At 46.0% G+C, this 144,179-nt stretch overlaps 1 long non-coding RNA gene across 1 annotated transcript; it reads right to left on the reverse strand.

Moving 5' to 3' along the window:
- Window positions 1-23,736: 23,736 nt before the first annotated feature.
- LOC144806172 (uncharacterized) lies at window positions 23,737-89,362 on the reverse strand. The gene is made up of 4 exons (XR_013605712.1): window positions 89,095-89,362; window positions 87,270-87,341; window positions 85,500-85,593; window positions 23,737-24,026 (listed from the first exon to the last, which is right to left on the reverse strand). It is a non-coding gene; the product is annotated as an uncharacterized LOC144806172 (long non-coding RNA).
- Between the last annotated feature and the right edge of the window lie 54,817 nt (window positions 89,363-144,179).

The following is a 144,179-nucleotide window of genomic DNA, read 5'->3' on the forward strand; positions in this document are numbered from 1 at the left end:
GCAATATACAACTATATATTAAAGAAATGAGAGCAAAAGTAAAAGAAGAGTAGTGGCCATAATCAATCAGAGTCTCGTCCCTTCCCAGCTACCCGACATATCCATCAGTCAACATTCAAATCCTATAGCACTACATAACTTTGTAACGGCAGTGGGAGCAGCAACCACATGATACCAAACGATATAAAAAATAACATACTCAAATACTCAACATAAAGAACAAAAAGTAGTTAAGAAGAAAAAAGAGACAAAAAGAATAAAGGCAATCAGTAAAAGATTCTACGACTGTGCTTCGGCCATCAGTATTCCTTCCAGTCCGACCAGACTCACGTAAATCCACCCCACCCCACTGGCATTATAGCTGTACGTATACCTCACCCCCCACCTTTGACATATGTGTCGCATCACTCTGACTCACTAATTAGATATAGCCTCAATGGTTCCCAGATGTCTTTCGGCCGTGACCTGACTGGCAACTCCTCCACATAGGTGTTAATGTTGTCTCTGCAGTAAACTAAGTCCGACAACCAAGCGTTGAGTATAGGCTTAGACCTGCCACCCCATGTAACAGCCACCCTTGGCGCCACCAACAGCAGTGCTAATCTCACAAAGGTACCAGTCACTCCACGAATATGTGGGGCACAGTAAAGTAGACACACCAACGGGGCGCACTGCACATCTGCCACAACCATCTTCCGTATACTGCCCACCACAGCACTCCAAAACTCCCCCACCTTCTGACAGCTCCACGCCAGATGTATAAAATCTGCACCATCTTGTCCACACCTGACACAAGAGGCACTCTCTCTCAACCCATATCTTAATAGCCGCATTGGGGTATAATATACCTGATGTAAAAATTTAAAATGAATAATCTGAAGATTACCATTCATAGTGAGAGTCCCCGTCAGCGCACAAACGTGTATCCAGTTCTCTTCTGTAATGGGATGGGACTCGGCAAACAGTCATTCCACCGTCCCCAACTTTTATCTGGCATCTCAACAGTCTCATCCTGAATCATCCTGTATAATCTGGAGACCAATGTTTTATGTGTGGGTGTGGAAATCACATACTGCAAAGACGTTAGTTCAGGGGGTTCCTGCAGGCTTGTGGGGTAATACGTCCGGACCGCATGTCTCAGCCGATGTAATGCAAACCGGAAAAGAAGCGACTGGTTGCTAATATATTGCAGCGCCTCCAAATCTACAAGTAGTCCCTGCGGATAAATATCGCGCATACGCTCGAAATCGGCTTCCTGCAACAATCTCATAGAGGGGGCCTCATGTGTAACTGACAACGTGGGGTGGTGTTCTAAATGCATAATCGATGCATAAAGTGGCAGTTTCCGTGCTAGGCACCCGATATTGCCCCAGGCCGCTATTGTGGTGTCGATCGCATTAATTTCCACTTTTGGAGTGCGGCGTGCTTTTTGGGAAATGATACTATGAAGCGGGATCGGAGCAGCATCACCCTCCTCAACTGCAACATGTGGTGTAAAAGCGTGCGGCCTGTACCAATAGTAAGCATACTGAGCCTGCGCACTGAGGTAATATACACTGAAGTCTGGAGCAGCAAATCCTTCCCTTTCATATCCCTTCGTTAGAACTGACCATTGTACTCTCGCTACCTTGCCTCCCCTTACTAACTGAATCAACTGACTTCGAAGGTTCTGAAAAAAAAATCTTGGTGAAGAATACAGGAATATTCACAAAGAGGTATAGGAAACGCGGTAGCACCGCCATCTTGATCAACGCGATCCGGTCTGCCAACGAGAGAGGCAACCTGATCCAAACATCCACCCAGTCTTCCAATTTCGAGCACGCCTTACCATAATTCCCACAGACCACAACTACCAGGTCACGGTGTACCAAGACTCCCAGATATTTGATTGGATCAGTCGTCCACACCAGTGGGAACTCGCGACTAGGTTTAGAAGTGCACTCCGTTGGGGATGACGTATGATTTATCCCAATTTATTTGGAGTCCCGATATATCCCTTAATCGGACATATTCTCAGAGTAGTTGTGTTAAGAACTTGTCCGGCTCTCGCATATATAGAACCATATCATCGGCGTATAAGGATATCGCCACTGGTCGGTGATTAAAATTGGGTGCAGTTTCTCTGTGTCTCTGTCGGAGCACGCAAGCCAGCGGTTCCAGGACTATTGCAAACAGCAACGGCAACAGTGGACATCCCTGCTGGGTGCCTCTCTCAATACGAAACAGCTCGGAAGTCAGCCCACCCACCCGTACTCTCGCAGTCGGTGCCATGTACAGCACTTTGATCCACTGCACGAAAAGCAGGGGGAAACCCATGCGCCGCAGCACTCGATAGAGATAGGGCCATTCCACTGAATCAAACGCCTTAGCCACGTCCAGTAGTACCGCCACTGCCTCCAAGCCAGGGTCTAGGACATGAAACATTGACAAAATCGTGCGCAGGTTATGAAAGGTAGATCTGTCCAGAACGAAGCCCGCCTGATCAGGCAGCACTGGTCCCTGCAATAGTGGTTGCAGCTTAGCCGCTCTTTGCCAGTATCTTGGCATCAATATTAATCAGCGATAGCGGCCGATAGGACTCACATTTCTCGGGTGCCTTATCCTTTTTAAGGAGCGTGATGACCAAAGCCTCTCTTAGCGAAGAGGGAAGTTCACCGCTCCCATACGCTTCAGCGTACATCTCCAGTAGGTACGGAGCAAGTAGGTACGGAGCAAGTAGATCGGCATACTTCTTATAGAATTCGACTGTAAGCCCATCCGGGCCAGGCGCCTTACAATTGGACAACGCAGCTATCACCATCTTAACATCTTGCTCGTCTATGGGTAAGCTTTAATATTTTCTCTGCACGTCAGAGAGCCAGCGCAGGCAATATCATCTAGGTACATCTCAAAGTCCTGTTCCGTAGCAGAGCTACGTGACGTATAGAGCTCTGCATACAAACTACTGAATTGTTCCACAATGTCTTCTGGTCGATAGTGTTCTCCCCCCAAGTCATCAACTATCCTATCCACCCTAGGCTGGTCCAGCCTCTCCTTGATTTTGAGCGCTAGCATGCGTCCCGGTCTTCCCGCCTCACCATATCGTCTTGGCGTGCATCTCCTAGATAAATATTTTATTTCTGAGTCAGCTAGGTCCTCATACTCTCTGATCAGTCCCTGTATGCGAGCCAGTGTCGTCACCTCCGGTGTGATCGAGTACTCTCTCTCCAGCACATGCAATTGACTTTCCACTCGTTGAAGCTGTGTACGTATGTCCTTCAGTATGCCCGCCGCCGTTCCTATGCAAACTCCCCTGACTGTGACCTTGAAGGCCTCCCACAGGGTAGAGGACTCCTCCACAGTCCCTTTATTCAATGCGAAATACTGCACTATAGCCTCTCGTACAGCTGACTTGAATAGCGGATCGAGAAGCGCTTCAGTGCGTAATCTCCATGTGAAGGGCCGCCCTACTGCCCCGGGAACCGTTATCTCCAGCACCACCAGACTATGATCCGATAATGTCCAAGCCATCGGTGTCACCTCTGCCACCCAGAACATCACCTCATCCCCGATCAGCCAGTAGTCCAAGCGCGACCAGCTTCCATATACAGGCGTAGCATGCGTACCCTCTCTCGCCTGCGGATGTCATTCTCTCCAGGCATCATACAGTCCGAATTCTTCCATGGCGCTTACTAGGCTCTTAGCTACCTTGGGGGTCCGGTGCGAAATGGGGCTAGATTTATCTAATGTCACATTCAGGTAGGTATTGAGATCTCTCCCCCATATCACAGGAGAGGTCAGCCACTCGCGCAAATTTCCACAAATTCGGCCCACACACGCCGGATCATCTAAGATCGGTCCATACATGTTAACAATAGATATCAGTGCACCATGCAGTTTACCACACACCATCGCACATCTTCCGTCATCGTCAGTGTAAGTGTATAATGGCGTAAACTCCACCCCTCTCCTGATCAATATTAGCACGCCACGTGCTAAGGCGGTCAACCGGAATCCTGCCCAACTACGTGCCACCTCCCGCTCCGTGTATTTGGTCAGATGCGTTTCCTGCTGTATAGCAATATGTATCTGGTGCCTATTCAAGTATGCCACAACCTGCCTTACTTTTTGGGGGGAGTTGAGTCCACGCACATTCCAGGTCAATAATCTACATCTACCTGCCATCTAGTTAGGTAAAAAACGTGTGAGCTCACCATCCGTCTAGTGCCTGAGGTACCCAAAGCATGATAGCACCTAACAACAGCCCTATCTTGAACCAGCATCTAAGAAACATGTATTGCCTGCAAAAGAAATCAAAACACAAAATAGCCATCAGTAACCCTCTCCACTCCATCCCTCCCTCACCGCCACCCACCCCAACCTCCCAATCAGGCCGGAACCAGATACCTCCCCCAATTTCAACACCTTGCTCCCAATCACCCCAGGTACCATATGAGGAACACCCAAGTAGGGGAGAGGCACGGCGCGTGTACACACACCGAGATGCGGTTGCCGGAACCGCCATTTGTCCCCCCTGCTTATCACCTATACAAATACTGTAAACAGTGTTACTGAGCTCCCCCAATGACCAGAAACATGGTCTCAAAAACGCTATCAGATCTGCGACCCCACAGCCGCCCCTCCACAATGAAGGTCTCCAGTGTTCGCAGCAAGCAACTCAAGTCATACAGATAGAACCGTACACCATCGATGCATCTCCCGCCACTTCATTCCGCCTCATCCAGTCCCGACTCCAGCAACGATAGTTCAACCAACTGCTTCTTGGGATTTGCCTTACAGATGTGTTTCGTGAACTTCAGTGCCGATTTCGCGTCTGTAAAAAAATGCGATTGTTCCTCGTGTGTGATCTTTTTCACCGGCACAAACTCTTTGCGCGCCGTGTGTACTGCAGGTGTATAATCAGGGAAGAATGATAGCTTGTCTCCTTTATACACCACTGGTTCTTTGGCTCTAGCTTCTCTCAAGATGGCGTCCCTGTCAGCGTAGTTGAGGATCCGCACGATGATTGGTCTCAGAGGCGCGCCCGGCCTGGGCCAAGGTCCCAGGGAGCGATGCGCCCTTACCACTACCATCACTGACGACAAGGCCGGCCAAACAGCTCGCGCTGCAATCCATCCACAAAGGGCTCCATTTTGTTTATGGGCATGGTCTCCGAAAGACCAAGGATGCGAACGTTGTTTCTGCGCGAACGCGCTTCTAAGTCCTCATTCTTGGCACTGATAACCTCCAGCACCTTTTCTATCTGAAGTAGTTGCGTACGTGCCTCTGCCTGTGCATCATGTTCATCCGACACCCGATTCGCAAGTACGTCCAGCCGGTGTTCATGCTGTTGTAAATGAATCTAGGACCCTAGTGTAACTTTTCCCGATTCATGCCCTTATATAGGTATACTTTACCCTATCCTTATATAGAAATCATTACCATATTTGGCCTGAGCCTTACAGCCCAAATACGGCAAGGCTACTTCCACTAAGTTCCAAGAATTCACAACGATTTCTTGGAAAAACCCGCCTTCAGCAGCTAGGATCTTCCCCCTGCTTGAATATTAAGTTATCCAAGAAATCCTGGAGTTTTCTGGGAATTGAACCTTTGAGTGACGTTATTAAGTCCAATCATGCGTCAAACTCGGCACCTTCATGGTATAAATATGCCTACATTTGCCCAAACTAACACACGTTGGTTCTTGGAGCAGATCGACTAACTACATGCCCGACGCCCTGCAGCAGCAAGTGCCGAAGGAAGCCGACCCTCCAGCAGACGCACTGAGAGACGCTGTTTCTTCTCTTGCCGAGAAATCCAGCTCCAGTGTTTCCAGCTTACCCTTGCGGGTATCTGGGAGATCGAGTCCTGAGAGAGAGATACAAGACCTCCTTCATTCTAAACGAAGGTATGGAGCTGATTAGACCCTTAGAGAATTCTTGATTAGACTTTTGGCAGATTCTAGGCAAAGAGTACTAAACTTAAAAACTACTCCTAAACTTATTTCTTTCCTTGTGCTAGGCTTAGGTCAGGTACATCGGTGTAGACGTATTTTAGAAGCACCAGTTGAGTACTTTTAGCCATCTCTTTTATCATTGTATGTTTTTTATGCATTTTATCTATTTAAAGCAACTTATGGCTTAGAAACCATATCATGCTTTTACAGTACTACTTTATAATCCTGTTCATATTATATGCCTTGTACTTTATAACCAGCATTACTATTGTAGCAGTACATTTCTCATGCTTGAGATAGAAGACTGTTGATTAAATACCTTTTATTGAAAAACGTCCGTCTCTCTAATTTCTCAGCAACTCTGGTGAAACTAAGTATACACGATTGACTGAGTAAAATAGTTATCTATTGTTTCCACGACTCTGAAGATTGATTTCTTATTCTTGGGAAACATAGTTGTCATATTATATGGTTGTCAGAAACTAATCCCTTCTTGTACTTTCGAGAAAGTTTCTAGTGACCTCTGAGCTAGCTGGCACACACATAGTTAAGTCTAATATATTCGGCAGAGAACTAGTTGACCTTATTCCTACGTCTAAGCTGCAGTATATATTATTCCAATGCACAGAGCCTATTGGGAATATAGGAACTACACTACATTGCGCCCAACGTTTGGTAAGGCGATATTTTAATGCTAGATACTAGAGTAACTCATTCATGCTTTTCACACAGACCCCTTTTCTCCCGTAAAAACTCCAAAAGTTGTCTGGAGTGGGTGAAAGGATAATATCCGCCAAAACTGAGTAGGAAGAAAAATCCTATGTATTAGTTTTTGGTTTGTTCAACGTTGAAGGATACAGTGTTCCAAAATATTGTGCACCTAATCTTTGTTTCCTTGAAACTTATTCTGCAAACTCTTCAATAAGTAAAAAATAATCGTTACGGATGAAGAATTAGCTGCAGCAGCACCTCAAGCGATCTTAGATGACGCTGAAATACTAGAAAATGACAGGGATGCTATACTGCTCTCGGTAAATGTAAGGAAAAGTATAACTTACAAACTGATAAATAATGGAGTATCAGCAAGAGGAGGCAGAGTGATCTTTTAATATCGGCAGACAGAGGTATTCTATTCATGGATTCAGTTTCCAACAGCAAATGCAGGAACAAGAGAGTTCCACTACTACAAAGTAGAGGAACCTCCAACGGAATACGTTCCCTTCGAGGACATTGAAATTCTATTAACTTACCAAGAGCATCAGCTCTGGTTTAAAGGCACCCTAAAACATGAAAATCACATTACTAGGCTTGGTCCACTAGGTAAACCTGAAGCTACATGGCCGGTCCTAGTCAGCTATACCCAACATCCAGACATTGAAAGGATGTCAGATGTAGAAATGTTAGCACAGCTAAAACAGTTAATAAAAATACATAGACAATTGGCCCAATATGTCATGCGGACATTAACAGTCTAACCAGCTGTAAAAATTCCACAGCACACCCCTCACCAGGGGAACACAAATAAAATAACACCACAGACTATACAATCGGTCATTGGAAAGTTGCCTGCCAAAAGGGAACAAATTCCGTTTTGGGTAGCACAAAAAATTACTCAAACACAGGCAGTATTTCCTGATAGTACACCTCATGAGAAACACAGGATTCTGACAATCTATTTACCTATGGGGATTGCACCACACATAGAGGATTGTGACACTTGGGGCACAGTCTTTGCTTCAATCTACACAAAAACACATGGTGTTCTGTCCATTGCGGTAATACCAGATGTTTTAAGGCAGATTCAAAATGAATACGGTCCAGAACCAGCTTTAAATCTAGGTATGAAATTACTGAAAGATTTCAAACAGGTATCGGCTATCCTACTAGCCAACATTAGAGGTGAAGGAGCATCAGTGGCAATCCGCCAGAAATTAAAAGAAGCAAACCACTAAAACCACAATTAACGGAAAATCCTGAAAAAGTTTTTATTAAAAACAATCTCACTACTCCTAGAAAGAAGTGGGAAAATAATAAACAGACACTTCCTAGGGAGAAGCGTTCTCAGTCCAGAGGAGGGTCTCCCCAACGGAGAGTTAGATCTCCTGAACAGGGAGGAAGATCTCCCCAACGGGAGCCCTCTGAAAAAAATATAACCTTAGAAATAGGGATACTTTAAGATAACCTGATAGATATCAAGATCATTTTTTATTTTTTTTGCAGAATTTTATATAGCGCGAACTAGACCCGAACCGAATCAGGTATCAGAGCGCTTTACATAGCACCAGTTACGTTACATGAGGACGGACACACATTCATTTTAGGCACGTGGAGATTAAGTGATTTGCCCAGAATCACAGGAGGTTTTGGCGTCGTTACCGAGACTCAAACCCAGATCCCCAGGTCTGAGGTCGAGCGCCCTAGCCGTCAGACACACGTCCCTATTGATCTTTTCAGACTTCTTCGCAGAAATCAGAAAGAAGAGGACAGTCAGAACACAAAGAAGAACCTGTCAAGTCACAAGACAAAGAACCCGTTCACCAAAGTAAAAAAGCTCAATTTTCAAAGAAGAAGGTAGCAAGCATAAAAGTTAAACATGCCGAGGATTCTGAGGACACAACTCAAGAATGGAGAATGGGCTCAGACAATGCTAGACAGCTCAGCATAAGAGACCATAGCTCGCAAGATCCTGATGGATCATCTGGAGACAGTGGACTTGAATAAATACACAAGTTAAAAATAAAAGCTCTCTTTTGGGACAAGCTTTCCAAAGGTTATGACATACATCTAGCTGAAAAAAGACTGGCCACCTGTTGTTGTTAGGGAGTGCCCACACGGCGAAGAAATGATTATGCCAGCCTTCTCAAATCACATTCCAATTCATAAAAAATATTCATATGCAAGGAAATGGGCTGTAGCTCAAGCTCCAGCATTATATAAAAATCATGTAGGATGGGATGAGGACTCTCCTCACCACAAAGTACAGTTAAAAAACCAACCTACTGCTCAGAGACAGTACCCTGTTAAACAGGAAGCTAGAAAACAAGTCAGGGAGATTTTAAATCAACTTGAATATCAAGGGGTGATTGAAACATGCACCTCATCTATGAACAATCCTTTGTTTCCTGTCTCCAAACCAGACAATTCATATCGTCTAGTTTTGGATTACAGACACCTAAACTCCTGTTGTAAAACATTCGCAGTACAAAATGCACATGGTGCTGCACTGATGAATAACATCGTGCGCAAAAAATATAAAACCACATTGAACATTTCAAATGGGTTTTTCTGTCAAAACATTGCACCAGAAAGCAGACACCTGACCGCTTTCTCAATCTTGGGGACAAAGCGACAATTTTGCCGTCTCCCCCAAGGATTCAAGAATAGTCCAGGTTTATTTTCAGCCAGAATAACAGAGTTACTACAGATGTACGACGATGACGCATTATCTTATGGCGATGACATCTATCTTACAGATGACGATTTGGATGTACACTTGAAAAGAGTGAACACCATAGTACTTGGGTTTTCTTTTGAAGGGTATAAATTAAATTTTAAGAAATCACAAATTGTCCACCTCAATGTCCTATTTTTAGGGTACAACTTATCTAGTGAAGGCAAAATCCTGGCAGCAAACTTTCTTGAGAAGTGTGCGCTGCTTCAACCTCCAAAAACACTGAAAAACCTACAGTCAATTTTAGGTTTCCTGAATTTCGGTAGAACTTACGTTTTGAATTACGCAGAGAGGGTTAAACCTCTCTATGAACTAATCAAACCAGATTTCAAACCAACTAGTTGGACTCAAGCACACACAGAAATTCTGCGTTCAGTCCAAACAGATATGTTAGCTAAAAAACAGTTACAGACACGCGAAAACGTTCGCAATCATGTGATCCGTGTCATCCCAGGAAAATGCGGATTCACATACCTGACCTTTAATGAAGGTGAAATGTACCAATCGCTTACAAATCACACTTGTACACACAAGCTGAAATGAAATTCTCATCAACAGAAAAAATTCTGATAGCTGTTCAAACTGCAGTAGCAAAAGAGAGAGCTCTCGCCCAGGGTAAATATATAATGCTCGTTACACCTGTACCTGCCTTAGAAGCAGTGACAAGAGCTAGCATTCCCAATGCAAAAGCTTTACATTCGAGATGGATTCAATGGGTTAACTATCTTGCTGCAACAGACGTTGAATACCATTTTGACACTAATTTAAAGACACAAGAATTTCTCCAATACGAATATGAATGTCCTATGCCGACTGAAATTCTGCCTCTGGAACATTACGGATGTATAATCTATACAGACGGATCAGCACAGCCCGCTATTGGGGGTAAACAAGCCTATAGTGCTGCGTGCGGGATTGTTAAAGGTCGCTGGCGTGAAGGCAAATTCAGACCTATGGTCACTAAAACTCAATCACTCAGGGACTGTACAGCTCAGCGAGCTGAACTACAGGCTTTCAAGATGGCGCTTGAAAATACCGATCACGAATTCCCCACACTAATAGTGTGCGATTCGTATTACTGCGTACAATCTTACAATGAGCATCTGCAGAACTGGGTTCAGAACGATTTCAAAGACACAAAAGGTGGCACAATAAAGCATAAAATGCTTTGGGAACAAGTAGTTCTTTTACAGAAGGCACTACAAAAGACTCACGTGATTCATACACTAAGTTATCAACGTTCAGGTTGCAGGGAATTCATTGGCTGATGAAGCCACGAAGGCAGCTGTGTAAACGGCTTCCGTAGCTGCGATTACTCGATCAAAAACAAAAATAGACAGCGATATAATGAAAGCTGTCACTACATCAGTTAAAGACAGTGGTAAGACACTCCCGAAAGGCTTTCCAATAAAGTACTCATATATAACTGATACGAATAATGTTCCTTTTGCTCGAATCCCTGGAGTGGAGGATAGGGAAATCCCAAACATGGAACATAGGTTAGGACTAATTGTAGCAGCACATGAAGGGCTAGCATCTACACATGCGGGGATTTCCGCCACGGTGTCATTATTAAAACAGAGATACTGGTGGCCACACATGAGGAAACAAACTAGAAATTATGTTCTAGAATGTGAAATCTGCCAGAAAATAAATGTTTCTACAGTAAAACGTCCTGCACAGACACCCCTTCTGATTTCAGACAAACCACTAGCGTGTGTTTACCTGGACCACTGTGGTCCCTTAACTAGGCAACTATAAATATATTATGGTCGCAGTGGACTCCTGCACAAGATTGATTTGGATGTGGCCCAGCGCTCGGCTGACGCCAGAACTGTTATAAAGGATTTGCGAGTCTTTATCGGCACATACGCAATTGGCACGCTACATTCTGACCAGGGTCCTGCATTTAGCTCTAGGGCTTACAAGGAGGCCAGGGTCAGCTTGGGTGTTGCATTGCGGTATTGTAGTCCCTTCCATCCTGAGGGTAATGCGGTAGTGGAAAGAAAAAACGTGACATAAGGCAATCCATAACAGCCAAGGTATTAGGTTCGGGTGAAGGGTGGGTCAAACATCTAATAAGCATCCAATGTAGTCTTAATAATCTGCCCAGAAATTCTTTGGGTGGAGTCACTCCGTATGAACTAATGTTTGGTACTAGAATGATTATCGGGGACCTCGATAGTCAGACTTCAGTGGTAGAACAAAAACCCTTTGATATCAAAGATCGTTTGGCTGTTTTACAGGACTTAAATGAAACAAGAAGAAGTCTGAGTAATACAATACAGACACAAACGACCGCTGAAGAAAAACCACCTGTCCCAGCAAGACCTGTCTGGATCCCAAAGATTGGGGATCTAGTCAGAGAAAATAATTGTGGTAAAGATGGAATTTGGGCCTTCTTACAGAAAAGCTGTACCTGTCTTGGCAATCCACAGAACAAGATCAGTAGTACTACTGCCCCTTGCAGGTAAAAGGGAGAACAGAGTTGTGTCAATCGACCTGGTCAAACCACAATCATGTGGCCAATAATAAGTAGTAGGCCCAGTGGTCTCCCGAGAAGTAGCAGGCGTCCAAATCTTGCTACAATCCAAGAGGTTCAAACTGAAAGACTTATCACATTTGATAAACCTGCAGTAAGAAAAGAAGGACTATGCAACAAAGCAATGGAACTTATGCCTCTGGATACCCAAATAACAGTTCGTCAAGACATACCTATCTACAATAATGTGACATCTGACTACATAGATATGGTAAAAAGAGAAAAGGCTAAAGGGTGACTTCGAATAATCCTGAAGCTATCCCAACAATTGACAGAACTGCTTCTGGCTATTTCATAAACTTTGATACCTTTTCAGAAAATCCCAGTGAAATTGAAGAAACGCCAGGAAAAATAAAAACATACAAAGAAAAGTTAACAGAACTTTTTCATCAACTTGGAAAAACATATCTGGTTTCACCATGGATTGAATTTTGGATTTGGTTAGGTGCATTTTTTCTCCTGCTCTGGCTCATACTTGTGTTAAGCTTGGGAAGGATGATAGATGGAAAATATAGTTCTATAGATACAGCAAGTCAGAAAATCAACTTGGTCCTGACACCTCACAAATCATCTCATCGTGAAAAAAGAGACCTGTCATCAGTGAAAATCACAGCCGTACCTATACCTGGTGGTATGGCATGGGACACTACTGACTATGACATTTATGGCCCGGTGGAACTGCTGAAGATTATACACCAATTTAAGGTTTCTTTAAGTGACTTTGCATCACCCAGCACATTCAGTGATGATTGGGACTTTGAAGCTGTTAATAACATGATATCTGATTTAGAAATGTCAGCAAAATTCACAGAACATGAATACTTACAAGGTTCCGCATGGAATTTATATGTTACTTGTGATAATATTTTGTTTACTCAACCATGATATCCTTCTATGTTCTTGTGTTTAAATATTGTTTGTTTCATGTATCAAGCCACTGCTGTGTTTTACCCTCCGTTTCTCTTATTTTTTCACACTTTTCATTCGTCTCTTTTGCGCACATCACTTCTTTTTTTAAAAAAAATTTGCACCGTTCTCGTATCTTTTCCACCCCACTTTAATATGGCGCTCGTTTACACTGCACCGCGCGGTCCTCTTTCTATGTCGACTTACTCCCGTTATATCAATGCATTCGCTCACGCGTCTATCATCCATACGAACACACTCGGCGTTTCCTAACCTGTCGGCATAATCTTTTTGCTCACTTCACTCAGTAAGTACCATTTTTATGGACGTATGTATTAGGTTATTTTTTGGCAAAATGTTGCTAGATTTAAATATTTTGTTCTTTTTTCAGAATACAGCAACATTTGTTTGATACTGTTGGACACTTGAGACTTTTACGTATTCAAACCTCACTTTTATGCTCCTTTAATCACACATTGAACTCGTTTATGGTTTAACTTGGGTTCATTGCACTTTTTGATTCATTCCATCGGCACACACCACATGACTCTTGGTCACATGTTTTTTGCCATGTCATACTCACCTAATGATTGTCAGCCGACCACCGTTGGTGATTATTCTACTCAGCAACACGCATGTCACACTTCACACATAGAGGCACAATATGTTTAAGATCACATGTTTTTCGTTTGACACGTTTCTTTCGTTTTGATGAACACATGCATGTTGCTCATTTTAATCTTACAGACACGCGAGAGTCTTTCCTCACTGAGACCATTTCCTGCATCTTTTGTTTATAGAATGTCCCCTGACGAAGGGCACATGCAGTGCCCGAAATGCATTGGGATCACAGAATAACTGCATATGATCATGTGACAATCAACATGAATTATGTTTTGAAAAACGAATGATTACTGGAAAAGTGACCACTAAAAAATATTTGAAAATGGATCGGTTTAATGTTCTTTGATTGTGCAACTTGAATAATTTTGATAAAAGCTCTATTGGCCAGGAACACGCTGTGCACTAGGGGAAAACTCCTATTCAGGGGGTGTACCTTTATCTTTTATCCCCAAGCTGTTAGGATCAGACAGCTAAACCCCGGTTGCACGCAACAACACTATACCTTTTTGATACTTTGATGCACTGGTTGTGCGTGTCCATCCCTCTTTCTTTGTACTTACAAGGTTCATCAGATTATGAACAAATGTATTGTTTTAATCACTATGGTCATCATTATTTGCATAAATCTGCTAACCCTAGAAATGTTTTTACTTACAATCAATGGGAACATTGTCCAACGCCAGCAAATGACAGCTCGAAAACATTTTATGTGAAATTTCAATACTTCTCAGGGTATAATATTACCAATCCTGAAACGTTTTATTTTAAAAATGAAAATAAGACAGGAATGAAAACAATGTTGACCAACAATAAACAAATTTATTCTGCAAACTTTTATGCTCAAATGTCTACATTGGGTTTTGATTTTTGGAACGACAACATTGAGACAAAGACCGTCTGGGGTACAAAAGATTGGCAGGTGCAAGGTTTAGAAGCATTATTCAGAGCCTGCATAATACCAGAACAAATAATGTTCTTAAATGACACTGTTCAACAAACATCTTGTCTTGGCATTGCTAAGATAAAAGATTTAAACAACCCGTCTATACCTAATCCCATACCTGACAGTAATAACAATACTGATAAGGACTTAGATGTATCTCACATTTTAAAACAAAACAGAACTGTGCTTGACTGGAACAAATGGTTAATGTGGCCCACAGACACTAATAACTGTCGAGATAAATTCCTGAACAAAACACAAGGTTTCAAAATGAACAGGCAAGATCCAAGATACTCCCAGAGACAACATCCAGGGATAGTAACTACTTATAGTGTAGGGAAGCTATGCCTTGAATGGCTACAGCCATCTACACTCTCGGAGATTAAACAACACTTATCTTTACTTAAAGAAGGCAATGATTCGCGAGATTTCTTACTGGGACCTCGCAAACCACGTCAAACACGTTTCATATACGCCAGTATATACGCTGGGTACAACGAAGCTTGGAAAGTAACGCAAATGGAAAATGCAGAAAAGATACGAGAAATTGATCGTATTCATTTAGAGATAAGTCTCTCTGTAGTGGACAATGGGTTAACGACTCTGTCCTCCAGAATGTATTCTTTGGACAGCATTGTATCTTCTGCCATTGACATAATAGAGCAGGACTTGCTCATGCTACAACATGGCCTGTCCCAATTACGTTCTATCATGCAGTTAGGCTGGACGTTGCAAAATCTGCGTTCAGGCTACGTGCCTTGGCGTCTAATCAACACAGCGTCATTGTTTTCTGTATTTATTATTTAACCTTACAGATAAACAAATCTCTTTGGCACAAAAAGGAGCAGACTATACGGTGCTTAATATTGAAAAACTAGAAAGGTTGCCATTGACAGTTTCTGAGAAACCTGTCACTGAATGGATAATTCATGGCACCATAACAATACCGGTGCCGATTTTCCGATTTCAGTATTGTCTACAGCATATACCAGCGGGCCTGTATGAAAGGTTGGGTAAAGAATACATTAAGTCAACCTGGACTTTACCTTACACACACACATGTTGGAATAGGGGAACAGAGGTATTCCTTAGTGGTAAATATTGTAAAAATTCACTAAGTGGTACACTTTTGTGCCAAGGTATTAATTTACATGGAGCCTGCGATGGTTCTGCAAATAACCTCTCATGCCACCTGCACGGAACTCCCTCCACAGTAATTGAACCAATTTTCACACAGCTCTCCAATGGCAGCTACGTTTTACTGAATGATCACAGCTGCAGTGGCATGTTGCCAGGAAAACTCTATCTCGTTAGTGTGTGCTCCAGGGTTACTTGTTTTATGCAAGTATTGTATCCAAGGAGCAAGTCAGACAGAGGGAAGGCGTTATGGCCTTCACTGAATATCTCTTCTATACGGATTGATACTTTGAGCAGAATGAAAGCCATTCTTTTGCAAAAAACTGTGCCACTGACCTCGTCTAGAGAAATGTATGATCTGCAAGTCGCAAGGACTTTGGCAGAGATACATGCCCTATTATCAACAAATTGTCCTACGCATTTTGTAGAAATGTTGAGCCAAATCTTAAACATGTCTGATACCAGCGGAATCGCACATGTATTTAAGACAATTTTTTCGGGACTGTTAGCACCTTTTGAAGCGGTCCTCTGCATTTTTCCAAATTTTGTACACTCTGTGTTCGGCGGACAACCTCTCATCTTGGGACTCGTAGCTGGGATACTATTTTTATTTCTCCTGATTCGATATGGCAAGTCCGACAAACAACGATACCCAGATATCCATGGAAGATTCTCGGCTTGGCTCGTTTAAGAGACCTGAACACCACATGGTTTCTTTCGTTCAGACCAATCTGGCAAGATTACATCTTACCTGTTCTACGATGCCTGCTTTGCGGAGAAGAATGCGTGTTGGACATCTGTCTTACACTTCCATCAGTACTGCCATCGGATGTTAACGCTTTGCTAGGTCCTGTAACGACTCATGCATCTTGTTGGCCCCAACGGCTGCCAATTCTGATGACGGCATTCATTGAGGTCTCACCGACAAGTTTAACTGCGGGTGAGGTACGAGAAACTACAGGCATACAGGTAACATCGACTGCTGACATTGCTAATGCTTCCTATGCTGACGGCAATGATCCACACCTATGCGCATTTGATCTGCTTGATCAAGTAGTTCCACTTTCGCCTACTACGGTAGACGGCTTCTTTGCCAGCCTCGTTGATCTGATGTTTTCTCCTGACTCTGAAAATAACTTTTGATAATATTGACACGGCGTTCCCTGAACTCTGAAATTCGTCCTTCATTTTTCAAAAACAAACCCTCCGGCTTACAAACTTTTCTACAAATGCAACCTTTGGACTTTTTCCAAAATTAGAAAAAAAAATTGGCACAGAGTATTCTGCTTAAAGTAGAACTATTCATAGATAACAAGATTTCTTTATAGAACTTCCTACTGACAATATTTTAGCCTAGCCATCATAACAGAATGGTTTAAAATATTATGCTATGGAATGGTCTCAATTTAATTTTTATTTCTGTACAGACTTAAGAGACATTTCATGAATGTATATCTTCATTTTGCTTTGTAAATATTTGAAGGTATGCTCTCTTATTAGCTCATACAGTGTACTTTCACTTTTGTTTTTTCATGTAAATAAGCCTTTTCAAATACAAATTTGTATTTTGGGTGGGATTGTGAACACTTACTTTAGATTGATCAGTGCTTATAGGTCTAGTCTTATTGAACTTAAGATCGTGGAGTGGGTGTTGTAAACGAATATAGGACCCTACTGTAACTTTTCCTGATTCATGCACTTACAAAGGTATACTTTACCCTATCCTTATATATGCATAGAAATCATTACCATATTTGGCCTGAGCCTTGCAGCCTAAATACGGCAAGGCTACTTCCACTAATTTCTGAGAATTCACAACGATTTCTTGGAAAAACCCGCCTTCAGCAGCTAGGATCTTCCCACGCTTGAATATTAAGTTATCCAAGAAATCCTGGAGTTTTCTGGGAATTAAACCTTTGAGTAACGTTATTAAGTCCAATCATGCATCAAACTCGGCACCTTCATGGTATAAATATGCCTACATTTGCCCAAACTAACAAACGGTGGTTCTTGGAGCAGATCGACTAACTACTTCCCCGAATCCCGCAGCAGCAAGTGCCAAAGGAAGCCGACCCTTCAGCAGACGCACTGAGAGTCGCTGTTTCTTCTCTTGCCGAGAAATCCAGCTCCAGCGTTTCCAGCTTACCCTTGCGGGTATCTGGGAGATCGAGTCCTGAGAGAGAGATACAAGACCTCCTTCATTCTAAACCAAGGTACGGAGCTGATTAGACCCTTAGAGAATTCTTGATTAGACTCTTGGCAGATTCTAGGCAAAGAATACTAAACTTGAAAACTACTCCTAAAGATATTTCTTCCCTTGTGCTAGACTTAGGTCAGGTACATTGGGGTAGGCGTATTTTAGAAGCACCAGTTGATGACTTTTAGCCATCTCTTTTATCATTGTATGTATTTTATGCATTTTTTCTATTTAAAGCAACTTATGGCTTAGAAACCATATCATGCTTTTACAGTACTACATTATAATACTATTCGTATTATTTGCCTTGTACTTTATACTATAAAGCAGTACATTTCTCATGCTTGAGATAGAAGACTGTTCAATAATTACCTTTTACTGAAAACGCCTGTCTATTTAATTTCTCAGCAACTCTGGTGAAACTAAGTATACACAATTGACCCAGTAAAATAGTTATCTATTTTTTTTTTAAGAAATAACTTTATTTGGATATAAAATATCCGTAAAAGTACACATCAAAAAATACAGTACAAATTATTATAAAAGAGCAAGACATAAAAACTGTGGATAGATAAAACCTCCAAGTTGCATTAGAGGACTTCAATAGCATACATATTTTAAAAAGAGGCAAGATATGCACAACAACAATGTCAACAATGGCATTTAGATGAAAAAAGTTTGTGGGCATAACAATAGCAATGTTTTTGCTAATAGATGCAGTCAAGTGTTCAACAACTAGCAGCAGTTTATGGTAAAGTGCAGTCGGATGTAAACAATTTTAGCAGCATAAATAAAGTGCGGTTCAGTGTAGACTGAATTCCTTAAAAGTAAAAACGTTGACAGGCCCTTCCGATTTTTGAATGAAATTGCGGTATGCATAGCGTATGAGAGTTATAAAACCTATGTTTAAAACAGTGTTTTCTGGATTCAGGGCTGCAAGTACTGCCTGTCTGCAGGTCCGGGTTCCCAGCCTGTTCCACATAATTTTCAGTTTTCGTCTGCGCTGAGGCGTAAGAGCAGGGCAAAGACAGACTACATGCTCTAAAGTTTCAGCTGTCTTACCACACCCCCTCACAATACTTCCTCTGACGTTCAATGCCAAGAGGGTAGATCCTTTAAAAATTGCCAGTCACCCAGTCTAAGAGCCATGAAGCTAAGTTTTAAGTGCAAAGGATAAGTGCAGGACAGGTAAGGGAGGGGAGTGGCCAGCCCGTAAGAATTCATTATTATTTAGCGAAATGAGCTTTATCAGCAATTAGGGACCTCATTCGAGTACGTTTCTTAATGCTGATTTTAAAAAACAGCCTTACTGGGGTTGAGATCCCATAGTTCGCCCACGGCCATTTGCTGGACTGCGTCCTTAAAAAAACAGCCATAAGAGCCAGCTGGGTTTTTCTGAGAAATGTCTAACCAAAGTAGTGAATCCAATGTACCTAGATCTGCTTGTCTTAGTTTATGGCACAGATTCAGATACGAGCCAGTATTTGAAAATTCATAATTTAATAGGCCCAGTTCTAGTCTGATCTGTGCTGCAGAAGCGGATTTAGGCATGCAGAGGTTTTTTTGTAGATTTTGGACACATGTTTGTTTAGGTTGGCATTTAGTTTTCCCCTAAAAATTTCAATGCCGTACGACAGAGTTGGCCCAATTTTTGCTCTCATGACTTCCAATAGTGGTGATAAACTCGGCCCGGACAGTTTTTTTGAAAGTTTAGAAAAAGTCACCTGGAGGTTCATGGCTTTTATTGATATTTCCCTACGTTGTTTAGCAAAAGAACCCCTGGAGTCCAAGTTGACCCCTAAATATTAATATGTTTTTCCGATTGTAAGGTTCATAGTGATCTATTGTTTCCACGACTCTGAAGATTGATTTCTTATTCTTGGGAAACATAGTTGTCATGTTGTATGGTTGTCAGAAACAAATCCCTTCTTGTACTTTCGAGAACGTTTCTAGTGACCTCTGAGCTAGCTGGCACACACATAATTAAGTCTAATATATTCGGCAGAGACCTAGTTGACCTTAGTCCTACGTCTAAGCTGCAGTATATATTATTCCAATGTGCAGAGCCTATTGGGAATATAGGAACTACACTACAATGCTTCTCAACTTTCTTCTTGACTAAGTCAAGTTCGGTTGCCAGAGCATCTATCTTGCTGTCAATTGTTTTCATTCCTGCCCGCAGCTCTAAGAGGATGGACCTCTTGTCATCTTCTGCCCCCTCCGCTTAGCCCGTGGTACTCGTGGCGTCGCCCTGATCACCCGAACCATCCGTAGTCCTGGTTAGTCTCTTGTTCTCAAATTGAAGCTTCGCTTGTTTCGGCTCAGATTTGCCCATTGCGAAATGCGAGCAGACTTTGCCCCACGAGCGTGCCCCACTGCAGGCCGGGTCTTTAAAGGCACACTCAGTCAGTACCACTTTCCTGTGTCCCGACCAGGCCACCGGTGCATCAGTAGTCTCTCCTCTTCATCAGTACACCGACTGCTGCTATTCACTCTTGCAGTTGCGTGCCTGTCCCACAAGCCTTTTGCGTATGAGGTCCTGCAGCTCCCACCCTGTGCTGTACCACAAGTGTCCCACTCTCGCCGTGACCCAACGGGCCCCCCGAATATGACCGTGGGAGGGCTGCAACTCAAGGATAAAGAGTAGGCGCCCAGCTAACAGCCCGGGCCAGGACTGCACACCCGACATACCTCCGTCACAGGAGCCACTCGCCGGGGTCCGCCACCTCCACGCTCCCTATGAAAGGACCGCAGTGGGGCAGAGCAGACCTCCAAGTGCCGCCCCAGGACCAGGAGAACATGTCAGGGCCCGCCAGTCGGGGCGAGAAGCACAGCCAGAGTCGCCACCCGCCGCAGCTGCACCACGCGGACAACCGAGGCACCGGTCCCCAGTCAGGCACAGCGCCGCGCCTGCCCAGCGCCAGCACGACCCACCGGGCCCGCTCCAACCAGAGGCCCTCTTACCTCCGACAGACAGGCCCGCCCAGGGTCAGCCCGTCCGTCCGGCCAACCGCCACCTCTCCACCTGTTCGGCTCCAGTCGGCGAGCTCCACAAGCCTCCCGCAGATCCTCTCTGCAGACAGCCTCCTCCTCTGGCAACGACCGCACCTCCCTGTCTCGCAATGCTCCTCCTCAGCTCCGGTGTCTTCAGACGTCCGCCAGCTCTATCACGGCGTCGCTAGTGTGTACGCTCACTGTGGACCCAAGAGCGGCCGCCGATGCCCCAGGGCCGCCGCGAGTCTCCCCAGCCCCTGAGGCACTGCACTCAGCCAGTAGTCCCACACTGCTCCTCCGCTCACACAGGCCGATCACCAGGGCGCCACCATTTTCCATTCACTTTGGCAGCACTATCCTGGCAAATTGTAGAGCGGTCCTGGGGGTAACAGACGTCAAAGTCCACCAACACGCTCTCCTGACCACCCTTAGTGTCTCGGGGGGTTTCAGCGCAAGCAGGAGGGACTAACAGGATGGGATTAGCCTAAAATATATTCCGGCGCGCTGAGCTCCCTCAAAAGGCAGCCATTCCACTACACGCCTTAGCCACGCCCCCGCCAAGTCCAACAACTTTGCAGTCTCTTTTCAGTACTTTAATCATCCATTCACTACCCATGTACTCATGCAATGACCCAGGCAGTAACAATTCACAGCTACAATCACATGTGCACTATCCATGCAGTCCTGTAACCACAAAGACATTGTTCATTCACACTCTTTCAATCACTTACCACCACTTATATACTAATGCAATTACCCCGTATTATCCATCACCATACATTCTCTTTGCAGTAGTCTAATTATCCAATCAGTACATTGGCCACACTAAAAGGACGGCGGCTTGCTGTTTCGGCATCTTGCGCAATTTGAGACCCGCACTTAAGTACTTTGATGCCGCAACCCGTCAACTTGTGGTTCAGGCGACGGTTCTGGCTCGGCTAGACTATGCTAGTTCCCTTTTCATAGGGTTAAACCAGGCCGAGCTTACCCGTCTCCAAAGAGTGCAGAATGCAGCGGCCAGAGCAATTGTAGGCCTGCCTAGGTTTTGCTCGGTCGCCCACACTCTGCGAGCTTTGCATTGGCTACCCGTTAGGCAGCGGATCCATTTTAAAGTGCTGTGCATGTCCTTTAAGATTCTAAAAGACTTATCGCCTCCGCTACTGCACCAACTTCTGCGCCCCTATATTCCAGGCCGCTCCCTGCGTTCTTTGGACCAGGAATTAGCAGTAGCCCCACGATTTAAGCTTAGTCGGGCTGGGGGTCGCTCCTTTAGGGTGCGGTCTGCCGCACTATGGAACGCACTCCCTTTGAAAATCCGGACCCTTGGTGACTTACTTTCCTTCCGCAAGGCCGTTAAAACTTTTTGTTTCTCCCGCACTGTTAAATTTTTTAATCCTTTTTAACAATACTTCTGTTTCCTAGTTATGTTGTGAGGCTACCTTGTCGGGCGCCGGGACGCTCCTTCGCTGGAGCAGCTGCGCGCATTACAAATGCCATTAACATAACATAACATAACAGTACATATGTTCTCATACAATGACCCAGACACTAACCCATGCAGTGCTACAATCACATTTGCACTACCCATGCAGTCCTCTAACCACCTACACACTGCTCATTTACACTTTCATATTCCCAGGTACTAACCATGCACTCCAGCAATCACACTGTCACTCTCTATGCACTCCTCCAATAACCCAGCCACTACCATGTACTATTCCAATCACTCCGTCAATACCCACATACTTTTAAATTCAATATGCAGTCTCTTTTCAGTACTCTAATCATCCAGTCACTACCCATATACTCATGCAATGACCCAGGCAGCAACACGTCACAGCTACAATCACATGTGCACTATCCATGCAGTCCTGTAAACCCATAGACACTGCTCATTCACACTCTTTCAGTCACTCAACCACCACTTATATACGAATGCAAACACCCACGTATTATCCATCCACTCATGCAATAATTCACGGATTACAGATACACTTGTACAATCATGTAGGCAGTACTCATGCACTCAACACATGTACTCCAGCAATCATGCAGACATTAGCATGCAGTTATTTCTCTTTTTAAACCAGATAATGTAGTTCTGAAAAGAACTATTTTTTTCTTCTTTTTTGTTTTGAATTTTTTTTGTGTTTTTTTAAACTATTTAGTAATTTTTGGGGGTGTTTTTGGAAATCCGAAAAAAGCAACAGGCTAAAGTCTTAACTTTTGGAATTCTAAAATCATTCCAACAAAAAATAATAATTAGCAGTGATGGTTTCTTGCAGCAGAACAAACAGCATCCACAGATAGTTCACCACAACATAGGATGTTGTTGCATTTTATGCATAGCTGTTTTAAGTTTCCAAACTCTGAGCGTATGTCCGGCCCTGGAGATGATGTACTTGACGTTCCTGAAGTGCTGGGACCAGCTCCCTGGTCACCTTGTTGCATATATTGTTGTTCACGTTGCATCTGCTCCCGTGCAGAATGTCTGGGATGGATTGTCTGCGGATTCTTGTACATGCTTGACGTGTCACAAGAATATTTTTTGTCACTACCTCTAGACATAATCCGTGGACAGAGAGTACAACTGACCTTCCTTGCGTTGACTTTCTTTTCACCATCTGGGATGGTGAAAAATTTCCAGACGATGGATTGTAGTCTCTTTTTCGGAGGTGGTTCTTCTATTTCTTCTTCATCAGAAATATTTTCTTGTTGAGGATTGGAAGAAGCCATGTCCAACTCTTTTTAAAATACACCCAAAAGATTTACAAACTAGCTGCAAAAACACAACAGGTGTCTCTCCTGTGAAGCTGCAGAGAGAATGACTAAAATGGGTGGGATCCTTCAACTGTTAGAATGGGAATCCTTATGAACCAATCAAATGCTGTCTTTTAAAGTCGGATGGCAGTCGTGTACCCGGTGCGCAACCAGCGCACCCGACGCAAATGCGCGAAAATATATTTAACAATAATATAAGTTTAGTACACGTACAAATATATTATTTTTATAAATAGTTTAGAAAATATCTTCCTCTCATGTATACATTAAAGTTAAATACACATAGTTTTAAATCAACAAAGAAAATGTGCAGGGGTCGCGCACCAGGCACGATCTCAGATGTATATGACATTATGCAGGGCCAGGCACCATGCACCAGTCACGCACCAAATGCGCAAACAAGGCGATCCCATACGGATATGATGTTACGCATCCTTCACGACTTTAGCAATATGGCGGCTTGAATCTGTGCACCCACGAGATGGGTACACAATTGGTGCATGACTTCACTTTTTCCTAAAAAAAAAATTAATATATATATATATATTTTAGGACGCAAAAGACATTACATAATTTTGAAAAATAATTAAACGACATTACAATTCCAAAATAGCTCTCCAAAAAAATATAATTTTATTGATATTTCGCTACGTTGTTTAGCAAAAGAACCCCTGGAGTCAAAGTTGACCCCTAAATATTTATGTTTTTCGATTGTAAGGTTCATAGTTATCTATTGTTTCCACGACTCTGAAGATTGATTTCTTATTCTTAGGAAACATAGTTGTCATGTTATATGGTTTTCAGAAACGAATCCCTTCTTGTACTTTCGAGAACGTTTCTAGTTAACTCTGAGCTAGCTGGCACACACATAATTAAGTCTAATATATTCGGCAGAGACCTAGTTGACCTTAGTCCTATGTCTAAGCTGCAGTATATATTATTCCAAAGCGCATATCCTATTGGGAATATAGGAACTACACTACAATGCTTCTCAACTTTCTTCTTGACTAAGTCAAGTCCCATTGCCAGAGCATCTATCTTGCTGTCAATTGTTTTCATTCCTGCCTGCAGCTCTAATATAATTTACAGAAAAAAAGAAAGGTGTTATAAATATGAAACTTACAAATTAGCAATTAAAAAACCTTTGAAATTCACTGAAAAAAACACAGGTTCCTGGGACGTTATAGTTAGAATTTTTCATTTAATAAACCTTTGAAATTCACTGAAAAAACCATTGGCTACGGGCACTTTATAGTTAGAATTAAGCATTTAAAAAACATAGGTTTCAGGGACCTTATAGTTAGTTGGGCATTTCTCTCATACAAAACCAGAGAAATTACCCTGTTATAGTTAGTTCAACTAACTATAACTCGCGCCCCCGCAATGCACTGCTGATGACGTCACACATTACATCATTCATGACATGGTCAGCGACATCAGTGATGACAACGCAAGTGACATCACTGATGACATCATCCATGTGAAAATCTGATGCACCTCCTCACACCCTAATATAACATTTGATACACCCATTCTAAAATTCAGACTGCTATTTTCGAAATCATCGTCACACCAATACCAGTTACTACATACGCACACACTGATTCCTAAGTCTCCAAACATATGCCCTTATTCACCCATACAGTCACTCACACATACAGTCACTCATCAATACAACACTACCATATGCACTCATACACCTATACAGACACTCACACACCACCACTCATCCAGAGTTACTCACACACCTAGTCAGTCATGCAAAGAATCAATCACACTTCCATTTACGGACCTGTAACGTTATACACACACAACATCACTTATTCAAACAGAAACAAATGCATACCTACTCTCTTCTACAATCACTGATACAAGTACACACTGTCACATATTGCATTCATATACTTCAACTTTCACATACACTGCCTTTTACATATGTAGTTACTTGGACATGCACCCTTGAGGCATCCATTCACTCACCAACACACACATACACATACTTACCCATACAGCTGTTTCCACATGCACTCTTGAACCAATACACACAGTGAATCAACCACTCAAAGATCTATGCACAGACTCACACACCTCCCACCCGCCCACAAACACACCCAAGTACCCTTACAAATACCCAGGCAACCAATCAATAACCCATATAGACACTCATGTATCTAATAACCATCCCATCAAGCAGCTTATCAAATAACAGACAGACTGATACAGACATTCAAACAGTTTAGTCACTAACCCAATGCATTCAGTAAGACAAGTTTAATCACTCACTTAAACAGTCAGTCACGCACCTACTAAATCCTCCATTCAGACACTTATTCACCCACTCATTATTCAATACACCTTGGCATATGTATAATTCATATTTAAACTATAAAGAAAAACAAAGTCACTGGATGATGTCATCAGTGATGTCATCAGTGCTGTCAATTGAGATGTCATCAGTGATGTCATCAGTGATGTCACTGACCATGTAATCAATGATGTAATATGTGATGTCCTCAGCAGTGCATTGCAGGGGCGTGAGTTATAGTTAGCTGAACTAACTATAACGAGGGAATTTCTCTGGTTTTGTACGAGAGAAATGTCCAACTAACTATAACGTCCCTGAAACCTATGGCTTTTCAGTGAATATATATATATGCATATATTTTTGTATATGCTTCGTGGTCCCCGCAAATGGGCGGGACTATTCAGTACTTATTACTTTAATAAGTATACCCCTGGAAGAGAGCTAGGATTACAGGTAAGTAACTTATCATTACAGTTAACTAGGAAACTATTTGGGAGATACAGAAATCAGCAATAAAAAACAGTGAACATGCTTTATTCTGCATGAATTAGCAGATAAATAACACAAGGCCAATGGCTAATCCAAAAATGTCCTTAGGTTTTATGGGCCCAAACATCTTGCCCATTGACTCTTACCTGCAAAAATACTGCAAGGGGTCACCTCCCCTGGGAGGGGCATCTAGAGGGCATGCCAGGCACCTAAGGGACGAAACTGGGGAGGACTGGGCTGGGTTTTGGGAGGGATGGGATCAGGAGGTGTGTGGGCCCAATGCAATGGTTGGGTCAGATTGAGGGGTGTTGGATCCACTGCAATGGTAGGCTCAGACTGAGGGGGCACCTGTAGTGTGAGGGCCTTAATGAGGGGGATGGGCTTGGTTTGACCCTTTTGGGGATAGTGTGATGCTCTATGGTGTGGACAGGAATAGGGAGGGACTCAGACTTTTTGGGAGTTTTTTTTGGTGCTGGAGGTACTGGACTGGGCAAGTATGGGTTGGTGGAGGGGGTTTGGGAGACGGGTGGAATTTTGTTGGGAGGGGAGAGGTGGGTTAGGCTTTTTTTTCTCGCGGGTACGACAGGTTTACATGGCAGGGCCGGGGAGGTGGATTGCCTCTTCTTCTTGGGAGCGGGTTTGGAGGTGTTGGTAGGGAAGAGGCCCAGGTCACAGAGGTAGGACAGAGGGTGAAAGAGGAGAGGCAAGCGTAGGGGTTGTGGAGGCTGAGGGTTCAGACTACTGTGGAGTGTCTGTGGATGCATGTGTGTCATCTGTTGGTCCCTGGTTATGAGTATGGTGTCTGTCTCCTGAGTGTACATGTGTGTGGATTTGTCCTTGTGTCTGTGCTGGGTGTGACTGTTGAGGTGTGTACTATTCTGGCCTCTGCTCCTTCTCCCAATACTCAGGTTTATATTGTGGAATGTGGCTGGTTTACAAAATAAACTCCTACTCCCGCACTGGAACAAACTTATAGAGGGTTTTGACTTCTGCATCTTCCAGAAGACATGGAGTTTGGTGCCACTTAACAAATCAGGCTATGCCTGTTTTTGCATCCCAGCTACCACTGTTCGAGAGGGCATCCTTCAGGGGGTTTGAATGTTTGGGTGAATATTGCTCTAGGTTGTCGTATACACACGCATTCAATCCTAAGTCATGATATCTAGAGACTTCCTATTAAGGGTCCAAATGGTGGTGATATTTTAGACCTGTTTAATTTCTATATTAGAGGAACCGGGGGGGGGGTGTAACTCGTCACCTACCATTACGCTTTTAGAACAAGCTATATACAGCTGCTCGCCTGGCACTCAAATTATGATTGCAGGCGACTTTAATTGTACTTTTGAGCCTTTGAGCTCGGAAGATATGCTGGAGCATGAGAGTTGATTGTATAGGGGCAGTCCCTCCACTCAATATACCTCCCATTAAAAATGGACCAACTTTGCAATTCAAATCAATGCATTAGCCACAGAGTTTGATCTTAGGGCAACCAACGGCAGAACCCCTTTGGACAAACAGGGGGCTAACACTTTTAACAGAGTCAGTTGCCCCTCACAGATAGACTATATCTTAGTTGATGTAAATCTGTGGGATGAGATGACTGATATGCTTGTTGGCACTATGATTGATAGTCAGTCAGTCAGTCAAGAAAACGTTATTATCGGCCTTACAGCCATAAAAGCAATGCAAAAACTTCAATAAGAAACAAAATTCAATAAATTCCATGACCAGCAAGAATAAAAAGCAACATTAAGTGCTAAAGATATCACAATTACATCTCAAACAGATTAATTATAAAGTTATAAAACCATCAGATAAAATGTTCTAAAATAGGGTGAAAGCCTACAGACAGTACTTGTAAAACGTCGGGAGGTTACAATATGGTGGGCTTAGACAATAACCATAGGTAAGACCAATAAACGTCCCAGGATTCAGGTCTGCAAGGGGAAGCAAGTTCAACGCATTTCCCTTTTTCTATTCATTTGATCTTTGCACACCTAATACACCACATAGAGTATAAAAACCTGGAAGTGACGAATGTTGTCAGAGAGGATGTATCATATTTTAAAAGTCTAAACACCTCGAGACAGTTCCTATAGCCCATGTTCTTGCATAGTTGGACAATCCATTTAACTCCGGCCTTTTTATATAGAGGGCAGAATAACAAAACATGCAAATCAGACTCTACACTAGCGTCGCACCCTGGACAGCCCTGCACAGGGGTTAGTGCACCTTTCCACTTATTAGTGTAAGCCCTAAGTGGGAGTGTTCCGTATCTGAATTGCAGATATAATTTCTTGGCCCATAGAGGCTGTATTTGGTCAAAGAACTGCTCAAAGTGATAAACAGACTTTACCTCCAGGAATCTAAGACTCAAAAATACCTAATGTGCTGTTTTGTGATAGGCAAGCCAAGCAACGTTCCTTAAGGGAAAATGCTAAGGATTTCTTTGAAATAATGGGGCAAGTCTGTTCTGGTAAGAGCCAGATCTCGGGCCTCCCTAATGCATAGCAAAGTTTTCTAACATACGTGATCCAAGGGATCTTCACCACCCCTAAAATAGATAGCAGGTCCTTAAGTTCCTCTCTATAGCTGGAGAGCTCGGGCGTACTCCAAAGCCATCTCCAGAAGAGAAGGGGCGATTAGCAGATATGACCGAAATAGGAACCGCGCCCAGGTCGACTCGCAAGGGGAGGATAGGGGTGCTCTGGGCGAGTCTTAGGAGGCGTCTAAAAAACTCGTTCTCGGTCAAAGCGAGAGAATTGGTACTTGCATGACCCCAGAGTTCAACCCCATATAGTGCTCCTCCTCTGGCTTGGGTCTTATAGATTTCTGCCGGGGGGCCTAGGGTTTTCTGGGAGCAGTCGTTGTATACCTTGAGAATACCCCATGATGCTTGGGCCAGCGTTAGATTGGCTTTGGCCACGTGTGTCCCCAAATTCATCCGATCATTCAAGGTCACCCCTAGGTATTCAAATGTTGAAGTTCTCTCGAGGGCTGTTCCATCTATATGGGGGTGAGGGCAATTTGCTGTGCTAGGTCCGAAGACCATGTACTTAGTTTTAGAACAATTGATCTCCAAATTTCTATTTTTACAAAATTGACAGAACGGTTCCAATGTTCGCTGAATATCCATCAGTGATTTTGACAAAAGAAGCGTGTCATCTGCGAACATGAGAGCGGGTATTTTACGATCTGCCAATCGTGGAGAATCTGGGTCTTTCTTGCCCAGGAGGTCAGCAATCAAGCCATTCAAAAAAGCGAAAAGAGTGTAGGGGCCAGGTCACACCCTTGCCTGACCCCCCTTTCCACAGAGAAAGGCGCTGAAAGTTCCCCCTTTTTCCCGTACCTTACCCTTGCAAAGGTGTCTTGGTGCAATTGTTGTAGGAGGAAGAAATTATATAGTGGAATACCCACATCTTTCTATAGGGCCCAGGGCTTGTCTCTTTGGACCAGATCAAATGCAGCTCGTAAGTCTACAAATATCAGATACAAGCTACCTCCCCCCTCAGAACCACAGTTTTCCAGAGTATTAATTGAATTCTAAATAGTTGGTCGATGGTAGAGACCTTAGCATGGAAACCAGCCTGTAGGGGGTTAGTATCTGAAACTCGTCCATCCAAATCTGCAGCCGGACTAATAAGAAGCTGGCAAATTGTTTTTGGAGGACATCAATTAAGCTGATTGGGCGATAATTTGCCGGGTCCAAAGGGGAGCCCTTTTTAAATATGGGTATAATTTCTGCCCCTAGCCATGTGTGTGGGACATTCATGCCCTGGAGGACAGCATTAAACAGAAGCCATATATAGGGAGCCCACACCTTTGGTTCACTACGGAACAAATCTCCCGGAATTCTATCCAAACCAGGGGCTTTTCCTGGTGGTATGCTCTTCAAAACCGCTACTAATTCTTGCATGGTACAGGGCAGAGCTATCCTGTTAGAACTACCGGGGTCGAAGGGGAGACATATCCCCTTAGATGTAGAGGTGGGGGTGGCGGCTGGTGACCTGTTGGTTTGGGAATACAGATTTCTGAAATGGCAATTTCAAACCTCTTTGCTTAAATTGGGCACTATGGGATCACAGCCCACAACCTTGCCCGATTTGACTAGGTTCCAAAAGGCCCTTTAGTCACGGCTTTCGAGTGCGATTTCAATAGACGCCCATCTTTCGTCCTCCCAATCTTGCTTAGCCTGGGCAATTAAGTTCTTATAAAAACTTTTGCCAATCTAATATTAGTGTGTGTTCCACTCTTTATCTGTTTTACAAGGGCTCTTTTCGCCAATCTACAAGAAGAATTAAACCAAGGATTAGAACGTGTTGGCTGAGCCTTGAAGTTCCCGTTTGTATAAAAAAAGGTTGCTATTTTGCTAAACAGGTCTTGATTAATGTTTTTTATAGCAAGTTGGTGTGATGGGTCAAGTTTTTCCACTGGAAATCTGGAAGCATTCTCTAGGAAAGGGATAGCTTATAGGTACAATGAGGCTACCTTGTCAACTGATTGGATATGCTTACCCCATCTGACTCTTCTACTACCAGCTGTAGTAATCAAGTGTAGTAGAGACGAGGGCTCTCCAGAGGGGGACATTTGGCTATTACCCAGCAGGAGATTTAGTTCCAGTATTAGAAGGTTGTGGTCGCTATCGTGTCTGATAATAACATTGAAATCCTTGATATGAGTCCAGAATTCGGTGTCTACCATTATATAATCTATCGGTGTGCCTCTGCTTGGTCTATTGAATGTAACTTTGCCTGGTGTGTCAGAAGGAAGTCTTCCATTACAGGCTCTGAGAGAGTGGGAGATTGTGAGCTTATTTAGCTGAAGAGCTAATGGAGTCCAACCATTTGTTGGATACATGGTACATTCTGGAATGGACCATGCAGAGTCCTCATCCAGGGTGACTGTATTGATACCGTCTAGAGGTTCATAGTGGCAGTTGAAGTCACCCCCAAGTAATTTAAATAATGAGGCAGGAAGAGTAGAGAGGAACTGATCTAGATCATTAACAGTAGGGGATAGGTGGGAAGAGGGAGTTGGCCAAGAGTAGGCATTAACTACTGCCACTTTTAGGCCATCTGTAAATGAGAGAAGGATACAAAGGATGTCTAGGGAATGAGTATCGATCACTTTTACTGTGCAACCCATATGGGTGCCCACCCATATACACAATCCCCAAGATGGACGTCCCTCAACCCCTGGATTGCAGGGATGGAATAAGTAGCAAAAATAATTCTGTGTGGAAGTGACAAGGCCCAGGTTTCTTGGAATAGACAAAGGTCGTACTGGTCGATTAATGCCCCCCACTCTGGATGATCTAATTTGGAGGTGATGCCTGCTATATTTCAAGAAATAAACACTGTCTTGTGGTTATCCTCTAGGGGAGCAGCGGTGGCTACAAGTGGGCTCCTAGCCATACAAAGACTAGTAAGGATTTGGCCCGGAGAGAGAATCATTGGGGCTGTGGGGGCGTTGGATAGCGGTATATGGGATCTGTACCTTCCTCCCTGCGTGTCCGTTTTTTTCTATATGGGTGATCTCCAACATTAACCCCCGCACCTCGAAATTTCTGTCAACTGTAGCGCAGGGTTTTTCCCTCCATCTTTTAGGGATTGATGGTGGTCAATCAACATAATTCAAGGGGCTGTACCTATTCTCTAGGGAGATGGTATTAACTCTAGCCTGCTCTCGATGTCGGGTTTAGAGTTGGTCAATGCGCCTAGGTGTCGGGTCGGGAGGATAGAAGTAGCCTAGATGAAGTGGGAAAATAGTACCAGATACATTGTTACAACCCCTATCAAGTATGTGATTGACTACACCTCGGTCTCTAAAATTTATCAACACACAGTCCCCGTCGATGTCCTTACATTTCTCTCCCAGCCATCTAACTCTGCGAGCGAACATAATTTCTCCCTGAGCAGATCCTGAGAGTGGTCTATTTCTATTTAGCCTATAGATGGTCTTATTTTTTAGCTCAGCTTAGGATTCTGTTAGCTCAGACTTTAGCGGTGGAACCCCTGCTAGTACAACTACATAAGGGGATGCTGCTGGGGCTAGGTCCAGACAAGGCAATTGGTGGTGGATTTCTCTGGAGTCCAGATGGTGTAAGTTGCCTTGTGGGGCTGGTATGTGTTTAGGGGGGTTCGGGATAAAACCGTGTGAGTGATTTAAAAGGTTTGGACGGATAACCTCATTAGAGTTATTCTGGCAAGCTTGGGAAAAAGTAGGAGGTGAGGTACACAAATTCGTTTGAGATGGCACCAGAACTGGCCTTTCGACGTGGGGACCATTAGGAATGACAGCACCTGATGAGGCCTGGTGATTTCCATGAGTAACAGTGTCAGCAGAGTTGGATGTGTTTGGAGCGATAGAATGGCTACCTCCCACACCCCTTGTATTCAGCAGTGTAACAACCTTATCAATCCGACTCGTCAATGTTTTAAACTGCGTCTTGATGAGTTGTTCGAGATGCATTTGTAAATCAATTAATAAATGAGTTGCCCAAACAGGAGGTGTAAATGTGGGATTCGGGGGAGCTGTGCCCTCCTGGGGACCCTCTGGTTCTTTATTGTCAGCTACTAAGGTTTTGTTAGGGTGCTTGCCTTTCTTAGATCTTAGTTGGCGCTTATAGTTTTTTTTTCTTCAAAGATATGTTTATTGATCTTTAAACCACAGAGAAAAAATGCGACAATCCTCACATCGTCCCACGCAGGGGGTAGCCTTGAAACCCGCCCACCGCGTCCCGTTAAGTTGGCCAAAGCTCCTTTTAACCAGACCCTTAACAGACAGAATAATGCTTCAATAGGTACAGTCCCTGATATAGACGGGCGTTCCAAACGGTCTGTGAGGTAAGTGGGAGATCAATGAAAGTCAGGGCAGATGCCTCCATATCAGTTTGGCTGAGACCTACGTGCCCCAGGCAGAAACTAACAGCCGCCACCGTACGCTAGGTCAAACGGCGAGCTTCCACTTGCAAGTTCCCTGGTAGGCATTTTCATGGAAGAAGCAATATGAGGGATGCCCAAGAACAACGTCAAAACACAACTCCCCCGTTTCCCCCCCCCCTTCCCCCCCCAGCCCTCCCCCCTCCCCAGTGGTGGTAGCTACTAGAGAACACAAAGCAAGGTACGTGATGATGGGAGTTCAAAGTTGAAATAGGTGAAGCGATCTAACGCTAGTAGGAGACACTACGGAGAGAAAAGTGACCAGTGGGCCCCAACGGCATTCAAAGTTCTTAAAATCATCCAGGAAGATGTCAGCCATCCTCTCCAAACTCAATAGCTTCCAAAGGCGCGAATGCCAAAGGGAGATGGCTGGTGCCTCCCTCTGCGAGGGTGAGCTTGGCTGAGCCACATAATCTTCTTGTCCGCCCTAGTCTGACGTTCGAGACTAGGATCACAGAGACCCAGTAGGGTAGTGGCCATCGAGGTAGGAATGGGGTATCCCAGCATCTCCTTAATTTGAGCAAGAATTTCCTCCCAGAATGGATGAATGATAGGGCAATCCCACCAGATGCTGAAAGTCTCCTAGCAGCCCGCACCCCCTCCAGCATCGATCGGAAGTGTTAGGGAATATCTGTCGCAGCTTGGCCGGGTGTAGGTACCAATCCATCATGGTTTTCATGTGTGCCTCCCTAAGTTCCACGGAGTGGTTAATCTTGGCTATGTCTGACCATAAGTGTTCCGCATCGGAAACGTCCCGTTGAAGGGCCCCCTCCCACATGGACATGTAATGAGGTCTAGGTGAAATCGCAGTGGAAAGTAGGAACCCATATATGAAGGTGATAGCACCCTTCATGGAAGAGGTATTGGTCAGAAAGGCTTCGAACTTCGTGAGGGGATGTGTAGCTACATCTCTCACTTGAGGAGACAGTACCCAGTGGCGTAATTGAGCGTGGTGATAGCGTTCATTCTCCTGAACCCCATAGTCCCTCTTACAGTTGTCGAAGGTGAGTGGGTCAAAGTTATGGAATAGGTGCGTTAGTGCCAAGCAGCCCCCTTCCTTTCAAGCATCAAAAGGGCCCTCAGACAACGCTGGGTGAAAAGCAGGATTAAAGTGTAGGGGTGTAAAGGGGGAGGGGAATGTAGTCCACCTATCATCCTTGGAGACGGAGTCCCAAACCTTCAAAGTGGTGCAAGTTCTTGGGCTTCCATACCAGCTCCCATATTGTCGTCCCAGCCACACTCCGATCCATGTGCAGCCAGTGTTTTTCTGACTCTTGTTGCGACCATTCTAGTAGCACTCGAAGTTGCGCCGCTTTATAGTACAGGTGAATGTCAGGTAGCCCCAATCCCCCTTCTTTCTTCGGTTTGCGCAGGATGGCGAAGGAGAAGCGTGCTCGACCCCCCTGCCAGATAAAGCGTAACATCATGGATTTCATTCGCCGGAAAAATTCCCTGTTGAAGTCAATGGGCAGGGCCTGGAACAAGTATAATAGTTTGGGAAGAAGGGACATTTTAACCGCATGAATCCTCCCCAGCCATGAAATGAACATTGGTTTCCAGCAGTTCAAGTCGGCCTGAATCTTGGCTAATAACGGGGGGAAGTTGGCAGAGTAGAGTTTCCCCAGCGTGGGAGTCAAGTGGATCCTCAGATATAGAATAGAGGAACTGGCCCATGGAAGGGGTGTCAATGTCGTGAGACGGAGGACTTCAGATGGGGGGAGTGTGAGGTTAAGTACGTAGGACATAGTTGACTTTGAACCCCGCCACCGCTTCAAAGCGCTCCAGTTCCGCCTGCACATGGGGGAGAGAGTGGGCCGGGTCAGAGAGGGAGAGAAGGACATCGTCTGCGAAAAGAGTGATCTTATGCGTCTCCCCAGTAAAGGGTAGGCCGTGGATGTCGGGGTTAACCCTCACCGCCAGTGCCAAAGGTTCTATGCTTAAGGCAAAGAGTAGAGGCGAAAGGGGACACCCTGTCTAGTGCCCCGTGAGTGTTCAAAGTAGGAGGACGTATGCCCATTTACCTCTACTCTGGACCTGGGGGAGAGGTAATTTGCCCGAATCACTGTAAAAAAATGTGAGGAGAACCTAAAGGCGGCCAATCCACCCTGTCAAACGCCTTCTCGGCGTCAAGCCCCACTAGGACTGCCGGGATTTTGAACCTATTGGCCTTTTCAATCAGGTGTATCACCCGTCTCGTGTTGTCGTGGATCTGTCATCCCTTGATGAACCCTGATTGGTCCGGATGTATGAGTGTCGTCATTAGGTCATTAAGCCTTTGGGAAATGATGGTGGAATAGAGTTTCGCATCTAGATTCAGGAGGGCAATCGGCCTATAAGACGCGCACTTACCGGGGTCTTTCCCGGGTTTGGGTATGATAGATATCAGGGCTTCAGCCATCGTACCTGACGTCTCGCCTTCGTCCGCCATGCTGTTAAATGATCGGACTAAGTACGGGCTGAGTTCAGAGGCAAAGGTTTTATAGAACATGGCCGTGTACCCATCTGCCCCCGGGGCCTTATGGGGTTTCAAGGCCTTCATGGCCGCCATCACGTCTTCTCTAGTGAAGGGAGCAGAGAGCGTCTCATTCCACTCCGCTGACACCTGGGGTAAAGGTAATGTTTGCAGATATTCGTTTTGCGCGGCGGCATCAAGGGAATCCCCCGAGTAGAGAGTTTTGTAGTAGGAACCGAAAAGCTCAGCTTTAGACTCGTCCTGGTTTGTCAGCACCCCCTGAGTGTCCTGAATCACCCCAATGTATTCTCTCTTGTCTGCCTGGCAAGATGCTTTCCCGCCTTGTTGCCCTGGGAGTAGGACAGACGTCGTAATTTTGGCAGAGTATATTCTGTCCTGTTGTTGTAATGTGCCCGAGGCTTACCTCTAACTGCCGTGAGCTGTCGCAATGCGCGCCTGGAGTGGTTTGCCTTGTGTACTTTCTCCAAAGTGGAGAGTTCCTCCTCTAATTGCTCCCTTTCCCGACCTCACTGTCTATTAAGCGCAGCATTCAGGGCCAGGCACTGCCCTCGAATATAAGCTTTAAGGGCATCCCAGGTGGTAAATACTGAAGTGTCCCCCGTGTCATTAGGTACAAAAAACTTCTTTATAGCTCCCCTCAAAGTGTTACAGGAGGTTTTGTCCCAGACCAAGGATGCAGGGAAGTACCACCTAGGGCTAGTCTTGCTCTTCACACCCCAATGAAGGCACACTGCGAGCAAGCTATGGTCGGACACGGACAATGGGAAAATCTTGGCCTCGCAAAGGTTGCCTCGGAGAGACTGACTCAGGAAGAAGTGATCAAGTCGGGAGTAAGAGCGATGAACGTGTGAGAAAAAGGTGTAGTCTTTAGATTGGAGGTACAGGGACCGCCATGCATCAAAAAGGCCCATATCCAGGATCTTCTGCTGTGAATCAGGGAAAAATGAGCCCATGTCAGATCTCTGTGAATGAGTACTATCCAGGTCTTTCTGCCAAACCAAATTGAAGTCCCCCATGATAAGCAATGGCCCCTCAACAAAATCTATGACCTTCCCCAAGAGAGTTTGGAGGAAGCCATTCTGGCCAGTGTTGGGTGCGTACAATACGACAGAGGTGCATAGTCTATCCCGCAGGAGGCCCTTCACCATGACCCAGCGCCCCTCTTTATCACTTTGTATTCCCGTAGGCTGAAAGTGCAGGGCCGAGCGGAAAATAAGGGCCTCTCCCCTCTGCTTCGTGGAGGCGGAAGACCTATAAATAAGTAGGAACTGTTTGTGCTTAAGGCGTGAGTCCTCCGATTTAGTCAGGTGGGTCTCTTGAAGGCCCACAACATCCAGCTGGTGGTCAATTATATATTTCCAAATCTTTTGGCGCTTCTGGGGAGAATTCAGCCCCTTAACATTCCACTTCCCTAGAGTTAGCTGCATCATCTAGTGTATGAGGACCCCTCAACTAGCTCTGTACCATCATTGATCGGACCCCTGCTACCACGACTAACACTTACCCCCCTTCCAAAACCCCCCAAACTCCTCCCTCCCCCCGTTCCTCCCTTCTGAACCCCCCCAGTAAACTCCCAAACCCCGCCCCCCTCCCAAAAACTCCCCCAGTACCCCCCAAAAACCTGTGGTCCATAGTCCATCACCCTCCGGGGTGATCGAGAATGTAGTCTCTCGGGTTGTTACCGTCCATTAGTAGAGGAGGAGCGTGTGGCAATGGCGGCCTCGCTGGCCCCCCGCCCGTTCCCCGTCGTGCCCGCTAAGAAACTATGAGTTGATGAAAACCCCCTCTTTCTGCGCTACATCAGTTCAGGGGTGCTGTGTCCTTAGACACTTCTTGGACAGCTGCTGCTTGTTCTTGAGCCATTGTTGCTGGATCCGGTCCCAGGGCAGTTTGGGGTGAGCGCTGGTGACCGACTCTTTGCCATTCTTGTCGGGAGGCGTTTGGAGACTTAACTTGGGATGGTCGCGACGAGGCCCCCTCTGTGTGCGTGTCATCTTTGGGGTCGATGCCCAGAAAAGCGCAAGGGTCCCGCAGGAGGCGTAGTTGGTGTAGAGCTCCCTTCCATTTGAAGATGATATGAAAGGGATGGCCCCATGATTAGGGAGTCCCATTATCTCGTAGGGATTTCGTTGCCACCTTAAAATCCTTCAGTTTTTGCAGGGTGATGGCGGAGAGGTCCTGATATAATGCCACCGAGTGGCCTTGAAACTGCAGCAGCTGTTTTTGGCGGGCCACTCGCAGGATTCTTTCTTTCAGAGTAAAGTCAGAGAGGAAGGCCAGGATATCAGGTGGGGGGGCCAGTGCTCGACGCGCCAGGCCCACCCTGTGCGCTCTGTCAATGCGGATCTCAAAGTCCTCTGAATCCCCCAGGATCTCGCAAAACAGCCTCTGTAGTTTCCCGGTTACGTTGGTCCCCTCCAACTTGGACGGCACTCCTCGATCCCGAATGTTGCTATGTCGAGAGCGGATTTCGAAGGTCCTCCGCGTGTGCCTGTAAGTCCATTTGCTGCTCACAAAGGCGAACCACTTCTTGCTGCAATTGATCCACCTCTTCGCTCCTGGCTTGGTCCGCTTCCTCTACAGCTGCTACTCGTTCTCCTAGGCCGTCCATGCCCCGCCTTAATTCCTTGTGTTCCCCGGCCATGTCCTGCTTGACTGTCTGAAAGTCGTCCCTTAGGGAATTGAAAAGTGATTCTAAGAAGGCTTTAGTAATGGGAGCCCCTCCATCGTCCTGCTCGGGGTTGTCTCTTGTAGCTGCCGGGGGAGACGGGCTCTTTTCTCCCTTAGGTTCACCCTTGGCTAGCATTTCGGTGATAATGTGTGTTCATGTGAGCCATGACGTGCCCTCTCTCTCGTGCTTTGGGGCCCACTCGGGCAGAAGACCTCTGGACGGGAGACTCGCCACCCATTATTCTAGCTACCCTAGTCGTGGGTCGGGCCTTCTCTGCTGCTGGCGGCGATGTGGTGGATGGCGGTCCCGGTGCGTGTCATCCTGTGGCTGCTAGGGGGTGAGGTGTGATGTCTCACGTCCGCCTTGCGCTGACCCCTAGTCCGGCAGCATAAATCGGGGCTTGTGTCCTGCACGCCCCCGGGGGCCCAAGGCGTTGCTGCTGGTGGCTCGTTGCTCGCGGTGCTTTATCCTCGCCAGCCCGGTCTCGCTCGTCTTCCTCTGCTCGCCCTGGCTTGGGATTGAGTGGGCAGACAGTGTTGCTGGGCGCCCAGCCTGCGTGTCAGCTGTGCCCCAGGGACCTCGCCACTTTCTGGTGGGCTACTCTGGGCCCTACGCCGGGGGCTCGTTTGTGTGCTGCCTTAGGGCTGACACCCCCACTGCGCGCCTGATCTGCTGCTCCTCACCTCAAGGGCTGTGGTCCGCCGTGGCCCAGTTCGGTGCCAGTATTCCTCCATTGTCTATGGGCCGAACAAGCCCTGTGTCCGCCCTGCGTCGGTCTCGTTTATGTGGGCCCCCCAGGTCAAGGATCTGTGCTCCCGATCCTTCCACCCGTGCGTCGTATACCCTGTAGCAGGCGCTCGCTGCCCGAGGTGCTGAGTGGAGTCCGGTTGGGAACTTCAGCGCTGGTGTTGGCGCTACCTCCGCTGCTGGGCCTCTCTATGCTCGGGTCCACGCGATGCTGGGAGAAGCCCATCCGGGGCCCAGGACCCCCATCAGTACTTGCCTCCGCTTTTACTTCTCCCGCTTTGGGTGCCTCGGGGGTTGTGTCCAGCGGGGACGCACTCCGCCGGTGCCAGGGGGTGAAATGCGGCGCGTTAATCGGCTCGGCGAGGCCCCCGATCACGGGGGTCCATGTCAGTACCCCTCGTTGCGGTGCTTGTTGGGCCCGGTGCTTCTCCTCCTCTGGGGCCCACTCTCACTGGCACATGCTGGTGCAGCCTCGTGGTATTCAGTAATATCCTGCGGCAGGGAGCGCTGGCAGGTGCCCTCGCGGTGTCCGGTCTGCAGCGTAGGAGCTCCGGTGAGGCCAGACACAGCTGCTCAGGGTAGGCCTCAGGACCGGGGCCTCGATTTTTGCACCTGCCGCCCGGCGCTGTCGCGGCCGGTAATCGGTCCCCGCTGCGGCCTCTGCACTCACCGCTGCCAATGTCGGGCCACCCGGCGCCGGAGTTCAGTCCCTGTCGTCGGCTCTGTTGCTGGGTCACCCGTCTATGGGGTTCTCCGACTTCTGCTGCCCGATTCCGCTCTCTCTGGGTCAGGCCGCCTTGTTGTTTGGGCCATTGTCGAGACTCCACGGTGCAGCCAAGGTGTCTCAAGGGGCTGCGCCGCCGTTGCCTCGACACCGAGGGTTGAGCAGTTGCCTCCACAGCACAGGGTGGTGAGTGCTTGTGCGTTCAGGGGTTCGTACGCAAGGTATGGGCTACAATGGGGGATCAGGGCCGGGGAGTCAAGCGATCCTGCGTCTGCTCAGGTCGCCATATTGGCCACGCCCCCGCGCTTAGAGCTTTTAACAGTAGCTTTGGGAGCTTTTAAGATGATAGGTGTGGGTGTTGGTATAGAATTGATTTGAAGCTGTGCACATGGGAGCTCATTATTGGATAAATCAAAAGTAGTGCCCGGTGATTTAGGGGATGATGGAAGTGAGGGCCCTTGTCTCAGCGGAGCGATAAAGGTTGATGGGGTGATTAAGAGGCATCGTTCGGTGCTCTTAATGGCACTTGAAACGACTCCAATGGCTTTTTGTAGCATTATATCAATGGCAGTAGGGTTGGTAGATAAGGCATTTGAGGACGTTTTTTGCCGTGTCTGTGGGCGTGAAGTTATGGGGATGGGTTTGCCCATCTTGCTATTTAGGAAAATTAAAGGAAAATAGAGAAAACACAACTTCAGACAAATAAATATGGTTAGAATTATCTGGCATTCAGGCTACAACCAATCCCAGTCCAGGCCCAAGTCTGATCTTAAGATGCCGTCACAGGTTGTTCAGAGCCTAAAGCACTAGCGTAAATGTTACCGTGGTTTAGATATATTTGTCCAGTCCAGTCTCGCCCAGTCACGGACAGGCACAGAAGGCCCGCCCTTGGTCCCGGGCTTAGTCCCGGCTTCGTCCCGCGCCGCGGCTTTTAGGCGCGATGTGAGCGCCTCCCTCTGAGTCACAACAGGTGAGTGTGCACAGATGCACCCTGGGGGCTGTAGTCCTAGCCCGGGTGAACACAGTCAGACGGTCGTGCTTCGGGGTGGCGGCTGCCCTCCTCCTTTCTTCGCAGCCTGCTTTCGCCTCCACGCAGGTCACACGAGAATCAGCTTACCAGAAAACTCCCACAGAGGAGCGGTAGAGGCCGCTCTTTTAGGCACGATGTGAGCATCTCCCCCTGAGTCACAACAGGTGAGTGTGCACAGATGCACCCTGGGGGCTGTAGTCCTAGCCCGGGTGAACACGTTTGGTCGTGCTTCAGGGCGGCGGCTGCCCTCCTCCTTTCTTCGCAGCCTGCTTTCGCCTCCACGCAGGTCACACGAGAATCAGCTCACCAAAAAACTATGATTGATAGTGATCATAACCTGTTATGCATGACCATGAGACACCCGTGAGTTCTTCCATCGTATCCTCAGACTAGACAAGTACCTAACTATACTGCTGACATTGTCCCCTCTAACTGCAAAAGGCATCTAAAATGGCATACGGTCTCAACACATGAATCAAACTTAGTAGCCATTCATAAGACCTTGTCCAAGAAAACTTTAGAACTCTAGGCTGCGGTTGCAGATATATCTGTGTGGGAAACAGTCCCGGTCATCCATTCGTGCACTGTAGAGATATTAAGCTCTTATTTTCAGGCACCTTGCAGGTAGAACATCTCGCAGGTTCACCAAAAAAAACAACATCCATGGTTTACTAAGAACTGCAAGCTCAAAAACAGGCTTTAACCATAGCACTTAGAACTAAAAACTACCCGAAGGTCAAACGTCCAGGGAAGAATATAAGGCTGCTTTGCATAAAGCAAAGATTGAGTGGGTTGAACGGTATTGGCAGGAGTTGAAGGATGCAAGCTTTGGAAAGAACACAAACCGTTTCTGGTCCCTAGTGAGTCAGGGAAATACCAGGGATCTAGGCACTATGCCCAACCATATTACTTGCCAAGAATGGCAGGACTACTTTGAGAAACTATATTCCACTTCAGAGGACCGATGTCTGGAGGAGCCATGCGGCTCCACAGACATATCTCCCATAGGGAATGTAAGTGATCCTTTTTCGAGGGTCAAAATAGAGGCAGCGATCATGAAAGTAGTCCCCGCTAAAGCCCCAGGCCCAGACTGTCTTCCAGGAGATTTATTTCTGTCTGATCCTAGAGGGTGGTCATGTTTCTTTAAGCTTTTATTTAATGCTATAGCTACATGTTGCTCAGCCTCAGATTCCTGGAAAGGCGCAGAAGTGGTCACAATTTACAAAAAAGGTAAGAAGGAGGACCCTTCTATAAGTTTGATGGGTAGTATGCAAAAGGTCCTAGGCAGGGTTCTCTTACAGAGAATACAATCCTGGTCGGAAGAGGAGGATGTCCTTTCCAATAACAGGCGGCCTTAAGAGCCTGTACTCGAATGATCTACCAGGTATTTAGGCTAATGCTCATATGCTGGAAAGTCATGTCAATTGGAAAAGGCAGCCTCTATCTGGCATTTTTAGACCTAAAAACCCCATTCGATCTAGTACCTAGGGCCAGTTTGTGGCAGATCCTTAAAGACATTTGCATTCCATGTCTAATCCCTAACCTACTAATCCATCTCCATGAGGGAAACTATGCCCAGGTGTAATGGGAAGCCCAAGGTAAGGTGACAGAGCAGATTTCGGTTGGCAAGGGAGTCCACCAGGGTTACGTCATGGCTCCCACTCTGTTCTCCTTATATGTGAATGGGGTGGTGAAGGTCTTACAACATGATCCAGCTGATGCCCCTAACCTGCCGGGCGAGACAGTGCCAACGCTCCTATTCGCTGACGACACCTTGGTGTCAAAGACCCTAGTAGGGCTACAAAAATTATTAAACAGATATCAACTTTTCTGTGACTCACAGTGCCTAGTTATTAACACCACAAAGACAAAGCTCATGGTTTTTAACCCCCACAAATCTTTTAGAAATAATGTTACACTGAACGGTATCCACCTGTGTTGTATAGAATTTTAGGACCCTAGTGTAATTTTCCCGAATAATGCCCTTATATAGGTACAAATCACCTTGCCCTTATATAGGCATAGAAATCATAACCATATTTAGACATAGCCCATGCAGTCCAAATACAGGCATGGATAGGTCCACTAGTTCCGAAAAGCCACAACGGTTTCTTGGAAAACTCGGCTTCAGCAGTCAGGGACTTCCCCTTGCTTGAATATTGATTCATCCAAGAACTCATGCAGTTTTCAAAGAACTGCCATTTCTTGGAGTTCTTTGGTGACGTTATTATGTCCAACTTTAGGTCTAACCAGGCACCTTCAAGGTATAAATAGGCCTTCACTTGCTCTAGCAAACACACGGTGTTTTGGAGCAGTTCGACTATCTACTTGCCCGACGCAGCTTGTTACAGCAAGTTCTGAAGGACGTCGACCCTCCAGCTGACGCACTGACTGAAAGGCTGCCTTTCACTCGCTGAGGATCCAGCTCCAGTGTTTCCAAGCTCCCCTTGCGGGGTGTTGGGAAATCGAGTCCGAGACAGAGAGATACTAGACCTCCTTCATTCTAAAATCAAGGTACGGAGCTGATTAGACCCTAAGAGAAATCTTGGATAGATTCTTGGCAAAAAATACTAAACCTATGCTACACCATACTTACTTCTTCCCTCGTACTATACTTAGGTTAGGTATATTGGGGTAGGCGTATTTTAGAAGCACCAGTCTAGTACTTTTAGTCTTTGTTATTTATGTATATATTTTATGGCTTAGAAACCATACCATGCTTTTATAGTATTATTTTATAATACTCTTCTTGCTGTACGTATTATACTTTGCAGCTAGTATTACTATTGTAGCAGTTCATTTCTTCTGCATGAGAAAGAAGACATTTCAATAAATACTTTTATTGAAAACGCCCGTCTTCTATTTCTCTGCAACTCTGATGAAACGAAGCATGTATGATTGACTGAGTAAAATATCTATCTATTGTTTCCACGACTCTGAAGATACGTTTTATTCTTGGGAAACAAAGTTGTCATGTTTATGCAGTTGTCAGAATCTAATCCCTTCTTGTTTATTCAAGAAAGTTTCTAATGACCTCTGAGCTAGCTGGCACTCACTATTAAGTCTTATATATTCGATAGAGACCTAGTCGACCTAAGTCCTACGTCAATTCTATAGGATATATTATTCCAATGCGCAGAGCCTAATGGGAATATAGGAACTACACTACAAGACGCCCAACATTTGGTAAGGCACTAATTTAACACTAGATACTAGAGTAACTCAGTCGTGCTTTTCACAGAGACCCCTTTTTCCTGTAAAATTCTCCAATAGACGTCTGGAGTGGGTAAAAGGATAATATCCGCCATAACTGAGTAGGACGAAATTCCTATGTATTCGTTTTTGGTTTGTTCAGCGCTGAAGGGTACAGTGTTCCAAAATATTGTGCACCTTATCTTTGTTTCCTTGAAACTTGCTCTGCAAAACTTTCATTAATGAATGTCGCTTAATGGCGACAACAACGCGCCCGGTGGAGCTGCAGCAGCTGCAGAAGCCCGACCAGGGTTTGACGTTACAGGGTTTAATGAAGACGACGTGGATGCTATAATCATCCTGGAAAATTTAAGGAAAACCATCACTATAAAGCTTATAACAAATGGCCTGTCACCAAGAGGTGATAGGGTAATTTTTGTCATATAGGCACACGAATATCGACAGACAGAGGTATTATATTCATGGATTATCTTCCCAGAAGCAAATGCATTAACACACGTGTTCCACTTCTACAAAGTAGAGGACCCTCCAGCGAATACCCTCCTTTCGAGGATGTTGACATTCCATTAACATACCAAAAGCATGCGCTCTGGTTTAAAGGCGCCCTACAACATCAAAATCACATTACCAGGCTCGGTCCACTAGGTAGACCAAGAGCAACATAGCCAGCTATACACCACATCCTGCCATTGAAGCAATGACAGGTCCAGAACTAAAACAACTAATCAAAATACATAGACAATTGGTTCAATATATCATGCGGACTTTAACAGTCCAACCTGCTATAGGGATTCCACAACACACCCCTCACCAGGGGAACACAAACAAAATCACACCACAGAATATACAACCAGTCATTAGTAAATTGCCCGCTAAACGGGAACAAAGTCCATTCTGGTTAGCTAAAAATATTACTCAAATCGAGGCTGTATTTCCTGATAGTACACCTCATGAGAAACACAGGATTTTAACAATCTGTTTACCAATGGGGATCGCACCACACTTGGAGGACTGCGACACTTGGGGTGCCGTCTTTGCTGCATTCAACACAAAAACACATGGTGTTATTATTATTTTTATTATTATGCGTTCTTATATAGCGCTCGATTACCCGTAGGCATCTCGGCGCTTGCCTTGGGAACCCGTCCTGGCTTTTTTTCCCTGTGAGATACCCGTACTGGGCATCCCCAAGGTGAAAGCCAGGCATCCCGCCGCGGGGGGGCCGTAGTAGAGATTAAGCAGGCTGATGCCCAGAGCTGCAGAGTGTGAACCCGTGATTCGAGTAGGCACTGAAGCGAGAATTATCGAGTCCGCTGACCCTGGTCCACGACCCTGCCTCGTCGGGAATTGAATCCTGGTCCCAGGCCGTTCTCTGCTTCAGGGTCTGCCTGCTCTAACCAGTGAGCCACACTTCTCCACCTATGGCGGTAATATCAGACGTCCTGAAACAGATTCAAAACAAATAAGGGGCAGAGCCTGCTTTGAATCTAGGTATGAAATTACTGAAGGATTTCAGAAAGGTCTCAGCTATAATATTAGCTAATATTAAAGGTGAAGCAGCATCCGAGGCAATCCGCCAAAAACTAAAAGAACTTGATGTAACTGAGCAACCATATGAACTGGCCAAAATAATTGAAAAATCCTATGAAGAACTAGGTAGAGATAGTTTGGGTGGGTAACCAGTAAAACCCCAACTAACAGAGAAACCTGAAAAGGTCTTTATTAAAAGCACTCTCACTATTCCTAAGAAGAAGTGGGAAAACACTAAACAGACACTTCCTAAAGAGAAGCGTTCTCAATCCAGAGGTAGATCTCCTCAAAAGGAGCCCTCTGAAAAGAGGTATAACCTCAGGAATAGGGATAATTTGAGAAAACATGATAGATAACAAGATACTGATACACGTTCCTCTCGTACCTTTCAGAATTCCTCACAGAAATCGGAAAGAAGAGGACGGTCAGAACACAAGGAAGAACGCGTGAAGTCCAAAGACGAGCAACACGTTACAAAAAATAAGAAACCCCAATTCACCAAGAAGAAGGTAGCAGGTCTAAAAATCAGACCTGTCGAGGATCTTGAGGACACAACTCAAGAACGGGGAGTGGCCTCAGACAATGCTGGACAGCGCAGCAGAAGTTACCATAACTCGCAAGATCCTGAAGAACCATGTGGAGACAGGGGACTTGAATGAGTACATTCAAGTTGAAACTGCCAATACCAGGGTTAGTGTACCCCATAAGTTATATGAAATAACGCTTCCGGATGTGAGGAAAATGAAATTTTGCCTGACCAATATGTTCCCTGCGTGTACCATGCGTTTAGTGTATATGCACGTCACCCATGCATTTTCCGGAAGTGGCCTGAATAACAAGGCCTCTGCAATTATGTCCTGCATTAGGAAGCCAGTCATCAAGTCTCCCATGTAAGAAACGTTAAGTTAGCATTAAGGCCCATGTGTTTGCATTGTGCACTTTTAATATCGAGATGAACCCGTTTTGTGGCTCATTCTGAACCAGTCTTTGAATTAGGGTTTTCATTACTCAGACACTCTGAGAGCTACAGTCACGTATCCCTGACCTCGCATACCTCTGGCTCAGCCGAGAGAAGCCCGGCAAGGGGTGCCAAGACAGTATTTTGCACAACAGTTATCTGCTTGCTCTACAGAATCACATTCCTGCCCGGTGAAGAAGGTAAACAGAACCCGTCTGCAGAGATAGGGCCTAGCCTTTCTGTCTCCGTTTAAGTGAATCACAGAACTCGCATCCATAGAAAGCCCACAGACCCCACGTAATGAACAAAGAAATATATGCTCTCTTTGGCTCTTAGTGATGAGCGACCTTTGCTTCAGACAATACATCTCCTGACTTAAGATATCAGATAATACCAGACGTGCCGGTCGCCTTGACACCGAAGGCCTCCCTACTAGACTGAAAGTCAGCTCTCCCCAGTTACGCGTCAATTACACGTCATGATCAAGTTGCGCACACAAGTAGGGCAAAGTTCCAGCTGGCTATACAACTCCTCCTCTATATACCCACCCACCTATGATTCACCTATGACTCATCAAGTATACACCCTTATGCACGCCCACATGCTCTTATCTCTTTTTCTTTCTTGCTCTGCCTCGAGCGCTCCTCCCTATGTACGAGATTGAACGTATATATATTGTACTCTGTAAATAATGTTTAGAAGACCCTTCCTGAACCTTAGTGGTGATGGAACAGATTCTCCCTTAACTCGAGTTACTGGAATAAAGCCCTTTTAACTCGGACATCACGGACTCTGCCTCTCATTTAATGCATGATGCTTTGTTTATTTAGAGAAATTATGTCAGGGTAATATTATATTTACCACATTAATTTGGCGCCCGAATAGGGACATATCCCTTTCCCCACGCGCCGGAGATGTAGGTCCAGCCCTAGCCCCCTGCTACAGCCGTGACGGACTCCAAAGTGTACACGCCATCGGGATTTCCCGCTTACTCCCTCAGGCCCACGGAGGAGGACGGACTGCGACCAGGCATCCATACGAGGCGGTGAGGATCGCGGATCATCCCATCCAGAGCCTAGCCTATGAGAGAGCAAGGTCCGAGGTCTCCAGAGGTCCACCTGTTCCGCGGCGCACGCACAGTATCAAGTTTCCGAGGCCTTCAAGTACTGCTTCCCGGTGAGTACCACTATGGGGAACGCATAAAGTTCAAGACGGGTTCATTTTATATGAACACGGTAAAGACGGGTTCACGTTATACGTGAGCACGGTAAAGACGTGTCTCGTTTACGAGACCGGTATGGTTGTACTGTATTACAGTGCATAAAGTTAATTGTTTTCAAGTACATGTGTAACTCTCTGTATTTGTTTAAACTGTATCTGTTCTAGTGATTGAGAGTTTTAATGTGAATGATTGTTTCAGTCAGTCTGTTTTTGTGTATATTGTGTCTTCATTGAGTTGGTTTCAACATGCCACTGTTTTCGAAATTGCGGCAGATAGGGACCCGAAAAGGTATACTAGAAGAGTCAGTTAACATCCCACCTAGAGACACACCTGGTCATTACATGTATAATAAGCAAGGGCTATATGCCATTTTGATTTTAGACTTATGGGTACATTACACGAAGGATTTAGAGGAGAAGTATAGATGGCCTGTCTCGGGGACAAGGGATTCTGAATGCATTATGAGAGTAGAGGAAGCACTATGGAAAAAGAAGTCAAGACACTCTCAGAAAGATGCCATTGAGTTATGGCGCAAAGAGTCACATAGGAGAACAGAGAAAGAATTCAATAAAGCAGAGAGAACTAAACAAGCAGCGGAAAAAGCCAAAGAAAAAGAACTACGGGAGGAGGGGGAACGGGTCAAAACAGAACAGACTGATAGAGAAAGAAATGCCGTCGTTACTGGTATTTATCCCGTTCTGTCAGAAGAACTAGCTAGAGTGACCACTTCAGAAAGACCCAGTAGGTCGCGAACGCCACCACCTGTACCATATAGAGAACGTAGATTAAAGCTGACAGCATCCGAGGCGTTCATTTCCTCGTATCTAGACGAGCCCCTACCGGACTACGCAAACGCAGGTTTCCCTCCGCCTCCAGCAGCGGATCAGCTCCAGCAAGATGTGGGGCCCGGGGCAGTAGGAGGGGTGCCTACTGTAGATGTAGCGATTCCCCTTTGTATATACGATCCAGAACCAGGAAAGGGTTCAATGCTCGTGATATCACTAAGACTAAGACAAGCAGTCGCATATTTGGACAACTTGCCAGACATGAAAGAGCACCTAGATAAAATATACCGTTTCATCAGAACAGGAAAGGAACCCGATAGTATAGCACAAGCCATGCTACACAGAAAAGTAGGGGTTAAGAACCATATCCTACGTTTTGTTATTAACTGCCTGATCAGGGAACAAGATGAAGGAGACGAAGATGTAAAGCCTGGTTTGATCGAATGGAGTGACCACATAGATGCCGATCGACATGATAAACAGGGACAGACAGATAATATGATGAAGAAACTTCGAAGGAAAATATTAGAAAGACATAGAGTAGGATCTGACGAGAAGAATGAGTCATCCACGGAAGAGGGAGACGAGCCAAAGGACAAAATGAATTATGTAGGTAATGCACGACAGTTTGACAGGCCCAAGTGCCTCGACTATCGTAAACAAGGGCCGGCTATGAAAGAAAGATATTCCCTTGAGAATCTATTCCAAGCTACTGAAAAAGCACTGAACCGACGGCTAAAGAGTGAGCGATCTCACACACCACACGAAATGGAGTTGGCCCGGTCAGCCACCCAGTGGGTGTCCAATTCCAATATATATAGCAACGATATAGTGGCTCAGACTTTCTTGAGCCTTCCACCGAACGAACAGCGTTTGGCAGGTATTTACATGGTACAACACTTGATAGCGTTGTATGAGACTCAATATTCCGATCCTGGTCAATTGTATAAATTATTAGACGACATTTTACTAGACAGATGGACAGGCCTAGGTACTGAATTAATTAATGTTATCCTGGATCAACGACATAAGTACATAAATTGTTTGACCACATGCATGCTTCCAGCCTCACACCACGACAGAAATAACCTATACGTGGACAGACAGAACCCCCTACGAGAGGTACATCCCGTCACAAATGTAGACAATGTGTTAGAACGGGTGTATGTTTACACCCCCTTAACGAAGTTAGAAATACTAGAAATGAAAAAGATGCTGCCTTGCCATGATAAAGACCCGGGGGGATTTCACCGAGAATTAAAAGACATCCTCCGCATGGGAGATTATACGTACGCTGACATTCTGAAGCTATTGAAAGTACTGTTGCCTGCAGGGATTTATGAAAAGCTTAAGGAAAAAGACTGGGAGGTGGGCGAGAAAAAGTTAAGTTGGGATGCATTGGAAACAGAGGAGAAAGGCAGGCTCCCGGGGGTTGGTCTTGGGGAAAAAGCTAGAGAACTACCTGAACTCCTGATACAGGTTTTGCCGAGACTTTTGATTACTAGAAAGGGAGATTGGGATGCTATTTCAGCCTGTAAACAAAAGCAAGAAGAGGACACAAGTGAATTATATTCCAGATTGGAGAAATGCTTTACTATTAATAGTGGCCTTAAGCCGGGTAGCGAATCATATCCACATCTTTTCGTGAGCAAATTAGTAGAGAATTCCTTGCCCCAGATCAAGAATAGAGTACTGAAGGTTGAGAGTACCTGGCAAGCAAACAGCCCTTCACAAATGTTGCAGATGCTACAGTATCACCAGAATAGGATTAGAGAAGAGCAGGATCAGGAAAAGAGACGCATGAAAGAGACAAAAATGAAGGTGCTGGTTGCCCAGACGGTACCGGCAAATACGAACAGAAATAGCACAACACCTGTTAAGGGGAACTGTAATTATTGCAAACAACCAGGTCACTACGTAAAGGATTGTGCTGTCCTAAAACACAATATTGCTACAGGCAAGACAAAAGAACGACAATACACTCCTAGACAGAATAGCACCCAACCGAGTACACGACAGACAATAGCGACTTTTCCACCCCCACCACCGCCTGTTCATGCCACACCACAAATGTATCAGTACACGCAGCCAGACTATCCAGAATATCAACAGTTCTCATGAAACAGCCTTGAGAGGGAAGTTGGCTTGCCCCTTATTGAGGTTCCTGTAGATCAAGAGGGTCCGTATGTACATAGTCGTGTATTAGGTCAGGACCGAAAGTTTCTGATTGACACGGGGGCAAGCAGAACTACCATCAACCATGACGAGGTTCCAGGGGCACCTCTCTCAGGCTCACAGAATGTTTCCCTGGGATTTTCAGGAAAGCCTATCGTTAATGAAATATCGAAACCAGTCTCCCTCGGGGTTGGTCCACTGTCACGTACCACAGACTTGCTACTTACTAAATCATGTCCAGAAAACTTACTTGGTATAAAGACATTAAAAGAACTAGGAGCAGTTATATGTTGTTCTCCAGAAGGAGTGCGACTGTTCCTACGTGATTTTAAGGGACATTATGTGTTGACGGATTTTGATCGCAGACTCCAGAATGTGCCACAGTTCCTATGGGCACAAGGACCGACTGACGTAGGTTACATGAACATAACACCACACCGTGTCACTCTCAAAGCAGGAGTAGTACTACCACGTCTAAGACAATACAAGTTACCACCTGATGCCGAAACAGCCTTATTGAAAATAGTTGACGAACTTATTGCACAAGGGGTAGTGCTAGAGACTGATTCGAATGTATGTAACTCACCTGTCATTCCTATCCTTAACCACTTGAACGCTATGGGGATTTTTCCCCTGTGCTGGAAAAGCCAGAACATCATTCTTCATGACGAGCTGGGCTCGTCATCAGTGTAGCAGGAGGCTACTGCATGACGAGCCCAGCTCGTCATGAGCGTGGAAGGGGTTAAACGATCAGACCCTAGTGTACAACCAGTGTACCGATTAATTGTTGACCTACGTGAATTGAACAAATGTGTAGTACCACAATACCCGGTGGTTCCAGACATTTCTTCATTGCTGACTGCTATTGATTCAGAGGCCGCGTTCTTAACGGTGATTGACCTGAAGAATGCCTTTTTCAGCATTCCCATTCATCCTGACAGCCAATACCTGTTCGGATTTAGTTTAAAAGGACGAAGCTTTAAATTTACGAGAGCACCACAAGGTTTTACAGAAAGCCCTAGCATTTACAGTCGAGCATTGAAGAGACAGCTGGACAGTATTTATATGCCTACCAACACGGCACTGATTCAGTACGTAGACGACATCCTGATTGCAGCACGATCAGAAACAGACTGCGAAAATGCATCACTGACAGTCTTACATTTTCTGTCTGACAAGGGGCACAAAGTGTCCCCTTCAAAGTTACAGTTCTGTGAACAGCAAGTGGTGTACCTTGGACACTTGCTGTCCAAGGAGGGTAGACAGCTAACACAAGAACGTATTCAGTTAATTTCTAACCTTACACAGCCCAAAACACAGAAGGAAGTACGTGCATTCATTGGCCTCACTTCATACTGTAGGCAATGGATTCCCCAGTATGCCTATCTAGCCAAACCACTCATACAGTTAACTACACAGGAGGCAGCCACTTCGACTGTCCTCCCTTGGACACAAGAACACACCTTGGCATTTGAGGAATTAAAAAGAGCTTTATGTCAAGCGCCAGTTTTAGCGACTCCATGTTACAGCAAACCTTTTATGCTTTTCGTAACTGAACGGGATGGAACAGCATTATCTGTCCTCACACAAGATCAAGCAGGAAAACACAAGCCTTGCGCATATTTTTCTAGTACACTAGACCCAGTGGCCCAGGCTCTGCCTGCGTGCCTGAAATCGGTTGCAGCAACAGCCCTAGCCATACGACAAAGTGACTCGATAGTGCTGGGACACCCCCTGACGGTACAGGTACCGCATGCAGTAGAAGTTCTCTTGAACAGGACACAGACACAACACTTGACTGTAGCAAGACTGACAGGATATGAACTGACGTTATTTCAACCACACATAGAGATCAGACGATGTAACATTCTGAACCCTGCTACACTTTTGCCCTCATGTATAGACACCGCACCACCACATGACTGTGTAGAAATAATGAATATAGTGACGAAACCAAGACAAGACCTGACAGATATTGCACTTCCAGACCCTGACCTAACACTCTATGTAGATGGATCATGCATGAGAACGAATGCAGGAGTATTAGTGGCAGCATATGCTGTGACCACTGCTACTGAAGTCATAGAGACACACAGAATAGACACACTATCAGCACAAGCAGCAGAGCTCATTGCTCTGACACAAGCCTGCATAAGAGCTAAGCACTTGAAAGTGAACATTTATACAGATTCACAATATGCTTTTGGCGTAGTTCATGATTTCGGGGTACTATGGAGAGAGAGAGGTTTCTTGACCTCTCATGGTGCCAAGATTCAGCATGGTCCGCTTATTCAAGCCCTGTTGGAAGCAATACATTTGCCTACAGCCATAGCTATCCTGAAATGCAAAGCACACACCAAAGTTACAGACATCATTTCCTAGGGTAATGACCTGGCAGACCGAACTGCTAAACTTACAGCCCAGACACCAACAGACACGACAAGGACAGAGGTACCATTACTGACAAAAAGCATGACAGTCACGGATCCTTCTCAAGATGTACTCGACATACAGACACATGCCACATCAGATGAAATAAAGAAATGGACTGAACAAGGAGGGGTCCAGACTGACCAAGGTTGGATGACTAAGGGAAAAGCCACATGGTTTCTTCCAGATTCCATGGTACAAGTGATCATAAACACAACACATAGTCCAGCACACTTGGGGGAGAAGGCAATGATAGACAGCTTACAGAATATCTGGTTCAACAAGCACTTACGTGCAGCCGCGAAACAAAAAGTAAGAACATGTATGATTTGTTGCCAGTTCAATCCAGGTAAAGGCATTTCAGTGGAACAAGGTGGATTCCATCCTCCTGACCACCCTTTTGAGGTCCTCCAGATGGATTATATCCAAATGGACAGATGTAAAGGTTACAAGTATGTCCTGGTAGTTGTGTGTGCACTAACTAGATGGACAGAAGCGTATCCAGTCCCAGATTATACTGCTGTGACAACTGCCAGGCAATTAGTGCGTGAGTTCTTTCCCAGATATGGATTGCCTCGTGTCGTATATTCAGATAACGGCCAGCCCTTTTCCTCTGAATTAATGAAACAAGTGTCTCTTCTGTTAGGATATACTTGGAAGTTCCATTGTGTAAGACACCCTGAAGCAGCAGGTCTTGTAGAAAGACATAATCAGACAAGACGAAACTAGCAAAAATCTGTGCAGACAAAGGCGTGGATTGGATGGTAGCCTTGCCGGTTGCCCTCTTTTACATGCGTATGGTGGCCCATTCCAGAACAGGCCTGTCTCCATATGAAGTAGTTTTTGGTAGACCGCCGAATATGTGGGGTACACCTATGCCTAAGAAAATAACTGAAGTTGACAGTAACATGCTGACAGATTACCTGGCTTCCTTGATGTCTGCACTACTCTCTTGTCGTTCACAGGTTGCTGCCGCCTTCCCTGACAACACCCAGGTCAAGGAGCATGCCATAGCACCAGGTGATTTCGTGCTCATCCGGAACTTTGATCGATCAAGCCCACTTGAACCGCGTTGGAAGACACCGAAGCTAGTGTTATTAACAACGAGGACTGCTATCAAGGTGGATGGAAGAAAAGGATGGCTTCATGCCCACCATTGTAAACGATACTTTGGACATTCTGGAACTTTGGTAAAGAATAAAGACATTAAAGACAATACAGACTTTGCGCCGCCTTTGCTAGAAAAGACTCCACAGCAAGAGTATAGGTCCAAATTACGATCTGGAAAGTCAGACGAGGTTTGATTGTCTAAGTCCAGTAGGTGGTGAATCGGTTAGACAAGATTTCTGACATGTATAAGATCGCATACGAGAATAGCAAAAAAGAGCAAAATGAAAGAGAAATACTGCAAGATATTACGTAGTAGATGTATAGTTTCTTTGATTATTCTTTTTTTTCTGTGCATCGGTATAATCTGTGTCAGTTTATTACTACATGTTTTCTTTCCTCCTATTTTCTCACATATACATTCTTCCATTAACAACACCGTAGAGCATACATTTAGTGAACTGCCACCCCATGAACTGTCATATCGACTAGCGCTGCGTAACAATACTTTCATTAGGATGTTACACCGTTCACATCAGACCAGCAATGCGACTGATTGCTGGGTATGTGGCCAACTACCGCCTTATCAAAAGACGAAGGGAATCCTGCCCTTCTTTCCACTACCGTTCTCCCACAATGGTTCGTGTGGAGCATGGTTTGCCTTAATGACCTCACTAGATAGAAAGACCATAGTTTACCAGGGTGACTGGATATATGGAAGCTTGAATAAAGTAATGAATGAGGTATGTTTTCCAGACAAAGACGGATTTCCCCAAAGGAAAGGAACCGATCTAGAAAATGAAGAGTATGAGCAAGGAAATGCATCTCTTAGCTTTATAATGCTGAATGTTCAGCCCCTGCAAAACGTAAGTCCACCGTTTATATCAGTCCTACCAGTAAAAGGTGATTTGTGCGTTAGGAAGAAAGGCTCAGTACATATGGGACACAGCGAGTGTAAAGCTGTAGTGGAGTTTAACGATAAAGAACAGTCTTCTTTCAAAACATCTCGCCATACCTATTTCATTTGCGGTCAGACAGCCTATGTACATCTGCCCTTAGACTGGGGTGGGACATGTTATATAGCATTCCTGCTGCCACCCGTCTTTCTGGCCCCATCCCATTATCATCGAGATTCACGATTAGAGCAAGAGCATGGTAGACTAAGGAGAGAGACCGATGCCGCAGGTATCGATCAGACTGAGACAGAGTGGGAACAATATACAGATTTCAACAAAGGATTCTTTTTCTTCATAGGTCCCGTCCAAAACAGTAAACTCATACGCAGGTTAACGAGAACCCTGGAAACGGTTGTGAATGTGACTGCATCTGCCCTGGCGAACTTGACCCAGGAGCAGTCTGCCATGAGACTTGTTGTTCTTCAGAACCGCCTTGTTCTTGATGTCATCCTGGCAGGTAGGGGCGGGGCCTATAGAGTGATCGGCTCTAGTTGTTGCATTTTCATTCCTAATAACGCGCCATCTGTGTACGCAGCAATAACTAGGCTCCACAAGATTGCTCATGTCATAAATCAAGACCCAGGTACATGGACATGGTCCAGTTGGCTCTGGGGTGTAATATCGGCTTGGGGATGGAAAGTGTTGTCGTTCCTAGGACTGATACTGCTTAGGATATTTGGCTGCTATCTCTGTCTACAGTGTGGCCCGGCCATTTGCGGCCTGTGTGCGACTGCCTGTGTTCCACATCCACACATACAAAGGACTATAGATGAACAAATGATGCTGTATGATCAAATATACGGTCTCATGAATATAGATGTGTCCTGAAGGCACAAGTAGGGGACAAGGAGGGAATGAGGAAAATGAAATTTTGTCTGACCAATATGTCCCCTGCGTGTACCCTGCGTTTAGTCTATATGCATGTCACCCATGCATTTTCCCGTAGTGGCCTGAATAACAAGGCCTCTGCAATTATGTCCTGCATTAGGATGCCAGTCATCAAGTCTCCCATGTAAGAAACGTTAAGTTAGCATTAAGGCCCATGTGTTTGCATTGTGCACTTTTAATATCGAGATGAACCCGTTTTGTGGCTCAGTCTGAACCAGTCTTTGAATTAGGGTTTTCATTACTCAGACACTCTGAGAGCTACAGTCACGTATCCCTGACCTCGCATACCTCTGGCTCAGCCGAGAGAAGCCCGGCAAGGGGTGCCAAGACAGTATTTTGCACAGCAGTTATCTGCTAGCTCTACAGAATCACATTCCTGCCCGGTGAAGAAGGTAAACAGAACCCGTCTGCAGAGATAGGGCCTAGCCTTTCTGTCTCCGTTTAAGTGAATCACAGAACTCGCATCCATAGAAAGCCCACAGACCCCACGTAATGAACGAAGAAATATATGCCCTCTCTGGCTCTTAGTGATGAGCCACCTTTGCTTCAGACAATACATCTCCTGACTTAAGATATCAGATAATACCAGACGTGCCGGTCACCTTGACACCGAAGGCCTCCCTACTAGACTGAAAGTCAGCTCTCCCCAGTTACGCGTCAATTACACGTCATGATCAAGTTGCGCACACAAGTAGGGCAAAGTTCCAGCTGGCTATACAACTCCTCCTCTATATACCCACCCACCTATGACTCACCTATGACTCATCAAGTATACACCCTTATGCACGCCCACATGCTCTTATCTCTTTTTCTTTCTTGCTCTGCCTCGAGCGCTCCTCCCTATGTACGAGATTGAACGTATATATATTGTACTCTGTAAATAATGTTTAGAAGACCCTTCCTGAACCTTAGTGGTGATGGAACAGATTCTCCCTTAACTCGAGTTACTGGAATAAAGCCCTTTTAACTCGGACATCACGGACTCTGCCTCTCATTTAATGCATGATGCTTTGTTTATTTAGAGAAATTATGTCAGGGTAATATTATATTTACCACAGATGGAAGGGGACATAACTAGGAAAATATGAGCAATTTTCCGATCGGGAACGGATCATGCAGATAAGAGGAGCAGTCACCGAGATTGCCTAGGACGAGATTATATCTCTGATTGGGCCATGAGCGCTATTGGAGGTAGCGCTCTAGTTTTCGAGTTGGGGGCGTGGAGATCCTGCATTCAGGATACTTCATGGTGTCTGCCTCCAGATCACATGTCCGATACACGGAACACGGTGATCCGGGAGACAGGACTTGGCCCACACGGCGTCTTGAATATATGTAAGTTGCTTTTATCACACTTTCTTGGGACATAGAGAGCAGATGAACAACTAATTGTCATTTATAGACTTAAACAATAGACCGTTATTGTATTATAACAGAATTGGGCACTACTGAGGGTTATCCGTTCCAGGCTGTGCGAGTTGTTTTCCCGGGCTTTACGGACAGGCTTTACGTGGTGCAAGGTAAATACCGATCACGCTGGTGATACCTCATTTTTCCATGGGATCAGGAAGAACGAACAGGTTCTTGTTAACAACTGGGTCATTGTGTTCAACCCAGGGATGTCTTTCACTCCACCTTTGAATTGATTAGACCTTTTATATCCCCCTTCTCTTTCTTAGAACACTACTTAACTTGGGCAGCGCCGAAACTAATAATCTACTTATTTTCTACTTCATGAGAAGGCTTGGATGCTGTATACACACTAGGTAGGATTTGTTTTTATTTATAGGGATCTATGTGGGTAGACAACTAGGTCCGGAAATGGGGGAATTATTTGCCCTCAATGTGTCTGATCCGCTTTCCCCACCCCCTTTTTCTATAGGGATTACGGCAAGGATTTTAAAAGGTGATTAATTGGCAGAGAAAGGTCACGGGCTCCGCCAGGTCGGAAGTATCACCGGGGGAGCGGTGAGCCTGTTCCTTTTTGTTGATCTCTATAGATTTTGACCTTACTGTGACTGAGTACCTTGCAGGGGCAGTAGTGCTCAATATACTAAAGGGTTTCTCCCTTGTCCATGTTTGTTTTTGTGAATCTTTCTATAGACCTACAATTGGTTTATGCTGGACAGGCAAGGTATGGTTTGTTATATTTGTTTTGTTTGTTCTTCTGCACATGGGAGCACATGTGATTAAGGATACTAATGACGGAGATGATTTTTATTCTCGCCCCGTTTCACTCGTCACACACATTTTGGAGCATAGTATGTTGATGCAGCAATGGTTTTCACACAATGGCGAGAGATGTTTTTCAACGATGATATTGATGCATGCAGGACCAGATACCGTTCTGGGACGTTTTTTTTACCACAATAGCGCGTGCACCATATAGAGACGTATCGGCTTCACTGGGTGACAAAATGCATTCTGTGTAGCACTAATGAATTTTAATGGATGCTATGTAATTGCTATACACTGATATAATTGTATGTCATACATTTTAGTATTGTATATGTTTGTTTTTTCCCCAGCCCTGAGTAGTCGCGGACACTCTGTTCCTAACGCGACGAAACACGTGTTGGCGGGTTTTGGAACCATTAAAACCTCAAAACTCATGGATACTTAGCGTCAAGAAATTTGATTATTGCCTGTTGTCTTTGTTTTAATAATTGTGCTTTTGCTGTGCACTGTTACGAATGTAAATGACCATTGAGAGTGTGTGCATAGGCATTTTTTGTATTAGTTATTCGTGTGTTTTTTGATAAACACACTATTGAACGGTCAGAGGGTTTTCCCGCTCGCCAGTTTCACCACAGAAAGACATTTTAGTGTTGTATTACACACTGTTTGCATACACTTTAGGCAAAGCGCCTTATCTTTCTCTGAAAATTAATTAACCCTGTGTTGTTGAGTTTAGTTACGGATTCAGGGAGGCAGCCGCCACGCAAGCACTACAGGAGTCTCTGCATGCAAATAGGTACAGGGTATCTCTTTTTTCTCTGATTATGGATAGAACTAAGGCAGCAGAAGAACTTTTTGATAATTTGGCGAAAGGAATGGCGACGCACATAGCATCCACAAGTGGCCTACCGCCGTGCAAGGAGGGACTAAAAGACAAGTTCCTTAAACTTGAGAGACTGAAAAAGCAAGAGAACTCAAGATGGTGGGATGGGACCACCCTTAAGCAATATATGAAACTTAGACGCATCCCTAGGGGTTTACGAGCCCAAATCTTCCCTACCTATGATGATCTGGATTCTGATCTCATGGCTAAATGGGAAGATTCTTTGACCACATACTCCATGACTTTAATGGATATACTTATTCAAAGTGCCGATCGCAAGACCACTAAACTGCAAGCTGAGTTTTCTGTGCTAGAACAAGAGATAAAATACCTCAATCTCCCAAAAGCTACTGTCAAGAATTATACAATTCTCTGCGAGATTCTGCTCAAACACCAATCAGATATCAAGAATCGGAAGGCAAGACAGCTGAGGAGGGACGAAGTGGACTATCAGGAGGGTAGAATTTTCCCCTATGCTCGGAAATATGATGCAATGATACCCAACACCAAACACACAGATAGGAATCAGAGGTTATCTTTGGAAGTCAGTTCAGTTTCATCTAGTAATACCTCGCTCAGTGTTAACAGTATCAGTGGTTCTGATATTAATAACTCCGACAATACACCACAGGGTAACTCTGCTTTTTTACTCGAGGTATTATGCATAAGGAGGGGAAACAAGGTACAACCCCCAAAAGCAAAACCAGATCCGAAACCCGCAGGGGGAGGAGGGCCAAACACCGAAGAGTATTGGAGGAAATTGAGATCAGGGGTGAACAAGAACTGACCCCATTAGGGTCAGAAGTACAGGTAATTAACCTTTCATCTTTAGCCCTTACTACTGACATGACCTCTCTACTCAGTAGGGGCTCAGTTTTAATCCCTACACCATAGCGGATATTTGTAAAACTAAGATCGATCTTTTCAAATTCGTAATGAATTTGAAACTAAGGAAACTTTTGGCACACACAGAAGTGACTAAAAAGATATCAAAGAATATTCCTGTACTTGTTGATCCCGATGCTCTGTCAATAAAAGATACACAAGCAATGCATCTACTTTTGACTATGACTGCTCTTGAGGAAACACCATATGATATGGACAGACTTCTTGATGAATTAAACATTGAGCCTGATTTCAGCATGGCCAGCGGGTTGAAATCCAAATCTAGGTGGATTCCCACCCTCCCCGGTGGCAATGCTATTGATGATTTTTATAAACATGTATTGGATGATTTGAACCAACTTAATACTACTCATGACAAAGGTACCTTTAAGTACAAAGATAACCTCACCCTAGGAGAGCGAACGGCACTTGCTTCTTTGATGAACAATGAAGATATCATATATGGGAGGTGGACAAGGGGGGAAATGTCATGGTAATGAACGTGGTTGATTGCCATGAGGAGATCTCGAACCAACGTAAAGATCATATGTGCTATGAGAGGTTTACACATAACCCTATGGGTCCACTTACTTCCAACATTAATGACAAATTATCAACCTGGAACCAATCGGGTCTTCTTAACGATGACGAATATCTCTACTTGAAAGTCCTCAGGCCTACATACCCTTGGCTTTACACCTTGCCAAAGGTACTCAAACATCTCCCTTTTCCACCAGGCAGGCCTATTGTATCCGGCATAGGGGGGCCCACTGAGAGGTTGGCTGAATATGTAGACCTCTTTTTGCGCCCTCTTGTCAGGAATTTACCATCTTACATACAGGATACTAAACATATTTTGAGCACTTTGGCGGACCTAAACCGGCAACCAGGTACAATTTTAGCCACCAGTATTAATCCCACGCTAGGTATACAGGCGGTTAACAAACTTTTCTACAACAGACCGGTCTCAATGTGGCAACATACTATTTTTTTTTGTTTAAATTTGTTTATTGGGTTTTAGTTTGCAGTTTACAATCAGCATGACAATCAATTATGCATTACAGTGGAATATGACCATAGGTACACAGTAGCAGTGTACATCGAATAGCCTTTCTCATACAGTGTTCATATGCTTGTCAGCCTATTGAAGTTGGTCGGTCCGTGAGTGTCCCCCAAGTAGTCCCCTGCAATGTCAGGAGCTCGCCTCTGAGGTGAGCAGAGATTGCCGGAGTCGAACGACCTACTATGTTTAGCGTGGTAGTGACCCTGTGATATGTTGGTTCTTACTCAGTCTTCCTAGTTAGTGCCGACGAGGTCGGCATGATACGTGTCTGCATGTGTCGTCATGACGTTCTTGTCTATAGGGTTTTCCAATAAACTAATGGAAGGGGGGATATCCCCTCCAGTCTAAACTTCTTACTGTTTTAACCTTTGGGGTTAACCTGGTGTGGTGGGTGGTTTTGGGGGAGGAGCGGGAGGTGGTCTGCTGTGCTGGGGTGGGCCTGTAACTTTCCTAGATTACATAGCACCACAGCCTTCGGGGAGTCTGTAGCGTGTGTTGGATGGCAAGGGCTTCGGGTGTGGAGCCATGCGGCGTTCGAGAAGTTTTGTGATTGTGTCAGTGGGGTGTAGGGACCGGAGTGGCTGTTCGGCTCTGGGACTGCGAGGCCAACTGTAACTCTGGTCGACTTGTCGCCCGTGTGAATTCGTGCAGTAACTGGGCCCATTCTTGGGATATAGGGTGTTTGCGGTGCCCCTTTACTTCCTCATCTCGGAGTATCTCCTCCTCCGCTTTACCCCAGTTATGTACAGCACCTATCCAGGCTGCTTCCGGTGGTCCTGCGGGGGTCCTCCAATGCATAGCTATCCCCCTTTTTTCCAGGAGGATGGGCAGTTAGAGGAAATGATACTGTACTTTCTCGGTCTTCCGCCTGCGGAAGATTCCGAGTGCGCATGCTTCCCATGTAGAAAGCGTTGTGATGGCAGTCGTCTCCCTGAGGGTCCGGTGGACTGTATTCCAGAACCCTTGGAGTGTGGGGCAGTCCCAGAACATGTGCTTAAAATCTGCTTCCGGGATTTGACAGCGGGGGCAGGCAAATCGTGTATCCGGAAAGAAGCGGTGCAGTCGGTGTGGTGTGAGATAAGCTCTGTGGAGGATGTTAAACTGTATGTTACGGAATCTGGCATTCCTAGAGACTTTTTTGGGGTATTCGAGGGCCATGCTCCATTCTTTGTGTGGACCACTCTGCCTATGTCTGTCTCCCACGTCTGATGTAGGGGTTGGAGAGATGGAAGGATGAGGGTACGTACCGCCTTGTACAGCCAAGTGACCAGATGGCGCCCCACTCCCATGTGTAGGATCGTGTGTATCACTGGGTGTGGCATGGGTTCCCCTGTATTAGGATTCCAGTATTTACGACTGCTCTCTATCAATTGCCTGTGGAGTAAGAATTGCCCGGGGGAAGATCATATTGTTCCATCATCTGGTTGTATGTTTTCAACTGTCCCTCTTCGAAGAATGATTCCAACTCTGTGACTGATAACTCAGTCCAGGTTTGGAGTGTTCTCTGTGTGTAGTACGTGTCCCCTCGTGGAAATCCCACCAGAGGCAGCAGGGGTGAGTATGATGGTCGTACTTTGGACATGCAGTGAAGACGCATCATGCAGGTGCGAGCTATGGATAACTGTATGGGTCGAGTGCGTATAGGTTTGGTACCTGGGAGTAGCATCCGGTGGATTGCCGGCTGTGGCGTGGGGCCATCTGCGGTGATGGTCTCTCCCATGTGTGGCCCTGCTGTCCAATAGGACAACCATTGGAGCTGGGCCGCTAAGAAGTACGCTTCATAGGCAGGCGCTCCTAACCCTCCCTCCGTGGAGGGTAGGTAAAGTGTTGACAACGCCACTTGTCGTCATCCCCCACCCCACACCATCTCTGTGAGGTGACTGTCCAGTTCCTTAAAGAACGATCGCGGTAGAACTACCGGGAGGTTGCCAACATTAAACAGTAGTCTGGGGACCATGATAATTTTTGCCAGGGCCACTCGGCCAATGGGTGCCAGCGGTATCGTTTTCCAAAAGCCCACCGCTGATATTAGACCGGCCAAGGTTTTGCGATGGTTTCCTTCATATAGATCCTCCGGGATGTGATATAACCGCACTCCCAGATAACGGGGGGCCTCTGCATTCCAAGCCAGTAATTGCGGGCCTATTCGGGCATCGAATGGGGCCATATGGTGGCTCAGCGGGTACAACAAGGATTTCTCCCAGTTGACCTTGAGGCCCGAGATGGCCGCGAAGTCCTCCAGCGTCCTCCAGATACTGGTCAGGTCGCTAGTAGCATCCCAAATATATATATGAAGAGGTTGTCCGCGTATAAGGACACGCAGTGCCTCGTGTCTGCCATGGGGATACCCCATTCCTCGCCTTCTTGTCTCAGGCGTATCGCATGGGGTTCAATCGCTAGGGCAAATAGGAGGGGTGACAGCGGGCACCCCTGTCTTGTCCCTCTCTCCACCTCGAACTCCGATGAGATGTAATTGCCCATCTGGACTCGGGACGTAAGGCTCGTGTAAAGGAGCCTTGTGTATGCTGAAAGACGTGGGCCGATATTGTACCTGCTAAGGACCTCGAATAGGTATGGCCATAAGAGGTTGTCGAACACCTTCTCGAGGTCTAATATGAGGCATGCCGCGTTGGGGAACCGCTCCCGTGTCATGTCCTGGACATGAAATAATCTACGGAGGTTGTGGGACATGTTGCAGTTTGGAACAAACCCACATTGATCAGGGTGGACTAACAGAGTTATGACTTGGGTATATCTCACCGCTAGTATGTTGTCTAAGATTTTGCAGTCCGCATTAAGTAACGTGATCGGTCTATAAGACGACGGAAGTGTGGAGTCCCTGTGCGGTTTCAGGAATGTGACTATTATTGATTCTCTAAGGGATCGCGGCAGTAACCCCGCCATGAGCGCGTCATTAAACATGGTGACCATACGTGGGGTTAGATCAGTGGAGAAGGTTCTATAATATTCAAGGGGGAAGCCATCCATCCAAGGGGCTTTGTTCCTGGCCAATTCTCCTGTCGCCTTTCTTATCTCTGTTGGACCTATCTTTTGCTCGAGTTCTTTCCTATCTTCCGGCGAGACTTGGGGGGCAGTCAGAGTGTGGAAGAATCTGTCTAGTGCTCAGGGGTCTCCCTGTCGCGGGGTCTTGTATATGCCAGAGTAATATGTGTAGAAGACTCGTAGGATTGCAAGTTGGGAGGTTTGGAGCTGTCCATTCTGATCTCTAATTTCAGTGACTGGTTTTAGATTGGGATCTTGCCGGTCTAGCCAGGCCAACAGTGTACCTCTCCTATTGCCCTCCCGGTGTACCTTGGCTGCGTAGACCCTGAAATTGTATTTGCAGAGATCCCGCAGTGTTTCCGCGTATCTTGTTTTGGCTTCGGCTACGCGTTCCGGGGTGGTCTCGCCGCGGTCACCTGCTTTTAGTAAGGAAGCTAGAGTGCGTTCCGAATCTTGCAGTGTTCGCTCTAGGATCCTGCGCACACCCACCACTTGCTGTATACAATGACCCCTCGCCGTCACTTTATGAGCATCCCATTCTATGAGCCTAGAGGATGCCATCCCTGCATTAAGTGTAAAGTGCTCCTGCAGGTGCCCCCCGAGATCATGTGTGAATGCCTGATCTTTAAGACACTCCCGAGGGAGTTTCCATGTAGGCACTGGAGGGTGTGGCGGTTTCCATCTAAGAGTCAGTGAGTGGGCATTGTGGTCTGATAGCACCCGCCCCAGGTAGTCCGTATGTCGTACCTTAGTGTGTAGCGCCGCTGAGCAGAAGAATCTATCTAGGCGCACTCGGAGGTCGTGAGGAATGGAGTGAAATTAGTATAATTTTGAGGTGGGGTGTAGTGCCCTCCATGTGTCGATCAATGCCCAATGTTTCACCCGTATATTAAAAAGTTCCGCCTGTTTGTGGAGCAGTGAGTGTGCCGGTGGGGGCCGGGAACGATCTAGGGCCATGTCTAGGACGCAGTTGTAATCTCCACCCAATATCCACGGGGCGTCGGTGTGATGCGCTAGTGTCGTCGTGAGGTGGTTCCAGAATACATTCTGTTCTACGTTCGGGGCGTAAATACTGCCTATTAGAATTGATTGCCCTTCCAGTAATCCCTCCAGCAACACATATCGTCCTTCCTTATCCACTACCCTGGACTGTTCTTTAAATGGGATTCCTGGCCTGACCCAGATCAATGTCCCTCTGGCAAATGTGGAGTACCCGGTAGCGCATACAATGCCCCTCCATTTTCTCTGCAGTCGCCCTGTGGAAAATTAGTACGGTTTGGTAAACATTATCTGCGCCATCTTGCCTTTTTCCCCTGATTCCACACTTTTGTCGTGCGCACCCGCCATTTTAGGTACCTCGATCAGAACCACCCTCTGCATGCCACTGACCCCCAGCTCAGCTCTTCGCCCCACGCACTGGCCACCCCCGCTCTCACAATGCCCTGGGTCATAAACCCTTCTTCAGCGCAGCTCTGCCTCGGAATCCCATCCTGTTCCCAGCGCGACACCTCCCTTCATTCCTTTCATGGTCCCAGGCCCTTTGATACAAACCCCCCTTTCCTGTGTGCCCGTTTGTCTTCCCCGTTCCCAGGCCGCCACTTGGCTCTGCGGATACTGTTTATTGCCCCCCCCCCATACAGTAGGAAGCTTCCCCCATTAAAGGACCCTTGAATTGATCAAAGCCCCCACCCTATGAGGTCCGATCAACCCCACACATTCCGTGAATCGGCGGAATGTCCAGCTGCGCGATAGTCATCACCTGTTGTGACCGGGGTGGGGACTTCAACTGTAAATGTGTGTGGGAATGGGCCTGAAGGGGAGATTCCGAGGATGTCCTTTCATACTTCAAAGCATTGCAAGAATGTGTTACCTGCAATAAAGATCATAAAACCTGTGTATAAGAGGCCAGGCCTCAGAGATGCGGTTAGAGCACCTTGTGACGATACTGGCTGTCCGAACTGGTGTGTTCTCTTCCGGAGAGAATAAACCTTGTTTCCTGCCTTCCAGTCTCCAGCGCCTGCCTCTTCATTGATTAATATTTTGTGGGTTAAAGAGGCGATACCGCCGGGCAAATATTGGTTGTCCCTGACCCTTTTTTACAATTGGCGTCCCAAGCGTGGGGCCCATCAGCGACACGTGGATCCAGTGGGAGAGGTCCTGACGACAGAGTGAACGACTGCAACGATCGGGAGAGCTCCTGCCCAATAGACCCTCGTCTGGCAGCCGATCATCCGAACTTCACTGGTTCCGAACAGACCTCTCTCGAGTGATCTACGGTCCTGACTGGGAACCATCAGGAGTGCCGCGAGGAATACGAGGAAAAGAGGACGATCGGGCGCTGGATTCGGAAGACAAGAAACTGTCCATACTGTCCGGGTAAGGTCGTGTAAACACGACGAATTGCGAAATGATTGTTTGATTGTTCGGAAAATACTAGTATTACTCTTTGTTGACTTTTTGGAGATTCACTGTCTGCAAACGGAGAAACAACAGGCTCTCTCTCTTTGCAAACAGTGAAGAATAGGTAACGCAGCCATCGTGCCTATCTTTCTCCCCCACTGATTGATTGTTTGAACTCGAACTACGGTTCGTGGATTGTTTTCGGGAGATTTCCCTCTCCCACACTGATTAATTGTTTTTGACCCCGAACTACTGTTCGCGGATTGTTTTCTGGAGATTCTCTGTCTGCAAACAGGAAAGAACAGGTTCCTCTTTGCAGATAGTGAAAGGTTAGAGGACGCAGACCTTTTGCGGGCCTACTTATTCTCCCCACTGATTGTTTGATTGACCGAATGTTGACTGTTCGATATTGGTTCATGAGGTATTCACTGCCTGCAAACAACGTAGAATAGAAATATTCTGTCTAGTCTTTGCACGCAGTAATAAGATAGGCAGTGCTGACTTTTGTCCTCGTTGTGAGCTGTCATGTCTGTCTTCTCCCCACTGATTGGTAGTTGGTTCAGCCCGGACCGTTTATTAGAGGTGGACCATCTAGCTCCGCTGGAAGGCACCCCTAATAAAGACATGTTCACAAAGTATGGATTAGTTACCATAGCCTATAGTAAGCTGTGGCACAGGTATACCAAAGAAAATCAAGAGAAACAGTGGCCACTGATAGGATCCTTCGATCTTGATAAAATAGAAACGTTCGAAATAGCCCTTTGTGGTAGTAAATCAACGCCTATTATTCTCGACAGTCTCGGTATGTGGCGCAAAGAAGCAATGCACCGAAAGAAAAGAGACGAAGTCAGAGTAGGTAAAGAAACGCGACAGACAACCTTCCAAGCATCTGGTAGGCAAAAGGAAGGGATAACGGCAACACGGTTCCAAGGAGTAAACGCAGGAAGGGAACGGTGTAAAGGGATATACCGACAGGACAACCCCAAGACACAACGACCCGAAAGTAATCCCCCGACACTACGCGTAAGACGACCAGACTTAGGGCAAAACCAATGTGCTTTATGTAAATGTTCCGGGCACTGGAAAGCCCAATGCCCGACTCTACTGAACAAGGGTAAGAGCAGAGGGCCGACAGAAATAACAGGCCGGCAGAACGGGAAAAGGCGTGAGACGAAGATGAATCAGACCGACACGGACAGGCCAGATAGAACCACCACGTTTGATTACGCCCGATGGCACAGATTTCGCCAGACCGATTTCAGCGACATGTTTGAGTCCTCATAGATCGAACAACGCTAAGACGGGAAACCCAGTCTAGCTCTAAGTTACCCGGTGACGAACCCCATACTACCGCTACTGTTCCCGAACACAAAAACCACCCTTTTCGGATAACCTACAGAAACAATACACAGAGTAGTCTCGGACAGATTAGTATACATTCCATTAATGAACTCAAACTCCGAGTGCAATGGGACTGATTACTCTCTGTTGCCCCCCACTCTGTGAAAAAAGGAGCAATTACAGGCCTGCATAGACAACCCCCCATTACCCAGACATGCCTGTCCAAACAAAATACCTACCCCCACTCCGGAAGTTCCCGAAATGCCGCAGGTCACCGGTCACGCCCATCCGGAAGGTGAAATACACAGCACGTGTGGGGCGGGGCCTGCTGACAGCCATCGATCGAAAAGATCGCCAGTGGGATGTCCAGGAGGCACCACGGGCCCGGCATGAAATGGCCTTCCCATCCTCGTCTTCCTGGGGTGGCGCCCCCCAGGCCACGAGTAGGGAGGGGGGCGGATGCAGATGACCCCCTCCCTCGTATCTCCTGGTCCGGCCATCACAAATACCTCTGCTGAAAATTGGTACAGGGTGGGCTGGGAGGGAGAGGCGACGCGAACGAGCCTCTCCCACCTCCCCGGATAGGAGGCTTCCCAGCCCCGACCCGGCGCCGAAATCCTCCAGCTGGGCGGCGGCCATACTTCCGCAGCACAGGACATGCACCGCGGCGGCCATACTTCCGGAGCACAGGACATAGGATGGCGGCGACCATACTTGCGCAGCACAAGACATACGATGGCCCTCAAGAGTACTTGTGGAGCACGGGATGTGGGGTGGCCATCATGTATGCCCGTGAAAAGGGGCGGCGTGGGGTGCACTGGGAGAGGGAGACGGTGCGAACGAGTCTCCCTCGCCCCCCAGGTGGGGGCGCCACAGCTGCACCCTAGCCGAATGTCCTGCTCCTACGGCACGGCGTTCCATTTTTTTCGCCCCAAGAAGTCTCTTCCACTCTTGCAGACACGACAAAGGGCGGCTGCTGCGGGGTCTCAAAATGGCGTCTGGGCCCCCTGGAAAGCGGGTCTAGGCCGCTAGAGTAACTTTGACCAGCAATATAACTCGGACGCTTGCCCACCGGGGCACGAGCCCCCACCTCCGACAGCATCCCCACAGCCTTGAAGATTCTACGAAAGTCCCAGGAGCCCTCGGCCTCTGCAGGCTTCCGGTGAGGAACAACTGCCTTGATCGCTAACGAAATAACCACGACATAGCCACCCCTTCTGTTAGCACGAGTTTTTTGAACTGCCGAAAGGGACTCTGGTCCAACCGCCGGTTGTGGGAAACATTTTGTCCCTGATGCTACTTCCGGACTAACCCGGCCCCGCCCAAAATGGCGCCGGTGTCAATTAGAACTTACGAACACCTCGTGGTGTTTTTTTTTGCTAATAAGACTTGATGTTCTGAGATATGTATATGATCCTTTGTACACGTGACGAAAAAGAAGGAGGGTTCACTCGACGAACATGTAAAAGGATCCCGTTAAAAATTTTGGTTTCAATGTACGATTTATTATGATATTATTGTAACTGATACATAACCTCGCTTGTGACACACGCCCACGGTATGCATTTGGGAAATTTGATTGCAACTAGTCTGACTGTGCTTCCAATTATGAAATGAATGCCCTTTGATCCCTCACCTATTGATAGACCTTTTTAGTTTCCTGCAAATGACTAAATAAACCCTTTTAAATGTTTTTAATGCTGCAAAATAGCCCCCCCTACTGTACACGCTTCGGCCATCGCCGTGTCCGGCCAAATACGATTGCACTCTCATATCTACATGCTGAACGATTGTGCCAATAAAGGTTTTCCAAACTATGAACAGGTATTGCATGCTTTTGTAAAATGTGGGATCAGCGGGAGAGTTTTTCTGTGCGCTCTGCTTTGTTCTCTTTTTAAGGTTATTAGAAGATGGTTGCTCAGCCCCGGATGGAGGATCGAATCTAAGGCACGATACTCTGCCTCCAAATATGCGACTGGCTCAGGAACCAACGCATGGAGAAGGACCTCGACTTCTGAGGACGGGTAAAGTGAAGTGGTGTAAATGATAAAATGTTATACAGGTATGGTACTCAAAGGTACTAGGGAACAGGGTTGACCGAAGAGCTGATATGCCTTAGAACATCACAGCGTTGGAAAAGATTTAAGGACCCCGATAGTTAGATACATCTACAAACTAGATACCTCGCACTAAGCGCCTCTGATTTTTAACGTTTCCCTACACACGGCCTATAAGGACACACTGCCCTGGCTTCAGAAACCAAGACCCCAGGGATTCTATCCCGAGGAGATAAGACGAGTATGTGGTAAGTAAAGGACTTTCGTGCCCATGCATTTGATATGCTCGAATGTTGTCCCCCTCCCTTCCCCTCTTTTCCTCCCTCTACAGGTTACATTGGAATCACGACTGAGGTATGGTGAAGATCTGAAGCCTCGCCATGTCTGATACATGAAGCGGACTAACGCTGCAAGGTGGCACCTAAGGACACCCACAAACTACTCTTGTAACGAAAGAGCCAATAAGTTGTATGATATGACGAAACACGATCACCCCTAATCCGTGTTGCGTGAATGAGCACATGTCACGTATGTCTGAAACTATGAGAAAATGTTTTTATGCGACTGAAGCATTGACTTAACTAGTCAAAGGACCGAGAGTGCGAGAAGTGCGACACAATGGTGCCTATTACTCAATGCATGTCCCTTTGTACCCGGCCTAATGCTCGTCCGTCCCAAACTGCATGCTTTCGAAATTCTAACACAGACCCGTAATGTCTCATGTTGTGTAAATGCGCTGAATAGTCTATCTCAATACACGGCCACTCCCCATGTCGCACGTGTACTATTTAGCCTATTGTTGCACATCTCTCTCTCTCTCTCTCTCTCTCTTTCTCTCTCTCTCTCTCCTCCACACTCTCACTCTTCCGAACGACTAGCACCTAATTGGCAAACCGCCACCCCTGGTGCACCACCCAATTGGCTCCAAATACCGCAAGTATTTGCCCAAATTTGTCTTAAATAAAATCACCTTGATGCCATGTTACTACCTCTCCTTTCTAAATATTGATGAAACCTAGAATTGGCCAAAAAGGAAAGGACAGGTAAGACGACTGAGGTTCTCTAATCTGACCCGTAATAAGGGAACTACATGTCAGTGGCTTCTATGATAAAAAAATGCCTCAGATAACGCGACCTTCCCGGTCCCGAATTGTCTCAATACCCAAACAGTAAAAGTGATCGAAACATCCCCATCTTCCCAGAACGCCCCCAGTTTTGTATCAGCTGCCCCGGACGAGAGTTTAAAAAAATGTCCCTCACCCCCGGTTATAAGAGATGGGTCGACTTACAACTAACACAGGCCAGCCGTTGTCCCTAGAAATGATTTGTTGATGAGCAAGCTACAGAGTTTAGAATTCAAGAAATGTCACTGAACGCTTACCAACTGAACTGTGGCCTTCTGCTAAGATAACGCCCTCATGACACAAAGCAAGACGATAGTCCCTCACCCCAGTTTGCTATGTTCCTAGTTGTTTTCCATAAGACCCCGGTCACCCCAAGGAATGAGTCGGATAGTTATCGCAAGCCCCCGGTTTTTTAATGAAGTAGTCAGGTTGTAAGAGACTATGTAGAAATTAGAATGATGTTTGCAAAGTTAAGATTAGACCGAAATGAAGAAATTGTTGCAATAAACCCTGTTGAAAGTAAAATGTTTAGCTGAAAGGTAGGATGCATTGATAGAATGGAAAATTGTTTAGCCTATGTTCGTTCCTCAGAAAGATACCTATCAGACCATGATGATAGCACGATGCACTTTTTCGTAAAATACAAAGCCCTGGGGAACGGTATAGCTTCGTAAGGCTCGTACTAGGAAAGTGGGTCACTGCCAGAAGAACTGACGTGACTGTAATAAACAAAATGCAATGAATAGGTACCAGATCGCGTACCACGACAATGAATGTAATACCAACAAACACCAAAGAAATAGTTACGAAGGAAAGTTATAGGAAATCCAGCAAACCCATCATCTATTATTTATATGTTGGTTGTAAACCCCAATGTAACGGATGTTTCTCTGTGCTTGGAGCTGGGAGAGAAATAGACTTATGTGATTACCTTCCTCTGCCAATTCTCTAAAGACTGTCTTTTCAAACTCATTTAAGGGTACCACTGTCGGAGGAGAGAGAGACCGGATGTGGGAGCACGCGGCCTGACTGCAGATCGTGGAACATCTGCGACATTGACCAAAGCGAGACCGCAACAGATAGGAGTCGCAGGACGAGGCACTGTTTCCGAAAGGGCTGACCTGATGCCCCTGCTCGATGATCAACATGTGCCGAAAAGTCCCCGCCCTCTGAACTCGGTCATGGGCCCGCCTACCTGAAATTTTCCGCCCCCTGGTCTGTTCCCGATCTGGCCCTGCTCCATCCCCTTTTCCTCCGACCTACCCTAAGGACTACTCACACACCCCCTTCTTCCACCTGAACTCTTTGACAATCGACTCGAAACGACACAGGGCGAAAAGGACCTTTTTGACCAGGAAAGCGAGGAAAAGGTCATGTCCTGCAACGCGGGACCTAGAATAGAGCTGGACACATAGCTCCACCGCCGGTGCTCCACAGTGCCAACAGAAGACGACAAAGAATGCTGAGAACTCACTAATAATGGTCCATGACAATAAGACTTCCCCTTCGAACAATGACACCCCTGATTATCGTTTTTACTACGTCTCATTTCTCTCCCAGCCACCATTGTATTGATTATGCTCCAACCAAATACGAAAAGAACTTACATATGTAATAACCTATCAGTTCATATTCCGAATGACTATAAGCATCTATGAAATGTACCCAACGCTTTCACTACAGAATCGTTTTTGTCCGATATTGCATTACTATGACTTTCCTGCAAACGAGCTTATCGATAGGCCCGCCTCCTAAGATGAAAGATTTTAAATGTAATGTTTATAGCTCCTTCACCTGGGTTCCTACTTCTTTACTTATGACCGCCACAGTAGACATGGATAGGAAATAGGCCAGCAAGATGTCTTGGGAATGTTAAAGGGAGGACTGTGGAAAATTAGTACGGTTTGGTAAACATTATCTGCGCCATCTTGCCTTTTTCCCCTGATTCCACACTTTTGTCGTGCTCACCCGCCATTTTAGGTACCTCGATCAGAACCACCCTCTGCATGCCACTGACCCCCAGCTCAGCTCTTCGCCCCCACGCACTGGCCACCCCCGCTCTCACAATGCCCTGGGTCATAAACCCTTCTTCAGCGCAGCTCTGCCTCGGAATCCCATCCTGTTCCCAGCGCGACACCTCCCTTCATTCCTTTCATGGTCCCAGGCCCTTTGATACAAACCCCCCTTTCCTGTGTGCCCGTTTGTCTTCCCCGTTCCCAGGCCGCCACTTGGCTCTGCGGATACTGTTTATTGCCCCCCCGTACAGTAGGAAGCTTCCCCCATTAAAGGACCCTCGAATTGATCAAAGCCCCCACCCTATGAGGTCCGATCAACCCCACACATTCCGTGAATCAGCGGAATGTCCAGCTGCGCGATAGTCATCACCTGTTGTGACCGGGGTGGGGACTTCAACTGTAAATGTGTGTGGGAATGGGCCTGAAGGGGAGATTCCGAGGATGTCCTTTCATACTTCAAAGCATTGCAAGAATGTGTTACCTGCAATAAAGATCATAAAACCTGTGTATAAGAGGCCAGGCCTCAGAGATGCGGTTAGAGCACCTCGTGACGATACTGGCTGTCCGAACTGATGTGTTCTCCTCCGGAGAGAATAAACCTTGTTTCCTGCCTTCCAGTCTCCAGCGCCTGCCTCTTCATTGATTAATATTTTGTGGGTTAAAGAGGCGATACCGCCGGGCAAATATTGGTTGTCCCTGACCCTTTTTTACAGCCCTACCTCTGTCGTTGTCAAGTGGATCTCTTGCAATAGGGCTATATGTGCTTGTTGTCTTTTCAGGTAAGAGTATATTGCGTAGCGCTTACTCACCGTATGCAGGCCCCTCACATTTAGTGTGATGAATGTGATGTCTGTATTTGGGGTTCTCGTCATGTTTCTTCGATTAGTTCCATATGGCAGCCCTCCTGTACCCCTGTGCGCATAATCAGGGCCGCCCCCTCTCATATAATCCCTCCCCACACGTCCAATCACAGACCAATTGTCCTTTCCCGCTGGGGTAGGAGAAACAGGTGGGAAAAGGGGGAAAAACGTAGGAACAATGTCTGGGAAAGCGTCCCAACTGAAGGGGCCTATTGTTTGGCACAATAAGTCCAAACTGTACATCTCGTACTGTCTCTAGTTCGTTTTGCGTGGGGGGTGGGTTGGTGTCGCTGACAAGGGCTCAAGGTCTGGCTGCACTCTGCGTGGTGTATCTGTAAGTGGATTCGCATCTGCCATCATCTGTATTAATGATTCGCAAAGCCCTCCCAGGCCCACCCCGTCGGGGTGTCCTGGTCATACCGTGTGCTCCACTCATTGATATTCCAATGAGCGTGTCAGCCGTTTGCGGAGTTACCAGTGGCTGGGAGACAGAGCCCTCTCTGGAAGTGCGGGTGTCGCTACGGTCTTCGTCTTCGGACGTAAAGAGGTGCGGGCCCCGTTCCTCCTCCGATCCATCCATCACACACCGGGTCACAGCCGCCGCCTGCAGGGCCTTCCGCTTATCCGCTATTATTTGCTCTAGGTCCGGGGGGCTTCTGGTGTTGGTAGTCGGCGGGCGGTTCAGTTGTGTGAGGGACATCTTCTTGGAACGTAGTTTCCGTTTGTTGGATAGGGGACGCGGTTGCGTAACCCTACGCTCCGGCAGATCCTTGTCATGATGCTCCAGCCAACTTCGTGCCTCCGCTGGATCCGTAAAGAAGTATTTAGTGTCCCCAAATATAATTTTAAGACGAGCCGGGCAGAGGAGCACGTACTGTACCTGGTGTTGACGCAGGGCTTGTTTGACCGCCTGGAATGTGGCTCATTGGTGTTGCACCGCTTGGGAATAGTCTGGAAACAGCATCACATGCTTGTCTTCCACTCTGAGTGTTTTCGCTTGTCTGGCCGCACGCAGGATCGCATCTCGATCTTGGTAGTGCAGTAGTTGAAGCAGAAACGGCCTGGTTGGGGAACCTGTAGGTGGTCGACGGGCTGGAGTCCTATGTGCTCTTTCCAATGAGAAGAAAGGTGTGAGGTCTTGGGTTTGAGTAATTGTTTTTATCCATGTTTCAATATATTGTATGGAGTCTGCCCCCTCCACACCGGCAGATTGAGGACACGGATGTTGCTCCGGCGGGAGTGGCCCTCCAAATCGTCTGTCTTGTGTTCTAAGAATTTGACTCTATTCTGGAGTTCTTTGATGGCCTCTTGGTGTAGTTGGACCTGCGGTTTCAGTTCTTGCAGCGTTTTTTCTTCTTGGCCCACCCTATCCGCCAGTTTCCTATGGTCATCTTGTAGGAGGTTTATATCTGAGGCGAGTTCGCCAAATTTGCTCTCCATAGACAGCCGGGAGTGCTCGATGGCTGCTAGTACTTTGTCCAGTTTGGTCGACATATCCTCGTCCTGTGGTGGCCCTTCGGTCTTTGGCAATCTCGAGGGGCCCGGGGAGGGCAATCTTCCCGGGGCCTGTGCAGGCGTCATGGTCAAAGTCCGCTGGTGTCTCCCCATTGTTTTTGCTGATGGCTTACTGGCTCGGAAATGACTCCGTCGTGGCCAGGATCTCGGGGCTCCACTAGGGATGATGTGTCCTGCCTCTGACCCTTGGATGGGGCCCCGTGTCTCCGACTTTGTGTACCGTGGGGGGGCTGCTGTGCTCGGACCGGCAGCTCTCTTCACCCCTCTCTGAATGGGAGGTATACAGAGGTGATGTGTCCCCGGAGGTGACTCCCGATGAGTAGTTGTTTCTCAGATGCACCTCCTGTGTTTGCCCTGCCAAGACAGTGTTTCAGCTCGCACTCTCCGTGGCGGTGCCGCCGGGGGGACTCGCCTGGCTCAGGTCGTTGGTTGTCTCCAGGCCATCAGACGTGTCCCTTATTCGTCACCGCTCCGCGCACGGGTCGGCGGCGGCACGGGGGGGCTCAGCAGGCTATGTCTGGGCAGTCTTCTGTGTTCCGCCACAAGTTAGCCCTGTTATTGACTTCTACGTGGGGGAGGGGGGCGGGATCCCCTTCATACAGGGCACTGTAGTGATCTTCCTTCAGGTGCCTGTCTGCTCCCTGATCGCTACTGCTGAGCCTATGGGTTGCGTTGCCAGTCCCAGTCCTGCGCGCACGAGGGGGTATAATTCCTCCACTGATGGTCGTCACCTTGTGCCATGCGCTTGCTTCAAATGGTCCCCCGCATTGGCGTTCCGCCACGGCATGGCGTCCCCGAGCTCCCTCCCGGCAGGTCGCAAGAGAAGGTGGGGGGGTTTATTCACTCAGGGGGGGTGCTCGGTAAATGCGGTGCCTCTTCCCAGGGGATGAACACAGTGTTTCTCCTCCTCCGTTCCGGTCGCTCACATCGGAATCCCACTGCCGCCAGGGGCGCGTAAGGGCGCCCGGTTGGGATCGAGCAATGCTCTCTGCCGACTGGATTGTGCGCCCCCCGCGTCAATGCACTCACGGCGGCAGAAGTGGCAGCTTGGGTAAATCGCTCAGGGGGTCCCCGGGAGGCACCGGGGCCGCCGACTCGCTCCACCGGGCACCAGGATCCACCCCGCCAGACTCCCCTGTATTGCGCGGTGGGCCCTGCCATCTTACTTAAGCCTGGGCACCAGTAGTCGCATACCGTCTCTGGGCTGCAGCCGCGGTCCGGCGGCTCTGGGGCTACGAGAGGCATCCTCAGGAGTCCTTCACGTGGTCTGCCGCACCCGCAGTCGGACTATGGCCGCCGGCAACACTCTGGGCCGGGATCATGGGAGGCTCATCCCCGCCGGGCATGCAGCTTCCCGTCAGCGTATGCACTTTAGCTGAAGCGGCAGTATCTATATGGCGCTCAGGGCATCCCCGGGGCACACTGGGATTGCCGCACAGTGTCACTGGGCATCGTCTTCCAGCTCTCCGGACTCCCTGGTATTAGAAGCTGGGCGCCACCATGTTAGGTGAGCCCTTGCTTGCATGTCATCCTGGATCCGCAACCGTGGCTTGGTAACTTTTGGGGGCACCGGAGGCGTCCCCAGGAGGCCTTCACTGGATCAGCATGGGTTTCGGCTGGGTCGTGGCTGTTTGTGAGATGATAGAGAACGAGTTTGCGGGCAGCCGACCGGAGCACTAGGGAAGTGCGTCCACCATCTTGGCTGGCTTCGTGGCAACATACTATGATGCTCACATCCCTGATGGAGCTAATCCTGGAGAATAATCTCTTTATGTTTGATCGGAATTGGTATCGACAAAAGAGGCGGGATGGCAATGGGGTCGAAATTTTCGCCCTCCTTTGCCAACCTGTTTATGGGTATATTAGAAGCTGACCTCATTTGGGGACCCAAGGGGGCTCAATATATCGACTCCATAATTTTTTGGGGTTGATATATTGATGACTGAATTCTATTATGGTCAGGGACACAAGATTTACTACAGGATTTATTCAAACATTTGAACACCAACAGAACTGTATGTTGTGAATGACACGCTACAGAGTAAACTCTTCAGGAAGACCACCGCCTGCAACGTGGTTCTTCATGCCTCTAGCTCTCATCCACAGCATCAGATAAGCTCCATACCTTACGGAGAGTTCCTGAGGGCTAGACGCATTTGTAGTGAGGATGCAGAATTTAATGAATGTATGGGAAACATGAGGGAGACATTTTCAAGGAGAGGTTATCCTAATACCACACTTTTTGAAGCACAAAAAAGATTGAAAAAAATTAAAAACGGACCGACACACTAAGATCGGACACGGCGGTTACACCCTCAGACAAATGTGTCCGCCTTGTCACTGACTTTAATTCACTACATCACGTTGTTCGCAAAAGCCTCACTAAACACTGGAGCATCTTGAGAACGGATTAAGTAATCCTGGACTTTATTCCAGATTCACCTCAGATCACCTACAGAAAAGGTAGGACACTAAGGAACAGATTGAGCCCAACCATCCCTAGGGGCACTAAAACGAGTACTTGGATGACTCAACATAGTACAGGTTTTTTTAAATATGGGTTCTGCTCAATGTGCAGATGGGAGAAACATGGGACAAAGACCTTTTTGGGCATCAATGCTGAGACCTATGACATCAGACAGAATGTTAATTCTCCACCAGATTTGTAGTTTACATAATCGAATGCTCATGTGGAAAGTATTACGTGGGCAGTACCATAAGGACTTTGAAGGAGCGGATGGCTAAACATATCAGGTCCATTCAAAAGCAGGACCCGAAGTATCACGTGGCACTACATGTGGCAACATGTCATGCACAAGGTGACGACATGCATGTACGCTTCTTTGGGATAGAATCAGTGGCAAACAGTGTGAGGGGTGGCAATAGGGAATTGAACCTGTGACGCAGCGAAGCCATGTGGATTTTACGTTTGCATACTGTGGGTCGGGGTTTACATTACGACCAGGAACTACAATACTTTCTTGGGGATTGAAGGTGTCAAGACTCAGACGTGTAAGGAGGGCCTGGCTTCTTTTATGATGAATTCCAGGATGAATTGTTCAATATTCTAATATTGTGGTACATCTCAGTAACAATGTGGCTGGAAGACAGGTGTGATCTATAGAGTTTTGTGTCAATATGTTTTTGTGGTGAACAGAAAATAATTGTAGCACGTTTAATTGTGTATAACTAAAGAATGTATTTTATTGGGAAGCGAGTTAACGATTTGAGAATGCACACATGATAATGTATGGAGTAGTGCAAAATCAGGGCCCACTTAATATTCCATGTGTGTAATAGTGTCACAAATGGGGGGGCACTGGGACTGCATGTGGTGGAGGTCGCGACGATTTTCATGATTTTTGGTCAATTTTCCGATCGGGAACGAATCGTGCAGATTAGAGGAGCAGTCACCGAGATTGCCTAGGACGAGATTATATCTCTGATTGGGCCATGAGCGCTATTGGAGTTAACGCTCTAGTTTTCGAGTTAGGGGCATGGAGATCCTGGCCTCAGGATACTTCCTGGTGTCTGCCTCTAAATCACATGTCCGATACACGGAACACGGTGATCCGCGAGACTGGACTTGGCCCACACGGCGTCTTGAATATATGTAAGTTGCTTTTACCACACTTTCTTGGGACATAGAGAGTAGATGAACAACTAATTGTCATTTATAGACTTAAACAATAGACCGTTATTGTATTTTAACAGAATTGGGCACTACTGAGGGTTATCCGCTCCAGGCTGTGCGAGGTGTTTTCCCGGGCTTTACGGACAGGCTTTACGTGGTGCAAGGTAAATACCGATCACGCTGGTGATACCTTATTTTTCCATGGGATCAGGAAGAACGAACAGGTTCTTCTTAACAACTGGGTCATTGTGTTCAACCCAGGGACGTCTTTCACTCCACCTTTGAATTGATTAGACCTTTTATATCCCCCTTCTCTTTCTTAGAACACTACTTACCTTGGGCAGCGCCAAATCTATTAATCTACTTATTTTCTACTTCATGAGAAGGCTTGGATGCTATATACACACCAGGTAGGATTTGTTTTTATTTATAGGGATCTATGTGAGTAGAAAACTAGGTCCGGAAATGGGGGAATTATTTGCCCTCAATGTGTCTGATCCGCTTTCCCCCTCCCCCCCGTTTCTATAGTGATTACGGCAACAATTTTAAAAGGTGATTAATTGGCAGAGAAAGGTCACGGGCCCGCCGGGTCGGAAGTATCACCGGGGGAGCGGTGAGCCTATTCCTTTTTGTTAATCTCTATAGATTTTGACCTTACTGTGACTGAGTACCTTGTAGGGGCAGTAGTGCTCAATATACTAAAGGGTTTCTCCCTTGTCCCCGTTTGTTTTTGTGAATCTTTCTATAGAACTTCAATTGGTTTATGCTGCACAGGCAAGGCATGGTTTGTTATATTTGTTTTGTTAGTTTTTCTGCACATGGGAGCACATGTGATTAAGGATACTAATCACTGAAATGATTTTTATTCTCGCCCCGTTTCACTCGGGATACATATTTTGGAGGGTAGTATTTAGATGCAGCAATGGTTTTCACACAATGCCAGAGTGATGTTTTTCAATGATGATATTGATGCATGCAGGATCAGATACCGTTCTGGGACGGTTTTTTGACCACAATAGCGTGTGCACCATATAGAGACTTATCGGCTTCACTGGGTGACAAAATGCATTCTGTGTAGCACTAATGAATTGTAATGGATGATATATAATTGCTATACACTGATATAATGTATGTCATACATTTTAGTATTGTATATGTTTGTATTTTTCCCAGCCCGAGGAGTCGCGGACACTCTGTTCCTAACGCGACGAAACACGTGTTGGCGGGTTTTGAAACGATTAAAACCTCAAAACTCATGGATACCTAGCGTCAAGAAATTTGATTATTGCCTGTTGTCTTTGTTTTAATAATTGTGCTTTTACTGTGCACTGTTACGAATGTATATGACCATTGAGAGTGTGTGCATAGGCATTTTTTGTATCAACACCACGTCATTGTTTACTGGATTTAACCTTACAGATAAACAAATCTCTTTGGCACAGAGGGGAGCAGACTATACGGTGTTGAGCATAGAAAAACTGGAAAGATTACCATTGACCGTTTCTGAGAAACCAGCCATAGAATGGATAATACATGGCACCATTAGCTTGCCATGATTTTCCAGTTTCAATATTGCTTGAAACACATACCAGAGGGCCTGTATGAAAGGTTGGGTAAAGAATACATAAAGTCGACCTGGGATTTACCATACACACACAAATGTTGGAGTGGGGGAAAAGAAGTATTTCTTAGTGGTAAAAATTGCAAAAGCACACTAAGCGGTACACTTTTATGTCAGGGTATTAATTTACACTGAGCCTGTGAAGGTTCTTCGACCAACTTATCCTGCCACATGCAAGGTTCTCCGCCAGGGGTGATTGATCCAATGTTTAGGCAGCTTTCCAATGGAAGCTACATAATGTTGAATGATCACAGCTGTTGTGGAATGATGCCAGGAATAGCCTATCTCGTGACTGTGTCAGCCAGGGTCACTTGCTGTATGCAAGTAATGTTTCCTAAATCTAAGAAAGACGGGGAGTCGCCGTTATGGCCTTCACTAACCATCTCTTCTATACGAATTGATACTTTAAGCAGAATGAAAGCCATTCTTTTACAACAACAAAAAATGTGCCACTGACCTCATCCAAAGAGACGTATGATCTGAAAATCGCAGGTCCTCTGCGGAGATACATGCCCTATTATCAACATACTGCTCCATACATTTCGTAGAAATGTTAGGTCGTATCTTAAACATGTCCGATACCAGTGGTATTGTACATGTATTTAGGCAGTTTTTTCTGGACTGTTATCACCCTCTGAAGCAGTCCTAGGCATTTTTTTCAAACTCCGTGCACTTCGGCGGCCTGCCTCTCATTTTGGGACTCGTAGCAGGAATACTATTCTTGTTCCTTCTGCTCCGATATAGCAAGTCCAGTCACCAGTGATACCCAGATTACCATGGAGAACACTCTTCTGGCAATGCAATGTCGTGAGCACATGATACAGATTCTTGACTTGGCCTGCTATGTGCAGAAGAATGCGTGTTGGATATCTGTCTAACACTTCTATCAGCACTGCCAACGGATGTTGATACTTTGCTTGGTTCGGTAACAGCTCATGCATTGTGTTGTCCCCAGGGATACCAATCCTGATGACGGCATTCATTGAGGTCTCACAGACGCAGTCTGCTGACGGTGAGATACGTGGATCGACAGGCACACAGGTACCATCACCATCTACTGCGAACATTGCTAACGCGGCTGACGCTGACGGCGATACTTCACATTTTTGTGCAATAGGTCTACTTAACGAAGTAGGCCAACTTTAACCTACTGTGGTAGATGATTTCTTTGCCAGCTTAGAAGATTTGATGTTTTCTCATAACAACGAGAATAACTTTTAAAATTAGCACACAGCATTCTATCAACTCTGAATTCGACCTTCGCTTTTCAAAACAACACTTCTAACTTTGGAACTCTATTTTTCTATGATTTGATTTGACTTTTTTCCAAAATTGAACTTTTGTGGGCACAAAGTAATCTGCTTAAAGTAGAACTATTCTTTGAATACTTCCTAGAAACAATATTGACCTTATCCACAAACCAAAACAGTTTATATATTCTGCTATGGGATGGTCTCAACCTTTTCTTATGTATTTAAGAGCCATTTCATGAATGTAATTTGTGTGATTCAGTTGGATAGCATTTCTATTGTCATAATATATGCTTTGAATGAAACCATTGCCGTTTAAAAATGCGTACTGCACAAATACCCATTTTTGTGTGCAACCACTTCGAATACATTTTGTGTATTTAGGGTGGGATTGCTAACACATGCTTTAGATATGTTTAAAATGCTTAGAATTTAGTAATGTCGAACATAATAAAGTGGAGTGGATGTTCTATAGCATTTTAGGACCGTAGTGTAATTTTCCCGATTCATGCCCTTATATAGGTACAAATCACCTTGCCCCTATATAGGCATAGAAATCATAACCATATTTAGACATAGCCTATGCAGTCCAAAAACAGGCATGGATACGTCCACTAGTTCCGTAAAGCCACAACGATTTCTTGGAAAACTCGGCTTCAGAAGTCAGGGACTTCCCCTTGCTTGAATATTGATTCATCCAAGAACTCATGGAGTTTTCAAAAAACTACCATTCCTTGGAGTTCTTTGGTGATGTTATTATGTCCAACTTTACGTCAAACCAGGCACCTTCAAGGTATAAATATGCCTTCACTTGCTCTAGCAAACACACGGTGGTTTGGAGCAGTTCGACTATCTACTTGGCCGACGCAGCTCGCTACAGCAAGTGCCGAAGGACGTCGACCCTCCAGCTGACGCACTGACAGAGAGGCTGCCTTTTTCTCGCTGAGAATCCAGCTCCAGTGTTTCAAAGCTCCCCTTGCGGGGTGTTGGGAAATCAAGTCAGAGAGAGAGAGATACCAGACCTCCTTCATTCTAAAACCACGATACGGAGCTGATTAGAACCTAAAAGAAATCTTGGATAGATTCTTGGCAAAAAATACTAAACCTATGCTACACCCTACTTACTTCTTCCCTCGTACTAGACTTAGGTTAGGTACATTGGGGTAGGCGTATTTTAGAAGCACCTGTCAAGTACTTTTAGTCTTTGTTATTTATGTAAGTATTTTATGGCTTAGAAACCATACCATGCTTTCACAGTATTTTATAATACTCTTCTTGCTGTACGTATTATACTTTGCAGCCAGTATTACGATTGTAGCAGTTCATTTCTTCTTCATTAGAAAGAAGACTGTTCAATAAATACTTTTATTGAAAACACCCGTCTCTCTATTTCCCTGCAACTCTGATGAAACGAAGCATGCACGATTGACTGAGTAAAATATCTATCTATTGTTTCCATGACTCTGAAGATACGTTTTATTCTTGGGAAACAAAGTTGTCATATTTATGTGGTTGTCTGAAACGAATCCCTTCTTGTTTATTCGAGAAAGTTTCTAGTGACCTCTGAGCTAGCTGGCACTCACTATTAAGTCTAATATATCCGATAGAGACCTAGTCGACCTAAGTCCTACGTCAATTCTATAGGATATATTATTCCAATGCGCAGAGCCTATTGGGAATATAGGAACTACACTACACCTGGAGAGAGTTGAGACCTTAGAATATCTTGGTATTCGACTCCCTGATAAAATGCATTGGAGGCCCCATTTAGCCAAAATGCTTCTGAACCATAAATGCTTGACCGGGGCACTAACCAAAGAAACATCGCTGTTCATATAGCAGATCAGTTGCCCCGTCTCTCGTAGTCTACGATGCAAAGCAGTTAGCTCGGTCCTTTATGAAGCCGAGCTGTGGGGGTTTGAAAACGTAGATGAGATCAGCAGGTCTGAACATAAGTTTTTGAGGGACTTGGTCATGCTTCCCCGTAACACCACATTAACATCTCTAATGTATGACATGGGTAGGCGGCTGTTTAGAGCCATTGCAAGGCTCCTCCCACTGCTCTTTTGGGCCCATCGAAGACGCACTGCAAAGCTTACCAACTATGCTAGAGCCCTAACGGAGGTAATGAACTTGGAAGTGCACCATAGGGTCAAGTGGATATCATATGTGAAGAAAACTTTAGTACTACTTTGCCTCACTGTATCATGGGACACACAAATTCCACCAGACAAGGCGGAACTTAAGCGCCTGTACTGGGATTGAATTGATAGTCAGGAGCTCAGCAAGCCAACACTGGGAACATTACCAGAGGAATTTTTAATGTTTAAGCAAAATAGAAGCCTAGAGCCTTACCTAGATGTGATTCAGGTCCCACGGGATAGGACTCTGTACATTCAGTTTAGGTTTGGCACGCTCCCTGTTATTACCCTAATTTCAAAGTGGCATATAGCTGAGAACGAAACAGCCAGTTGCCCTTACTGCGAAGCCCCGGTGGAGTGTTTTGCTCATGTCCTGTTTGCTTACCCAGCCTACAACAAAGCTAGGACTAAATGGTTAAAACCAATTTGCAGTGACATGGGCACCTGCGACCACCGTTTTGCTCTGCGTATTTTAAAATCCAATCCCAACGGTCTTTTTTCATGTGGGGTGGCCACGTTTTTGGGCCAAGCATGGCTAATTAGGATCAAGGCCATACATAGGTTTTTTTGACTTTCAATAAATGCAATGGCAGCGAGGGATGATTAAAGCCACACTCACCCTTTAATCAGTATATGTGTTTAGAATTATAGACACACAGGTGCCCACCTCTGAGGTCCACTGCCACAAGACCTAATACAATAATGAATACAAAGAGCAAAGAGAGGCACACAACAAAATAGCATATAATATGCGCAATTAACAAATCTTTCAGGGTCTACAAATGTGTTGAATTCTTCTTTAATTCTCAGATACACAGATCATCAGCCAACGCGTTTCACCCAAACGGGCTTCCTCAAGGCTGTTAAAGTAACAATAGATAGATACATTTATAATATACACAACATTTAAGACAGATAAAAGATTGACATAGTAAAGACAACAATAAAAAGATACACAAACGTCCTGTACACGTTTTCTTTAACAACTCATAGGAGTTAAAATTAAACCATAATGTTTGGCAAAATTCGATCTGACATTCACTCTTGTATATTATTGCAATTGTCATGGAGACACCACCACTTACAGCCACTCCATACAATGGACAGACAAGAAGAGTAGAAAGAAAGACGACCGTGACGTGAGAGAAAACAGAAAATTTAAAAACAAAAACAAAAAGTGCTCAAAAACAAATCTAGTGAAATGGTTGGACAACAATGAAAAATACAAAATTAAAAGAAAAGGAGCTTCTGCTGGGAAGAAAAGCCAAAACCAGTCAAGACCTACCTAGACTGATTGTATACACAAGTCTAAGAAAAGACCACCCATGTGTTCTTTCCGGAGTATTGAAAAAAGGGTTTACAAATAAACCTTTACCTAAATATCAAACATCTTGCTTCTCAATCCAGGGTTTGGCATCCGATCTCGAATCTCCAATAGCACTTCCCTCTTGCTAAAGCAGGAACCAAAGCTACAATCAAAAAGAAACCTTTACACCTAAGGAACAGTCACAACAAGAACACTTACATCTAGAGAGCAGCCATCTTAAATGGAAGAGAACTATGGGGCATATTACCAACAACTAGTGATAATCATCGCTATGTTGGCTTAGCGGCAATATTTTTATCGCCGAGCTACGGCGATTTTTATCGCTTAGGAACCTTGCTATTATCAAGGTTTATCTCCTAAGTGATACAAATCGGCCGAAATGCATGAATATCGTTGAAAAGTCAGCGATATTCATGCATTACAGAGCTAATGCTCTTAGCCATGTTATCCACCTACCATTGGATAACATGGCTAAGAACTGCTCAGGGGCAGGTGTTAGCTTTTGGAGATAGCGATGTTAGCGACTGTTTCCAGTCGCTAACATCTTGGCACGCCCACTTTGCATGTCATTAGTGATAAATTTCACTGACATGCAAAGCGGGGCTCAAGATGGTCGCTATCTCCTACTAGCTGTCGCTAACTGGTATTAGCGACAGCTAGGTAATAGGGAGATAATTATATCTCCGCTTTCTTGGCTTTTAGAGCCAAAAAAGCGGAGATAAACCCCCTTTATGATCCATAATTTATACACACAAGATGACGCACCTCATTGTGTTATTTTGTCAATGGTCCACGATTTGTTAGAAGTACTACTACGTCACACGAGCAAAGTGGCTGATTCCTTGAAAAAAACTTGGGGCGTTTTTTTTTACTTTAGAGGAAGCCAACAAAGTTTTGTTACTTTGCACTTATTAAAACCATAGATTATATCGGGATGTCTCCATCAACCTAGACTATCTCTCGAGATGGACGTAGCACCTGCACTTTATATAAACATGATTGTGATGAATTGTACTCTTTATTATCGTTTTCCTTTTATTCTTATTTTAACTATTAAGTATCTTTGGTGATAGGAATTGGTATGAAATTGGTACGCATGCCTTTCCAGATACTTGTTTTTAGTGATGTCTGTTTTATGCTTTGCCTGACAAATTGATGCCAAAATTGCTGCTTTAGGATTTTTTAAATGACCTTTTGTATCCTAAGATTGTTTCTTCACTCAACACATATTTTTATTGTACAAATGTCAAATAATGCTTTTATGATACATGTTGTCAAATAAAGCAACTTAAACTGAACAGAACATGTGCGTGTTTGCATGTGCTTGGGTCAGGGAAGGTAGTTGAGACTGTGGATGGGGAAGAAGCAAGTAGGGGGGAGGGACATCTGGAGCTAGGACACTGCTGCCGTCAGTGTGGAGGCTAGAGCCCGATTAGATCTGTGTAGGGCAGACATGTCCGAGTGAATGCCCTCCAGGAATGATACCATTTGTGTCAAATGGTTGGTATGCACCTGGAGAACATTCAGCACTGCTGTCTGCCCCACAGAGATCTGCCTCAGGATGTCAATGGCCTCCGCACTCAGGGCAGCAGGGGATACCGGAGCAGGGGGAGAGGTGCCTAGCTTGAAGGAGACAAGTCGCCTTCCACGGGAGCAGCCAAGGACACTGGGCCTGGGAGCAGATGGGAGGGTAGAGATGGTAGTGGTGGTGGTGGTGGACTCCAATGTCTTATGATGCTGCAGATGGTATCTCAGAGCTGCCATCAGTGTGCCTCCCCTCACCCTCCGCACCACTGGGTCCCTCCTTCTCCGACTCACCACTGGACCCAGACTCGCAAACTGCTCCCCCTTCACCCGTGGCACTGCCTCCTCTGCTGGCCGGTGCTCATGCTGTGAACACAAATGAAAAAGAATCACACAAGTCATCCGTATGTACACGACACATAGGTAACATCACAAATCTTCACAGATCAAACAACTACACCATTTTGACTAGTGTTATTATCATGCGATACATTTACATACATGGCACTTATCAGTCTGCCAGTTAACCATTGCTCCCTCACACGTGATCGTATCTGCAACATTGGGTGTATCAACATCAAATGACACAACCACATCAACTACTTCACTATGTAGCAGGTGATGTATCATCTTTTGAACTTGATGGTCTCGTGCCCTGACATACCTGTCTCATCTCCTGCAAGGGAGTTTGGAGCTTACAATGTTAATAGTATTAACACAATTTAAGTGAGACATGGTATCCTTTCCGCACTTTCTAGCCATCATATTGGGAACCTTTTGCTCTAACGTCACAGGTCAAATGACTTCCTGGTCAAACTTTAAGCTGGCGTACTTATTGCATGGGTCATGTCACACAGATACCAGTGATTGCGCTAATTTGTCCTGTAACTCATGTTCTCAACTAGGGTAGTAGGCATAGCTAGGGTGAGAGGCATGTGACGCACTGTCTTGTGTCATCTATGCACAGTATCATGAAGATGAATCAGAATATTGTAGCACATTGTAAACAGCTCACCATTTTCAGATGTGAGCAATGGTCAACACACTTCCAAGTCAAATGACTACATCTTCACAATGCTTATGGTAGAACACCATGCCAGTGGCCCGTCTGGGTGCATTATTTGTACAGACAATTAGAACTGAATCTCTATTCTTCATGAGTCAAGTCAGCACTGTGTACCAATCCTGCCTAGACTGCAGAAGTCCCTATTTGTATGGGAAAAGTCTGACTGTTCCTCACTTCTTTTAGACATATTGCACAGTTTCTATGGCTTACATTGCTCTTATTTTCCATCTCATTTTGTTATCTTACTTCAAAATGATGCATATTTGACATCTCTCAATTCTAAAGTGATGCATCATACACATGGTCAACAAAGTCACTGGTATGAATGGTCAAGAGCATTTACACACATGTCAACTGTTGTGAATGTGTATCTAACATCATACCTTTTCAATTTTCAGCCATGTTTCAACCAGTGACCACTGTGTTTGACAGTGAATGGCATGTGTTGTCACTGTTACAGAGTCAGGCACATGGAGTCACTATTGATGGAGTGAATGGAATATTCCACATAATCATGTGACAGGGCAGTGTGACAGGTGACCACAGTTAGCATACCTGGAACTGTCCCATGGGATACATTTTATTACAAACAGCACCTTGGCTGGGACCTAACATTGGCACACTGACCAAGCAAAACTCCCCAAGGCCTCAACATTGATGTCACTTGCTGCTGGGATGTATAGCAAGGGCTTTTCATTCATGAGTGCTCCAGTAACAACATACTTTACAGATGTGTTGAAACCACACTGAGAACATGCCATACATTAGTCAATGTGCTGACACATGTTGAGCAAATGCATTACTCCAGAAGGTTATCTCCATGCACATGTTGTTGTAATTTGTGCTGATCACATGAGCATGGTACCACTGTCACTACCCTCACATGTCCCTGATTAAAGGGGCATAACCAGCCATCTAATAATGCTTGTGCATATGCATCTTTTAAAAATGAACAGTGGTTTTGGCTGACTTCTGACCTGTAAAAAGGGCAGCAGGCTAAGATACTGCAACATGCATGTTTGAAGAAAATTGTGGAACAAAGCACATACTCACCCACCTCCTTGCTGCTCTGTGATTTTAACTGCCCATCCAGGTCAGGGAAGAACACCGCTAGGATGTGGAGCATGTGGGGGGTGGGGGGCAGGATTCAGCGCCCGCCCCTCTTGCCTGGAAGTGACAGGCCCTGCTGGACTACAGCGATCTTCTTGGTCCAGCCATGAAGGTCCTGCCACCTCTTGTGGCAATGACACCCGCGCCAAGTTTCCAACCCCACGGAGCACACCTTCCGGGCGATGGTCCTCCACAGCTTAGCCTTCCATTGGTCATTGACCTGTAAGGATGACAGACCCTTAGTTTGCGTGCAACATGTTTCTGAGTCAGACACTTGTAATCATAGGTCATGGTCAGATTGGCAATAATGTCTCAGGGGTAGGCATATGACATTATGTGTAGTTGTCCTGTGATCAATGATAACTCAGTCCCATGAAAACAGTGATAAGATGTTCACCCCAGTGCACACACTTCTACAGCAGTGTACCTGCCCAGAACAGTTCTATACACTCTTCTAAACTTACTAAACACAGTTACATGCCTGCCTATGAGATTTCTAATCTAGTAGTGCATGGTAATTGCACATGTCCAATGAAAATGCAGTGTGATCGTCAACTCACCTGCTCACCTGGTTTGCCATACAGCTGGCTGTACAGTGGAAGGAGGGCGTGCAGCAGGACCTGGTTCTCCTCTTCTGTGAAAGCTGGGGCCCTGACAACTGTACGTGCAATAGTAGCTTCCAGAGTATGCAGACACAGCAGCAGAGTGATGGGGAGGTGCAGGAATGATGCAGGTAGTGCAGGTAAGTGAAGTCTCAAGGGAACAGACAGACATATCTAAAAAGCAGTGGCGGTCTTAATACTATTTGGCCAAAGCAATAGGTCTGCGTCGGTCGCATTTTCAGAATTGTTCCAATGCATAACATTGCCTGCAGACGACACGCCTACTGCGATGTTAAAAAACTCACGGGACCGTGATTGACTTTGATACATTGGTGATGGGAGGTCACGGAGCCAGTTTCCATGTGAAGAAAATACAAACCGAAACATGCGTCTTTCACCATGACAACTTACAGCCAAGGGCTGTGTCCAAATCGGTTAGGATGTGGCTACTGTATTCTTTGAATACTCACCCAAGTTTGTCACCATAACAACTTGCAGCCAATGACTTTGATACATTGGTGATGGGATGTCACCAAGTCGGTTTCCACGTGATGAGGATCCGAACAAAACGCGCGTCTGTCTCCATGACAACCTGCGGCTAATGGCTGTGTCTGAATCTTTTCGAATGCGGCTATAGCGTCCTTTGAATACTCACCCCCGTCTGTCATCATAACAACTTGCAACTAACGGCTGGTCCAAATCGGTTAGGATGCGGCTACTGTAATTGATGTGTTTTTGTGCATTACAGGTGTGGAATCAGTTTTCTTTAGATGAAATGGATCTTTAAATGAATAGTTCGCACTCCTGTGAAGAGCTAACCTTGAGGGACACATGACACACTGAATTTGAGGCTAATACAACATGATACAAAACTACTCAATTGATCCTCCTAGGCTTGGTCACAGTGCCAATGACTTTTTGGGGCTGTACAAGTCCATTCCTGACATATTCACTGCATTCGGGGACTGTGTAACCCAGTGTGCAATCAGTGTGATTTTCTGGTTGCAAGTGTTGGTGTTTACGTCATGGAAAAAGCATTTACCTTTGAATGAGTAGCCCTTGACATTGTGCAGCAACATCTGCTTGTGTTTATTATGTTAATTACTAGTGTATCTGTGTGTCCCAGACTGAAATGGATAATGGAGTTATATATGAAACTCCTACATTGTTTATGTTTTGTGTATGGGATTGTATGTGTATTGCAGACATGATAACATAACAGTGTACACCCTATGACAGTGGTGTAAATGATTCACGTTGTGAGACGCTCTGTGTATTAGGTATCTCACATATCTGGCTTTACATGATCCTATTGTGTATACCTTTTTACCATGTAATTGTTTTTACAGACCTATATCTTGGCCTATTTATTGGGGAGTTGTGGAGTATGTGATGCTTGATCACATGAATAGTGACAGACACTAGAGATTTTTCAAATAGAGCACTCTAATTGCTGTGTCACCATACCTTGTTGATATGTCTGGGAAGGGTACTGGTGCTGTGATATGTATTCAAGGACAGTCTTTTTCATGAAATGTGTACTTCCAATGTTTTGTTGCTTTAATTGTGTACAGATGTCATGCTCTGTTTGTCCCTATGCATGTTGCTTTGTACAGTGTGAACTAACACCAACTGTGTTTACACTCTACACATAGGTCTCACAGACAACCTCCAGTGTACAGGCCCTTCCAGACCTGCAGACCATGGAAAAACGTGACTCCATCAGGAAATACCGATTCGCAAGGCCAATAATTGAAGAGTTGTCTGAGCATTGTTACCTCATTTAAAGCCTGGTCGAAGATTTCCAACTGCACTGACGTCCAACGTGAAGGTTATGGCAGCGCCACATTTCTGTACCACAAATTCATTCCAATACACAGTGACAACATCTGGTAGAATGTCCCAAACCATGCTCAGCCAGGTCCTTCGGGATGTTTTGGAGGATTTGCTCCATTACCTGGACCAGTACATAAAGTTCCCAACACATGGAGAGTTGTCAGACATCAAGGGGGAATTCTATGTCTTGGGATGGATACCCCATGTCATTGGCTCTATTGATGGCACCCATGTTGTTGTGGTGCCACCACAGTCCAATGAACAGGTCTATTGCAACAGGAAGCACTTCCACTCCATCAATGTCCAAGTGGTGTATTTGGTTGACATGTCCATATCCCACGTCTGTGCATGGTTCCCTAGCTCGGCACATGATGCCTACATGATGGGGAACAGGCCCATATGATGTCTCAGCTGCAAAGTGACCGTGCCTGGCTTATTGGTAGATGATGTTTATGTGTATGTTGTGGTGTGTGTTTACTGTATGTTAAGTAGTGCTCTGTTGCCAGACAACTGAAGTCTCTTTTCTGTGTCCAATGTAGGTGACTCGGGAAACATCCTTTACGACGCAACTTTTACCACGCAGTACCTTTACAATGCAGGATTTACAGCGCAAGTCATTACAACGACTTGCGCTGGAGGGCGCTGTAGGATAGGTAATAGTTTAATTTACTATCCATAACCTTCCCTACTATCCATGGGGACTGGAGTTGGAATTGTAAATTAAACTATTCACTATCCAGCGCCCACCAACGCAAGTCGTTGTAACAACTTGCGTTGTAAAACCTGCATTGTAAAAGCATGCGTTGTAAAAGCATGCGTTGTAACGACATACATCCGTTGGCTCTTGATACCCCAAACAACCCTGGTTGCTGACACCACTGCACAACCCTGTCATCCCTGCAGAAATGCGGTTTAATGAGGCCCATGGTAGGACCGGGCGAGTCATGGAACAGACTTTTTGGCTGCTGAGGACCAGATTCCGCTGTCTGGATTGTACAGTAGGAGCCCTCAAATATGCCACATTGAGTGTGCAAGATCATCACAGCTTGCTACATGCTCAACAACCTGGCTATACGGAAGTATACACCTTTCATACAGGATAACGGAGACCATCAGACACCAGCAAGGGAGGGTCCAGGACTGGGACTTGAAGACAGTGGTGATGAGGCTGATGGTGGGGATTTGAGACAACAGCTTATCCACACATGAGTATAGGTATGGAGTGAGAGAAAGGGACTATCCCCAATTGGTTGGTTTTGTGTTGCTGTGGACAATGTGTATGTATGCTTGTGAGTGTCTGATAATTGTCCTGATGTTTTTTGTAAATGAGTATGTGAAATGGTCAGGTTAACATGTACAGTGTTACTGTAACGCCTAGCTAGTGTTCACACTGACATTCTTCTTCTTCAGATTACATAGTTTGCAAAATTGAACTACCTTATCCCTGGGTTAATGACTCTGTTCTATGTTTCTCCTTACCAGGCTACTTTGCCATGTCAACTGCAGAGTTGTGACCTTACTAGATCCATGATGCTGTGACATGCTCCACCATTGAACTATTGTGGAAATCCCTGGCACACACTTCCTTCTGAACTGATGGTTATTTTTTTTTACTCGTGAGTATTTTGTTACTGTGTGATGTGATCTGACTTTGGGTTAAAGTGCCTAGTTGCATCTGGAGAATAAACCTGTGCTCCACATTTAGGTGTTCCTTGTCTGTTTTTACACATCCCAAGATGATTTTGTAACAAAACATGTACCATGATGATCTGGTTTGCTGAAGAAGATTGTTGATTGTGCTTGCAAATGGTGATAGTTTTGTCCACAGTAGACTTAAATAGAATCAGTGCCATGTACTATGGGTTGTGTGATAACCTGGCTGCGTCTATCGATCATTCTCTGACAAGATGCATTTACTCACAAGGTATTAATAATTTGGAAGTGACTTCTTACCAATGTTGTTGACACTTTCTACTTTGTGATTTTGTGCATTTCAATCTGTACATTTGGGCATCAAAATGACAACATGAGCAAGTATTTAGTGAAAAGTGATTTATTTTAGTGCATGAAGGTGGTAGATCATTCCACCCAATGGTACAACACAAAAGAACAAAGTGCAGATGGGAATTGGTAGAGTTTGTAGAAGAAGTCTTCAAAAGTAAGTCCACAGTTATTTGAGTCCAAAGTCTAACTTAGACCCTCCATCCAGTGTGGGACAGTTCAATGACAGTCAACAAAGTGAACACTTGGCATACAATGAAGGACATTAGGGGCAGATTGTCACTTGCTGGGGGTGTTGCAATGCCATCTGTCACTCAAGGATTCTTCCTACGATGACCCTTTCCACATTTTGCGGAGGGACCCGCAGTTGCAGGCAGCGTTGTTGCTTGGGACTCCCAGCCAGAGTCCACATCCCTCTCTGTGGCTCCTGCTGAAATTGATGCACCGGATGTTGTGGGCACCCATGGCAGTGTGGACATGTTGTGGGCAATATGGTGAAGGCAGTTGACAATGTCCTGGTGTACCGCAGTCATGTCATCCATTCTATTCATTAAACTGTCCAGTTTTTGATTTTGGGCTGCCTGCAGTTTTTCAATGTTCCTGTGGATACCAACGACCTGGCCAAATTCTCCCTGTCAACCCTCATAGGCATAGAGGATCCGGGAGAGGCTTGAGTGCTCCTCATCAGCAGTACTACCCACATGACGATCCCGATCCCCACAGCCTCTCCCACCACCCCTACCCATTCAAGCCAGCCCAGTTGGTAGTGGCAAAGTCAACGCTGAAATAATGTATTATTATTGTTTCTTGTGCACAATTTTCAGTCACAGAATTGCAGTAGCATAGCATTAGATTGGTCCTGATGAAAGCCTGGTTTAAAGTTACCTGTATGACTGAAACATGTAGACCTGCCTATTTCTTGTTAATGATAGTTATTTTTTCAAACTATCCGCACCTTGGTTTTAATCATGACACTAGGATAGCATCTATTAAAGTTATTTGAAGTGTCCTAGTAGTCAATTTTAACGTTTGCACATTATTCACCTTTTTTGTCATTAGTTCTGCACTGCAATTTTTTCAGCAACACTGGTAACAACTATACTGAGGCTGTATCGATCACTAGGTTGTAAACTTCAGTGCTTTTCCTATCATCATTGATGTTGACTGCACTGTTTATACAATCTACAGTAAATCCCAGATGATGATGCTCTGCCATTGGGGTGGGCTGATGGGATTTCCTTTCACTGTATGAAAGTTCGGTCCATTTTTTAACAGCCTACTTCTGCTCTCTCTTTGTCTTATTGTTTATAGACCGGTAGTTTCTTGTTGTTGTTTTAGTTGTAGAATGGGGATTTTACACTACCCGGTCTTTAAATATTGATTCCCTAGGATCCTCTTGCTAAGAAGTGTGTTATGCAAAGTCAACACTAAGCCTCCTTCCTCGTTGACAGGGATGTTGTTGTCCGCCTACTCTAGGGTGCCCTGTGTTGCTGTGCTGTAGATTTGCTCAGGCTGCTGTGTTTGTCAGGGTAGGGGATCAGCTGGGTGTTGTCTGCTGAGGCGTGTGTGGTCAAAGAGGATCCTGCTGTAGCCACTGCTGGTGCTGTGTGCCAACCTTAACCTGATGTGCCAGGTTGTTTCTCATTGTGAGAGGATTGTTGAGAGACATCTACACCGGAGAGGTCCGGGTGGACCAAAGTCTGGGACTGGCTGTCCTGCTTTGTTCCAGGAGTGTTTTCAGCTTGCCCTGTGGGTACATAAAAGACACAATGTTTGATGTGAATGTCCACAGCATCTCCAATCATACCTATTACATAGACTACTGCACCTAAGGATGAGTTAATGATTATAGATTGTCCTCCTTCATCCATGATGCTGGCCTATGTTTTTGGTGGTCAGTGTAATTCAGGCAAGCTGGGGATTAGTGAACATGTCCAGCTGAGAGGTGAACCGGGGTAAAATGGGAAGCCCTTCATTGCTGTGGATGGCATGGAGGTAAGGAAATCTTCCATTGTCGTGTCTAAGGGTCCTGAAGCCAGTACTTATGCGCTCACTTGCTGGGAGGATTTGTTGTTGCCAATGAAGCAGCAGCTCCCATATAAACTTTACAAAACCTCAATAAAATTTAGAGAGGAGGAGCTTCGCACGCAACCGAGATGGCCGCGTGAGCACAGGGCTCCTGAGACCCTTGCCACCTCCCGCATCTATCCTGAACTTTATCCTGATAACGACAACGGGTTATTGAAGACGAAACCCAGCTGATATAATAGCTGCTTTCAGAAATCGATTCGGACTCCGGGAACCGCAACTACGGCACTTTGAATTTTTGTGGCCTGCTCCATGGAACTGCCCGGGGCTCGAGTCACTGTGGTGCCCAGGTAGTAGTTGAACAACAACGGCCTACGGGGTCCTGCTCACAACCCCGGAGTTAACTTTCGGTTTTGTTTTTGCCTCCTCGGCCTTCTCCTGTCTCAAGACCGCTTTGGCAGCCAGGGATGCAGTCTGACCCCGCAACTCCACTGTATGGTTGCCACCGAGTGTCTCTGGTCATGTGACATCTGGCTGGAACTTGTTTTTGAAGATCCTGGTGGGTGAATCGAGAGGAGTCATTTTTACCAGGTCTCGAAGGCCCCTCAGGGGCGCAACACCCAATATGGTGGGCAAACCCGACAGCGAGAAACGGAAGACCAAGACCGTTCACCGGGGGGGGGGGGCGCTATTCAATCGAATATCATGGATCGTTACACTCATCCTAAGGGGCCCCCCGTTGGTACGAGTAGGTCCCTGGGAGATGCGGGAGACGACTCAGCAGCTGCCGATGATTTGACCCTGCATGATGTCATGTGCGCCATTGCTAGTATGAAGACCTCTATCGGCCAACAATATGAGGCTCTGGCCCTAAAGCTTGACACTGTGGCAATCGATGTCAACTTGATCAGGGCGGACTTATCAAAGACTAACAAAAAAGTCAAATCCTTGGATTTGAAGACCTCCAGCCTTACGACTCATGTGTCCGATTTACAGACGGAGGTTCGCAATCTACGATCCTCCAATGATCTCTTTTCTCGCCGGCTGGAGGATTTTGAAAGTCGGGCCAGACGCAACAACGTACCTATTATTGGGGTCCCTGAAAAACCGGAAGAACCAGCCGTGGATCTCCTTGTTGAGGACCTCATCATAAATCATCTTGCCCCCAAAGGCCTAAGCAACTTCTTTTTTTTTTTTTTTTTACTTTATATATAGCTCTTTTTCAATAGTACAAGGTACAATCATAATATAGTAGTCAGCAGGCACCTCGAAACATTCATAGGACAGTTAACTCCCCCCTATCCTCCCCCCTTAGTAGAAAAGGAACTAGGAATACCGTTTATCATCTCGCTTCACCCTCCCTGGTCGCTGTTTCCTAGTTCAAGTTCTAGGTACATTGGTTATGTGAGTCAAGCATGATGCGACAAAGAAAACCAAAGGAATACGACAATCAAAATCTGTCAACAGCAGAGGAGTGTAAACATCATAAACAATACAGGTAAGTCATGGTAGGCATAGTAAATTAAAATTACATAGCATGCAGATCATCCAGGCGTCATCATACAGGTGATACATGTGAGCTTACATTTCTGCACCCCTCTCTTCGGCCGCTTCGTCATCCTCCCCTTGGTGCGTCCTGAGATAAGCCAAGAACGGGCCCCAAATGTCTTTAGGCCTGGATTTTAAGGGCATCTGTTCCGCATACGCATGCAGGTTCTCCTGCCACAGTACCATATCTTGTATCCACCCCTTGAACTTGGGTGCCCTACACCTCCCCCAGCGACATGCCACTTGCCGCTTCGCCAGCAGCATACCCAGCGAAAGTAATGTCCTGTGTGGGGTGGGAATGTGTGTGGTTAGGCCTAGTAGAATCGTCGTTGGGAGTGGCTCAATGGTGATCCCCCACATATCAGCCAACCCCGCTAGGACTTCCTCCTAATACTCCGCCACTCTAGGGCAGCTCCAAGCTAAATGTAAGAAGTCCGCCGGACCCTGGTGGCACCGATGGCATCGATCATCCTGCCGTAGCCCCAGACTATGCAGACGCGCCAGTGTGTGATACAGTCTGTGCAGAAATTTAAAGTGAAGTATCCTAAGCCTGCTACTACCGGAAAGGCGTTCCATCTGTGTGCATGCCGCTTCCCACTGCTCATCCGTGAGGGGGACAGGCAGATCTTTGTCCCAGGCTGCTCTAGCCCTAGCCGGCTCCTGGGGGGGAACCAATCTGCTTCTAGCATATAAAACAGACGTGGCATGTTTCAGTGTCTCTCCCTGCAACATCAGATGCAGAGATTGGAATATTTCCGGTTCCGTAGGGAAGTCAGGACATATGTCCTTCGCACATTGTTTTAGCTTCGTGTAAAGGTACATGAATGCAGGGGTGTCTTCCCCAAAACATTGTTCCCGGGTTCTGAACTTGCCGTCTAGGAAAAGGTCGCCACGCGTGAAGTACCCAAGTCGAACAAGCATATTTTGGCATATTTTCTCGGTGGTAACCTTTAACAACGGGCACGCGTGCAACGGTATTTTAGGGGAATAGAGACGTGTTATGCCCTCAGCCTTCGCCAGCCAGTGAATTGCTTTCACAGTGCAGTCCACCGTAGTAGGGTCTCGGTTACCTGTTTTATATGGGACAGGCGTCATGTGGCCATCTTCCTCTGCTAGATGGGGCATTTAAGGGGGGTGAAACCAGTATGCTGCGAAGTGCGCCTACGCACTGTGGTAGTACTGCTCGAAGTCCGGAATGTCAAATCCACCAAATCTATATGGCAGTGTCAGAGTGTCCAGCTTCAGGCGTGCCTGCTTCCCTCCCCAGATCAGCCGTACGAGCTGTGTCTTTAGAGTGGCAAAGAAATGTGCCCCGGGGTAGTAAGGGATGTTCACAAACAGGTATACTAATTTAGGCACTATCACCATTTTGATGAGTGAGATGCGTCCTGCCATAGATAACGGAAGCTTAAGCCAGGAAGTGATGTTGTCCGTCACCTTGGACATGACCGTACCATAGTTTGTCCTCATTAGTGTGTCTTTATCTCTGGAAATATAGATCCCCATGTAGCAAAAATCAGATTCTTCCCATTGTAAGGGGTAATCAAGGGGTTGAGGGATGGTGCGATCCGTCAGCGGGAACACCGCAGAATTACCCCAGTTCATTTGCACTCCTGCAAACGCTCCAAATTTCGTGATTTCACGCAAGACAGGGTTAAGGTTTTCCCCTGGATTGCAAATGTAAAGAGTAATATAATCTGCGTAGAGGGAGACGAGCACATGGCGGGAAGGGTAGTTGAGACCTCTGTGATTATGATGCTGACGCAGTTTAGCTGCAAGGGGTTCAAAGGCAATAGCAAATAAAACAGGCGACAAGGGGCACCCTTGTCTTGTCCCCCTATTTATCCGAAAGGGCTCAGAGTGCGCCCCATTAAGCAGTACTCTAGCCAATGGCGCCTCGTACAAGAGTCTAATCCACCTAAGAAACTGTCCCGGCATCCCCATGTAGGCCAGGGTCCCAAACATGTAATCCCATTCCAGGGAATCAAACGCTTTGGTGGCGTCATGAAAGACTGCCACCGCCGCGCATTTGGGGTTGATGTCCTGGAGGATCGCAAGCAGTGTGCGCAAATTGTGCGAGGTGGCCCGATTGGGTACAAAGCCCGGCTGGTCCACTAGGACTATCTTTTCAAGGAGGAGGTTCAGTCTAGTGGCGAGGACTTTGGCCAATATTTTTGTATCACTATTTAGCAGGGACAAGGGACGATAAGAGTCGCATTGATCGGGGACTTTAACAGGCTTAAGTAAGGACAGTATGTGCGCTTCTCGAATAGTGTCTGGGAGTACGCCCTCTTCCAGCGCTTCATAAAATACTGCCTTAAGGATAGGAGCTAGGATGTGGACGTAGGTTTTGTAAAAATCGATGGGAATCCCATCCGATCCCGGGCATGTACCGGAGGCCATGCCCATTATTGCCTCCTTAATTTCGTCCACTTCAAGGTCGGCCACTAAGAATTTTTGCTGCCCTGGGCCTAGCCACGCAAGGGCTACGTCTTCGAAGTAGTCCTCCAATTGTAGTGTAGTTCGTCTCTGTGAGGTGTAAAGTGTTTTGTAATAGTCAGTCAGTATATCCATTTGTTCCGGTAATGACCTACTCGTCCCCCCCTGACTGTCTTGCAGTTCTGTGACAAAGTTTTGAAAGCGTGGAGGCCGTACTGCTCCAGCCATTGAACGTCCCGGTCTATCTCCTTCCCCATATTTCCTTGCTTCTTCCGGTTTCCCTCGGAATTTACATTCAGGCTCTGCCTCTTCGGTGCACTCCGACAATTTCTCCCTTATACGCGCTTGTATGGGGGTAGGATCTGCAGCGCTCTTAGCTTCTCGTTCCAGCGCCCTCAATTCAGACTCTAGAGTATGTAGGGTGCCGCGCAAGGCTTTCAGTATGCCACCTCCCTTAGCAATGCACCACCCTCTGACAGTCACTTTGAAGGCCGCCCAGAAAGTCGTGAGACTCGCAACTGAGCCAGTGTTTCTAGGGAAGAAGTCAGCTATCTCTTGCTCCAGTTCAGATCTGAAAGCAGCATCTTGTAAGTGTGAGGGGTTCAACCACCAGCCAAGGTAGGGAACGGTGTCTACAGGTATGTGTAGGGAGATTTTCACTGGGGAATGGTACGAAAATGTCCTAGCCATGTGCGTCGCCCTTTGGACCCAGTTCATCATTCCCTTCGCCAAGAACACATAATCTAACCGAGCCGAGGTGATATGGACAGAGGAGTGGTGTGTGCCCTGCCGGTGTGACAGGTGTAAAAAATGCCATGCATCTATTAATCCCTTTCCTTTTACTATGTCTTGCAAGGCACGCTGAGAGGTGGTATAATGTGCCGGTGCGGCGTGTGCCCTGTCCCATGTCGGATCAACCACAGTATTGAAATCCCCACCCCAGATGAGGTATCTACACCCCAGCGTTCTCACCTTGCCATGTATCAGTTGCAGGTAGTGAGGATCATCCACATTAGGCCCATAATAGTTCACAAACGCAATATCATGTGTCTGCAGGGAACCCCACAACAAACAGTACCTTCCATCCGGATCTTCTTCTCTCCCCCTCTCCACAAAGTACATCCCGCGTTTAATCAAAATAGCCACCCCTCTGGCGTAGGAGGAAAATGAGGCGAAACATTCATGCGAAGCCCACCTGGATGCAAATTTAGGGGTGGATCCTCGTGCCAAGTGCGTTTCCTGCAGGAAAGCAATGTTAACATAGTGTCTGTCTAAATAACCTAGTACTTGCCTCCGTTTTCGGGGGTCATTAAGCCCTCTCACATTCCATGACATGACGCTAACGCCTGGAGCAGCGTCTACCTGTGTATCCTGCATTTAAGAAGACAACATTTGATCTCCTGCTGAAGATCCTCATCCTTCCTTATCGACTCAACAGCTCGTACCAAACGTCCCATTTGAAGCCCATCCCAACCACTTCCCTCCAATGACTCAACAACCTGCGTTAAACTCCTTCCCCCCTTCCCCGCCCTCCCATGTCCTCCCACACCGGCTGCCCCAACCTGCCAGAGTATAATATCCCTCCCCTCTCTAGCAAAAAACATGTCCCTAGATGTCAACATACACCCTAAAGGACCCATTAAACTTGACTAAAAATAAGTTAGTGTTAACCAAACAAAGGGTAATGCCCTCAGTGGGGGCCACTAGGTGCTCCCGCCAGAACCGTCACACCTCCCTATTTCACCCATCAACAACCTCCTGGGACTCAGGGGTCACTACAACGGGACGGGGGTGGGCGGCCAAGTCAATACCTTCAGGTCAATAAGAGTGTCATACTTCACCCTCCCGATGTGCAACCTGGTGTTGCAATAGGGCTCTCCGACCCGCAGTCACTGCAACTTTGATGTCAAGTCCCAAGCAGGTTCCAACAATGGCGAGTTAGAGCGTGATCTTTGCTTCGCAACTGTCTCTCTGAATGCTGATCGCCTGTTGTGCTTCAGGTATTCTTCAGCTTGCTGGGGCGTTAAAAAGATGTGGTGTCGGCCTCAGAAGTGTGTCCCTGTCTCTGTAGTTAAGAAATTTCATAATAATCGGGCGCGGCACTGCACCTGGAAGGGGCTTTGGTGCCAGGGAGCAGTGTGCACGCTCGATAACAAGGTGCGCTGAGAAGGCGTCGCGGCCGAAGTGCTCTATCAGGAAGCGTTCCATGTAGTCCTCTAGGCGCCCTGTATTGGTAGTTTCGGCCAGGCCTAGCATGCGTGCATTATTCCGTCGGGAACAGGATTCCAATTCCTCGGTCCGGTCAGAAATTACTTTCAGGAGTTTGTCCATGTGTGCCATGTGTTGTCTGCTGGTCGTTGCACCGTCCTCCAATTCCGACACTCTCTGCTCTACCCCCTTAATACGCTCATCGTGTCGGTCCAGTTTCGCCACTACGTTATCAAAACGGAGAGTCATGGAGTCTATGGATGTTAGGATTTGCTGCATACTGACCAGGAGGGCCTTCCAGCCTTCGTCTCGTGGTTCAGGAGAGTCAACGGTGCCCTGGCTATTGGAGGTTGCACCCGGCGTTCTGCGTGTATCAAAGGGAAGTTTAGATTGCCGCTGCTCCGGTTTGCCCATCCTGGCTAGTCTCTAGGTGCGATGATGAGGAGGCACCGGGTATTAGTGTTGCGCTGGCCCTACAACGATCATTGTCACAGTAGCGGCAGGTCCAGGGGGGTATCTGACCAGCCACGTGCGGAGGGAGCCGATCACGTCCTATCCGCAGCTTCGTAGCGCACCCAGCCCCAAGGGCACACTCCCTTCTCGCAGGAATGCTCCGGATATTTCTCTCCCTGCAGACAGTCCGATGAGCCTTAAGCTTTGATGCAGGGGGATATAAATGCCACTCCGAATTTGCCGCTGGTAGGGGCAGCGCCACGTGGTCCCCCCAGTTCAGTCCTCTCCTGTTTGTGCGTGCCAGTCGTGCTGTGTGTATGAGGAGACCTCCCCCGGGTCCAGGCGGGCAGCGCGCGGCTGGTTCCGAGCCCTCACGGCCCGTCGCCGATAAAATGGCGGCCACTCCGCTCCTCTTCCAAGAGCTGCGCCGCTTCTCTCTCGCGCCGCCCTCTCCTCACCTTTCTCGCCAGTTCGCGGTGTACTCCGCAACTCCACCAGAAGTCCTGCAACGCCCGCCGGGTACAGGGGCAGCCCGCCCGGGTGCCAAGTGCTCCACCGTGCGATACGCACCACACACCGCCGGCCCAGTCGACCCCGGTCTTGCGTGCGTTCGCGGTCCGTCACCGAGTTCCAGCCCGACTCGCTCGGTCGGCCGCGGAGGATTCACAGGCCGATTGCTGGATGGTCGTTGCAGCTTCCGAGCCGAAATTCGCCCCACGGCAGCAGGAAGCCTTCAGCCACGGTTCGGTGCGGGTTAGGATTCAGGTTTTGAAGGCAGGATGAGGATTAAGTTGATGTAAACTCCCTGCCTGGCGAGAGCTCTACGTAATGGCGGCCATACAGGTGTAGCGCCACCTAGCGCCCCCTGAGCAACTTCTTTGCGATGGAACGCGCGCACAGAGTGCCGGGCGGGAAGCCAAAGCTGGGCGCCCCTCCGCGTCATATCATCGCCAGAATTTTTAACTTTAGAGATAGAGACGCTATCCTGCAGGCATGGCAGGTGGGCGGCCCTACGAAGTTTGAAAACACTATGGTGAACTTCTACCCAGATTTCACCCAGTTCGTTCAGAAACAAAGGATGAGGTTTCAGGGGGTGAAGCGACGACTGAGAGACATGGGCATGAAATACGCGAGGCTTTTTCCAACTCGGCTACGTGTAGAGTACGAGGATCGGACATTTTTTTTGACCGCCCTGAGAGAGTGAGTGACTGGCTCGATACGTTGCCTATGCAGCGTGATCGCTCAGAACATTCCGAAGGAGCCGAAGGCGGCCCGTTGGAGCAGGAATGAGCAGTGGTTTCTGATTTCCGGACATTGTGCACAACTGGCAGCTGTGGTTCGATGACCTTTGCACTTGCACTACTTCTGCTGGGATACCCAGAGCTGGCGGGGGGTGAGACTCATTCCTCCTATGGATTTCTTTTTGTAGACTAGTTTAATGTTAGGGTGACAGGCACACTGCAAGTTGGGGTGGCTTTTGAGTCTAACGCAGGGGTGCAGGGTGGGGGGGGTGTTTTGGGTATTTGTTGTGGGGTGGGGGGTTTGGGTGTGTTTCATTTTGTTTCAAGGCAACGCATTGTTTAACTTTTGGACCTGGGTGTTGTGCTCGCTGTGGGGTGGATTCTGCACTTATTTTCTGGGATGGGGGTAGGGGGTTGAAGTTATTGTGCTGGAATGTTAACGGGTTGAGGGATAGGATAAAACGTGGTGTAGTGTTGCATCTACTAAGACGCCTCTCCCCTGATGTAGTGTTACTGCAAGAGACACATTTGATTGGAAATGCATGCCATGCCATGAATCGGCGAGGTTATCGTCTTGTGGCACACTCTGGATTCACTACTGGTTCTAGGGTGGTGGGTATCCTAGTCAGGGGTTCCCTCCCCTGGAGGTAGACAACATAATCCTTGATGACAGGGGGCGCTATGCTGCTCTCACTGGTAGATGGGAGGGGAAAATTGTCTCACTGCTTTCCGTATATGTTCCTCCTGGCCTGCAGACTGCGACCTTTGCTTATTTCGGGAGAGTAATTTTGGGGCTTCCGGAAGGCATCCTGGTGATGGGTGGAGATTTCAACTCTGTCGTCTCCGGTAGGGAGGACCGTTAACCCCCCAGAGATCTCACGAGATCACAGTCTTGGTTGGGTGGCTTTCTGGAGATGCTGGGACTGGTAGATTGTTGGAGGCTACTGCATCCGGGACAGTCGCAATACACCTTCCACTCTGGTGCTCATGGTAGTCTCTCTAGACTTGATTATGTCCTGATGCCGGCAGCGCAGGTCTCTTCAGTCAGGGAAGTCAGACATCTTGCTAGGGGTATCTCAGATCACTCCCCACTGTGGCTTTTGATGGACATAAAGATGGGGGCAGAGGGTCGAGTGGCCCCCATCAATCCTTGGTATCTCCGTGACCCCAAAACCCGGGCACAGTTGGTCAAGTCTCTGGATCATTATTTTGCCAAGAATGTGGGGTCTGTGTCCTCTTCTGTTTCTCTGTGGGAGGCTTTCAAGACGGTTATCCGTGGCCAGGCGCTGTTGTTAATTGCTGGCGCCAAGAAAAGCAAAAACGAGGCGTCAGTCCACCTCGAGACCGAAATAGCCGAGCTGGAAGGGGATTGGAGTTGCTTATCACTCATGACAAGATTCATCTCCTCAGTCTCAAACAACTTGATTATAGGGCGGTGGTAACGAATGCTGCTAAAGTTATGAGTAGAGAGCAGCAGGGACGTTTATATGATGTAGGAGATAAGGCTGGAAAATTGATTGCTTGGTTGGATAGAAAGGAGAGGGCGAGTCGTGTGGTCCCTGTGGTTGAGAGAGTGGATGGAGTGAGAGTGACTGACCCTGCCGAGATTGTGGAGTGTTTTGCGGAACATTTTCGAAAAGTGTATTCCCAGTGTCCGATAGACCAGAAGCAGACTCACATCTGCTGTTGTTACGAGACATTGCGTTGCCTTGCCTGTCGGATTCAGATAGGGAACTGATGGATGCAGCACTTTCTATTGACGAGGTGGCAACTGCTATTCGTTCCGTACGCTCGGGGAAAGCTATGGGCCCTAATGGTCTCCCCATCGAGCTTTACAAGCTGCGTCCTGACAAATTGGCGCCGTATCTTCGTTCTACGTTCCTGGAATCGCAAGACATCGGCTCCCTCCCTCGTGATCAGCGACTTGCGACCATTGTGGTGATTCATAAGGAAGGGAAGCCGCGGGATCGCTGCGTATCTTATAGGCCTATTTTGCTTCTAAATGTGGAGCCCAAGATCCTTGCAAAATTGCTGGCAAACCGTTTGATGAAAGTGATCAGCGACCTGATCCATCCGGATCAGTCCGGTTTCATTCCACATCGTAATACAGCATTGAACTTGTGGCGCTTGCATGGCATTTTTGCGAGAGCAGCGTCACTGCGTGAACCATCCATTTTGGCTTCCCTGGATGCTACGATGGCCTTTGATACATTGCAATGGCTGTATCTCTGGGCTGCTCTTGCAATGTTCGGTTTTGGTCCTGGTTTCATCGGCTGGGTGAAACTTTTGTATGAGGAACCACTGGCTCAGATTGTGGTGAATGGTTGGGTTTCTAAGTCCTTTATTCTTGGGAGGGGCACGTGGCAGGGGTGTCCTTTGTCCCCGCTTCTTTTTGCCCTCGCCTTGGAACCCCTGGCCGCTTGGCTGCGGTGGGAGCCATCGATGAGGGGTATTCGGTGGACCCCGGATTTTGAGGACTGAATATCCCTCTATGCAGACGATATTTTGTTGTATCTCATGTCGCCTCGAAAGTCGTTGATAGTATTGTTTGATGTGTTGAACTCGTTCGGGAAGAACTCCGACCTTGTGATTAATTGGACCAAGTCATGTGTCTATGTACTCTCGGGTGACACTCCTCCTTTGCCGCGCGGTTGTCCCATACAAGTGGCACGGACGGGATTTAAGTATCTGGGGGTCCTTATCATGTTAGACCCCGTGGTCCGTTATGAACGTAATCTGCTTCCCCCGCTCCAACGGTTAAAATCCGACGTTGTGGCCTGGCGCAGATTGCCATTGTCCCCCCATGGGCGTGCAGCTCTTTTCAAAATGATGTCTTCGGCGTGTTTTTTATACTCGCTTCAGAACACATTTGATGTCATTCCGATGAGCTATTTTCGGGAAGTGGAAAGTTTGCAGAGACAGTTGATATGGAGCGGGCGTTCGCGTATCGCCCTCGCCAAGCTTACGCTTCCCTGGTATGACGGTGGTATTGCACTTCCGGATATAAGGCGGTACTATTGGGCCTCCCAGCTGGGAGCAATTAATCATGGAATGTACGGTCCTGCGTTAAATCCTGCGTTTGAGATGGATAAGTGGCTGCTGCCTGGTGGCGATTATAACAGGGCGCTTTATTCCAAATCTCCTGGGAAGAAACTTTAGGGACCCTCTAAGATAGCGGTACAAGTGTGGCAATGTGCGAATGTGGCAATGGGATGGAGAGATCGACTGACTCGAGAGACCCCGCTATATGCATCTGAAAGACTGGGCAGCCTGTGGAAGACGAAAGGTTTCGATAAGTGGCATATGATTGGTATTTGCAGGGTGAGTGATATCTGGGCTAAAGGTAGGGTTAAGACCTTTCAAGAGTTGAAAGTAGAATATGAGCTGAGTGACAAGGAGTTCTTCCGTTATGCGCAGATCCGCCACACGTTGAGTTCGGTCTTTCCTGCAGGTACCGTTATCCCGGAACCATCCCCACTTGAAGATCGGGTGCTTGACGGATATGTTCCCAACAGCACTATTTCTCTGATATATAAGAAATTGATTAATGATCGAGTTCGTCCAACTTAGAGAGGTTTGGACCAGTGATGGTCTGGAGTTGGATGACCAGGATTGGCAGTCGGCGATACCCTCTCCGAAGGAGGTCGCGATTCCGGCTCGTCTCCGCCTCGTACAGCTCAAGATCCTGCACTGGATTTATGTGACAGGCCTTCGCCTGATTCACATGGGATATTCTGTGGATGGATTGCGTAAGCGTGGATGCGGTTTGACTGGTACTTTCCTCCACATAATTTGGGAATGTCCAGAAGTGGTAGTGTTCTGGAGTCGAGTACATGCTGTGATGGAAGAGGTCAGGGGTATCGCGCTGTTGCCTGAAGCAAGGCATTGTTTGCTGAATGTTTGGGAACCGACTGACTATGATGTGGTGCAGACTCAGTGGGGGACCCTTGGGAATTTGGTTCCCAAGAGAGATATTGCGCAGTTGTGGGGCTCCCAGAGACCACCCACAGTCCTGGCATGGAAGGAGAACATGGACTGGTGTATGTTTAGAGACGGTGTATGTGGCGCGTGGCAGACCTAAAAAGTGGGGTAAAATCTGGAGCCAATGGAACTCCTACCGGGGTGATATATGTACAGCTCCCCTTGCGCACACTCCGGATGCTCCGCTTTCCCCCTGACCTGACATTCCTAACGATGTTTGAGCTTTGATGTTTATGACTCTGATTTCCCCCCTGCCCCCCCTTGCACTGACGATTTGTATCAAATTGTAATGCACTTCCTTCCTCTCTGAGTGCATATCTAGCTGTACTGTTTTTATTGCCTTGTTTGTTTATGTTTTTCATGATAATAAAAAGAAATATAAAAAATAAAAAAAAATTGTTTTGTCAATACAGCGTCCACACAGCGAAAAAACAATAGACATTCATTCTGGGGTCTGGATTGTGAAGCATGCGACAAATGGTCCCGAGGGGGACAAGAGTAGGAGCAGGAGCTTCAGCCCCCAGCCCTTCAGCACCAACTCAGAAGGCTAAGAGAAAAGCAGCTCAACCACTCATTCTTGCAGCTAAGAGAGGAAGAACCATGCAGAAAAAAAGCGGGGCTGCTAATACTTCAAAGGATCACTTAGCTCCAGGTCCCTCTCCCCAGGCGCTGGCTTTTTCAGGGTCCTCCCCGTAATTCGCCACCATCGATACGGTCGTTGGGGAGGGGAATGCCATGGACCCAGACAGTTACCGAAAGTTAAAGGAGGTGAGTGAACCTTGTTCCTCTACCAATCTGCAGGAGACTGATGGCGCTGGAAATAATAAAAGGTCTGCACAAATGGCCGCAAGAAAAGCAGTGCAGAAGAAAAATAAACAACCAGAGGGACAATCCCCATAAAGATTACCCTTTATTCTCAAAAAGTCATTAGGCAATCCAAGAGGAAACTAATTTGCAACCTGCAGTTTAGATGCCAACTGGAGCATTATCTCAGACCCCCTCAGTCGAGTCTCTCTGGAAATCTTGCCTGGTAACAACCCGGGTCTGAGGGGGCAGTCTGTACAAGGGAAAGGTCTGGCTGCACTTTCACATGACCCAGGGATACCAGACTGCCCAGGGTTGCCGCGGTCTTCAGTATCCGCGAGTCTTCAGATGGAACCCATGGCTAAAGAGCAGGATTTGCAAAATCAGCAGGTGGTGTAATGACAACTGACCACTCCAGGCAGAGTTTTAGTCTGAGTCAGTCCTCGGTGGTCTTGACGCGCCAAATGCAACAGCTTTTCAAGACTATTCTTCATCAGAGATTAGATAAAATTGAGAATATGGTACAGCAAATAGCAGAGCGATTTAAAGAATTGGAGAAACGTGTATCTGATATCGAAGGCCATTCCTTGTTCTGTGACTCTGATATTGCTTCTCTTCAGAAAAAACGGCAGGCTTCACAATTGAAGATGGACAAGATGGAGAATTACGGTAATCGATAACATATGCGCTTCACAGGGAAGCTGGAGGACAGTGAACTCCTCAATGGCCAGTCAAGCCCCTTGTCTTATATTGAGACGCTGATTAGTGGAAGAGGTGTGGCGCCGCGGCCAGGGCGACTGACGCTGGAATCTGGGGACCACGGCTCGATCCCCGGCTCCGGCGGCAGGTTAGCCCAGCACCATGTGACTCTGGGCAATAGCTTGCTTAATCTTCCCGACGGCCCCCAGCGCCTAGAGACCCTTACGGGTGATTGTGCGCTTTACAAATGTGGATTTTATTAGAGACCATATACTTGAGAATGCACCAGAGGACCTTCATATAATGAGGGCTCATAGGGGTTCCTTCCCAGAAACTTTCTAGGGCAAAAGTACCCTACGACGATGATTGTGAATATTTCAGATTTTTGCATTAGAGAGGCTATTTTAATTAAGGCAATTAAAAGAAAGGATATTGTCCTACCCGACGGGCCAGGGTGAGAGTGTTCTCTGATATGTTGACGTTTGCAGCACGTCGGAGGAGGGATTTTGTGGGTGAATTTAAGAGCGCAGGAACACCGGTCTCTATCGTTCAGCAGTCCAAATTGAAACTTTTATGGAGAGGCCAGTTCCATCTTTGCTCTGTTCTCAAAGAAGCTCAAGAGTTACTACAAAAGATTTCTCATGCAAACAGAAGATAAAAAAATGAGGGGCAACTCAACCTAATGCGGAACTTCAGGACTGAATTTAGTGATATAAATTTGAAATGCAGTACAATATATTAAGCTTGGTCTCTATATGATCTTTTGCAAATTGTAGTAGGCTTAGTTATTTGCACCTTGCACTTTATGCACTGTGCTCACTTTCACTATATCACTTTGTTCTCCCATTCGTGGTGTCTAATGGGACTACTAACCTGTATTGGGCAAAGTTAGTATTAATCTCTTCTTTTCCAGGTAATCGGTACCTGGTAACGGTCCCCAGGTTTCAGAGATCAAGAATGGGCGGCCGCTCCCTCAGCTTCGCGGCCGCTAGCCTCTGGAATTCTCTTCCGCTCCCTTTGAGGAGCCAAAACGAACTTTCATCCTTTAGGAGAAAATTGAAAACGCATCTCTTTCCAAGAGGTGTGTGATCGGTACGAGGGTGCTTTCAGTTATGTTTCGTTGGTCAAGCGCCACGATACCCTTTGGGTGACAGTGTCTGCGCTATACAAAATCACAATACATACATACATACATAAACTAGATTGCACTTTGCACTTTATTCATTGTGGTCACTTTCACTAGTACACTTTATTTTCCACTTTAGGGGTGTCAATGGTATTTACCATGCTGTATTGAGAAAAATGGGTAATAATCTCTTCTTCTACGGTACCATAAAGTAGATTGCACTTTGCACTTCATGCACTGTGTTAACTTTCGCTATTGCCCTTTGTTCTCCTCTACTGGGGTGTTCATTGGTATCTACTATGCTGTATTAGGAAATGTTGTTTTAATCTCTTTTTTTACAGGTAATTGATACCATAAAGCAGATTGCATTTAATGTTTTTAGAGACTTTGGGGGGCGCTGGGTGGCGCTGGACCAAGATGGCCGCGCGTGTGTGAGGATCCAGCCCTACCGAGCAACATATAATCCTTTAATGCCATCCTAACGCATATTTTTCTGAAATACTTTTCACCGATGGAAGTGCAGTGCCGAGAGGTTGCCGCCGATGTCTTATATGCCCCCTAACTCGACGCTGTGAGCGCCTAAACAGCGCCGGCATTTAACCGCAACCTGCTGCCGGACCTCCACGAACCTGCCACCCGGCAACCGTAGCTACGAGAGACCAGAGGCTGGAGGCCTACAGAAACGTGGTGGCCGGGACCCACAGTGACGCTACTTGCAGGCCAGTTCGGGGATTGGCGCTGCCCGCAGGGAGTGACTCAAGACCGGCTGTGGAGGCAAGGGGGGCGTGCTGACCTACACCTGGCACTGTTCATGGGGCCACCTGCCGCGGATAACCGAGGGCGCGTGTGGGCCCCCCCTCCTATGCAAAACTGCACACCCGGCGAGGGAACACGAAGAGCCCCTGCGCCAGTCCGTTATAAACGGCTCTGCGATGTGGAACTGCTAGCGGCAAGAAACGACCCCCGACTACCTTATAGCGGGTTCTGGGCACTACTGAAGCTTCGCACTGTGCCGTGCGAAAAGATTGCGACCGGAGCAGTGCACATTGACGGGTATGATGGTAGACCTTCCCGTCTGGTAGTGAAGCTGTGGTATATACCCTCAGGGCCGGTCTTGGGGCGGAGAGGATCGGGTGTGAAGGCTGCAAAGACGTTGGAGGGGGAAGACAATATACTCACCGCCGCCATTTTGTATTAGCTGCTAAAGCCTGCATCACTGACTTCGCTGGTGGTAGACGACAGCCTTGATGGGAGAGGAGCCTACACGCTCTTGCCGCACCTCATAGGAGCTGAGTGCTTTTGTCACCACCTACCCCATTACTACACACGACTCGCCTGATCAGTGCTGCCACCTGGAAAATGTTGCTTGCGGGGAGATACCCCTGACTGCCTGCTAAGGACACCTGGATTTGGCGGGACTTACTGAAGACTCGGGAGTGGCCGGCTGGGTGATCCGCGGAGATCCCCACCTCTCCTAACTATAAGTACAGTGACGATACTTACCTATTATTGCCAACCAAGTGTAACGTGCTAACACTCCCTGAGCAATATTATCCGACCTAGATACTGGACAACCACGAAGATACCTTATGTGACCTTTCTCCACTTGTGCCCTCCCTCCACACAATACACGAAGCGGTCCGGCGAACTGCTTTGGCCCTTGCCGCCTGGTGCTCCCTAGCGCGGACATAGCGCTCTGCAATCTGTCTACCTATCCGTCATATGCTGTGGACCTCCAACTGAACTACTACATTACTGCTGCAAAATGGGGCGCAATGAAGCTAGACAGTCCAAAATTCCATTTGAGTCCCGAAAAACCCCCGGGTCCCAAGAGGCAGGCCACACGGAGCCCAAGTCTGATGCCCCGCCTGAGGAAGACTGGAAGGCGCTCTTGCTAGGGATGAAACAAAGCCTCACATCAATCGAGACTAAAATTGACGCACTAAATATGAGAATAGACACTGTGGTCACTAAACTGAGCCAACGCGATACCCGAAAGAGGCCGAAAGTAGGATTTCAGACCTGGAACACAGTGCGATACGAACCCAGATCAAACCCAGATTAAACCCAGATCTTTTGACTGGGTGTGAGTGTTTGATTGATTCAGATGCTCCGTTCATCACCACCCCCTTTTGTACTGCTTTTGGCTGCCGTAAGTGTGGCAGGGTATGCTCAGACGTGAGTCCCTTGCTCACTTTGCCACTGGATTCAAGCAAGCCGGGCTGAAGAGGGCTGGAATGCCAGAAACCGGTCCTCAGAACCTTGTTTCCGGTCCAGGGAAGACATGGCTTGGCAGTTCGGGCTGGGCTGTTCCCATGAGGCACAGGGTCAGACTGATTTACATATAGCCATGTCTGAACTGGGGTGGCAGAGTGGGCTAAAGAACAGCGATGGATTAAACCCAGATCTTTTGACTGGGTGTGAGTGTTTGATTGATTCAGATGCTCCGTCCATCACCATCCCCTTTTGTACTGCTTTTGGCTGCCATAAGTGTGGCAGGGTATGCTCAGACGTGAGTCCCTTGCTCACTTTGCCACTGGATTCAAGCAAGCCGGGCTGAAGACGGCTGGAATGCCAGAAACCAGTCCTCGGAAGCTTGTTTCCGGTCCAGGGAATACATGGCTTGGCAGTTCGGGCTGGACTGTTCCCATGAGGCACCGGGTCAGACTGATTTGCATATAGCCATGTCTGAACTGGGGTGGCAGAGTGGGCTAAAGAACGGTGATGGATTAAACCCAGATCTTTTGACTGGGTGTGAGTGTTTGATTGATTCAGATGCTCCGTCCATCACCACCCCCTTTTGTACTGCTTTTGGCCGCCATAAGTGTGGCAGGGTATGCTCAGACGTGAGTCCCTTGCTCACTTTGCCACTGGATTCAAGCAAGCCGGGCTGAAGAGGGCTGGAATGCCAGAAACCGGTCCTCAGAAGCTTGTTTCTGGTCCAGGGAAGACATGGCTTGGCAGTTCGGGCTGGGCTGTTCCCATGAGGCACAGGGTCAGACTGATTTACATATAGCCATGTCTGAACTGGGGTGGCAGAGTGGGCTAAAGAACAGTGATGGATTAAACCCAGATCTTTTGACTGGGTGTGAGTGTTTGATTGATTCAGATGCTCCGTCCATCACCACCCCCTTTTGTACTGCTTTTGGCCGCCATAAGTGTGGCAGGGTATGCTCAGACGTGAGTCCCTTGCTCACTTTGCCACTGGATTCAAGCAAGCCGGGCTGAAGACGGCTGGAATGCCAGAAACCGGTCCTCGGAAGCTTGTTTCCGGTCCAGGGAATACATGGCTTGGCAGTTCGGGCTGGACTGTTCCCATGAGGCACCGGGTCAGACTGATTTGCATATAGCCATGTCTGAACTGGGGTGGCAGAGTGGGCTAAAGAACGGTGATGGATTAAACCCAGATCTTTTGACTGGGTGTGAGTGTTTGATTGATTCAGATGCTCCGTCCATCACCACCCCCTTTTGTACTGCTTTTGTCCGCCATAAGTGTGGCAGGGTATGCTCAGACGTGAGTCCCTTGCTCACTTTGCACTGGATTCAAGCAAGCCGGGCTGAAGACGGCTGGAATGCCAGAAACCGGTCCTCGGAAGCTTGTTTCCGGTCCAGGGAAGACATGGCTTGGCAGTTCGGGCTGGACTGTTCCCATGAGGCACAGGGCCAGACTGATTTGCATATAGCTATGTCTGAACTGGGGTGGTAGAGTGGGCTAAAGAACGGTGATGGATTAAACCCAGATCTTTTGACTGGGTGTGAGTGTTTGATTGATTCAGATGCTCCGTCCATCACCACCCCCTTTTGTACTGTTTTGGCCGCCATAAGTGTGGCAGGGTATGATCAGACGTGAGTCCCTTGCTCACTTTGCCACTGGATTCAAGCAAGCCGGGCTGAAGACGACTGGAATGCCAGAAACCGGTCCTAGGAAGCTTGTTTCCGGTCCAGGGAAGACATGGCTTGGCAGTTCGGGCTGGACTGTTCCCATGAGGCACAGGGTCAGACTGATTTACATATAGCCATGTCTGATCTGGGGTGGCAGAGTGGGCTAAAGAACGGTGATGGATTAAACCCAGATCTTTTGACTGGGTGTGAGTGTTTGATTGATTCAGATGCTCCGTCCATCACCACCCCCTTTTGTACTGGAACACAGTGCAGCAACCAGTGGCCGCCATGTCACGCAGATGGATAAGTTGCTTAAGATAATAGCAGATAAAAATGAAGATTTGGAAGCCAGGTCCCGAAGAAATAATGTACGCATCTTAGGCCTGGCAGAATCCACCAACACAGGCCGCATGGAGGACTTCATAGAAAAACTAATTGTAGATATCTTTGGCAGGGAATCCTTTTCATCACATCTCATTGTGGAAAGGGCGCACAGATCTTTGGCTGCCCACCCTTCATAGCTCGCTTCCTCAACTATCGAGACCGGGATATGATTCTCCGACTAGCCCGTGAAAAACAGCATGTCCCTTCTGAAAACATGACACTTGCGTTCTTTCCGGACTTTTCGCCAGCAGTGCAGGAAGCAAGACGCAGGTTCGCTGGAGTTCGCTGGAGTAAAAAAGAAGCTTCAAACTCAGGTGATCCCCTACGCCATGCTATATCGTGCCAAACTAAAAATCACGCACCACGGGAAACAGCATTTTTTTAACACCCCGCAGCAGGCTGGGGACTACATAAAGCGTCATAAGAGAGCATCCTCCAGAAAAGAAGCTGCCCAAGGTCGCTCCAGATCACACTCTCCGTTATCCCAGCAGGACTGATATACAATAAAGGCGGTGACCCTGGCCGAGCGACCTGACACCTCTTCCTGATGGGACAAACTGATCTTTATTGGTGATGTATATAAATTACTGAACATGTTTAAATATGCGAACAATACCCTGCTCGGTTAACCACCTCCGTCCCACGTTTGGCTGCACGGCTGCGAAGCTGAGGAGCCAGTGGGTAAAAGTATGGAGGTGACTGGGTGGGTCGAGTGCCCCTAGTAGTTCTTTCCCCCTACAGGGCGAACCCCCTGAACGCCCCCTTGGGTGGGAAACTTCCGTTCTTTACGATGTGGTTTGTTTTTATGGGTGGAGATTTAATACCCGGCAAGTTGGGGACGCCAGACTGGGAGGTGGGACACTGTATTGTGCAAATTATATTCCTATGTGCCGAAGGGAAGACAGTTTTTAATCTACACATGATGTTTAGCACTTATTGTCATGGGATCGGTGGGTGAGGCGCAAGCACTTCGAACCATCAAAATGTCTTCATGGAAGGTTCGAGTCCTTAATGATCCTCGGAAGCGCAGACAGATCTTAGGGTACCTGGACAGACATGGGATAAACATTGCCCTCCTGCAGGAAACACATTTAGCGCCCAGTAGTACCCCTCAATTTGCGTCTAGATGGGCCTCATGTCGTAGTTTTTCATCCTACTCTACTTACTCTAAGGAAGTGACCATCTTGATTAAACGTGGGGTGGCTTTCACGCCCAAAGGTATGGAATCTGACACAGGCAGCAGGTTTAGCTTGCTATGGGGGCGACTGCACTCTCATGAAGTAATATTTGCCAGTTACTATGGCCCTAACAATGATAACCCCAATGCTCTACTCTCACTGTGGGGCAAGATTCAAGCACTTGGCATCGCATAGGTCATTCTGGGGGGAGATTTCAATACTGCCTTACAGCCTCCGATGGACAGATCCCGAACCCTACCAACACACTACCCTAATACACAGCGGACACTATGCGATATTGTAGATACTAACTGCCTGATTGACACTTGGAGACACCTGCATCCTGCACTCAAGAGGGCACCCACCACGCGGCAGTTCTCTCCACCTGGGCATGACTAGATTATGTGTTTATGTCGACAGGGATGGCGCATTGGCTGGCCCAGGCAACTCATTTGCCCCGCACTTTCTCAGACCACTCCCCAGTCACTGTGGAACTTCGAATTCCCCTGGGCTGCTCCCCATATTTGAGCTGGTGTCTCAACCCCTCTCACCTTTGCGACACTGCGTTTAAGGCTGAATTAGAGCAAGATATCCAGGACTTCTTTGACCGCAACTTGACTTCCGTATCTAGTATTACAACGGTGTGGGAGGTATTTAAGGTTACTGTAAGGGGGTGGTGCATTGCCAAGGGGAGTGAAATTCTAAAATCCCTGCGAGGCGACCTCCTCAAGTTGGAAACTGAAATGCGAGAGCTGGAACACACACTTACTCATGGTCCGAATGATGACGTGACCAAGGCCTACATGTGGGACAAACTCACTGAATATGAGAGAATTGCAGACAGGGAGTGTAAATTTTGCAGAAAGCCGCATGCAGCGCGCATATCTGGGGAGGGTGACCGCCCCGGGAAGGCGCTAGCGACCGCAATTAAGCCCCCTAAATTTACTAATTATGTTTCCGCAATACAGAATGCCCAGGGACACACACACAGGAATCTTCCAGACCAACTTCGAACTTTTTGAGATTACTATGAGACACTATATTCCTCACACAGGGGCGCGCCGCTTGACTTACCTTCTTATTTTGATGATGTCGCACACGCCTGGTTAGGAGATACCCAACGAAAATTTCTGGGCCTGGAACTGGAACTTGATGAGATTACGGAGGCCATTATGAAGATGAACTCTGACCGGGCCCCAGGCTCAGATGGCCTCCCGATTAAATTCTATAAAACCTATGCCCCCCTGTTAGCCCCATATTAATAAGAGTTTTTTATGCTGCATTGGAAGAAGTCTCCCCTGCACTATGCAGGAAGCCCTGATAACTTCACTGCTTAAGCCTGGTAAAACTCCTACGCAGTGTGATTCTTACCGCCCTTTATTACAAACAAGCTTTTTTGCAGTATAAACAACAATATCCTATGCAGAATGAAATAATGACTCTAGATCAGTATGGTTATATTATCTAAACTTATGGGTCTGTTCAGCCTGCCTTAGGGACAAGACACCAATAGTCTGCGATGTTCGCAGTAGTAAAAAGGTGCATGCATGATGGAAAGTTCCATCCTGAAAAAACACACACACAGTTCCTAGGGGACCGTACAGCGCAGCTTGCAGAACGCAAAGCCCTGATACTCGTAGTTAATAATACGGATCATAGATTCTCCACATTTATAGTGTATGATTCATATTACTGTGTCAAGTCCTATAATGAATACCTTCACTATTGTGGCCAGAATGGATTTTGAGAGTCCAAGGGTTGCACAATCAAGCACAAGATGCTTTGGGAATAGGTGGCGAATGTAGTAAAGAATGATCTGCTTCCTATGGTTATCCCCACTTTTTGCTTGAAGTGATGCTGTTTTTGACTGGACTGACTGGGATCCTGCTAATCAGGACCCCAGTCCATCTGTCTTCTCCTTAAATTGGTAAGTTCAGTACTTAGGTTCATCCCAGATTGAATACCAGGGTACCCATGTCAGTCCCAAGTATATGGTACCCATATACCCAGGCCATAGGTATCCAGAGGTTCCCCATGGGCTGAAGCATGTATTATGCAACCCATGGGCGACTATTCAAATTGAACCTACGGGCCTGCCATTGAAACATGTGTAATTTGGTGCATGCACCACTTACTAAAAATATAGTTTCACAATATCTAAGGGTCACTGCACTTAAAACATATAAGTCGCCCCTATAGCAGGCCTTTGTAATCCTGAGGGCAGGGTGCTTGGTTCTACGTGAGAGGGTGCACCCGCATGAGCAGGACACCCCTGCAGCCTACGAAGTCCATTCTCCCGGGCTGCCAGTGAAGCAGCCACCTACTACATAGAGGGGCACCGTGATGACCATATCGAAAATTGCGGCAACGAATCCTTTCATGTTTGGTATCAAACATGTTGGAATCATACCCCCAGTAACAAAAGGAAATCCCTTGGGGACAAATACTTGCGACACACAATGGTATTTGGTTAACACCAAATTAGCCCATATATTAGAAATAGATGTCCACAAACCAATCAATAAATTGTATAGTTCCTCTTTATTTTTTATATTAAAAAACGTATTTGAATTTTGCCACAAAATTAAAAACAGTATATAACAAATGCATTCAAAAACATGTACAATTACATCATATTAAAAAAAATGTTTTAACTATTAAAAAGACAACCCTTTGTTGGAGGAATTTCCCAGTACATAAAAATATAAGAAATACAAAATCATAAAAAAGAGAGTAAGGAGAGAAAGCGGCAGACAATCCTATTTGTCATATGAATACATATCAGGGAACCTTAATGTAAACCGCTACTCCAGGACACGCTCTAATTTTGGTGTCTATGGGGTAAGCTCTATCCCTTGATTATGTGAACCGGGCGTCGACGCGTTTCGATGGTTTAAAAACAATCAACCATCTTTTTCAAGACCAGATAGATATGTCTCTCCTATATCAGGCACTGGATGGTTGCCAATTTCAAAGAAATCCTGTAAGTAGACATACTTCAATAAGAATTACATGTATAATTAATCCACCCTATCTTAATACAATTATATATCATTATTCTTACATGGTTGTACTCTATGCTGCACTTATATTCCACAGTCTGTACATAATTCATTAGACATTTACCAACATCACAAACAAGCAAATTGGGCTTTTATGTAGTAATCTTCATTGTGGCCCTTCCGTATAGTTCATTTTTAAACTGCTTCTATATAGTATTGCAGGCCTTAATTACAATTATGCCACCATAATTCAGCAAGCTCATGTAACCGATATTTATTGTACCATTGTTATCACTGAGAGATCTCACCAAAACATTATTTTAAATTTGCATATTTCTTATATATGGGCTGTAAGTGTCCTTCATCTCCACCCATTTATGTTAAGGCTCCGGGGACGTTATATCTCTCGCTCCCTCCTCCCTTTACCCCCATCCTGGGAGACCTGTCAGGCAAGGGTTAGGTCTTGTTCATATTTTTACCGTATATCATATTCATTTTATATTCCACTTCTTCTGATTTGCATTTTTGAATCTTTTGATCCTTATTCTTAGTTTTTCCGGTCATTCACATTGGGTCTGTAAGGGGAAAGTTTCTTAGGTCAATATCTCCTGTTTCTTAAGTTAATTTTTATCCTAGATTACTCTTTCTTACACTAATACCTTCTGTTTGAAATTTTCCAACTTTGTCTAAATGTTTCCTCTTCACTTTAAGATTCTGGTCGGCAGCGTCCAAAGAACAGTCAACTTGCTGCTTATTTCCTGACTCTGTCTAATGAAATATATGAGCATGATCAGATATATTGCTTTGATAATCCTTGTACTATCTATATACTAATACGGACCCCAGAGACAATATAGTACCGTACCTCCTTTGGTTTGCAAGACTGTTCCCAAAAAGTTGTTCCTGCCCAACGTTGTTTAAAAACCTGCTAGTATGCAGTTCTGTGGGATGTACATCTTTTGGTCCTCACTATAAGTTAACAAAGCACAATACATATATTTTATTTATTGCTATGTAATACTTCATTTTTCTGTGACTTATTGGTGACAAAGAGTAACCACTTACAGTAAGAAAGGATGGGTAGAATCCTCACTTTCAGTTACAATCGTCAGGTAAGCTGTTCAATAAACTTTTTAGTCCGTCTTGGGTTAACCTAATTTGAAAAAACGGATATAGTTTCATTATACCCCCTACTAGACTTAAAGTCCTCCTTATTCTTCAATGGGGGACCTAACTCTAAGGGCATGGTTCTCCTTACCGGTAAAAACACAAGCGCTGACTTCAAAGCTCCGACCTCCGTCACGCCACCAGATAGGTGTCTCTGCAATCGGCTGGCTCCCTTTCCTGTTACCGAGCGAGTCTTTAAATATTGTCCCGCTTCAATCTTATTGGTAGCCCTAACCTGATATCAGGTGTTCCTAATTATGGTTCCCGCTCTTCCCTTCTTAACCCGGAAGCTCTGCCCCCTTAACCCAGGGATTAGAAAATCCTCGTTTTTAATTGGACCAATATTCCAAGCCTCTTTTTGGAGCTAAGTTACGGGGCGGGATTTGCCTAAACATCGATCTACTAGTACCCACCCCTGGTCTTTGCATGTGAATTAGCGTCACGTGGCAAAAATATCTCTTAATGTTTCCTTTTCATTTATTTATTATTGCTGTGTTGCATACTATTTTAAAGTATCACACATGCCCAGATGTCACCCATAACAAAACCTACTTGTATGTAAACCCGCATGCCTACTTGTATGTAAACCAGCGCGCCCACTTGATTTAATAAATCAATATTTATAATGTCACTCGTGTTTTGTAGATGGGTTCACTCCAAAATATAGATCAATGTTATTAATTGCATCATTATGTTCTTTTAAACTTATGCACTAAGATACCAGGGGTTATACCCATTTATTTTGCAGTTAAAGCTTCTTCTATTGTTACTGTTCTGTATGGAACTTCCGATTTATTGTTGATTAAGATGTGGATTTTTTTTAATAATAATAAAAAAACTGGAGGTATTCCAAAACATTTCAAAATATTTATCATTTATCTATTTGGAGTTGTCCTGAACGATGGAGTTGTCTAAAGTTATATTAGTAATTAGCTACTAACCTCATCCATTCTTCTCTGGTATTGAGGCCATTTCCTATCGTGTTGAGAAAACACATGAACCATTGTTCCCGTGTTTTTCGTAGTAATTCAAGATTGCCTCCCCTCCTACTGATAGTAACTTTTTTGAGGATATACCAGGAGAAAGCATTGCAATCGTGATTGTTTTTCAGAAAATGATCAGTTAGAGGTGCATTTTCTTTTTTGTTTTTAATGGATGATCTGTGTTCAAGTAGTCTTATTCGAAGCTCTCTACCTGTTTCACCTACATACCCATAGCCACATGGGCAGATGAGTAGGTAGAATACACTTTTGCTCCTACAGTTATTGAGCGTTTTGGAGGACAGTTTTTTTCCATTAAAATCTAGCGTTTTGGTTTCTATGCAGTTAGAACATATTGAGCAGGAGCCACATTTGTAGTTTCCTGTAGCTTTAATATTGGTAAGGGTACTTTGAATATTACCTTCTGATTTTTTGTATGTTTGTACTAAAGCGTTCTTGATGGTTTGATTACGCCTAAATGAGAATAAAGGCTTCGGAATCGGATCTGTAAGACCATCATTAAGAATTTTCCAGTTTCGATTGACAATATTTTTTATTTTATTACTGACTCCTGAGTATTGGCTGACGAACACTATCCTGTCTTGGGTCTTTTTCCTTTTTTCTTTATTCATGTCCAGAAGGTGATCCCGGTCATAAAATCTTGCACGTTTCAGAGATTGCTTAACAAGTTTTTTCGGATACCCTCTCTCTCTCAATTTTTTGCTCATTATTTCTGCGTGGTAGTAGAAATCATTGAGATTGCTACAGTTACGTCGCAACCTTAAAAATTCCCCGAAGGGAATATTATCTTTTTGAGACCGAGGGTGATTGCTTTGGTACTGCAGCAGGGTGTTCTTGTCAGTTGGTTTTGAAAAAAGTTCAACTTCTAGCACACGATTGGAATCTTTTATTTTGATGTCCAAAAAGTCCACACTTGCATCACTATAGTGTGCTGTGAAATTGAGATTTTTGTCTCCCATATTTAACCATTCTAAAAAGGACAGTAGATCCTCCCTGGGTCCTTCCCAGACGAAAATTATATCGTCAATGAAACGATACCATCGAGACACATTCTCAAAATATGGTGCCATTTCATTATAGATATGTTTTTCCTCGAAATGGCCTACATAAAGGCAGGCCAGACTGGGGGCACATGTGGCCCCCATGCTGGTTCCCTTGACTTGTTTGAAGAGCTCTTCCTTGAACAGAAAAATATTGTTTTTCAACACTAATTCTATACATCCCAGGATAAATTCTGTGTGACCTCCCTTAAGGTCTTCCTCATTTAAAATGGAGGCCATCACATTGATGGTATCATCCTGGGGGATATTAGTGTACAGAGCTTCGATATCTAAGGTGACAAAAAGCTAGGTCACCTTATCGAAGCTCTGTCCTTCGAATAGGGAGATGGTATGGGCTGTATCTTTTAGATACGACTTCTGTTTCTGAACAATTGGCCTTAGAAAAAAGTCTGCATATTTACTCAGAGGCTCAAGAAGAGACCCCAAGCTACTCACAATAGGTCGCATGGGGGGATTTTTTAATTCTTTATGGATTTTAGGCAATCCATAAATTGCCCATACCCCCACCCTATAAATGGTGTTGGAGGTATGATTCCAAGCACTGGAAGAGCCATCCGTTAGGCACTCAGTATTCCTGGTACCAGCCTTCTTGACCAGGAGACAACAAAATGGTTGCTGCCGACCAGAGACACGTTTATACCCTCCTACTACTGAGCCACACTCGAGCAGTGGAAGGTGCACAATAAGCATTCTGTCACAGGGAGGTGTCACCACCTCCCAGACAGGATTTAGTGTATTAGGGCTGGGTGGGTGCGCTTGCCAGCGCCAGAAAGTCTGCGTGGGGGGCACATTTGGTGTCCTTGTGCTTAAAGTATTACCACCACAGGGAAGAAGGACAAGGGGAAGAAGACAGGATAGAGCAAAATTTAGTAATAAATATTTCAGATTATCACTTCTCTGACATTGAATTGAACACCTTACCGAAAGGTACTTCTTTCGTGCCCACGAGCCACACTAATTGCCTTGAACTCGAGATTAGTCTCTTTAAACTAGTGCGGAATTAAGGCTAGGACCCTTTTTTGAAAATGTCCTCGTAGAAAGCCAGGAATCTGAAGAAGATATGGATCGAGGTTTAAAACCCAAAAGTTCCTACATGGCACCTATAAGTCATAAAAGTTTGGATATCTTTGAAAATGTAGTCAAACAAGACATACGCAAACTGAATTTTAAGAAAAAGTCCACACAAAGGAATTTAACTCATAAAGAATTCGGAATCTTGACTCACATTGCACGGAATTTCGCTATCACATGTCAAAAAGCTGACAAAGGAGGCACTGAACACAACTTATTATGAAGCACAAGTTGAAGCCCATATCACTGATGAACATACCTATGCTAGACTTGACGCTAATCCCACTGAACAATTTTTTAATTTGTTGCAGGACATTGTTAACGAGGCTTTAGAGAAAGGTGTGATCAACGAGAAAGTCAAGAGATTTCTCATACATAACAATCCTAAAAGTCCGTCAATGTACATTCTACCAAAAATATTCAGACTCACATAACCCACCGTTTCGACCAACAGTGTCAAACAAAAGGTAGTATGCATGAACCTATAAGGAAAATTCTTAGATCTTTATGTTGTAATTTGGCAGCAATCGGGTTAAGCATTAGCAGAAGACATCATGTATTTAGAGAATATCTTGTCCATTTTGCGGAATCCATTTTGTATTTCTGTCAGCCATTTTGTTTGCCATGTGCTCTGTCCTACCTTTCCGTTAACTGCTCTTGAAATCTGCCTAGACACAAGATATATTTAGCATCTTCCACCTTTGCACATGCTCAGTTGAGCTTACAGCTGCTGTAGTCTGTAACTGTCAGGATGTGTCCACCAGAATTAGCCAACTGTTAGCCCCTCCCACTTGTTGCCAGTACACTTTCTGTATGACCTTATATGTACCTAAAACCAGCATTCTGTACTTGTACTGCCTTCATTTGAGCCCCTGTGTGGGTATAAAAGGACCAAGCTCATTCCATTCAGTGTGCTACTTCATACATTACCGAAGGGTGTTGTGTGAATGTAATTCCACCGCATGAGGTTTAATAAACTCTGTCTTTTCTATTCCAGTTTCTGTGCCAACTTCTTCCTATTGGTCTGAAGACTCTGTGCAGAGAAGGGCAAATCCCTTGCACTGGTAGGCCTTGCTGAGGCTCACCACCACAAATTGGTGCCCAACGTGGGGCTCATCGGCGACTCAGATGCCCGAAGGAGTGGTCGAGACGAAGGATTGAATTCTCGCTTTGTACGCAATCGCTGCCTGAGGAGACCCGAGCCTTGGCACCCACAGCGTTTTTCCATTCTTTCTGATCTGACCATCCAGGTGGCTCCGGTCCTCGACTGAGGTCTCTTCTGTTGATTCGCCGTGCAGTGACCATTTGGTCGATTTGAGAACTTGGCAGTTGGAACCTGGACACCATTTGATTAGTAAAATCCGTTCTGTGGCACTTGCTGTTGGTTTTTGATGCCTTTGACTGGTAAGGTAGTTTAGTAACACTTACTGCGGCTTTTGTTATTACGATTGGCCAATATTAGTATTTGTTTGAATTATATATGCATTGCAATTCATATAGACAGGTAATGAGGAGATTTTTCTCTATTTGAATTTGTTTGAACGGCGCAACGTACAAAGAATACTTTAAGCGCTACTTTGATTATAATACTGCATATTCTGCACTATTTTGGCATGCCTCTTTCCAGCATTCTTCATAGGATGTGCTGCTTTTGTAGTGGTAGCAGTTTGAAACTCGATGAAGCACAGCCAGCCCCCGCCGGAGGGGACGCCTAATATGGACATGTATATTAAGTATGGTATTTCTTCCATAATGTACAGCACGTTATGGAACAAATACACTCATAAAGATCCTGAGTTGCGTTGGCCTATGCATAGGTCATTTGATTTGTGAAAGATTCAGTATGTGGAGCAACAAATGTTTAAGCGAAAGGCTAGGCAAGATATGTTTGACTGTGTGCGAATGTGGGAGAAAGAAGTGCGTGAGCGAATGAAGCGTGAGCAAGCCTTGATTGAAGAAGAACAACGTAAGACCATTCATGCGAAAGCATTGGAAATGAAAAATAGGGAAATTAAAGAAATTAAAGAGAGGGAAGATAGGGAGCGTCATTTACAGGTAAATGGCCAATACGCTGTTCGTAGACCTCTTTATCCTATTCTTAATAAACCCCAAGATGATTCTCTCTTATTAGATCATTGTCCACCTCCTATACTCTTCCTTCTGCTCCTCATGAATCAGATGAGGACTCTTCTACAGATCAGGACAAAGCTCAAGAAACTCGCTCAATGTTATCTGCTGAACGTGCGTCTGAGATTAGATCCGCTGCGCGTAAAGCCGTTCTTAGTACTAAAGCTGCTTCTGAAATTTAGATAGTATAAAAGATTGGCAGGAAAGGGAGCAAATATATTTTACCGATACATTTGCCGCAGAGGTTATTGAACGGTATAGAAAATATTTGGTATAAATGGAGCCCGATGATGTAGCAGCTGATTGTAAACAACTAGTTGAAGGTCTTTTTGTCTTCTCCCAGGTGGCAGATGCTTGGTTAAACTGCGTGTTGATGCAGCCCATTTGCAAGAGGAGAAAAAGGCAGCCGACGCAGCTGCACCAACACCCCGAATCAACATGGCATGAACTTCTACTCCTGAAACAGATAAGAATGTTGTAATTAATGTGAACCTCACTTAACTTGGAGCACAGGGGGTAAAAAATGAAGGAGGAGACTGCCCCCCACTCAAAGGCCTAAATAAACAGCAAGTGACTCCTCCTTCAAGACACAACTTTCATTGTAAACGTGACATTTTGGAAAGTAAACTTGCTTTCATTCCCTGTTTATATGAATTTGATTTATTCATATACGTCACTGTCTCAAATTCATAAATAAGGAACCACACGTCAACTGCCACCAGCACACCCCACTTTTCATACAATGAAAAAATGTGAGGAGAAAGAGAGAGCACCTCACGGAAGAACCGCCAAAGGGGGTTACTGGCTGGTGATTACCAGTTTACCCACTTATCATTATTGGTAACTCTCTTTAACTCGTGAAAGGAAGAGCAAAGAAAAGAAAGTGAAATCAACACAATAATTTCACCACACAGGAGACACAAAGAATAGTAACTCCCACTCGTACACAAATTAACACAAACACCCCTCGTGAAAAATCAAAAGTGTAGTTTTCACTGCTAAAATTGAGAAGCTTGCTGGCCACTCTGACTTTTATTCTGGGCTGCAAACCTTTCAAGCTAAAATAGGTTACTGTTGTACCAAACCTAGTATTATTTCGCTGACATGTTTCGTTGCTGTCTTGTATCGCAACTTCATCAGGGTTTAGGGGTTCATCCTTTCAATCCTTTCCATGGTGTTTTTCAGTTCAACACCTCGAGGTGGCGTAGTTACAACATACCCACACACCTCATGTCAGGGTATTCGTGTCAGCTGATCACGTTTCCCTGCGAAACCCACCGTGCTGCTGGGATTCGCTGCCGCGTCCCACCGGCGTTTTAGGAGCTCCAGGAGTTCCTAAAACATCGGTGGGAGCTCCAGGAGCTTCTAAAACGCCGGTGGGACGCGGCAGCGAATCCCAGCAGCACGCTAAGGGAACGGGTACAAGTGATGATAAGACTTCTACAGATGCAAAAGGGTATTTTATTTATAATTGGGTTTACACTCCTTGGAATAGAGTAGATGTTATGCATTGCCTGATCCGCAAAAGAATCCAGCAGCCTTTTATGAGAAAGTTGAGAGTGCCATTAGCTCTTGTACTATGACTTTGCCTGATATTGATTTGTTTTTTGGACTAATATTACCGCCTGATATGTGGAGAACTGTGCGTAGAGTTGATGATCATGCGACATTTGGAGCATTATGGAAAGATTTAGAGCAGTTAGATGAAGATAGAGAAACTGCACAGAAACCGTGTCAGTACATTTTAAATCTACCGGCAGCTATATTAGTTAAATTAAAGACGATTATTCCGCTAAAAAGATAGATTGGACTGTATTAGCGTCGTGTAAGCAAAAGGCAGACAAATCGGTTTCAGATTTCTTTACACGCTTTGAAGAGGCATTTCACGATTTTAATGGCCAGTCATTGACAGATCACACGGTAGGAATCTGTTTGTCGATAAATATGTTGCAAACCTTTTACCATGAATAGATAGTCGCCTAAAGGCCAGCGAGAGTTCATGGACTACCTCTTCTCCGGTTTCTCTCCTAACTATGGCTCAGTATTATGAGCAACAAGAATTAGAAGCTAAAAATAATGAGGATAAAAAGTCTAAAGAGGTGAAATCAAAGGTTATGTTGGCTCAAGCTTATTGCCCGCCTTCTAGAGGTAATGATAGAGGTGGACTTGGAACTTATGGTTCATCCTTTCCTTCATATACTCGTTCGAAGTTGTCTGTTGATCAGTGTGCGTACTGCAAGAAATTTGGACATTGGCTTTCTGATTGTCCAGTACTGCGTGTTCAGCAGTGTCCACGTGGTCGGGGACAAATGAGAAATCGTTCAGGATATCCAGGGCCTAGAGGAAGCACAAATGATCATGCTAAGTTGGATGTTAATGCACGTGGATAGGATGGGTTTAACACTTTTGATAGACAAAACCAATATCAAATGTCCGACTATGTGCCGTCTGATTTTCAAGATTCTGCTTATGAATAGGATTTCCTAGGATGGGGTAAGGAATCAGTTGAAGTTCTAGTAGATCAGAGGGGTCCCTATGTTACAGCACAATTTTTTGGGTTCTACTGAACAGTTTCTGGTTGATACAGGAGCTACTCGTAGCGCCTTGTCTAAACACTTGGTTCCTAGGGCTCCCCTGTCTGGCTTAACTATTACATCAATAGGTTTCGATGGAACACTTTCCCTTAGCCCATTGTCACAACCACTTGCATTCCATGTTGATAAGTTTACTGCTCCATGTCCATTTTTACTTTCTCCAAACACACCAGACAATATTGTGGGCCTTGATATGCTCAAATATTTCAGGGCTACGATACGATGTTCTCTGGAAGGAGTACAGGTTATTTTGAATGACAACTACCCTGTGATTGAGAGATCCTGTATTGTTAAAGAGGACATTGCATTAGCTTCACTCCTAGTACTTATTGGGCTACGTCAGACACTGATGTAGGACAAATGGTTATTCTGCCAGTGCATATTAGTTTCAAGGAGGGTGTTTCATTGCCAAGACTGTCTCAGTATAAAATTTCTTGAGAAGGAGAAGAAACACTCACACGCATTGTACATGCTTTGATTAAAGTGTGGGTTGTGGAAGAAGTTTCTTACAATGTTTGCAATAGTCCTATACCCATTTTGAAAAAAGATACTGACACTAGGATTTACAGATTTATCATTGATTTGAGAGAAACCAACAAGATTGTAGTACCGCAGTACCCTGTGGTTTCTGACATAAGGACATTACTTACCCTGGTCCCTCCAACAGCAACTACATTTTCTGTAATCGATTTGAAGAATGCTTTCTTCTTGATTCCTATTCATCCTGATAGCCGATATTTGTTAAATTTCACTTTGAATAATCGATCATACAGATTTTGTAGAGTTCATCAAGGGTACACTGAGAGTCCGAGTATTTATAGTCAAGCATTAAAAAGACAACTCGATTTCTTTACCTTGGCTGAAGGAGTGGCTCTCATACAATATGTCGATGATATCTTGTTGGCAGCTGATACACCTGAGCAGTGTGAGAAATGTACTTTGTCTTTGCGTTCTTTTCTTGCTACACACCATCATAAAGTGTCACGAAAGAAATTGCAATATTGTAGACCGAAGGTAACCTACGTAGGTCACCTTCTGTCTAAGGAGGGTCGTGCACTGACACCAGATCGCATTCAAGCAATATTAGACACACCAGTACCCACCACACAGAAAGATGTCCGTGCATTCATTGGTTTGACTTTGTTTTGTAGGCATTGGATATTGGGCTTTTCACACATTGTTAAACCCCTGCTAGCGCTTTTGACTAAAAACTCTCCGATTCCCCTTCCATGGACAGATGAATGTCAAAATGCTTTTCGCCAGTTAAGACAAGCTCTTTGCTCTGCACCAGTGTTAGGCACACCAGATTACACAAAGGTTTTTACACTCTATGTACATGAGAAAGTTGGGTGTGCATTGTCAGTTTTAGTACAGACACACGGGGACAAGCAGCGTCCCTGCGCATATTTTTCTGCAGTCCTTGATCCTGTTGCTTGTGCATTGCCTGGGTGCTTCCGTTCAGTTGCAGCGACAGCTGTGTCCATACGTCAGAGTGAAGGGATAGTTTTGTCACACAAACTGTTGGTGCTAGTACCCCATGCAGTAGATGCCCTTTTGAATCAGACTAAGACACAACACTTAATTAGTGCTTGTCTGACAGGATACGAATTGACACTGTTAGCACCTCATATTACCTTGAAGAGGTGCGCGACACTGAACCCAGCCACTTTGTTACCATATCCTGCTACTCAGTCTCAGTCAAAGGAGCCTCACAATTGTATAGTCCTTACTGAGAAACAGACAAAGGGTTGCGTCGATTTGCAAGATACGCACCTTTCAGATGTAGATGGGCAACTGTGGTTTGATGGTTCCTGTTTGAAGTTACCAGATGGCACGACTTCAGCTGCTTATGCAATTACCACGCTTGAGACAGTAGTGGAAACAGCTCGCATACCTCAGAAGTCCGCTCAAGCAGCTGAACTAATAGCTTTGACACGAGCGTGTGAACTTAGCACTGACTTGTGTATGAACATTTACACGGATAGCCGCTATGCTTTTGGAGTGGTTCATGATTTTGGCCTACTCTGGAAGGAAAGACGCTTTCTTACATCCCACGGGATGCAGATAATGCACGGAGAATTAGTGCATAATCTCTTGACTGCACTTACATACCCAAAGAAGGTTGCTATTATGAAGTGTAGCGCACACAAGAAAATCATTGACAAAATAGGACAAGGCAATGCCTTTGCAGATCGCGTAGCTCGTGAGACTGTGATGCAGCGAAGCACTACTTCCATGTACGTGGTGAAATCTCAAGCTGAGTGTTGGCATAACGCTAGAGAGGAAGTATTGGATATACAGAGATCCGCCTCTGTGGAAGAGCTTGAACAATGGTCTAAAGAAGGAATGTTAGACGATGAGGGCTGTTGGCGTAACAAAGAAATGAATAAATGGAAATTGACTGCAGCCTATTTACAAACTATGGTTCAAATGGCACCTGGGCTGGCACATGTTGGAGCTCTAGCAATAACTAAATTGCTTACGCAAGTTTGGGAGCATCCTGAAATTTCCAGCACAGCTAAAAGAGTAGTACAGTTCTGTTTGATCTGTTGGCAATATAATCCTGGAAAAGAGACACAGACTCCTACAGGAGGGTTTGCTACACCAACCGCACCTTTTGAAGTTTTGCAGATGGATTATATCCAACTTGAATGCTGCAATAATTTATAATATGTCCTAGTGGTGGTATGTGCCTTCAAAAAATGGATAGAGGCATACCCTACAAAGGATAATACTACTCTTACCACAGCAAAGGTGCTTCTGAAGGAGTTTTTCCCTAGATATGGTGTTTGTAAAGTTTTTGTGGAGTGACAACGGACCTCATTTTATTGGGCAAGTTGTTGAGCATGTCCTGAAAGGCTTAGGGATCAAACTAAAGTTCCATACAGTCTTCCACCCGTAATCAGCAGGATTAGTGGAAAGATACAATTCTACTTTAAAATTGAAGTTGGCGAAAATACTAGCTTCCACGTCTTTAAAGTGGCAAGATGCATTGCCCTTGGCATTGTTGTCCATAAGATCGGTGCCACACTCACGATCTGGTCTTACCCCGTATGAAGTGGTCTTTGGGAGACCGATGAACATTTGGGGAGTTCCTAAGCCACTCCCCATACATGATGTTCCTTGTGTTCTGTTGAATGATTATTTGGCACAGTTAACCGACAGTTTGATCTCTATTCATCAACAGGCTCAAGAAGCGCTTCCTGACAGATCTACAGGTGAGGCCCACAAACTCCATCCTGGCGACTACGTGATGGTCAAGGTCTTCGACAAATCAAACAGCTTGGAAGTGAGGTGGCGAGGACCAGAACAAGTGCTGCTGGCTACAAGGACAGCAGTTTGAGTGACGAACAAGAAGAACTGGGTCCATAGCACATACTGCAAACGTGTATCGCCTGCCTTGGTGGAACCTGCTGTGCTGACCGACCATCGAGAGATTTTGGAGACAGAAAAAGGTCAAGTTTTCTCACATGACAAATCTGTGGAAGTCTTCCCCGACCACACGTTTCTTGGTGCATCGCGATACCACTTGAGACCAAGGAAAGAATCTGCTTTGCCGTAAAAGACTGGTTGAGCTACCGCCCTGGGTTAGTGAAACGGAGAGCCGATGTGGCAAGGGGGAGAATCAGCCCTGCGTAGTGTCGTGACACCCGTGTTTTCAACGAGCTTTTAGAAAGATCAATTATCACTGTTGCTGTAATGAATAACAAAAGAATCATTTGTGCTGTAGGGTTTGTTGTTGCTCTGGTGGTTATGGCAATAATCACCTGGTTTGTTGAGAAAGTGGCTCCTGCTCAACAGCTTTTTGTTGCCACTACTCCAGCTTCAGTGGAACATCAGTATTTTACGCTTCCCTACCATGAGCAGAAGCATCAACAATCTTACCTAAATAACACATTCATCCAGATGTTGCATCATACACACAATGCCACGAATGCTACCAACTGTTGGGTGTGTGGAATGATACATGCACACCAAAAGAAAGGAGGAACACCTTTTATTCCTCTACCGTTTTCCCATAATGGTTCTTGTCAAGCTTGGTATGCTCTTTTATTTGCTTCCGGAAAACTTTGAGTAGGAGGAATTATCTTTCGCCTAATAAAGTATGCTATCAACATAAAGATGTTTATCTCCAATTTAAAGGGACTAAATGGGAATGGCAAGAGTACCAACCGAACAATATTTCGACACCATATGCCTTCACAAATATGATGAACATCAAAGACAATGGACCTTTTGTAATTTCTGTGACCAGAGCTAAAGCAGAATTGTGTATAAGTAGTGTTGGGAGAATTCCAGTAGGACGGAGTGAATGTATTTTGACATTGACTATTGAAGGTGCTAATAAGAATAGATACAAACAAACAACAAGTGCAGATGAAGTTGACCAAACTGATACCACTTTGCAACAATATGTCAATGTCAATTTGGGTTTATTCTTCTTTGTGGGTGCTGCATTGAATAGCAGAAAGATACGTGTTGTGGAAGCTGTCACCAATCAAACAGGTATGGCACTTGGGAACATTACAGAGGAACTGCAAATTGCAAGGATTTTAGCACTCCAAAATCGCATGGTGTTAGATGTGATTTTGGCAGATCGAGGTGGTGCATGTCGCATCATCAGTAGCAGCTGTTGTGTTTTCATTCCAGATCACTCACCTTCGGTATATGATGCAATCTCAAAACTGCATGAAATTGCTGCAGAAATTCACACAGAGACTGGTACATGGACATTTTTGAACTGGATATGGACACTCTTTACTACTTAGGGGTGGAAGCTACTGACTATTCTATGTATACTACTGGTGATGCTATTTACATGCTGTACTTGTATACAATGTGGTCCTATGCTTTGCTCCATGTGCATCACTGCTTGTACACCTGCCAAAAGAAATATTGCAGATATAAAAGCACAACAAATGTTAAATAAAGAAGTAGCTGAGATGATGAGCATCAATGTACAGGATGCATATCTAGATTACCCCAGATAAACAAATGTCTTCAGCTAATGCTGAAAGGGTCGTCTGTTGTAATTTGGCAGCAATGCGGGTTAGGCCAGTGGTTCCCAAACTGCGCGCCGCGGCACCCCGGTGCGCTGTAATGAGGAGCCAGGGGCGCCGCGCACACGATGAGGGAAATTGAATGCTAGCCAGTAATGGGCAGGGAGGGAGTGGGTATCAGAGGCTCAAGCAGAGCCAAATTTCGGAGGGGTTTGGGGGGGTAGGGCTGAAGCTATAAGCAATAGGCTGAGTGGAGCTGCAGGGGCTCTTAGAAGGGGTGAAATAACAAGGAAGCCTCATTCACATGCAAACGGTCTTTTAAAGACTGTGAAGTGCTCGGGTGCGGCTGTGTGTGTCCCCAGGAAGCTGTCTCAGCCCGGGCTGACACACACAGACGAGAGGGGTGGAGGTACGGGGGGAGGTGGCTGAAGCCCTTTGTGTACAATGGGTGTTGCGCGCCTGGTGGGTATGTGTTGTGATAGCCCACCAGCTCTTTTTGGGATGCTGGGTCACTGGGTCACACTGTGACTGGCTGTGTGTGGTGCCCCAGTCGTCAAATTACTTTCCGTGCCAGCAGAATCATCAAGGTCAGCAGAGCCTCTGCGATAGTCTGTGGGTCATGGTGTGATCTCTGCCGCTGACTGCATAAATAAGACTGCTATTTGTGACATAAGAAAAAAACCATTAACCCAGAGAGGTCCGCCCCAGTTTGCGCGCAGCTTATAAGTGTTTGAGTGGAGTTTACTTTTTAAATATTAGTTTTGTTCACAATGCGCTGTACTTGTTTGTGTTAAGTGTTATTTACTCGATCCTATGCCTATTTCCCTAGTCTTCATTGCTTGATATTGTGTGAGAGAAAGTGTCACTCATAGTCACTAAAATGTCACTCATAATTAAACTGAAATTATGAACATGTCACACATAGAAATCTGAAACCTTGGCATCTATTGTCGAGTGTTGTTTTGGTCAGGCAACTGCTGCTCAAATCTGCGTGCAGTGTGAAAGGTTCTCATTTCGTAGAGAGAAGACTGGGCAAGTGTGACTGTGAGGCAGAAAGTGCGTTGATATTTATTTGGCTGAGAGGTCGCCGTTATGTTCTTGAATTTCAAGAGCACAAAGAAATGTATGCGAATCGCAGGATTACGAGTTTGGGGTCAAGCTGAGTGTACATTGCAAGGTTTAGAGGCAGAAGGCTGACTACTCTAGGCTGCAGGGGTCAGGCTTTAGATGGGTGCAGGGGCCTGTCTGCGGGCTCCAGATTGGCCAGGGGCCCGGCTGCTGGTTCCACAGTGCCCAGGGACCAGGCTGGGTGCGCTGAGCTGCAGGAGTTAGAAGCCTGCAGGGGTCACGCTGAAGTGCTACAGCCTGCAGGAATTTGATGGCGCAGGGGTCAGGCCAGACGATCCAAGCTGCAGGAGTTATATTTATATTTGTCAGAAACATGGGTTGCAGAAGTGGGCTGTGTACAGAGTCTGTCCATGGTGGGAGGGAGGTAGGGGGCAGCAACCGGCAGTCAATCGACCATGATGAGGATTCTAGAAAGAATTGCCTGTTACTGGAATTTTAAGAGGTCGCCTCTCGAGGGACTATTCATGGATTCTTCTGAGAATGAGATTTAAGTTCTAAAATGCCACACTGTATAGATGGGCTTGTGGTCTTTGAGCTTGTAGAAAGCTGCTGTTGGCCATAGCTCAAGCACGGAAAATGGTCCTGATACCTTGGAATAGCAGTTAAAGAGCACCTACAGTTGGGGTCGGAGAGCAGGTGGTCCCTCAGAACTCTGGGCCCTGGTGCCCCTGCCCCGGCTGCACTATTAAATGTTATGTCCCTGCCATGGCATCTGAAGGGCAGGAGAAAGGGAACATTGCGTCAGCTCCTCGAAATAAAGCCAGGAATACAGAGAACCTGGAAGGTGAATTAACTCAATAAACAAAAGTCAGAAATGAGAACTGATGTACACATTCAACATTGTTGTGCGACATGGTGATAGTGGCAGCACATTAGAAAGCACGGGGGCTGGGGTTACCACGGACATCAGAGGCCTCTTCGTACGAATGGAGGGGTTTAACCAGTGTTTTAAGTGGGATCCAGAGCGGGTTTTGGGTGTGGGGGGAGTCTCTTAAAGGGGCATGGTAAAAAAATTGTGGGAGCCACGGCCAACTGCCGATTAGGTCAAGGGAGCCACAGGGCAAAATAGTTTGGGAACCACTGGGTTAAGCATTAGCAGAAGCATCTTGTATTTAGAGACTATCTATTCCGTTTTGCGTAATCCATTTTGTATTTCTGTCAGACATTTTGTTAGACAAGATATATTTAGCTTCTTCCACCTTTGCACATGCTCAGTTGAGCTTACAGCTGCTGTAGTCTGTAACTGTCAGGATGTGTCCACCAGAATTAGCTAACTGTTAGCCCCTCCCACTTGTTGCCAGTACACTTTCTGTATGACCTTATATGTACCTAAAACTAGCATTCTGTACTTGTACCGCCTTCATTTGAGCCCCTGTGTGGGTATAAAAGGACCAAGCTCCTTACATTCAGTGTGCTACTTCATACATTACCGAAGGGTACTGTGTGAATGTAGTTCCACCTCATGAGGTTTAATACACTCTGTCTTTTCTATTCCAGCTTCTGTGCCAACTTCTTCCTATTGGTCTGAGGACTGTGCAGAGAAGGGCGAATCCCTTGCACTAGTAGGCCTTGCTGAGGCTCACCACCACAGATATCTCCAACCACGTGTGAGGAAAATCAGTACTTGCATAAGGGATACCACAGAATTTTTAACCAATATCAATTAATTCTCATTTACTGAGGATAAACCAATTCTACTTGGTACAGTTGACGTTAAATCTTTGTACATCTCGATTCCCCATCAATTGAGACAAAGCTATTGAACACACACTCCTTTAAACGATTTGAACTTGTATTTACACATTTTTCTGATGGAACTTTTACATTTTACTCTATATCAAAGTTATTTCAGATGGAAGGACCAATGGGTCCTTCAATTAACTGGCACATCAATGAGCAATTGCGCAACACCAGCATATGCAAATCCCTTTATGAGCAAATTCGAGAAGGAAAACATCTTATCTATATCTCTTTGGAAATCTCACATCAAACTATTTCTAAGATTTATTGATGACATTTTTATTTTATTGAATGGCTCAGGGTCAGAACTGTCTAACGCCTTAAGAGAATCGAATACTATCAATGAAAGGATACAATTCACTCATGAAATACAGGAACATCACATCACTTTTTTGTATGTTAAAATGAAAAAAAACAATTTGGACTGGAAACTGACATATTCAGAAAAATGACGGACAGGAATAATACACTTCACTACAATAGTTTTCACCAACAATCATTGAAACATCATCTTCCATACTCACAATTACTCAGAGTCAAGAGAATTGTCTCCGATCCTGATACATCTATTGAACACATGGAGAATATGGTACAAAGATTTGCAGATCGTGGCTTAGCAGATCAGTTGTAAATCAAGCAAAACCCCGGTGTCATCTGAAAACCTGCAGTGAATTACCCTCAAGCAAGATTACACCTACACAAAACCACATGGTGATAGAACTACATTTTCCACCATGAGTGGCCCATAGACAGAATAATAAAACGACATTGTCCAGTCTTAACTTTGGAACGGGACTTCAAACTACTTTTTGCAGAAAATCCTATCTGTGCATACACAAAAGGAAAACAACTTAGGAGAGATTCTGACAAGTTACCTTGAGCATGTTCAACTATTTAAACCTAAAGGAAGAATTCAATGCCATAATTGCAACAACTGTCACAATATAATTCCAGGGCCTACCGTCACACACCCGAGAAAGGACAGTAAAATTGGTTTGAAGGTCACCGCCATGTGTAACACCATGAATGTTATTTACTTGCTGAAGTGCCCATGTGGTAAAATATACGTTGGCAAAACTGAAAGAAAAATTAAGACTAGAATTACTGAACACAAACGTAATATTAGAACTAAAAATATAAAATCTGTTGTTACTTGTTATTTCCTGGAACAGAACCATAACATCAGCCAACTGAAATTTCTTGTTTTAGAAGTTATCGATAAATAGGAAGGTAGAGACAATCACAACCATCTCCTGCAAAGAGAGAATTTATGGATCAGACACCTTGATGCACTTAAACCACATGTGATGAATGACAGGATGGAATTTTAATGCTACCTGTAACTAACATCTCCGTTGATTGATTAACTGACAGTATAGTAACTCATTATACTCATTGATGGTACCAGTATATTTGAGATTACCTTTATTTTTGATAGCGATTTTGTTCATACCATTGCGATGACCCCACTTATTGATGCTTTTTTTTGGAAGATGAAACTACTCTGGGATTTTTTTTTTATTGTACTGAAGATTTGCCTTGCATTTTTAATTGTTATTCTACACCAGTACATTTATCTACTCACATACCCTCTCTCAATTGTAGAGGTTTGAGTTGTTTACGTCACATTCCAATATGGCCACCTTCGCTGACTTCCAATTATGTAGACCTTGTGTGTAGTCCTATTTCTTTCTCTTATCTTGAGATACCGAGATAAGAGAAACACTGCTACACCGCGTTTCATTGTAACCGACATTAACAGCAGGTCGCTTTGGTGAACTAAATGTGCAGACTGAGAAGCACGCATTTTTCGGAGCATGAGTGAGTATTAACAACATGAAAACTGGCGGACGCTGGGTTTTTACGGCATGTCGGTTCAGTAAATTTTATTTCTTGCCAGACACTTGACGTTACCTTAGTTAAATAACGGGCTCTTCTTAATTCATTGTTTTGCATTTACAACCACTGTTTTTAAGTTGGGAGCACAATCTCTTCCTTTGGAGCACACAGCGATACTCATGTTTATCCACGGTCACATGTTAATTTATTTTGTGTAGTTCACAATCATCATTCTGACTTTGAGATCACAAACGTTTCCCAATCACATGACGATTTGATAACTTGTTTATTCTTATCACACCGTGTAATTTCATCTGGTTTGGAGTTACACACTCACCCGCCCATACATTTATTAGTATGCTGATAACGTGGCACGTATATTCACAGGATATTACCCATAAACGTTATGAAATTCTCTTACACATGCATTCTTTTATTAAACCTCAGTATGTTGGCACGCCAATGGACAATGGCTTATTGGCATTACTTAACCTAGGTGACCATAATCATCATATCACTTTTGTTTTATGAGAATCATATCACACTTCTCGTACTTTTTGTCAGTACCAATTGGAAGGATTCCTCATTGTATTTAATGTTATTTATGTTATAGATTAATCCCCTGATGAAGGGCGAAACACCCGAAATGCAACGGGATTGGGTTTCTTAAAACTTTGAAGGACATAATAATGCATTTTGGATGATTCGGTTGTCAACTTGAAACTATGAACGAAATTGAAATTCATATGATTTTGTGAAAATAAATAAGAAATATATAAGACATTCAACAACGAACTTTGGATTACCTTATTTATTTTGCATTAATTTGAATTAGATCCCACACAGGGTTTGGATTGTGCCTAGGGGGACTCACCCTGATGTGGATGCGCTATTTGTTTTGATTGTTCTCTCACGCTCTTGAACGGAGAGTGATACCCCGGGAGCACATCAGAATATGTTTGATCGTATAATATTTTTTATTGAACATTTTTGCATTGAACATGGTTGTGCGCGTACACTAACCTTTTTGTTACTTTTATATCGCCCACTTGGGTCAAGATCTATTTTTACCCAAGCGCTCCAGACTTTTCTAGAATCCTGTATAGAATCTCCCATGTTCACAATTTTCACCTAGAATCTAACAAGCTGCAAGACAATGGGGCAGCACATGGTCTAACCCAAATTATCTCTGAAGCTACACATATGGCCGGTCATACCCCCAACGGCATTTTTACCAACAATCCTGACATCACACTGGACAAAACCCTCCCACTACCCTAGACAGATCACAAAGCTATACACTTTAAAGTATTAATAACGCAGTCTAACCGGCTCCACTTAAATATACCGCTTCTTTTTTTTTTTTTTTTTTTTTTAAAAACCTTTATTGGTCATTAGTATAAAGTACATTGCCTACTACTCCCATCCTCCTCTACAAAGTCAGAAGCAGTGTCATACCAAATAATGATGCTTATGCATATCTAGCAAGGGGTGGACATTTAACACAGCATGCCGCCTACAACCCGTTCGGGCCGGCCGCGTTGCAACTAACCGTGGTTTATTTGGGAGTCCATATTTAATCAGCATAATTACATTGCAGTAGTGTAGGCAAAAGGAATCTTGAGGTTACTTTTTCACTTAACTTTCAACTTTCATAACGTCTAAATCACATTAACTTCCCCTGATAGGCCCACCATACACAGTATGTGGTGTGAAGGATCATACAGTATGGAGTACCAGTAAAGTATAACGCAGCAGGATGAAGTGCTAAGTTCTCTTAACGGTATAGAGGCGTACTCCATAGATGTTGTGTATACTTAGGGGGCGTATACTTCTTGCCGTCCGAAAAGTTCAATGTTGTGTCGTGCCATAGGTATGTTGTAGGTAGTGTGTCATGTAGTCATACAGGATGTGGAGCAACAGAACTGGGGGGTGTCTGGGAGCATCACGGTCCATGTCTCCCTTGCAGGTTCCGACTTTAGTGCATGGGTATCATGAAAGGTGTGCTATGTGCTCAGTCATGGGGGGTGGTGAGGGTCGCAGTTTTGAGGAGGGGGGGACAGGTTTAGCGGGAATGCGCTGGGGTTAGTCTACCGCATTACGCAGGGAAGCGCTACCGAGAGGGGGGGGTGACGGCGCGGGCTTTATCATTTGTTCCACCGGCACATTCCTCCTCGGATTCCTCAGTATGTCGTGTGTGGAGTAGATACGCAACCAGGGGGCCCCACAGGTCCTTAGGACGCGAGTTACGTGGTAGCAGCTCAGCGTAGTACTGGAGTTGCTCCTGCCACGTGGTCATGTTATGTAGCCAGTCCTTAAATTTAGGAGCTCTCCCCCTACCCCATCGACATGCCACCTGCCGTTTAGCCAACAGGAGGCTCAGTGCGAAAAAAAGTTTATGCGTTTTTAATGTTGGAATAGCGTGTCCTAGCAGAGCTAATTTGGGACAGGGGTCTGTGGGTATGCCGATCATCGCAGAGACAGCTTCAAACACCTCTATCCAGTAGAGGGCCACAGCACGGCACCTCCACGCTAAGTGCATGAAGTCCGCACCAGGTCTGCCACATCTGAGACAGCGATCATTGTCTCTGAGCCCCAGGCGGTGCAACTTAGCAGGGGTGAAGTAGAGTCTATGCAGGAATTTATAATGTACTAACCGAAGACGAGCGTTTCCTGTCACTGCTTGGGTATGAGAGCAGCTCAGTTCCCATTGTTCGTCCGTCATGGAGCAATCAAGATCCTCATCCCAGTCACGTCTAGCCCTGAGCGGAGGAGGGGATGGAGCTACCTGAACATGTTTATATAGCATAGAGACCACGTGTTTTGGAGCATCCGTCTGAAGTAGGGAATGAAGTGGGGCCATGGTCCCTGGTTCGTCTGGAAAGTTGGGTGTAATGGATTTAATGCTTTGCCGAAGCCGAACATACAGGAAGGTGTCCATGATTGCAGGGGTGTGAACTCCAAAGAACTGCTGTGCAGTGCGAAAGGTACCCTGGAGGTACAGTTCACCCCAGGTATGGATAGCTAGTTTCGCTAGGAGCTTGCGCCCTATTTCTTCCTGTGCAACACTCACACGGGGATCGTTCGCTAGGGCCATCAATGGTGAGTAGAAGAAGTGTACTTCCATATGTTTTGCTATACGATTCCAGGCCATGACAGTGCAGTCTACAGTAGTGGGGTCTTTTTCTCCCTTACTGACAGTAGTGTAAAGGTATCCCGAAGGCTGACCCGGTCTATTGTAACCGTCTTCAACCGCCAGGTGGGCCATGAATGGTGGGGGGTGGAACCAATAGGACGCAAAGTGCCCCTGGGCACAGTCATAGTATTTGCGTAGGTCGGGGACCTCGAATCCCCCCTGGTGATAGGGTAGCATCAGCGTCTTCAAACTTAGCCTGGCCTGTTTGCCGCCCCAGATGAGGCGAGACATTTGTGAGTCGAGGGCGCGGAAAAAACACGAGCCAGGGTGATAGGGTATGTTGGTGAAGAGGTACAATAATTTGGGGAGGACCACCATTTTAATCAGGGATATGCGACCCGCCATGGACAGCGGGAGGTGTATCCATTTAGTTATGGAATCTGTCAGTTTATCTAAGGTAGTTCCATAATTGGCCCTGATAAGAGCCTCGCGGTTTCGGGAGATGGTGATTCCTAAGTATTTGACTTCTTCGGATTCCCACACCAGAGGGTAGTCTAGGGGAAATTCCGTAGTCTTGTCAGTCAAGGGGAACAAGGCCGATTTCGCCCAGTTTATTTGCACTCCCGCTATTGCCCCAAACTTAGTTATCTCCCGAAGCAAGGGATTTAGATTTTCCTGAGGTTTGTTGACATAAAGGGTTATGTCATCTGCGTATAACGCAACCAGCAGTTGTCGTGTCGGGTAAATAAGGGAGCGATGGTTGTGGTGCTGGCGGAGTTTAGCAGCTAGGGGTTCGATGGCAATCGCAAAAAGTATTGGGGACAAGGGGCAGCCCTGCCTGGTTCCCCTATGAATTTCAAATGGAGCAGAACGGGCCCCATTAAGGAGCACCGTTGCTTGGGGTTTATGATACAATAACCGAATCCAGTCAATAAAGTTAAAAGGGACTCCCATCCGTGCGAGTAGTGCAAAAAGGTAGTCCCATTCCAGGGAGTCGAACGCCTTTGTGGCGTCTAGGAATACGGCAGCTGCCTCGCAACGGGGGTTGATATCCTGCAACACTGCGTGGAGGGTGCGTAAGTTATGTGATGTGGAACGGTTAGGGACGAACCCTGCCTGATCTGGTAGTACGAGCCTTTCCATTAGGAGATTGAGACGCGTTGCGAGTATTTTTGCTAAGATCTTACAATCTGTGTTTAACAGGGATAGGGGCCTGTAGGAATCACAGTGTTCTGATGGTTTGCCTGGTTTCAGCAGTGATGTTATTAATGCCTCCCGCATCGTGTGCGGGAGTGAGCCTTCCTCCAGTGCTGCATGGAAGAGTTGTTTCAATATGGGCGCTAGTATGTGTATGAAGTGTTTATAAAATTCGATCGGCAGGCCATCCGATCCGGGCGCTTTACCAGACTTCATGGCCATGATCGCATCCCTAATCTCATCGAGTTCCAGCTCATGGTGGAGGAATTTCTGTTGGGATGGCCCCAACCAGGCAATGGCGGTATCTTCCAGGTAGTCCTGGAGGTTAATCGTGCCAGTGCCGTGTGAGGCGTAGAGCGATGTGTAGTGGTCAGTTAACACTCGGAGCTGTTCCGGGAGGTCCCTTTGTGGTATGTCATGCCTGTCTAGTAACGAGGGGACATAGTTTTGGTACCGAGGGGTCCTAGTCGCAGCCGCCAGCGCTTTGCCAGGTCTGTCCCCCTCCCCAAAGATCCTAGCAGTGAAGGGCCTCCCCAGGAATTTACATTCTTTCTCTGCCGCCTCCGAGTATTCATTCAGTTTTCCCCTAAGCTGGGCCTGGGTAGTGCCATCCCCACCCCCTCGCGCCAAGTCCCGTTCTAGCAGTTTAATCTCAGTTTCCAGTGTGCGTATGTCTTGTCGCAGTGTCTTTAGAACTCCCCCCCTTTGGCTATGCATGTCCCCCTAATCGTTACCTTAAAGGCCTCCCACACAGTAGTGAGACTAGAGACTGAGTTGACATTACGTTCGAAGAACTCAGTGACCTCTTGCTCTAGTTCAGCAGCAAAGGCAGTATCAGTGAGGTGTGCGGGGTTAAGGCGCCAGTTTAGGTAAGGGGCTACAGTGATGGGCACCTGCAGTGAGAGAAGGACCGGCGAATGGTCCGAAAATGTTCTCGCCAGGTGTTGTGCTCTGATTAACCATGGGGCCAGTCCTATTGACAAGAATATATAGTCCAATCGGGCCCATGTGGAGTGGAAAGCTGAGTGGTGAGTACCTTGCCTGGCAGAGGGGTGCAGGTGTCGCCACCCATCTACCAAACGGTGATCTCTCACTATTCCCAACAGTGAACGTTGGGTATTCGTGTAATGAGAGGAATGCGGACATGACCTATCCATCTCAGGAATTAAGGCAGTATTGAAGTCTCCTCCTAGCATCACGTGATCAATCCCCAGGGCCTGTATTTTCCCCCACATCGTGAGAAGAGCATTAGGATCATCAGTGTTAGGACCATAATAACATGCAATCAATATCGTATGTGCGTGAAGTTTCCCCCATATCATACAGTAACGACCCTCAGAATCCAGCTCAGTCCCGGCAAGAGTGAAATTAATCCCCCTCCGAACCAGGACCGCCACCCCTCTTGCATAGTTAGAATAGGATGAAAACGCCTTGCACGAGGACCACTTTGAGGCGAACGAAGGGGAACCTTGCGGGAGTAGATGTGTCTCTTGTAGCATGGCAATGGCAATCCCATGTCTGTCCAAATACCCCAGAATCTGTCTTTTCTTCCTCGGGTTATTCAATCCACGTATGTTCCAGGAGACCACATTGAACTGCATGGCTGGTTGCGTTGCAGTTAAATCTCCCATGGTACAATCAGAAAATGTAAATACCTATGGTCTACAACATCTGTGTGTGTATAACGTACGGCAACGAGTGTGTGATACGATCCCGAACTTCTACCGTGACTTGCCCAACATCTAGAATGACTGTCAATGAGCACGTTCAAGTATGCAACATGTTGAAACATTATCCCACCCACACCGGCATCCCCAACCCGCCGGGTATACAGAAACCCTCCCGTTAGAGACATCCCTCCCTCTCCCCAACTCGGTAACAAAGAAAAAGACAAAGTCTCCCCTAGTCTGCAAGCAGAAGGGGTATTTGGGGGTTCGCCCATCGGGGATCTGCTCTAGGGGGCGCCCAACCTGTCCTCCACCTCCTTACTTGCACCCACACGGAGCCAGGCATGCCCCCGGGCTCACTACGTGGGACGGAGGTGGGTGACGAGCACCAAAAGTTATTTAAACCGGGTCATGTAATTGCCTGAAAGTGTACCTCACCGGGTTACTGAAGTCTTGGTCGTTCTTACTCATCTTGGAAGCGTTAGACGCCATAGCAACAGTTCAGTCTTGGTGGTTCATAGGCGATGCGGATCTGGAACGTTGTTTTTCAGCACTTCTCTTTTCTTTGTCTTTCTTGTGCTGCTTGAGGAAATCTTCCACTTGCTGAGGGTTGTGAAAGAAAAGTTGCTTGCCTTGGTAAGAGATTTTTAGTTTCGCCGGATAAAGCATAGCGTATGGCATCTCTTGTTCCTGAAGTTTTTTCTTCACTCCCGCGAACTTCTTTCTAGCCAACTGTACTGCCGGGGTGAAGTCTGGGAAGAAGGAGAGTGTGGTATTGCCGTATCCCACAGTGCCGATCTCCCTTGCCCGCCTGAGCACCGCATCCCGGTCCCTATAGTTTAGGAATCTCGCGATGATGAGGTGCGGAGGGGCCCCCGTTGGAGGACG

The sequence above is a fragment of the Lissotriton helveticus genome, chromosome 1_2 (assembly GCF_964261635.1).
Source record: "Lissotriton helveticus chromosome 1_2, aLisHel1.1, whole genome shotgun sequence".
NCBI lineage: Eukaryota > Metazoa > Chordata > Amphibia > Caudata > Salamandridae > Lissotriton > Lissotriton helveticus.